This window comes from Eubalaena glacialis, chromosome 3 (assembly GCF_028564815.1).
Source record: "Eubalaena glacialis isolate mEubGla1 chromosome 3, mEubGla1.1.hap2.+ XY, whole genome shotgun sequence".
NCBI classification, from domain to species: Eukaryota; Metazoa; Chordata; class Mammalia; order Artiodactyla; family Balaenidae; genus Eubalaena; species Eubalaena glacialis.
The window spans coordinates 141,718,909-141,829,391 of NC_083718.1; the positions used below are offsets into that span (position 1 = coordinate 141,718,909).

Genomic DNA, 110,483 nt, shown 5'->3' on the forward strand with positions numbered 1-110,483 from the left:
GGGTGGGAAGAAGCATGGAAGTCTTGCCCACTGTCTCACCAGTAGTGCTGTCCTCTTGGCCTTCTACAAGGCAGTAATGGCCACACCAGGGATTTTTGCCCTCCTTGCCAACCACATTCTCCATAATCACTTTTAGTTTGGTAAAGGAAAGTGGCCAGCCCTGTGAGCTAAGAGGAGAGACCAGGAAAAGGCCCAGGTAATGAGGACCACCTGACAAAACAGGATGAGGACGCTCCATCAGAGTTCACGAAAAGGCACCAGGAAGCCCGAGTGGGAAAGGCTCCAAAGGTAGGTAATGTGACTGGCGACTTGACCTCTTTCGGTCAGTGCTCTTTTCTCTGAAGTGGGCTGGAGAGCCTTGTGAGCCACTCATAAGACCAGGAACCCCATTATCAGGAAACCCTGTGAGCTGCTGACAATAATAGGAAACACCCACCACCCCATCTGTCCTCCGCCTCTGCTTCTGAGGGGAACATTGGGTAATTCTTTATTGACTGAGGGTTCACGGGCTCTCCTCCCTGTAACAGCACAGAATATCAGCTGCTCCAGAGATCTGGTGATTACCCTGTGGGAATCCCTCATACTTTTCGCTTTCACCTGGCAGGACGTCCAAAAACTCTTCCTTTTCAGCCAAAAGGTGGAAGGAGACAACCCCTACCTCAGACAGCTGTGCCAGTGCCTGATGGACCAAGTTGTTCAGGAACTAGTATGGCTAAGCTACTGTGACGTGGAGGCAGCCCCTGTACCCTCCTGTGGGGTATCCTGATGAGGAGGGACTAACTGTCTCAAGCATTCGCTGTTACAAATTCAAGGGAGACCCCCAGCTCTACCAGAGTTCTTGCCATTTGATGTCTCCTATGGTGCTGGTTCCAAATTTCTCAAATCAGAAATCAAATCTGTGACATTTGTGTGCCTACAAATTCCTCCAACAGCCCCTTTGGTAGTTGGAAGCAAATCCAAAACAGAACATCTAAGGTATGGGGAAACCAAAGGTCCACCCTACCAAAGGATAGCCTGTTAGGGTGCATCCTACAGAACTGGAAGATTTGGGAGTATCACCCCTGACCCCAGAACATTTAATCTCCTTATATAATACAGTCTGGCCCCAATACCAGCTAGGAGACAGGAATCGTTGGCCTGTCAATGGGTCTGTAAATTACAACACCACTCTACAATTGGACCTGCTCTGCCAGCGACAAAAGGAAAAGGATGAAATTCCCTATGTCCAGTTTTTTATGGTCTTATATCCGAACAAAGGCCTTCACAAGGGATGTGGGCTCTCCTCCATTGAGGTGATACTAGTCCTTCACCCTCCCTCTGAGGACCTTCTTGATCTCCTCCCTAACCCTCTTCCTACTGCTGTCTCCCTACCCCCTTCCTTCATATGTCCCAATATGGGCCAAAGGCCCAAGGGGCCCCCTGCATACCAGCCCCCCTTCCCAGAACCCAGTCCAGCAACTACAGGAAGTGGACCTAATTATTAGCCAGGGTCCAACAACCCTCCAGGAAAAGTACTCCCTTTGAGGCAGGAGGGCTTATCCAGGTATATGTCCCATTTACCACTTCTGATCTGTATAACTGGAAAAGTCATAGTATGAGGCTGAGGGAAGATCCAGAGGGGTTCCTGAATATGATTAGGGGAATCTTTCAGACCTAAGACCCCACCTGGACTGACATCCATAGCCTCATCAATGTATTCCTAATGGCAGAAAAGGCCATGGTCTTTTCAAAAGCATGAGATGAAGCAGACAAAGAACAGAAACAGTGCTGGTCATGCTATTTTCAAACTGAGAAATCAAGTGGTGCCAGATAATGAACCCAACTGGGACCACTGAGACAATGGAGAATGGGGTAGAAGACAGAGGCTGACCCATTATAAAAATATGATCCTAAAGGGAACCCAGACAGCAGGAAAGAAACCTGTCAATTGGAATAAGATAAAGGAAATCAGTCAGGAGCCAATGGAAAACCCTTCAGCATTCCCAGAACACCTCAGGGAATGCCTCTGAATCTATACTACCACTGACCCCGAGTCATTGGAAGGAAATGCAATCCTGAGGTTGTATTTAATTTCCCAAAGTGCCCCCGATATGAGGCATAAACTTCAGGAACTGAAAATAGAACCAGATATCCTTTCCTCTTACCTGGTCATGGTTGCCTACTGAGTAATAACCGAGATATAGAGGAGGAAAAGTCAGAGGATAAAAAGACCTGGAGGCAAGCCCACCTACTGGCTGTCATGCTCCAATGTCAACCAGTTGGCACAGGAATCTGGACTAACTGCCCACAGAGACTCTTGACTCTGTTGAGTGAACTCCCGGCCCCCATGGAGGGATAACAAGCCAAGGAAATTTGAACCCAATCAGTGCACCATATGTAAACAAGAGGGACACTGGAAGAGAGAATGCCCTCACCACCCTGAAGGGGGACGGAAATGGCAGATCCCGGCCACTACCCTTGAAGGCAGATGGTCCAAATAGATGAAAAATAATGGGGCCAGAGGGCTCCAAAGCTGGCACTTCAATTGACCCCTGAAGCGCCCCGGGTGACATTGGACATAGGGGAAAAGCCTGTCAAATTCTTAGTTGATACTGGTGCCACTTACTCGATTCTGAAAGCCAGATCAGACAAACTCAGTCACAAGAGTTGTAAAATTATGGGGGTATCAGGGAAGGTCCAAGAACGGGCATTCATAAAGCCATTAGAATATAAATTGAATGAACACACACTCACCCATTCTTTCCTGTATGTCCCTGAATGCCCTATACTTCTGCAGGAAAAGATATATTAAATAAATTGGGGGCTACTATCCACCTAATGGGAGACAAACCAGAGACTGGCATTCCCTTAGACAGGGGGCACAAGATGATAATGTTAATGGCTGAGGACAAACCTCTCTGAACAGAGCAAGTTGACCTCCCTGGAGTAAATCCCCAGGTCTGGGCCCAGGGATGGGTAGGACAAGCTGTAGGAACCAGTCCCGTGATAGTCTATCTAAAACCCAGACATACATGGCCCAAGAGAAAACAGTACCCTCTCTGTCGGGAGGCCTTCTTGGGCATTGCCCCTGTTATACAGGGCCTTATTAGACCATGCAGATCAGCCTGTAATACCCCCATTCTCTCCATAAAGAAACCCAATGGGGAATACCGGATGGCAGAGGACCTTGGGGCAGTCAGTCAGTGAAGGCACTGAGGATATACATCCAGTAGTCCCTAAATCCCTACACTCTGCTGGCCACACTACCATCCACCAGGACCTGGTATTCTGTATTAGATTTACAAGATGGCTTCTTCTGTATTCCATTAGCCCCAGAGTCTAAATAAATACTTGCTTTTGAGTGGCAGGACCCAAAGACAACAAAAAACAGCAATACTGTTAGAGAATCCTGCCCCAAGGGTTCAAAAACTCCCCCACCATCTTTAGGGAAACTTTAGCTAAAGACCTAAAAGATCTGCATCTGGAGTCAGGAATTCTCCTCCAGTACCCAGACAACATTCTGATCGCCAGCTCTACTAAGGAGGCCTCTGACAAAAATACCGTAACCATTCTGAACCAGTTGATAAATGATATAAGTTATCCAAGAAAAAGTCTCAAATATCACAAACTAGGGTGACTTACCTAGTCTCCGTTCTCACAGAAGGTCAGAGAATCCCACCCCAGGAAAAGAAAGAAGCCATTTGCAGCCTTGCCCCTCCTAAAACTAGAAGACAGCTTAGGGGTTTCCTGGTGATGGCTGGGTTTTGCTGCACCTGGATCCCTAACTCTGATCTAATAGATAGGCCTCTATATGAAAAGTGGAAAGGAAAGGATGATGATCTTTTTGAATGGAATTCAGAATGTGAAGGGACCTTTCAAGAATTTAAAAAGCAATTACTTCGGGCCCCTGTCCTGGTCCTCCCAGATTTAGTTAAACCCTTTGACTTTTACATTCAAGAGAGAAGGGGAATCGCCCTTAGGGTATTAGCTAAAAAATTGGGGCCCCTTACTCAGGTGGTTGCTTATTTCTCTAAATAATTAAATTAACCACTAAAGGATGGCCTCCTTGCCTATGGGTGGTAGCAGCAACAACCTTCCTTTAATTGAAAAGTAACATTTGGCCAGCCAATCACTATATGGACTCCACACCAGGTTCAGGTTTTAGTAAGTTCTAAGAGAACAGAATGGCTAAACCCTCTAAGGTCTATTCAAGTTCAGGCTGTGCTTTTAGACAACCCAGTGGCTACCATAAAATCCTGTCACACACTAAATCTTGCCACCCTGCTACCTACAAAAACGGGGCCCCTGGAGCATGTTTGTATAGAAACCATAGACATAATGTATTCCAGTTGCCCTGACCTAGGAAGTGAGCCTCTGCCAAAGGCAAAAGAGGAATTGTTCACAGAAGGAAGCAGTTTTATGAGAGAGGGAAAGAGCCTGACAGGATGTGCGGTGACTTCCCAGACCTAAGTCATAGAGGCACAAAGCCTACCCCCAGGGATTTCAGCCCAAAAGGAAGAGCTGATTATCCTCAACTGAGCCTTAGAGCTTGAGGCAGGGAAGATCCCAAATGTTTACACAAATTCCCAGTATGCATATGCCATCTTACACATGCACACACACACACACACACGGGGATATTTGGAAGGAAAGAGGTCTGTTTACTGCAGAGAACAAACAGGTGAAACATGGCTTAAGAATACGGAAGCTCTTAGAAGCTGTACAACTTCCAAAAAAGGTGGTAGTGATTCATGGTTGGGGGTCACCAAAAGGGGGATGCAGAGGTAATAAAGGGAAACAAGGTGGATGCAACTGCCTAAAGAGCAGCCCTAGAACCCAATAACTTGGCAACTACCCCTCATACATCAAAGGCCAGATCCATCCAATTATTCCCCAATCTACACTAAGGAAGAATTAGACAAAGCCTGAAAATGAGGCTTCAGTAGAGATCTAGGAGGCCATGGTGGCTAGTTAATGAACATGGACAATACTTCTTTCCCCAAACTGTAGCTTGTCAAGTCGTCAAGGAGGCTCATCAAGGAACTCACTACGGGAGGGAAGCCCTGTATAATTGGTTAGTTGAGGTCATGGTAACCCCTGGTATGAAAAATATAATCATTCAGATAGTTGAGACCTGCCCCATCTGCACAATGAACAACCCCAAAAGCAGACTCCCCAGAGGCCCCTAGATAAGGCCCATTCAGACTAGAAGGACATATCCTGGAGAAGACTGGCAGATTGATTTCAGTGTCATACTGAGAGTACTGGGCAATTTCAGGTTATCTCCTGGTGCTAGTAGACACATTTTCTGAGTGAATAGAAACATTCCCCACTAGAACTGAAATGGCAGCTGAGAGAAGTAATCTTCGGGTTTGGCCTCCCAGGATCCCTACAAAGCGATAATGGTCCAGCATTTGTGTTTCATGTTATGAAGGGGATAACGAGTGCCCTGGGCATAAAATGGACCTTGCACTCAGCCTGGAGACCCCAATCATCAGGGAAAGTAGAGAGATCCAATCAGACTTGAAATGGACCTTAGCCAAGCTATGTCAGGAAACTCAAGAAAATCCGATTGTTTCCATTGCCTTGCTCCCCATGTGGTTAGCCCCAAAGGATAAGTTAAAGTTCAGTACATTTGAACTCAAGTGTGGTAGATCCATTCCCCAAGCCCGAGAGAAAGGATACCTTAACTCTCTGGAAATGGAACAACTCAGTATGCCCTTCAGGTAAGAGAAACCATGAAAGCTCTCACAGAATATGGTAACCAGGTGCTGCCTGCACCCACTTACCCAGCCCTCCACCCCCTCCAACCAGGAGACTGGGTGAACTTAAAACCTGGAAAACCTGCAGCCCGAGGGATCAGGTCACTCCTAAGTGGAACGGGCCCCATTTGGTGGCCCTAACCACCCATCCTGCCCTGAAGTTGCAGGGGATCAATCTGTGGACACATCACACTCAAGTGAAGAGGACCCCAAGCCCCAGCCTCTGGAGAGACAACCTGGGGCAAAGGGCCCCCTTGACTACTCGTGTGAACCTCTCTCTTACCTGCAGTTTATCTTCCAAAAAACAACCAAAAGTGTGACTGGGGCTGTTCAGGCCCTGGCAGTGATCCTCAATATCAGGGCACACTTTTACCTACAGGCAAAAGACCTTCATTTTTTAGGAAAAATTTGACATGTGACCATTATTCTCTTGCTAATATTTGGGCCATGTAAAAACTGTCTGGTGTCCTTTGTCTCCAAAGGGTTAGACAAATGGTGGTCACTCAGGGATACGAAGAGTTAGGGCTATGTCCTGGTGACAATCAAACATAACTAAAGGCAGCTGGGGAGAAGTTCTGCTCCTCTACCTGGGGTTATGATGACACCCAAATCAGCAGGAAGCAGTTGCAAAAGACAGACCCTCGCCCCTCAGTTCCCCTCAAGAATGAGGAGCAGGAGAAACAAGAGAAGAGGGATTTGTCAACAGCAAAGCCCATTAACAATTCCCAGGAAATAAAGATAGAATCTGGGTGATAAAATTAAGTCTGACCTTTTTCTTTTCCTTTGTGTTTGGTCTAGTGTCACTTGCTCATAGAGTGCCACATGCAGAGGCCTTGCTCTGGCACTTCAGACCAGGGTTCCTAGAGCAAGATGGTTGCACCAGACACCTCAATTCAAGATGGCGGTGGCAGACTGTGTGCAGAGATCCTGTGTTAGGCACCGTGATCTGGCACGTGAGCAGGATGGCTCCGTCTACCCCATGAGAGCTCTGCCCCCTCCCCATGGGAGATCCCTATAAAGCAGCCCTGCTCACAGCCTGTCCGGAAGAGTGTGTGCTCTAGAGTGTGAGCTCATACCTCTCCTTCTTTGATCAGAGAACAAAGTTTTCCTTTGCTTCTGAACTGAACTCTTGTTCTATTGGGGTGAGCAACACAGGGCAGAAGGACCCTTGTTGGAGACCAACTAACTCAAAAGGGTTGGTAACATATCTTTTAATTAATTATTAACAGTCAGGGTGCAGCCAGGAGACAGAAACCACATCAGTTACTTGAAAAGAATGAATTCAATATAAAGGATTGTTAACTAGGTATAACATTGTTAACTAGATAACTGAAAGGGTAAATTGAGAACTATAAAGTGTAATGGAGATAGCAACTGCAGAAAGCAGCTATCACCCTAGGTATGAGGGAGTGCAGGGGAAAAAGTCAGAATTATTAAAATTTAGAGGCTCAGTGGAAGGAAGCTGTAAGCTGAAATTCAGACCACTGAGGAGGGAGCACGCCTGGGCTGGTGCTGATGTCTCTGATTGGATGTGATGGAGCTAATTCTGTGTTGAAAAGCTGCAAAATGGCTTCAGCTACTGCTATGGGGAGGCCTTGCTGCTGCCAGGGTAAAGAAGCATGGCTGGGGTGATGGTCATAGCCACCCAACAAACTCCTCTCCATCCTTCAAGACCCAGTTCAGATATCACTTCCCCTTAGAAGCCCTCCTGATCTCTTTCTTCAGATAGGAAACCCACAAGAAGCAGACAGTAAGGAGCAAGTCCTGTCTTCCCTCACCAGCCCTCTCTAGCACCCCTACTGGCAGAACTTAAGTAGAAGTCAGCTGGCCTGGCAAAAACACAATTTGCAGTGACTCACATGACAAAAGTGACAGAGTACAGAAGGGTTTTGGAGCTGAGACACCATGGTGTCATAACTGGTACAGGAGTCTGCCCATCAATGCTGTGATGCAGGAACTGCTATTACTCCCATTATACAGATGAGGAACCGAGGGTCTAGAGAAGTCAAGGACACTTGCCTAATAAGTTGATGTGGCAGTGCCCTGATTTGAAGCCAGGTCCATCTGCTCTAATGGCAATACTATACCAAGTTTCCTTCACATTTTTATGTGAAGAAAATGTCAGAAAATAGAACAGTTTTGAAGTCCCAGTGTTGTTGAGTTGGCAGCTGGGGATGAGGTGGGGTGGGGGATTCAGTCATCACCTATAAGAGCAGGGAAGCAGGTGTGAGGCAGTCCTGACAAATGTCTCCCAAGGAGCTACTTTAATGTCTCACTTTACTGTCCTTAAAGAAAGTTTAGATCTTTATTCTTTGATCAAAACTTAGCCACCCAACAAACTCCTTTCCATCCTTCAAGACCCATCTCAGATGTCACCTCCTCTGAGAAGCCTTCCTGATCTCTACAAAGCCAGCCATGCCCCACAAGGTGCTCCTGTAGGACTTGGTGCAGACACCTAGGTGGAGTTTACATGTCTATATGCCACTAGATTGTGGGTTCCTGAGGGCAGGCCCAGGTCTATATAGGCTCTGCCTGGCTCATGGTGGGCACCCAAAGTCTAGTGATGCTAATAAAGGCTTGTTTCTTCCAGAAGCTTGTTTCTGTGGGAGCACTGGCAACTTCAGGACCATATTTCTGACTCATTTTCTGCCTTTCAGGAGTTCTAGGTCTAGTGGTGAAGACATGTTGAAAAAACACCGAAAAACAAAATCCCCCAGGTTTAACTCTTCACCTCCCACCTTTTCCAACCTATTCCTTCTCACTTCAGTCAGATGCAATTGTAACCTTCTGAAGCCCCTGCTAAAACCTTCCGAAGGCTTCCATTGCTCTTAGGATGAAGACTAACTTCTCAACGTTGCTGCTTAATCCCCTGACCTCTGTCCCGCGCCCCTCAACAGCCTTGCATTTCACCACTCCCCTTCCTCCTCCTTCCCCTCCACCCTCCCAGTTCCTGAACCTCTTCACTTTCCCAAACTCACCAAGCTCTTTGCATGCTGGTCTTTGCAGTGGGGATTCCCCTACCCAGAACCGTCTCCTCTGGCTCCCTTTGCCTGAGTCTCTCTGACTTATCTTTTAGGTCTGGGATGCTGAGTCACTTCCTCCAAGATGTTATTGGCAGGGTAACCTGATGCTCCTGGGGCAAACTGTTCCTGACCACGCCCCTCACCTACCGAATTGCAATGGCCTGCGGCTTGCTCAGGAGGGCCGCTCCCTGCGCGAGGCAGGTGCTCTGTAAAATCAATTTGAATGAATGAATTAAAAACTTAAAAGCAGCAAAAAACTAACAGCAGTCTCTCCAAGCTGTTTTGGAAGTCACAGCTGCCCAAGACATGGTGAAATAACTCTTTCCCGTCCAGGGACCTTGTGAAAAGAGGTGCTCTGGAATGGGGTAGGGGGCTCTGACTGGGAGTCAGAAGATAGGGTTGGAGCCTCGGTGATCTGGACCACAGTTGTCGCTATGTTAGTGTCTTCGTCTGTAGAATAGGTATTGTAGGGGAGGGAAAAGCCTTTTCCTCTTCTCCTAGGTTCTGCAGCTGGGGCCTAGAAACTGAAGAAAGACAGATTAACAAGAAGAAAAAAAAAGCACAGTTTATGAATGAGTGCAGCATGCATACATGTGGGAGAAACGTAGTGATGAGTGCCTCAAAGGGGCTTATATAGCATCTTAATGAAAAACAATAAATTTGTAGAGCAGTGATAAGACAAAGGAAAGACTGGGTAGGAAAATACATGGGAAACTAATAGAAGATAAGGATTATTTTAGTAAAACGTGTTATGGAGAGTCCTCGTGGTGCCACCTCTGAGCTGATAAGAGTATAGAATTGTCTCCCGCAATTAAGAGTCTAAGAGTTGTCCTCCTGGGTCCTCATCTTCCTAGTACAGGAGAAGGAGACACCTCTGCAAATGGAAATTTATGTTCTGCTTTTAGGCAAATAGGGGGTGAGGGTGGAGAGCTTTTTTTGTGTCTACTGTGTCTCAATTGTCTTCAGCTCAAAATAATCCTTCTGCCAAAGTGGCATATTTTGAGGTGGCATATTTTCGATCCCCTACAGTCTAAAAATGCCTGTCCTTCGTGACATACAGGGTTGTGATGTGATGGTACATATGGAAACTGTGCAAACTGTAAAGTACTGTATGGATATCATGCATAACTAGTTCCATGATCATTATCTCCAGGAAACTGTCCAGGCTTCAGGCTTGCCAGCTTTGTTCACTGCCGTCCAAACCCAGACCTTAAGCTTTCCATCTCCTTCTCCCTAAGGGCCAGGCCAGTCTTTTTACAGAGACGACGCATCAAAGGCCCAACGGAGGATTTTTATAGTTCAATGTTGCACAAAATTCCTTCTTGAGAGATAAGGAGTCTAGAGAAAAGGTGGGAAGCTAATCTAAACTTCCTGCTCTCCAGCCCCTCCCCCTACCATGCCTGACTCCTTTAAGATGAAGCCTATAGGCTGCTCCTGACTTTTGTTTATATCATTCATGATCCCCCTGCCCATGGTTTTCCTTTGTGGGAGTTTCCTACTGTTCTCTGTGGAAGCCAGAGAGACACATCTAATAAAAAGGACCCAATGCATCCCCATAACCCCAGGTCCCCAGAGCCATAAATCAAAGGATAGAGCTCTTTGAACATTATCCAGCTGCAGGAATGGGACATTCCAAAGAAGAATTAAGATCACCCTGAAACTGACTCCTTAACAAGGCAAAGACATCATGGAATAAATATTAATGCACCCACTATATGTCAGGTATTTAACATGTTTTGTAACACTCAAACTTTACATCAACTATCCCTATTTTATAGATGAATAAATTGTGCTCAGAAAGCTTTTAGTTAGATGGATGGGTGGATGGATGGACGGATAGATAGACAGATAAATGGTTGGGTGGATGGATGGAGAGGCTTCTTGCCAGAGACAAGAGAAAGTACTTGTATCTCCCCCAAAAGACAGAGCTGCCAAGTCACATTTGGTTTCATATCAAAGCTCATCACAGGAAAAGGCTATGCGTGTCACTAGACCAGTGGAAGACAAGGCCATGTGATGGCAAAGCTGTTCCCTGAACCTAAGAGTATAGGGAGGATCTTTCAATTTTTAGTTGCAGCTTTGGAGTCAGAAGAATCTGAGTCTTGGCTCCACCATTTACTTCCTGTGTGACCACGGACAAGTCACTGAACACCTCTGTGCTCAGTTTCTTCATTTGTAAAATGGAGGACTACCCAGCCTAATAGTGCTGTGAGGTTTAAATTATATTGCTTGAATAGAGATATTTGTTAAATATTTTAAACAAATATTTGTGTTAAATATAAAAGTCAGTTTTCTCCTCTCTGTCATGTAGGCAACGTGAAAACCATTGCAGAGGGGAGCTGAGAATGGTTAGAAACTTCCCTGCGGGGGGAAGACTCCAGATGCAGCTGAGTCACTCCAGAGCAGGCAGAGCTGTATTCCTCTGGGATTGAGAAAAGAATCGTTTCTGTTCAGGTAGCCAAGGAGAAAATGAGTTTCCCCTTGTCATGAGGAAATCGAAGGTGATTCTGACTCTGAGTGACCTCTGAACTATGGCTTCATTTCAGTGGCATCTGAGAAACTCAGGTCCAGGCTTCCCAGGGCTCTGTTCTTTCAACTGAGAGAGGAACAGGTAGAGAGAAGGGGAGGCAGGGACAGAAAGGGCTAAGGGCTGAAGACCTAAAGCAGCCAGGAGGCTCATCTTCTTTTCCTGACTTACCCTAAAGAAGGGTATAGAAGGAAAATATATTCCTTACATTGTGTCAGGATGGGAGTGTGCGTGTGAGTGTGTGATTGTGAGGATGGGTGTGTGGAGAGGGGAGTCTGTGAGGGAAGTGGGTGTGGCTGCGTGTGAGAGGCTGTATGTGTGCTTGTGGGGAGTGTAGAAGGTGGGTGTGGATGTGTGGGAGGCGTGTGGGGAGAAGATTGAGTATAGGGGTGTGCAGATGTGGGTAGGTATATGGGGATGGGGGAGAGCGTGGGGAGGGGAGTGGGCCTGGGTCATCACACTGAGGGGATGAGCCTCAGCAGATGCATAAAATCACACAGGTCTAAGCATTGTTAACAAGGTCTTCTTCCCTGGAAATGTGTAAGTAAGTTTATTTTCCAATCATTCACTCATTTATTTTCCCGTTGTCAACACTGATGTACAGGGAGAAAAAAAAAATATTGAAATCCCTGAGGGACTTACAATCTTGTTGGAGAAGGTAAGACACAGATGAGTTCAGCAACAATAGTGAACCCCATGCCGAGCGCCAGGCACCGTTCTGAGCACTTTGTGTGTACCATCTGGTGGCCTGCTCACAATGACCCTACATGATCTGTCCTATAGTGACTCCCGCCTCACAGAGACTTGTTGTTAACTGGTCCAAGGTCACACAGCTTGTGAGTGGGGCTGGAATTCTCATGCATGCAGTCTGGCTCCTGAAAATGTGCTCTTAAGTGTCACATCAAGTCTATACCATCTGTTCCCAGCTGACCTACAGGGCTAGGCTACGTCCCTTGTAAAGGACTGGCTGCCAGGGAGAAATCACCCCCTGAGAGGCTTGGTGCTCTAGCATGTGTGAATGCTTAACCCGTTGCCCTAGGTCTACTGCTGTCTGGGCCCAATCTCTTGCCCCATTCCTCTCCCTACAGCTCTTACCCTTTTCTACTTCTCACCCCAAGATTAGGCAGAGAGGGGTATAGAGAGGAGACCAGTGTAAATTTAAGGGCCCATCTGCCCTCTGCCCATCAGCTTACCCACCAGATCGGTTATATTTTTCACCCCAGAGTCCTCCGTCCTGCTGATCCTGGGAGGCTGTGCCCATGACAGCCACCTCGATTCTAAGCCACCACCACCATCAGGGTTAGACTCTGGGGTAGGTCTGGCCCAAGTCTACTAGCCTGAGAGACCAGGAATTTCCTGGGGAATAACCCAACCCCAGGGAACCAAATGGAGGCTGATGCAGAGTAAGGCCTGCTGTCTCTCCTCAACTTTGCCCCAGCCTGTCAGCCATGGCCCCTGCCCTCCCCCCATGCCCTTGTGCCTGGGTCCTGGGGAAAGTGGCTGGCGAGGACAAACTGGAAGAGCAGATTCATTCAAGCCCCCCAAAGCCATCGGAGGTCAGAGCATGGTGATGCCCCTTAATAATAGGTGACAAAAACAGGATGAAGAACTCCTCCTGTGGTTGTTCTTTAAATCACCGCAGGGCTTAATGTGCTGAGAGCATCGGCAGAGGCTGGGGGACACAGTGACAGCTGCAAAAACGCCAGTGCCAGAGGTGGCAGGGCCAGCGGTGTGTGTGGCAAGAGGACAGCATGCAGATGTCGTCTGGCGACAGACTGGGCCCATTGCTCACACAGGAGTCACTATCTGGGAGCTCTCAGAGACAGAGACATTTTGGTAGGGGGAGCAGTTTGAAAGGGAACGGGGTCACACACTAGTGAACGTTGGAGTGAGAGTATGCTGACTGTATGTTATCATTTCTGGCAGTTAAAAGCCCTCATTTATAAATGCTCCAAAAGCCTGTGTTCCTGCCTGAGGGCGGGTGGAGGTTTTAACAGTACAGTACAAATGTTGGCCATCATCTCTTCTAAAAGGAACAATTCGTGCTCGCTTCGGCAGCACATATACTAAAACTGGAACGATACAGAGAAGATTAGCATGGCCCTGTGCAAGGATGACACGCAAATTCATGAAGCGTTCCATAATTTTATATATGTATATGTACAGCTGATTCACTTTGTTATACAGCAGAAACTAACACACCATTGTAAAGCAATTATACTCCAATAAAGATGTTAAAATAAAATAAAAAGAACACTTCAACAGAGAGCCCCGGCTGAAAGAGCCGAGGGACATTCCTCAGCCGTGTTTGTCCCACCCCTGGTGTCCAGTACAGCCGGGAGGTCATCTGAGCCAACTCAGGCCAGCCACCGACCTACGACCTATGGTCCAGCCCCAAAAGGGAGCCAGGCCGATCATATTCCCACCACAGGAATCTGAACCAAGAATGCTGAGATGCGCAGGCAGTTAGCAGAGGGGCTGGGGGCCACGGGAATGCATTGGAAGGTCCCACGTGGCAGAGTCGGAGCCGCTGTGGGACGGGGAGAGGCCAGGAGGAGGCAGGCAGAGACCTGGGTAGGAGAAGGTGTGCAGCGAGAAGTGAGGCTCTAGAGAAGACGGCAAGAAAGGCAGCGCCGGAGGTGGACACCACTACCCACAGAACCCCCAGGGCCCCTCAGTCTCAGCTCCAGCCCTGACTCCCTTTCTCCTGAGGGGCTCTCTGTTCCATGGAACCAGGAATCCCGAGTGTCTGATGGCCAGGGTGACCTCCCTGCAGGATGCTGGGGGCGTCTGGGTTGAAGGAGACCTGATGTTCAGTCCACAGTGGCTTTGCAGATTACAGCCAGGATATTGAAGGACGGTGTGAGCAAGGAGCAGAGTGGACGTGATGATCAGCTGCCTCCCGACCACATCTGAGGTGAAGCAAGAGGAAGTTGACTTTGAAAGCCTTCACACAACTACATTGTGCCTCAGGCAGGCAGGGAAAACGGTGGAGTGGTTATTTCCCCGGATCCGGCAGCTAGAGTGCCTCAAATCCCAGCTGCTTTTTCTAACTGTGAGAACCTGGGCGTAAATGTACTCTTCTAAGTCTCAGTTTCCACATCTGTAAAATGGGCATCAAACAGACCCTCCTCCCTCAGGTTGTTGGGGGTCTCACGGGGTTTGCCTGGAAAACAACATACTTGGTCTCTCCTTTAGATGCTATAATTATGTGTGTAAACTCCTCCATGAAGGGCAAGAGGTGGATTAGAGGCTGAGGACTCTTTTTCCCTGTAGAATTTTCTACCTGCAGTGACCAGCGTGGGCTTGTCCAATGACAGGAGCACACCCCTTCTCTTTGTCTCCCCTCAGGGCCTCTGTGGGGAAAGAGGCTTTCAGAGACACTCTGGCCGCAGACAGGCTTTACTTCTCCAGGCTTATTAATAGGAGCGTGTCCATTTCTGTCTTAAAAAAGTTATTTAATATGAGCTTCCAGGTGGGTGGTCAAATTGCCTTTATTGTCTTCCTCTCAGGAGAGTTCAAGAACTCTCACATTTTTCTGTTTTATTTATAGCAGAACAGTCATAACAGGAAGATCCATTGCTATGTGTGACTTCCTGAGTCAGGAATGCCCAGGCTGTCTGAGGGGTCTCATAGTCAGGCACCAGCTCCACCCACCGTCCACCCCCCCTCCCCTTTTACAGTGTCCCTGGCAGACAGTCATCTGCCAGGCATAGGGCCCTCCTGGCTCCAATGAGAGGGGCCTGCCCAAGGGAGGGGCACTGGACTTGGAGGGCAAGAACCTTGGCCTAGAACAAGGCCCCACTGCCTGCATAGCTCAGGCTCTAAATACTAAAGTTCTAAATACTTTAAGAGGGTCTCTGCCTAGAACAAGGGCCTTGTAACAAAAAGTCCCTTCCGCGACCTCAAATTCCACACCCCCCCACACGCACCATTACTTGCCCTCCTTGTATTTCTTACTCACCCCACTCCCAAACCCTATTTAGCCATTACACCCTCAGGAACCCTCCATCCACTATGGACACACGCTCCCTTTATCCCCAGATCCTCGTTAGAAGGCTCTCATCATCTTTTGTTTTAACAGAAGTCTTCACTTTCTATGTAGCCCTTCAGGAGAAAGTTGCTCACCTTCTCAGGCCCATACCCTACACCTCTGAAGTAGAAGTGGTGGCTGGATAGTCCTGGCTTTCCTCTGTCACTTCCACACCATTGCTTGTCCAGACTCATAGCTTTCTTTGAGCCTCATGCCATCCAACATCTCTCCTCCGCAATACTGAAAACTGTCCGATGCTCATTCACTGAATCATTCATGGCCTGGCTCTCAGTATTCCTCTCCTGCTCAAGTCCTGTGTCACCCTAAGAGATTTCAGTGCCCAGGCAGACAACTGACTGGACTGTTACTTCCTTGATCTCTTTAACTCCAAGGGACTTCACCTCTCCTCTGCTTCAGCCACCACTCCCAGACCCCACTCTTGATCTTGTCATGACCCAGGACTGTGTCATCTGGATTCTAGTAACCTCCTTTATGGTTGCATTCTCCCACTCTTTTGGCTATCTCAAGACTTCATACCCATGATACCTGCACTCTGAACTCCAAGAGACCCCAGCTCTTTGTTCCTTCCATTTCCTTCAGTCTATCAGTCCCCCCAGCTGGAAGTCCAGACTTGGTAGGTGATCATGTGAACTGCACTCACATCAGTGCCACCATTTTCCTTGCATGCTATCCTGCTATGCCTTCCTGCCCCAACAAATTCCAGTTATTTTCTTCCAGTCTCCATGGAGACTGTTCAAGTCCAGCTCTTCAACCTGTGCCTGGGACTTCCCCTGCTGATTCCTCTGTTACAACCTCTCCTCTCTGCTTCAACACTCTCACTCCTCTGATATTTTCCTCTTGTCCTATAAATCTGTCCAGTCTATTCCATCTGACAAGAACTCTCCTAAGTCCCTTTCTATCATCCTCCAATTTGAGCTTCCCCCGTGATAATCTATTCATGTGTCCCCTCTTTCTCTTACACATTCCCCAACCCACTGCACTCTGGCTTCTGTCCTAACCGTTCCATGGAAACTGCTTTCCCTAAAGTCATTGTTCTAGGTACTATTACTGTATAATAAAGTACAAATTACCCCAAAATATAGTGGCATAAAACAACCATTTTATTATGCTTGTGCATTCTGAGGATCTGGAAGTCAGATTGGTCACAAAGTATCGCTTGTCTCTGCTCCATGATGGTGACCAGAGACCTATACATGCCTCTCTATGTGGTTTGGCTTCCTCACAGCATGGTGGCCTCAGGGTAGTCTGGCTTCTTACATGGCATACCCTAGTGTTCCAGGAAATGAGGTGGAAGAAGCATCGCTTTTTATGATTCAGAAATTGTGACTTTTATAGCCTCAGAAGTCCCATAGCACCACTCCCACCATGATCACTAATCAAAGTGGTCACAAGCCCTCCCAGAATCAAAGGGAGATAGTATAGACCCCATCTCTCAATGGGACAGAGGCAAGGTCACATTGTAGAAGAACATATGGGATGGGAAATATTGTTACGGTCATCTCTGAATGATACAATCTGCAACAGTCTTCAATGATCTTCCAATGACTGATTCCAAAGGATGTTAATATCTTGATTGCTGCTGTATTTGTTATTGCTGATCATTCCCTGCTTTGTGAAACTGTCTACATCCATCCATCTGGGTTACCACAGCCTTCCTATTCTAGACAGACCTCTGTCTATACCTTCCCCTTCGTGAGAATGTTCCCTAAGGGTCTATTCTCAGCCCACAGCTTATCTCACTCTTTGGCTTCTCTCCCATGGCTTCGGTTACCATCTACATGCCACTAACTCCCAAATCTATCCCACCACTGACCTTGCAAGCATTGGACTATATACCCATCAGCCTGGTTGATGTATTCATAAATACCTCAATTTCGGCGTCTCCGAACTTGAACTCACCATCTTCCACTTTAAACCGTCTCCTCCTCTGGTATTCTTTCTCTCTCTTAGGAATAGCCAGTTGTCCAAACTTTGACTCTTCCTTTTCTCTCACCTTTCACATCTAATTACTTACCAAGTCATGCTCTTTTTGTCTCTTAAATCATTCTACAAATTTTGTTATCATTTTACAGATGAAAAGATTGAGAATCAGAGAGGTTATTATTTCCCAAGGTTAAACAGCTAGCATCTATTTCATCTTTCATGTGTTAATCAAACACTTATTGAGTACAACTAAGTTCTAGGAAGTGGAATAAAAAAAAGTTATGACATGGTCCCTGGTCATTTTCATGGAAGAGATTGGCAAGTAAGCAGTAGATTACTATAATGTGTGATAAATGCTGTGATTCTGGGAAGCATTGGGTACAACAGGGGCAATGAGTCCAACTGGGGGTGGGAGAAGTGAAGGTGGGGGCTGTATTAGTCATCTATTGCTGTGTAACAAGTTACACCAAACTTTAGCTGCTTAAAACAGCAAACATGTATTAGATCAACGTTTCTGTGGGTCAGAAATCTGGGTACAGCTTAGTTGGTACTTCTGGCTCAAGGTCTTACAAGGCTGCAATCAAGGTGTCATCTGGGACTGCAGTCATCTCAATGCTTGACTTGGGGAGGATTCATTCTGAATCAATACCCCACTCACCCGGCTGTTGGCAGGCCTCAGGTCCTCACTGGCTGTTGGCCAAACACATCAGTTTCTTGCTATGTGGGCCTCTCCCTAGGGCTACTCACAACAAGGCACCTGACTTCCTTGAGCAAGCATTCTGAGAGAAAAAGAGTGAGAATAAGGCAAGAGGAGAGGGAGCCCAAGATGGAAGTCATGGTCTTTTTGTAACCTAGTCTTATAAGTGATATCCCATCACTTTTGTCATATTCTATTTCTTAGAAGTGAATCACTGGGTGTAGCCCACACTCAAGGGAAGGGATTGCACAGGGCATGAAGACCAGGAGGAGGGGCTCACTGGGGACCATCTCAGAGACGGTCTATCACAAGGGTCAGGTGATACCCGAACTAGGCTCAGAAGGAGTTAGATAGGTGAAGAGCTATGTAAGACCATTCTAGGCAGAGAATGCTGTATGTGAAATAACCTGGAAGTGAGGGAGAGAGAGCTCCTGGAGTTGGAGGAATTACATGTTCAGGAAGGTTGGAGTGGAGGCTGCCATCCATATGGAGACTGGAATGCAAGCTGATGTTGAGATCTGTTTGATGACCAATTCTGTCATCCAATGGATCACCTGTGCCTCCCAACTTAGTGTCAAATCCTTGCTTAATATGCTATTGTCCACTCTATGATTTAACCAAGTTTTAAATAGTTAATCAACATTGAATATTTCACATACACAACAAAGCTTCATTATATAGAAAGATAAAGAAATTGAACTTGCAATCTCTTTTTTCTTTACAAAACCTCAAAGATGCTCAGAATGATATTCCAGTAGAACACATTTATAAATCATTACAAATATGAAAAGCGTGACTAGTATTTCCAGTTATCAGTGGGTAAAGATGACTTGACACTCTGGAATGTATTTATTTAATTTTTAAATAAAGTTTTACATTGACGTATAGCACACACAGAAAAGCGCACTAAGTACAATTCAATGAATTTTCACAAAGTAAATATCACCCAGATTGAAAAAAAAAACACATATCACCCTCCCCCCCAGATCTCCATTGTGCTACCTCCTAGTCGCTCTCTCCTTTCCAAAGATATCCACTACCCTGATTTCTCTCATCAGAGCAGTTTTTCCTGTGTTTGAACTTTATTAAATGGAATCATATATTCTGTACTCTGTTCTTGGTGCTCATTATTCGTTTTTGTGAAATTCATTCATGTTGTTTAAATGTAGCAGGGATTGGTTCAACCTCACTGCTGTATAGTATTACATTGCAGTGCTAAAACACAGTTTATTTCTCCATTCTGCACTGGATATAAATTTAGACTGTTTCTAGTTTGGGGAAATTAAGAATAGTAGTGTTATAACCATTCATAATTATGCCCCGTGTTGTACATATGTACACATTTTTATTCGGTCTATGCCTAGGAGTGGACTTACTGGGCCATTAGTAGATTCAGACAGTTTTCTAAGGTGGTTTTTACCAACTTACACTCCAGGAGCAATGTTTATGTGTTCCATTTGCTCTATATTCTTGCCAACTCTTTGTATTATTGATATTAACCTTTTTACTATAAGTTATTCTGAAGTGTGTACAGTGAGACCTTATTGAGGCCTAATTTACATTTCTCTAATAACTAGTGATATTGAGCATTTTTTCATATGGTTGACCTTTGAATGTCTTCTATCATGAAGTGTTTGCTTAAACTTTTGCTCATTTCTCTATTGGATTCTTTTCGTATTGCTTTGCAGACATTCTTTATATATTGTACTAATTTCTTTGGAGAGCCATGACAAAGTACCGTCAACTGGGTGGCTTAAACAACAGAAATGTATTGTCTCACAATTCTGGGGGCTAGAAGTCTGAGATCAAGGTGTTGGCAGAGTTGGTTCCTGCTGAGGGCTAGGAAAAAAAGTCTGTTTCACAATTTTCTCCTAGCTTCTGGTGGTTTGCTGGCAATCTTTGTTATTCTTTGGCTTGTAAATCTCTGACTTCATCTTCACATGGTATTCTCCCACTGTACGTGTCTCCATATCCAAATTTCCCCTTTTATAAGGACACCAGTCATACTGGAGCAGGGACTCACCCTACTCCAATATGACTTCATCTTAACTAACTACATCTGCAATGACCCTATTTCCAAATAAAGTCACATTCTAGGGTGCCAGGGGTTAAGACTTCAACATATGAATTTGAGGGAGAGGGACACAGTTCAACTGATAATGTTTTTTGAACATTAGTCTCCTAGTCTGTGGTTTGCTGTCACTCTCTTAGTAGTATTGTGGTAGGTTAAAGGTGACTATAAATTCTTTTTCACTCTCCCATTGAGAATTGGTGTTTATTACTCCCTCCCTCTGAACCTAGGCTTGCCCTGTGACTGCTCAATCAATAAGACATGTTGAAAGCAATGCTGCATCAGTTCTGGTCCTGGCTTTTGAGAGCTTGGGCAGCTTCTATTTCTTCCCTCTTTGGAAGACTTGCTCTTGAAACACCAGTCTGTGAGAAGTCCAAGCCATATGGAGAGGCCGTGTGGAGGTACTCCTAAGTCAACAGCCCTAGCAGAGCTCCCAATCAATAACCACCATTGATTAACCAGTCATGTAAAAGAGCCATCTTGGATGTTCCATCTCAGATGAGCTTTAGATGACTCAACCCCAACCAGCGTCTGCCCAGCTAAGCCAGCCGACCCTCACCTTCATAAGAGGGAATAAAATGATTGCTGTTTGTGTCAAGAAGTTTTTTTTTTTTTGGCTGCACCATGAGGCGTGCGGGATCTTAGTTCCCCCACCAGGGATGGAACCCGTGCCCCCTGCAGTGGAAGCGTGGAGTCCTAACCACTGGACCGCCAGGGAATTCCCATTGTGTCAATAAGTTTTGATGAACAGAAGTTGTTAATTTTAATGTATTTCAAGTTTATCAATACTTTTCTTTAGGTTTAGTGCCTTGTTTAAGACCTATTGGCCTCCTTCTAGGACATGAGTCTTCTCTATGTTATATTCTAGAAGCTTATTGATTATCTTTCACACTTTAATCTACATTATCTAAATGATTTTTGTGTATGGTATAATGTAGTGGGGACATATTCCTTTTGAATTTAATAATAATAGTAACTTTTTTGAATTAAATTAAGAGTGGTATAAAACACCAACATAGTAGTAATTTAACCTCACAAGTAAGCAAGAGAAAACTTGACATCTCCATAATTATTTTACCTATCTGCTAACCTATCACTCCCCAAATAGGTCTGAAGACAATGGAGATTTAGTTACTTATCCATTCATAAAACATTTATTGAGAGATTTACATTTATATGTGCCAGATTCTGAACTAGATGCTGAATATAGGCCTCTCTTCATGTAATTACAATCTTGTGGGAGAATGGGCAATAACACGTAATTTAAATTGTGCTGAGTGTTATGAGAAAAGCAGAGATGCTACTGGAGACCAGGAACTCCTAACTTAGTCCAGGGGGAGGTTGGGGTACATCAGAGAGATTCCTTACAGAAGTGATGCTTGAGACTCATGGGGTGGATACTAATTATCTAGACAAAGAATTGGAGGGATGAAAATTCCAGGCAGAAGAAAACACAGCATGTGTAGAGAACTCCAGGCAGGGAATAACCCAGCATGTTAGAGATACTAAAGGAGTCTCACGTGGCTAGAGAAGTGAGGTTGAGGCGGACACAAAATGAAGCTGGAGAGGTAGGAAGGGGCTAGACTTGTAAGCCTTCTTAAAGGAATCCAGATTTTATCCCAGGAGCAATGGGATGCCTTTCAGAGGGTTTAAGCAGGGGAGTGGCATGATCAGATTTGTGTTTTTTGAAGATCACTAAGGCTGCCTTGTAATACAAGATAGATGTTAGGCTGCAGGCCTGCAAGGTAGATGTTACTCCACAGACCTGCAGACCTTGTAATAGTCCAGCTGCGAGGCCGAAGAAAGAGCCTGGAGACAACGACAGAGACATTAACTATATATTGGATAGGGAATCTTACAAGTCCAAAGCGAAGTCCTGGAGTGACACCTCATCATGTACAGCAGACAGTGGCAGGACCCAGCAGCAGTCTTCTAGAGGGGAGAGGATGGAATCTACCAGTTATAGGGGGTATTGACGTCAGGTTGGCTCATCAATTACCAGGGAAACCAGCAGCTGGGGCGGAAGTCAAGCGCCATAGCCGTTACTGATTAAGCCCTATGATTAAGAGGATTGAATAGTCATGTGAGTATGGTGTAGGTGAAGCAAGGACTGGACAGCAGGGGATGTACAGAGAGCAAGACAACAGCCATCTTGAGGGCCCTGACCATACAGTAGAACATGAGCAGTGTCTGACACAGGCTTCAAAATGCCACGGTGGTCCCAAGGATGGAGAAATCCCATTGTTGGGGCAACAGGAAGGCCTTTATGGAGAAGGTACAGTTGCATGGCAGAATTATTTGGACATGAGAAGACAGAGTGTGCGTGTGTGTGTGTGTGTGTGCACGTGTGTGTTGGGAGGCAGAGGAGAAAGAGTCCAGGTATAGGCAGTGGCCTGCGCTCAGTCATAAGCTAGATAAGTGTGGGACATGTTTGGAGAATGGTTAAGTGTCCAGTCTGGCTGGAGGATAATGGGGGATAAACCTGGAGGGATAGGTAGCGGATATGAAGGGCCCAGAAGGCATACATGGATACCTGTATGTACAGCCATTCCTCATAATGTGTGGATTCTGTATTTGCGAATTCACTTACTTGCTAAAATTTATCTGTAACCCCAAATCAATACTTGCAGCAAGTTTGTAGTCATTTGTGGATATGTGCAAAATTTTAACCAAAATTTTGGGTCGACTGGTGTGCACATTCCCAGCTGAGGTTGCAAGGTGACCCTCTGCTTTCGTATTTCAGCCTCATGCTGTAAACAAGCGTCCTTTTTGTGGTCTATTTGGTGGTACTTTTTTGCATTTTCACACTTTTTGCAGGTGATTTCACTGTTTAAGACAGCCCCAAAGCATACTGCTGAAGTGCTACCAGTGTTCCTAAGCACAAGAAGGCTGTTTTTTGGAGAAAATATGTGTGTTAGATAACCTTTGTTCAGGTGTGAGTTATGGCACGGTTGGCCATTAGTTCAATGTTAATGAATCAATGATACATATTAAAAAAATAATGTGTGTATATATATATATATTTTTTTTCTTTAAACAAAAACATAAAACAAAGCTATGTATTGATCAGTTGATGAAAATGTGCCAAAAGGCTTATAGGAACCTAATCCTGTATTTTCCCTGGGAGCAATGGTTCAATATTAGCAATTTCAGTGTTTGCTGCCACTTTATAAAACTTCCTGGAATAATGAGCATTGACTGTACCTATGCACACATTTGCGCCCTGGGAGCCAGTTATTAAACACTACCAACACACCATTGATTGGTGTGTCCTTTCTTGAAGCAGGATCTGAGTGACCCACCTCCACATTGGCTGTAATTTCTAGGCCCCCAGTTAGAGAAGATTCAGTCTTTGGAGCCACCAAGACCTGTGTTTGAACCCACCTCCCCAATTTACTAGCTGTGTGCCCTCAGGCAAGTGACACTGTGCCTCCCCATCCTTGAAAGGAGAATAAGAGCCATTTCACAGATTTTATTGTCCCAATGAGATCATGTATGTAAGATCCTCAACCCAGTGCCTGGCACATACATGGCAGACGGTGAATACCTGTTAATCCTCCTACACTCTACCCCAAATTCCGAGAAAAGGTGGGGGTAAGGAGGCACTCCATTCTCTGTCTGCTGCTCCGTTCCTTGATTATGCAGCTCCAGGCTCCAGCAGTGTGGTGCAGTCATTCTAAATTGGATTTTCAGACTCACTCTGTCTGAAAGGCCCAGGCTGAGTCTTGCAGTGGAGATGCCCAAACCTGAGATTCTAGAAGACCTGCTGTCTGCAAAGGGTTCTCTCTTCTCAGGACCGCCCAAGGGTCCACTTTCCAGTCTAATTCTTGCTGCTTTCCTGTCATGACAGGAAAAATAGGCAATGCTCTAGCCCGTGTCTCTGAGTCCATGGATTCTGGTTTTGTGAGGGGCAAGGGGGTGGCTGTATTTGCTTAGTTTGTTTTTCATCCTGTTTCTCAATACACTAATCTGGGATTCAGAAGCCCCAGCTGCCCCAATTCAGACCTTGTTTTCTCTGACTCAGCTTTACCCTCAAGACACAGCTTCACCTCTGAGTCATCAGGCTGAGCTTTCGAGGACAGCAGTCTGGCACTCCCACTCCATCCTCCCAGGAAAGGTGCTCTGTCTCCACACCCCAGTGCCAGCCCCATGCCTAACCTGGCTCACAATGCCTAGAAACCAAGAAACAAAATCTTAATGAGATCAGAGGATGCAGAGAGAAAAGGCTTCAGGATCAGGAATCAGAATGCTTAGCTTTCAGTTCCAGCTCTAGCAATTACCTTGTGCAACCTTGAGTTAGTTAGGGAAACCTCCTGAATAGGGGTGTCCTCTTCCATAAAATGGAAATAGTAATCCATGCTGGGTCCATCCTGTAGGGGCAATGGGAGGCCCAAATGAAATAGTGTGAAGTACCCAAAACCCAAGGGCACAAACCCCTGCTCCATGGGCTGGATCTGTTCCATAAACTAATTTCATTTGGCTTGAACAATATTGACCTATATATCAAGTGCTTAGCATTTTAAAAATGAGTTGTCAACAAATTGGGAAACTTCACTTAGAGATCTGGATTTACAGCTTCTCTTGAAAAATGGGTCGATCTGGTCATATTAACTTGTTGCCCTGAATGGTGAAAATTGGTGAGAGCTGGGTGGCAGCAGCCCCTTCACTTGGGCAGGAGCCTGGAGCTGCCCTCAAGTGCACCACAGTCCCCACCGCTCCCTATTATTCCCAATACCAAGGCCAAGACTCTGCGCCATTTATTGTGGCTCTAGGGCCATTGATTTGCTTCTAATGGTGCCCTAGAGGAAGTAAATCATTATAACAACCATGTTTCCAACAAAATGGGAAAAAGAAAGTCTCAGAAGTGTCCCTTGCCCCAAATTATCTCCCCTCTTCACGGTTTCAGTGTCAAAAATGAAACCCCTTTGGTTAGGTTTTACCTGGCACCAATGGACCCTCTGAAAGGTGCGCATAGGGGGTCAGAGCTGGGGTCTGGAGTCCCGCAGGTTCCATACCTTCTACCTCTCCCATGCCTGTTTGTCCCCATCCATAAAATGGGGCGGTACCAGCTCTTTTCTCCTAAGTTTATTGTGCACGGTATGGCACTCAGTGAGCAGGTCATTCAAGGTTAGTGATTGAAATGCAAATATTGTGAACTGATAAAAGGCGTTGTGGGAGATGAAAGTGTGAAGTGAAAGACTTAGTGGGGCTAAAGCAATGGTGGGAAGCAAAAAAGCAAAAGGAAAAGGAAATGACTTAGGAGAGAGAAAAGGTCGGTTACATCCGTCCCTACCCTGCATCCACCTCTGCAATGAAAAAATCCCCGGGGCGATGTACATCTCCTCACTGCACTCGGACTCCGTTACCCAGCCTGGGTTCTAGTCCTGGCTTGGGCAAATCATTACCTTGTGTGATGATGTCTTCCCATCCGTAAAAGGATAGAAATGCCTCAACAGTTAGTTACTGTTGTAGTAAGGATGAACTAAGGTAAATGCATATGAAGGCACTTTGGAAATCTGAAAAGCGCTGTACACAGGTTAGGAGTTTTCTTTTTTCAAAAAGTTTTTCTTCCAAACTCCATCCAAAAGCTTTTTGAGTTTATCAAGTCTAAGACCCTCCCCTCGGTTTCGCAATGCCGCCCCTTCCTACACTCCAAAGCCCGCGCCGCGTCAGGAGTCTTTTTTTCCCCTGGCGAAGGCGGGGACTCGGGTGGTGCTGGCAGCCGGCGACGCCGGGCGCAGCTTCGGCCGCCCGCGCCTGGCCAGTCCCGCAGCGGCCGCGGTGGGTGTGCCCCGCTGGGTGTGCGCCCTGGGCTCAGGCCGAGCCCGCCGGCGAGAGGGCGCCCGAGGCGGTGCGCGCCCCGGACGACGAGGGTGCGCCAGCCTGGTGGAGCGTGCCCGGGACGGCGACGGTGCACCCGGAGGCTGCGTGCGCCCCGAAGTCCGAGGCACAGCCGGCGCTCCCCGCCGGCCTCCCGCGTCTCTCCAAGGTAAGGCGCTCCGCCACCCCGGCCCTGCCCGCACCGGCCCGGCGTGACCCGGGTCTTGGCCCCGGCGCTCGTCCCCGGCGCTCGTCCCCTCTCCTCTGCCTCCGCCACCCGCCTCGCCCCCTCCCCGCGGCGCATCCCCGGCTCCCCTAAAGCAGAGGCTGCGGCAGCCTGGGCCGACTTGGCGCCCCCCGCCCCCCACCGGGGTCCGAGACCGCGCGGGGAGGGGGCTGCCCAAGGGCGGACGCCACTCGCCTTCCGCCCCACCCGCTCCCCGCGCCCTAGTGCCGGGGACGGAGGAGTTTGGGGAGCGGGGAGGCCGCGTTGTCCTTGCGGCTCGGATGGTGCAGCCCCCCCCCAGAGCCTCCGAGCCCGGCGCTGCGGTCCGGGATGCAGCTTGCGGGACTGGGGCACCCTGCCGCCGGCTCCCAGGACTACCAAGGATCGAGCTCTTAGTCTCCCTTCTTCCGCAAAAGCCGACCCCCGATTCCTACTCGGGTACCCCTCGGCCCCTGGCTGAACTTTCCAGCGCTCCTGTTGGACGACGACCTTGGGTGGAGGCAAGGGGGCCTCTAGGGGGGCCGGATGTGCTGGCCGCCGCCCCGCCGAGGGCGCTTTTGCTGAGCATGTACGCCACTCGGTGAGATTCCCTCCCTGTCATCTCTCCCTTAAGGTCAAACTTTTGACCCCAAGTACTTTGTCCCTGCAGAGTGGCCAGTTACTTAGCATGGGATTTGGAAAGTCGAGCCCCATGGCCCCTACACTAGGTCTGTATTTGCATTTGCCCTGAGCATCTGCAGGAACCAGTGGTTTTGGTTCCCAGGCGCCCTAGGGTTCGGGCTTGGCGGGCCGGGAGGAGGTGTTTTCCAGGAGAAGGAGATGGAGGCTCCTCCTTCTTTCTGAGGATGACCCCGTGAAGCCTGGGCAAAGTCCTATTGACCAAGTAGGGTCAGGGGAGGATCAGATGCAGCCAGTAACCCGGTTGAGGCTTGGAGAGAAAGCATCTTGAACACGATTCACTTGCCTGGGTAAACCAAATGTGGGTTCCCTTAGAGCCTTTCAAGAGAGGACACAGGAGAACACAGAGCTCCATTTGGAATAAAGGCAGAGTTCACTCTGATATTGCCTTTTCAAGTCCAATCCTCCTGCCCATGTCCAAACCTCCTCCTCACTGGACCATAATGTGAGTTGAGTTATGGGGAATGTTAAAGGGCAGTGAGAATGGGCAGTGGCTCAGGGTCCACACCAGACTTTCATTCAATCAACAAATAGTTGCTCTGTGCCAGGCACCAGGCAAAAGAGTGGGATACAGATATGAACAAAACTGGCACTGTCTAGACGGCCTCATGGAGCTTGCAGTCTAGTGGCCAAGACTGACTTGAATCAACTCACTCAAATAAATATAGAATTACAAACAGTGCTGAATTGCTTGAAAGGAAAGGATAAGGTGCTATGAGAATCTGTGATACATACAGTAGTCACTTAGTCGGAAGGCTGATAAGAAGTAACTAGTTCAAGAGGGCGGAAAGAGTCTTCTTGGCAGAAGGAACAGCATGTGAGAGGGCCCTGAGGTAAGTAGCAGAGTCCTTTGGAGGGACTGAAAGATTGTTTACCAAGTGATGACCAGGGGCCCAAATGGGCATGTGCCTTACTTCTGCATCCCATCACCTGGGCCAATCAGTACCTTTCTTTCTCATCCATAATCACGGGCAGTTGGAGTCCCCCTGGCTGGGAGAGAAGAAGGAGAGACTAACATGCCGGTGCGGGACTTACCCGCCCCATGCACGCACTTGCTACCAGCACCTTTGCAGACAGCCCATGCCCACTCAGGGCGCCAAGAGGCAGCAGTTCTTTCCTCCAGTTGTTGCCTGTTGCCCACTGTGTTTACGACTGACCAAGGCTTCTGCCAGAAATCAGAAAGATGCATGCTGGGCATGGTGGTTCACCCTAGGCTTTTAAAACTAGAATGAACTCATTGCCTACAATGTAAAATTTTTTAGGGTGGCTTGCATGGCATTTCCTAATTGGGTCCTGCTTGCCTTTCCAGCCTCATTTCTGGCTTCTTCCCCCCGCTGACCCCAGTGAGCATCTCCTATGTTCTACTCACAATTACACTTCAGGCAGTTCCTGGAACACTTGCTGCCTTTGCACATGCTGCCCTTTCTCTAAAATACACTTCCTCCTTGTTTACCCAGTGAATGCGCACTCAGCTTTCAACATCAACATTTAACCTAAGGTTCCCCCACGACCCCGAAGACCTTTCCTGACCAGAGAGTCAAATGCTCCCTCTTCTTTGTTTCCGAAGCTCCCCTGACAGGCTTCTATCACAGCGAGCATAAAATGCACCTGAGCTTCGTAAAGGCAGGACTCTCCTATCATGTACCTAACACAGAGAAGGACATAGAAGGTGCTCAGCAAATGCTTACTAGACTAGAAGACCATCTAGTCTAGTATTTTTTAACTTTTTTATGGGGGGGGGGAGTGTTACGTATATCTTTGAGATTCTGATGAAAATTATGGATACTCTCTTCCAAATGCATATAACCTAAAATATTTTGCATACAATGTCACATGATTCACAGCCCTCCTCTTCCCCCATTGACCCCACTTTCCAGAACTTTGGACTTTAATTTTATAGGAAACAGAGGCCCAGTGAGGTGCAGTAACTGCCCAAGTAACCCCTGCAACACACACACACACCCTCACCCAACCCCAGCTCTGACTCTCAGGCCAGGGTTCCTTCCAGCTCTCTCTGCTTCTCTTAGTCAAACAGCCTCTTTTTGTCCCTGGCACTTTGTGAAGGCTGCTGCTCGTGGCTGGAAGATGGATATCTTGGTTTTGCTTCAGTTCAGTAGCAGCCTAAGGTGTGACAGGGAGACAAATTTTGTTATGGGCAGAGTTGACAATTAGGAAGACAGATGGGCCATCTCCCTGGCCTGTTCACTGCCCCTTGCCTTCAATGTTATTACATCTGTTTTAGCTGGAGGAGGGTCACGTGTGCTTCACAGTTGTCTTCTGGGCCCTGGATTGAGCCATGTGGGCTAGGTTTGGAAACGCTCTGGATGGGACCCTTGAGATCAGGGGCCTAGCTCTCGGTCTTGTCAAAGTCTTCCTCCCTGTAGAGCAGGCTATGGGAAGGCATGGAGAGAATGGGGTTCTCGCTCGCCGCTCCTGGAGCCCTTGCGTGCCTGCCTCCTGCTTTCTGCAACGAGACCCCTGCTTCAGGCAGCTGGGCCCACACAGTGCCCAGCTTATCTGCAGATCAGGATCTTCAATGATACAGTACTTCACTCATTCATCAAAACTGCATCGTGTCTCTTCTTTGTGCCAGGCACTGTGCTGATTCCAGTTTATAAGGAAGGGTCGTAGAGTGTGAGCCAGTGATAGACGGTTCTGCTCTGTGGAGGGTGGGGAAAGAGGTAACCTTTACTTCTAATTCACCCCATTCCTCGGATGGTGTGCTAGGGAGGACAGTTAGGGCAGCTAAGAATGTGCTCAGTTTTAAAAGTCTGATCTCACGCAAGTTATGTCATCTTTGCGGGGGACTAAATTTTCTTAACTGTAAAATGGGTTTGATAACCATCTTTTCTTGCTTATCTCTGGGCAGCTGTGCGGATACAGTTATCACATTTCACATGGCGGATCCGTTCACTTCAGTATGTGAAGCAGGAGCAGTACAGTATAATAATAGGGTCCGTGTGTGGCAAACCCTGGCACATTTCATGCGTGCAGTAATCCTAGAAATAGGTACAATCATAATCTCAGATGTATAGATGACAAAAATGAGGCTCAGAGAGGTTAAGTGATTTGCCTGGGGATATGGAACTAATAAATGATAAAACTGGGATTAACAGAGCTCTCTGTCTCTGGGGGTCAGACAGCTGGCCACTTGGTGCTATTCTGTAGTAGACTATGTGGGAAGAGGCCCGGGCTTGGAAGCCAGGGCATCACGGGATTGGAGCCTAGATCTACTGCTAACTAGCTGTGTGATTTACAGCTGGACCGCTAACCTCTCTGTGCTTCAGAATGCTAATCTTCCAGACCCAGAGTTTAGACTAAGAGGCTTCTAATAGACCTTTCTGTGAAGTTTCCAGTCTACATGGATAATATTTCAAAGTAGGATTAAAGGAAAGAAGAGGGGCCCTCCCAATAAAAATAGGCCTGTCGCAGTTTCCCTGATAAAATAAATGCTGCCCTAAGATTTCAAGTAGATGGTTAATGTGATCTGCAGGCAGTTATAGATTGGTGGTATCTGAAGAAGCTGGCTGAAGGTTCCTTCTCCAAGGGAAAGAAGTCTGTTTTCAAAAGGAACGCTTCAATGTCTTGTCAGGGCTCTGGGGCCTGGGCCTTGCCCCTCACTTAACTTTCTGGGGACACAGGCATTGTGGAAGAAGACACAAATCCTGATTCCCTCCCCCCTTCCGATTTTTTCTCCAAAGTAAATAAAACTTATTGGCTGGAGATGTTTGTTGCTCTGACGTCAAGGGACAACGGGGAGAGAAATATGACATTGGGAAGAATTTGCTCCATGAATTTGCTCCAGCCTTCGATGCTGGTTCTCCTCCGCAGCCTGGTTTCTGCCCAGAAGCCAGAGATGCCGACTCTCAGTGAAATCAATTTTGATTTTCATAGCAGGGCACCAGACATCAGGGCTGAGTGTTTCCAAGTGCTGTGTTCATCGGCTGGTCCTTACCACCCCACTCCCATCCGCCTTGAAAAATGTAGCCATCCTACAGCTGGGGAAAGGTTTAAAAGACAAGGAACGTCAAGTTGGGAGGCGGCTGAGTAGAGCCTAGTGTGATCATGGTCTACACTTCTTAGGTGCGATACCAAGTGCGTAGCAGATCGTTTTCATGTACCATTTGTATGATTTTTAAATAAATAAATAATAAAGGCCATCACCCCTCTCTTCCTCAAAAATGCATTACTAGCCCTGTGGGCCGGAGCAAGTGATTCACGTTGACTGAAGAACTTCAGCTTCCTCACCTGTACATGCTGTTGGTGATACTGACTCCGGGTTCTTCTGATGCAGAAAACAGGGACTCCCTTAAGCTGGTTCTAATGAAGAGAGTGAGGAGCTATAAAATGCAGTATTGATATCTAAGCAGAGGCCTGGAAGGACGCCAGGCATCCTTGAGGTGGCAGGGAGAGGGTTCTGAGTTTGAGGCTATTCCACTGGTGCAAGTGGTCACTGGTCTTCACTTTGAGTACCATTGGCTCAACTCAGCACCTGTGCCCGCCCCCCCCCCCCCGCCCTCCCCTTCCCCGCCACCTCACTGTACTATCACACTCTCCTTTGTCTCTGAGTTCAAGTTCCAGAGAGGATCCTATTGTCTGAGCTTGGTTCTCTAGAAGCCGAGGTTTTCTCTCCAGGCCAGTCTCTGGTCAGCTTTGGCCAATCAGATAGGAGGGGAGGCCAGAGGAGGGTCATATGTGCAGAACTTGACCTTCTTAGGCAGAAAGGGCTGAGGGTGGAGATTCCTTGAGAAAGAGATGAAAGTGAGCTGGAACTCAGGAATATGCTCAGTACAGATGCTTACTGAGTTATGAAGGATCTAACAGAGATTCTTAACTTGGGGGTTAACAGCCCCAGGGGGCCCATAGGTAGAATTCAGAGGATTCTGTGAACTTGGGTGGGGAAAACAATAACATCTTTATTTAGCATTTTCTTCGATTATGAATGTAGGCAACAAACCACAGTGTATTTGCAGTATCTGTGACATTGTCACCAGTAGAAATCACAAATATTTTCATATCAAATTTCAGTTGCTGCATATATCTGGAACATGATTTATGCCCATCACAGCTTTGAAATTACAGCAGTTATTATACCTGCTGCTAGAGCTTAATATTTAATGCATTAATAAGGAGCATATACTACTATATTACACACTCATTTAAAAAAAATTAATAATTATATTTCAATGTAATTGGTTTTCTTTGTAGTCAAGCTATGTATTTTATTTTATATATCTTAAAACGTTCTGAGAAAGGGTCCATAGGCTTAATCAGTCTGCTAAAGAGGTCCATGGCACAAAAAAGGTTAAGACCCCCCCCCAGAAAGTCAGTGAGCTTTAGTTCCCAATTTCCCACCGTCCCTTGCCCTAATCTTTCATATACCCATCAATCTCTGTCCAATTAGTGCTAGACATTCTTGAGCAGTAGTAAATTTCATTTAATAGTTTGGCAAATTTGCAAAAGCACATAATTTGTAGTTTGGGTAGAAGGTTTTAATATATATCGAGAAGTAAATTTACAAATTGCAGGCACACATGGGCAACTGATTCCGTAACTCCTATCAGCCTGCAAACCCATCAGCTTCTGCGTTGATTGCCAATCCCATGCAAACCAGTCCATTGAAACAGCCACAGAATGGGCAGTTATGTTCTTGAGAGGTTAAGGGGTTTGTGTAGATTACGTGATGAATCACTTGATCAAATGCAAGCTAGAATCCTAGGAGGGAAGAGAACCACTGGGAAAAAATAGCTTTGAAGTGGGTTCTGAAATGGCGAGAATGCAAAGGAGGCTGAATGGAGGAGGGAGGGAGTCAGTGAGGATGTGGGGGAACTGGCCAGATGTTGATTTTGAGGAGGATGCCTGGAGAGACGAGAGCCCCCCAGAGTAACATTAGAATAATGGTTGGTTTTTTGCTATCTTTTATTGAATTCTTACCAAGTGCCAGACACTCTGCCAAGCCCTTTAAATATAGCAGTGATATAATCTTTACCGAGTACCCAATAAGGGATAATTGCTATCATTCCCATTGTATTGGTGAGTAAAGTGAGACTCCAAGAGGTTAAATACTTGTTCTAGGTCACAGAGGTATTAAGTGGTGCAGCCAGGGGCTCAGCCCAGATCTGCCTGATCCTAGAACCCTGTGCTCTTAAAAACCACGATAGGCAACCGCAGGAGAGTCTGTCTAGAAAAACTGTGGCTGCCAATTTGTTTTGGTAAGAAAGTACTTACTATCCATTCTTGTCTTCCCCATCCTTCTCTCCAGGCTTTTGCCCTCTCCACCCTGAATCCACTCACAGGCACACATGCTACAGGAGTGAGGACAGGATAAAAATTAAGAGCGAAAGCTGTGGGGTCAGGCAGGATGGGGTCCTAACTCTGGCTCTGTCACCTGGCTCTGACCATGCCCAGCCTCATTACCTCCAGAGGTAATGACGCGCCCTTCCTAAATTTGCATGTCCTCTCTCTAGTGCTTTGTTTTGGATAAGTGCCTCCACTCTCTGCTTACAGGGAGTCATCGTCCCCATCTTCTTCACACACGGGCTGCTCTAGGAGGGCTTCCCTGAACCCTCTGCAAACCTGGCCCGTGGGCAGCAGGCATCACTCCTCTTAGTGGAGGATTCATGAGCGTTACTTGGGAGGCTGTCCCCTCTTGGGTATAAGCTCCCATCCTCATCCCCGTGCTTGGTGCAGCATCTGGCGTGGAGTGCTTTTCAGTAGAGCCTTGATAAAAGCCAATGAACAGTGTCTTTTCAGGACCCCATTGCCCATCCTTGGCACCCATTCTGGGTCCCATCACCTAGAGTTTGTCTCTAGGAAACCTCACTGGTTACCTAGACACCGGCGCCTACTCCAGTCTCACAGATGAGTATACTGAGGACAGGTGGCAGGTCCTGGTGGCCTGGGAGTACGTAACTGAGCTGGAATGGGAACCCAGGCCTCCTGCACCAGCACACTGCCTGGTCCTGACACTAATGCTGGAAGTGCCTCTTCCACACTGGTAAGCAGGCTGATATTTTTGCATGAGGGGACGTACGTGGAGCACCTGGAATCACGTGCTTCTGCAGTTGCTCACTTGCTCCACTCTTGTGCCTGCCTCGGGGCTGGCCTTCTGACCCAATCTTCTCTCTCATTCTAACCCCATGCCCTGGGCTTTGCCGGCTGCTGAATGGAGCCCTGTGTTAGCCGGGCCCGTGGGTGGCCACCTTCGGGTGATGCCCGGTGGTGCCAGAAGGCTCTTGCCCTAAGAACTCTGCCCACAGGCAGAGCCGAGGCCTGAAATTCCTGGCATTAGAGTCATTTCATTCCTTTGGATTACTTTGTCTTCTCCAGAGAGCTATTGTTAAAATGCAAATATGTTACCCCACAGGGTAACATGTTACCCCAGTACTGTGGCCCCTTGGAAGAGAAGAATGTCTGGGCTTTGGTTAAGTCATACCACCTCCCTGCCCCTCAGTTTCTTATCTGTAAAATGGAGATAATAAGAGAGTGCATTATGGGGTTACCCCGAGGATGAAATGAGATAGTGCACATGAAGCGCTGGACACATAATAAATAGTCAATAAAATTAGCTTTTTTTTTTTTTCTTTTTCTTTTTAAAGCTGTAGGATTATTTGGTCAGTTCTCTAGCTGAAGTTCTGGGTCTTATTAGTTTGTTTTTCTAAGTATTTTGTTTTAATGTAGTCTCCTTTTGTTTTAGGATTTTTTTTTTCCTTTCTAATTATAAGATGGTTTTGACCTTCATTTTCTTACTTTTAAAATAGGGTAAAAGATCCTACCTTATTGGTTTATTGAGAATTTACTGAGCCTAAAGTGCTGACCGTGGATGCCGGGCCTGCCCAAGGCTCTCACAGAGAGCCTGCTATTCTCAGTTAACCTGGAGGTGGGGATCGAAAGCCCTTGGGGAGTTGGGGGGAGGTTCTGGGTGGGTCCCAGGGAGGAGATGGGGGATGAGGAGGGAGGAGAAAGGGGAAATGAGGGGAACCCTGCTTCCTCTGCCCCAGCTGCTTGGATGTAGAGTCTGGGTGGGAGGGGACCTGGGAATCCTGCCCCAGCCCTGGGAGACATTGGACCCTGTGACCTTTCCCCAGATCGTTTGCCTTCTAGGTGAGTTCTCTGAGGTTCTGAATTCCCTGTAGGAATGGTATCCTTGGCCTCCCTCCCTAGCTTGACTTTGGTCGAGTAGTGGTGAGGAGACCAGAGTTTTCCTTACCCCTCTGATCTCATAGTGGGTGTCACTGGGTGTTGTAAACTGCTCCTTTGAGAGTGGAGTAGGGCTTCTGAGACCATCAACCCAGGCTAGATTCTCTGCAGTGTCTCCTGAGAGCAGGATGATTCTCTTCGGCTTGCACCAGGGAGAGAGTCCAGGAGCAGAAGCTGCTTGGCCCAGCCTCCTGGCCTGTGAATGAGGAGGGGTGAATGGGTGGGGGGCACAGGAGTTTTCCAGCAACCCCCAGAGCAGGGCGCCTTACTTCCAGCGTTCTTGGAAAAAAAGACACTCCCCTCTCCCTTGTCCGCCACGGGCAATGAGAATTGTCAGCCCTTCTCTGAGCGCTGGCCTTCTCCAGTATGCTTTCCTGGCAGCCTCTGGGGAAGACTCAGCCCCACCATCATCCATCATAACTGAAGTTATCCTTCCAAAGCAGAGCCTGACTGATGCAGAAAATCACATTCCCTAGAGCTGGAGGCCAGGAACAAAGAGTGGAGGTGAATGCTGGTTCCTGGCACCCCGAAGCCAAGCAGCAACCTGCCACCTGCCTGCCCCACTCTGGGTGTGGGGAAGAAGGGGGTGCAATGGGAGCCTTCCCACTCATCTGCTTTGGGGCAGAGCACAAAAGGGCCAGCGTCAATTTCACCCCAGAAGTGGGGCTCGGAGCCATGCAGTTCATGATACCTCACGTTCGTTGATTGCCTGTAGGCTGTTACTATCCTTTTTTCTCTCTTTTCCTCTTTCCTCCTTCCCTGCATCATTCCTTCCCTCCCTTCCTTCCTGCCATCCAGTAAATACTGACTGATCACTTGCTCTGGGCCAGGTACCAGGCTAGATAAGGAGCTTCCAGTTCAACAGAGACAAGAATCAGATAGCTAATGACAGGATAGTTTGATGAGTGCGCTGACAGATGTTCTTACAGGGTGCTGTGGGAACACAGAATTGGGGGTGGGGGATCCATCCTGATTGGTGTGTGGAGAAGGGGAAGAAGCTGGTAGGTAAAGCATCTTGAGGGTTGAGTAGGAGTTACCAGATGGAGAAGGAAGGAGTAGGATCCTGGGTAGCGGAAGCAGAAGGAAGTCCAGAAGATGCACAGCTAGAGGATGTACAGAAAGCTCAAGATGATCACTTATTCACTGAGTTTTGGTTATCTCTCCTGTAAAGTGAGAATAGGACCAAAGTCATAGCTGTCACACACACACACAAAATCCTTCCTTTTTTGCAATTTATTTTATTTTTTACCGGAAAGATTTAACCATGTGGAAATAATGGCAATGAGAGGCAGAACGTGCAAAGCGCTGGAGTCAACGGAAATACGATGGCGGGTTATAGCTTTTTGAAGGATGGGCAATACTAATTGAGATTGAGGATTAGGAAGAGTTGGCACAATTTAAGAAGATCCTGGAAGGGTGGGAAAGACTCTGGTAGAGAAGACAGAAAAGGGCATCTTAAGGGGCTGGTACAGTGAGCAAAGGCAAAGCGAGGTGGGGTTGCATTGGTCAGGGCCAGAGGAGTTGGGGGTGAGGCTGGAAAGGTGGGCTGAGACCACTTCGATGCCTAACTGGTGGGCACACGGGCAACATTTGGTGTGCATGTGGGTTTATTGGACCTGCGCAGTGTTAAAAAAAAAAAAAGAATTAAGTCGACATTAAAAGATCAGATTTTACATAAATCCACATTCCTGGCTTCTTTTGAAAAAAATCAGGTCTGCCAACACTAGCCTTGAATTAATCCCCACATGGCAACACCTGGCTGGAAGGTGAGTGGTGGACATTCAGGATGTCACTGTAGCCCACAGTCACAGGTTGCATCTCCCACTGGCGAATTAGCTTGACTTCTCCACTGTTCAAATCACTCTCGAGTTAATACAGTATGTTCAGAAAACTCCTAATAAAATGCTAATACATTACAAGGAAGCAGAAAGAAAATTCTAAGCCATTAACATTGTAGTTCCTTTATTAGATTAGGGGATGAATTTTACTACTCCTTGGGTAAATTTTAACTGGGGAGTAGCAGTTAGGGGGAGAAAATGGGATGCTTGATGCATGATGGTTTGAGATGGAAACTCTAAGGAGTGAAGGGTGGGAGTGGACACCTGGAAAGATGAAGATGGTGGGGCCCTGTGGTGAGTCATTGTGCCCACTCCTCTCAGCCGTGGCGTCTGCCGTCTGCTGGGGAAGGACACCAAAACACCTGTCCTTTTTATTTATTTTATAAATAAAAATATTTATTGCATTGTAAGACATTTGCTACCTATTTTACTGAATTTTAAGCTTAAAAAATTGGACTCTTGAAGGACAAGGTGAGATTTGTGTGTTTTTTTTAATTGATAAGGAAAATAATGGTAAGGAGAAAAGTTCTTCTATTTTTTGAATAATTTTTGGAGTGTGTGTGTATGTGTGAGTGGCTGGTCTTTATAGTTTGAAAGGCTCAATAAACCCGACTGGGAAATTTTAAATTAATTAATTATTTAAAATATTATACCAGTTAGTAGCAAACATTCAGAATAATATAAGAATGTATGAAGGAGTAAACTCCACAAACTGTCAGGAATTGGTGGTTAGGGCATATGGGAGAGTTTGGAGTGTATTGTTCTAGACTTGGCACTATACCTAAATGAGATATAGCTATATCCTTGCATAGACCTAGGTATATGCTCACATATATATCTGGGTAGAAATTTTTTAATAAAAATGAGGTTTTGCACACTGTTCTGCTATGTTTTTCTCCTAATCCTCTATCTTGAACATATTACAGGTCATTACATCACCGCCAGGCCTATGTAAGGAGAGTACAATGAAAAAGACTGCTGGATAGAAAGGGCTAGTTTTGAGCCCTCCCTGTGCTCTTCCTAGCCTCAAGTACTCTCCTCTATAAAATGGGGATCATAATTTCTTCCTTCAAAGGTTAGAATTAGGGTTAAATAGAATGCAAATGTACTCAGCACAGCTTATTGGATATTGGGTGATCAGAGCCCATTATACCATCGAGAAAATGTCTTTCACTCCTTGGATTCCTCATTCTCCACCCTTCACCCCATTGGGAGAGGAGTGGTGGGGCGTTGGTGGGTGAGGGTGAATCTGGGGCAAATTACAGCTTTTCTCAATGGAGTTTAAAACCCTCTTTTCAGCGCTGAGTAACATTAAAATCTCGAGCAGTTCATTAACAGATGCATTCGGTTTTGTTTAGGACATTTTCTCCGGACCCACGTTTATTTATTCAGCTGCAGGAAAATTCCTGAAGTCAGGTATGTGAGCAGGAAGGTATGTCTGATAGGAAGGCTGTGACCTGTGCCTGCCCTTTGTAGGGGCGCCCTCTTGCCAGTGGGGAAAGTCTGCCCCTCTTAGTACAAGGGGGGGATTCATACCTCGTCTTCGCAAATGGCATCCCCTCCTGCTATGGACTTTCCCTTTTCCACTTCTCTCCTTCCCCTTCTGGTGCTAGAGTACACGTTAAAGTACACGTCTTTAACAAAGACCTCTTACTCTGATATCTCATTGAACCCTCCAACAAGTCAATAGATTTAGGTCCGTATAATATGACAGATGAAGCAGCTGAGGCCCCGAGGAGCTGTGATAGGAGTCAAACTCACACAGCAAAACTTGGACAGATCTCGATTTCTTGGCTCGCAAGCCATGCTAGTCATGCTGTATCATGTTGCCTCCTTTTCTCATTGTTGGCAGGAAGCTCCTGATAGGGAGGGCTACAGGAGGGGCCCTCGTTCTGGCCAGTGGGGAAGACTTTTTGGAATGCGTGCGGTTGTAGGGCTTAGGGTGCGGGGAGAGACTGGTGAGGGCAGACGAAGGGGATGGGTTTGGAGGTCACCCCAAGGTCAGTGGAGGGGGCAGCCGGGAGCTGGGGAGGTTGAGAATGGCCTGGTGCAGAGCCTGGACACCAAAAGGGAAGGTGGCCTTTGTGGTCACTGGCAGGTTTGTGGGCTCTTCCAACATTTGGTCTCATTTTGAATGTTCGGCCCTTGTTTTGCCTCAGTTAGTAGCATACTGTAAAATCCTCTTCCATACCCCACAGAGGAACCCTTTCCTAATTCAGGTCACATCTCCCTGGCCCTCTATTTCCACATCCAACAAATCAAAACTTATCAGTTCTGTTTCCCATTCTCTCAGAGAATAGCTGAGAGAGCTATTCAGATAACCTTATTTGCTTTAATGAGCATGCTGGCAGGATACATTTATCTAGCCCATGTTTAGTATCACAGTAGCCTTACAGGCCAGCTCTTCTCAATAGAAACATAACGCGAGTCACATTTAAAGTGTTCTAGCAGCACATTAAATAAAATAAAAAGGAAACGGGTGACATTAATAATATATTTTTATTTAACCCAATATATCCAAAATATCATTATTTTAACATGTAATCAATACCAAAAAAATTAATGAGATTTTTTTTTTCACACACACACACTGTATTTTATTTTTACAAGAGATAAATAGACTGACACCAAGCATTGTACATGGATGACCACAACAAAAGCAACAATGATTGCAATTACCAAACATGAAACACACTCATACTATGTCATAATATTAATGAGATATTTTTACATTTGTTTTCTCATCCTAAGTCTTCGAAATCCATTGCACATTTTACACTCACAGCACATTGTAATTCAGACTAGCCACATTCCAAGTGCTCAGTAGCCACATGTGTTGAATAGTTTGTGGCGATGGTTTTGGCCAGTGTAGTTATGAGGCTTCATTCACTGTTAAACCGAGAAGGCTTATTTGGGGATGGGTAACGGTGCTTCTGGGCCCGTTTATGATCAGGGTGTCTTTGGGTGGGACGGCGCATCAGCAGACCTCAGTTACAGCACATCGTGGCTGCTTGCCCTGTCCTCACCTTTGCGCTTGTTGTCGTGGGCGACATGATGCTGAAAATATTCCCCTCACCCACTGTGCCACCACCCGCACTATTTGTGTCCTCCCTTGCCCTCTCCCGTCTTCCCTCTTAGCACCTTTGACTTCTGTAAACCCCAATCCTAGATTTAACTTTACTGTGCCCTTTCTCTGATCCTGCCTTGGGACTGCTGGATTCATTTTAAATCCATGCCCTTTGACCTCAGCTGCTACTTGTCACCCTCACGTTTGTCTCAGTTGTCTCTCATCCCCCTCGCTGACTGTTGCAAACCTCACCTGCTCCCTTGAGCTCTCAAATCCACCCACACGTCCTCATTCTCAGCACGGGGGCAGTTCCTCCCTTACTGAGAAGGTGGAGGTCATGTGGCTTGAATGCTCTCATCGCCACCTCGCCGTTTCTCTTCATCTGTGCTCTCCTCTCTCTGGCCAGAGCCTTAAAAACCTTCCCTTCCCACCTCCAGAAACACTCTACTTCAAACTGGCCATGAAGCTCTGGCTTCAAATCCTTCAAATCTCAGGTCTACCTACTGCTAGCCTGGGTAAGTTGTTTAACTGCTCTGTGCCTGGTTTCTTCACTGCAAAATATGACTAATATGACTCATAAAATCGCCTAGTGCCTGTGGTGGTGGCGAAGGTGAAATTCAGTTTTGTGACCTGTTTTAACACAGAGCCTGGAGTAGATGTTGCTGCTTATGTTCCCTTCTCTTTCTGGCGTCTCAGCCCATTCCTCTCCCCTGGCTTCTCCCCTCGGCCTGCAAACACTCTCCCTGTCCTCGTAGTTCACCTCATCCCTCCCTTGAGCGGCTGCCCATCTCTCTCCTGAATTCCACTGGAGTATCGAAGAGTAGCCCCACCTGTTGCCTCTGCCCTCTTGTCAACCCCAGGCATCTTCCCCCTGCTCTACTGACACTGTGCCCACTGGTTTTCTCCACTCACCCTTCTTTGGATTTCTGGGCTGTGAGCCACACTGGTTCTTCTTCCCCACCCCCTGCTCCCCACTGTGACTTTCCCCACACTCCTCTAATGCTCGCTCCAGCCCCCCACTGCCCCCCTCACCTGTGCAGCCATCACACTGATATGGATGACTCTAGAATCTACACTCTCATCTTCAGGCTTCTCCTCTGCCCCAGGCCCACCTTTTCTACTGTCTGCTGGGCCACCCTCACAGGATAAACCCCTCTCTGTGGGTGAACCCCTAGGCAGGCACACTCGTGCCCGAGGAGACAACAGTCCAGTCTCCTACTCCCAAATCTCTTCTCCCTCCTGACCTCCCTAACTCGGCTGTGGTTCCCATCTCTCTCTAGATACCCAGGTCTGAAACCCTGCAGTTTTTGACACTTCCTTCGCCTCCCAAATCCAGTGCCTGAACTAAAGTACAGTTAAGTCCCCTACATACGAACCTTCAAGTTGTGAACTTTCAAAGGTGCAAACATGCCCCTGGATGCCAGCTGTTGTACTGTACTACTGTACTTTTCAAGGTACTGTACTGTAAAATTAAAAGTGTTTTCTTTATTTTTTGTTTGTTTGTTTTTTATGTATTAATTGTGTGAAAAGTATTATAAACCTATTACAGTACAGTACTATACAGCCAATTGTGTTAGTTGGGTACTAGGCTAACTTTGTTGGACTTAACGAACAAATTGGACTTCCGAACGTGCTCTTGGAATGGAACTCGTTCGTACGTAGGGGACTTACTATAGGTGTTTAGTAACCAAAGGTTATAATCAATGAATCCCATTGGTTGCCAAGTCCTGCCCTTTTCTTACTTTCTCTCTAGTTCATCACTTTTCAATTCCCACTATTGGCCCTATGGTAAGCATTTGCTATACTTCATCCCAATTCATCTGTTCAACCCTGTAAGGAAGAAGTTGTGTTTTTTTCTGTTTTATGTACGTGGACACTGGGGCTGGCAGAGTTTAGGGAATTTGCTAAACATATGCTAGTAAGCGGCAGAGCTGGGATTCGGACTCAAGCCTGCCTTTCTCCAAAGCCCACCCTCCTATTATGTTCTCTTGCCTCTAGCAGTTCCTGTACCAGGCTATGCTCTTTTCAGAATTGAATACGTATTGTGTATGTACATGAACACATCCTTCTGTGCCTGTATTGTTTGCGTGTTGGTGTTCTATTCACCCTGCTGTTACCCAGGCTCATCGCTGGTTTATTTCAGAATCTGTGCCTTGACCCTCAGTGTTAGCACTTGAAAGCCTTCACTGAGCCCAGGTCCCCACCATGAAATGCCAGAGCCTAGAAGTAGGAATGTGAACACATCTTCTAACAGGACATATGTTTCCCTTTCTCGGGTCTCAGGCTCCCCATCTGTAAAATGAGAGAGTTGCACAAGTTAATTGCAAGAGCCTGTCCTGCTCTTATGCTCCATGAATCTGTTTCATGGTTCTGCTTACCTGAGGCCTACTGTATGCTCAGCACATGATAGATGCTGTGGGCAATGCAGAGAGAGCACAAGAGCCATTGCCCCAGCTGTCAAGGAGCTGACAAAATTATTCCGGAAAACAAGCCAACATTCAGGAAACTGCCAGCAGTGTAAGACATTATGTAATTATGCCTGCAATCTCAGATTATATACATTTGTGATGGTTCAATAAAGGAGAAGAAAAACTGCTGTTCTTTTAAAAGAAAAAAAAATACATAAAAGGAGCCGTTAGTGAAAAGCATTGTCTGGCCAGACTTCTCGTCAGATTTGCTACTCTCTCTTCCCTCTCAAAATCAGTCCATAAATATTTACTGTCTACTAATGGGCCAGGCCCTAGGGACACACACACTCCCTCATTGCAGCCAGAGCTGTATCCAAAACCCAACCCTCGTCTGGTTCCTCTCCTGCTGAAGAACCTTTGTGGGTTTCCTACTCTCTATAGAATAAAACGAGCTCACTTCCAGCTCCTGCCTTCTCCCTCCTGGGCCCCCCACCCTGCATGCTAGGCCTGGTGCACTGGTCGTTCCTCAAGCCCACTGTACCTGTTTTCATCTCTTGGCTAGAGGGCTGCTTTACCCAGCCTGCCTAGTGAACTTCTCTTCATTCTTCAAAGCCCAACTCAGATACCACACTGTGATGCTTTCATGGTCTTCTGTCATGCCTTTGCCCACCCCTATAACACCATGTGTCCTTGTTTAGGTCTCCACCTCCTGTTTTGAACCATGAGTTCCTTAAAGGGTCTTTATCCCCTGTCTTCATCATCCACGAATCCACAGAACCTAGCCCTGGGCCTGAACAATAGTTTCTGATGAATGGCTGATTGAATACCATCCATAGAGGCTGATCTTTGAACAGGAAGCTCCCTTGCTTTCTCTCAAGCTGCTGGGCTGTTTAACTCCATGCCTCATGGCCTGCGAAGGAGACGGGATGGTTGAGAAAGCATCACTGTTTCCTCTTTCCACACAGTAGTGGGGACACACCGCCACAAGAGCCTCACTGTAGCCCTGGAGGGGGACTTTCAAAAGCAGCGGCCGCTGACACCATACCTAGCAGAGGGCTGCGGTGAAGGAGGCCTTTGTGTTGGGCTTGGCAGGCAGGGGGCTCTGTGCTCCAGAGCACAAGTGTGTAAGTATGTCGGGCAGGCTCCGGGCTGCACACACCCGCCGAGGGCCTGGGCCCCTAACGGCTCCTGCCCTGGGAAGAAAAGGAGGCACTGTGTGCGCTGGCTGTGCTCCAAGGGAAATATTCCTGTTGTTCTTCTGTTTTGAACTGCTCCCTTTTTAAAGGGGAAAAGTCCAGAAGTGCAAATTTCTCTCCCACTCCAACACATCCTGTCCACCAATTCCAAATCAGTTGCTGCCTTCAAAATATTAATCAATCTGCGAATCCATCAATTCATTCGTGTGACTGCTATGTCTTCAAGGAGCACTGCTAGGGGTCAGCACTGTACTGGGCACGAGGGAGACAGCCCTTGTCCCTTTGAGGCTCAGTTCGGGATTGCCCAGTGTCCAAATCCTTGTGGAGCCTGGCCCTGCTCCTTCTCTGGGGCCCGATGTCCCTCTGCAGCTCAGGAGTCTGCCTTGAGGCCTCCGTCTGCCCCTGCCTGTCCTCCACCTCCACGAACTGGCCCTGCATTGTACCACCTCCCAGAGGCACGTGTTATCAGGCCACCACCCTACCCCCACCCAGGCCTTGCAGGCAGGTGTGGTCAGAACCATGGCCCAGTCTGGGTGGTTAGAAACTTAAGCAGGAAGACCTGATTCAACCCTAGCTCTGCCTTTCACTATCTTTGTGACTTGCACCAAGTTACTCAAGCTCTCTGGGCTTCGGCTTCCTAATCTGCAAACCAGAACAAACGATACCTGGCCTCACACACAGAGCCATTGGGAGGAGGAAATGGTACTGTACTGCCTGGCACTAGGCCTGTCCTGCCACACGGCAGCTCCCAATTAATAATAACCAAACAATGAACAACTATTGAGCGCTTACTAGTCTCATCCTTCCCTCAGAAACAACAGCAGCCACGGCTTCTGTTTGAGTGTTTTCTACATGCCAAGTTTTGTGTTAAGTCCAGGCATAGCGCCATCAGAAGAGCCTCTAAAGTGCTTGGTTCTTTCTTATACCCTCTCATAGCTGGGGAAACTGGCTCCGAGGTAGAGTGACATGGCCAAGGTCACACAGCTTGCAAGCACCGGAGCGAGGAATTGTGCCTAGGTCTGTTGGACCCCTTCCCATCCCTTCCCAACCAGACAGATGCCCATCACAGGCCTGGCTTCTTGGTGCTGGGGCCTGAAGCATCAGCATCTCCTGATAGCTTGTTGGAAATGCAGATTCTCAGGCCCCGCCCCACCCCCCCCACTGAATCAGCATCTGCATTTTATCAAGATCTTTGGGCGCTGTGTGTGCATAATACAATTTGAGAAGCACTGAACTGAGTTTCTAAAGTGTTTTTTAAAGTAAGTTAGAAAAAGACTTCTCAAACTATAGAGTGCATAAAAATCACCGGGAGAGCTCGTTAAAACACTGATTCCTGCCCCGGAGATTCTGATTTTTGTATCCATTGCTCCTTCCATTCTTATCTATTGCCTTCACTTCGTGGGTTCCTCGGTGTAGGTGTAGTGGATGTGAGTAGGATCCAGGCAAACTTCTGGCTCAAGTCTTGGCACAAGGCTGCTCGTGGTTTATGTATGCAGAGCCATTAAGGGAAATCTGGGCTGGACTTGGGGCCTGCACTGAGTCACTGGCAGCAGCATCCCTCTGCTTTGGGGGAAACTGCCCCACTGACAGGGAGGTACATCTCTCTCCTGAGTTACGCGAGGAAGGAGCCATGGATCCCTGCAGCAGCCACACCACCCTCCCTGCCCCTTGGAACAACAAAGAAAGGAAATTAACTTGTAACCTAAAAGCCTGAGAAATACATCTTTCTAATGGAAAATTTGACAGAGCGATAGATCTGCAAAGAGCATTTTCTCTAAAATTGACATCTGTGTGACTTGACTGCTGCTATCTGGTTAAATAGCAATTAAACAGCTCAAGCCGCCTTGGAACTTTCAAAGATTATTTGAAAAGTAATTGTGTTGTATTGATTAAATAATTTTGAGTTAATCAGAAAGCCACTGCATTTCTTAGTCTATTCCTTTGCAAATAAATTTATCGTATTTATAGTCCTATTGCATGCCTCCCAAATGTTGTTTATATGTTGATAATCATCTGATATTTAATGAGCATGGCTGGTGATGGAATTTAACAGTACATTAGTTCCTTTGCTAAATCCTATCTGGTTCCTTCTCTTTCTGTTCTGACTCCACTGGCAACTTACTTCATAGACAGGTGCAGAACTAGAACCTGAGAGACAGAGAACACCGTAGTTAAGAGGTTGGTCTCTGGAGTGAGACATACCTCAATTTGAATTCCAATCCTGCAACTGACTAGCCTGTGCCCTGAGCCTATCATCTGTGAAGAGGGTATAATAGTACCTACCCAATATGATCATTGTGAAATTAAACATTACCATTGTACAATATTGGAGAGTGTCTGGCTAACAATGATATCATTATTATAACAATATGAGTAGTCACTGTTATGATGATGCCGCCTCAGTTTTCTAATCTGTAAAATGGGTGGGATGGGGAATAAAAACATAAACACATGAGTATTCAAAACTTCTTTGCCCGTAGAGCCTTCGAGTAATTCCCTTCTAGGAAAATTTCTGGCATAGCTTGCTTGGCTGTTACTCCTCCACTATTATGCCGACTGGGGTCATCCAGTGATGAGAAAGCTCTGGACAAATGGAGCCAATATTGGGATTGTGACGAGGATAGAGAGAGATGGCAGAGGATGGGTGCGTAGATGCCAGAGGTGAGGGAGTGAAGATCGAGGCGGAAGGGATTGCATAAGGGATGTTGGGGATCAGAGCACGCTGCTTCTGGAGCAGTTACTTTGCTGGAAATAGATACTGAGAATAGCAGAGATAGGAAAGGAAAAATTTAAGAGTTTTGCTTTGTGCTAAGAATGCACTTCCCCTTTTGTGTTTTCTCTAGAGACTGCAGTGAAGCTTTGGATTGCCTCCAATTCATTTTTTTCTACTTAAATGCTGTTTCTTTGAACACAACCCTGAGCTGTGGCCGGGCCATAAGGTGGCCATCTTTACCTCATTTACAGGGGAATCGTGATAAGACCATCCCAGGGCTGCGTGAGGATGGGTAAAGGACTCAGTACAGAATACGTGCTTAATTGCCATTGGCAACTATTTCCATTGCTGTGCATCATACTTTGTCTGTTGCCAGAAGCTGCAAGCAAAGGTCACCAATAGGAGTATGAGCAGTTCTCTGGCTCTCTTTACCAACATCAGGCCATTATCCCACATTTAAACTAGGGACACCAGCCACATTGTTTTCAAAGAAGCCATCAGTTTGGTGCCCTCCGATGCCTACTGCAGACCAGGGCCATCAGCATGAAATTTATAAAGGAAAGCAGGAGTCTAGAAAGCAGAATCTGACCTTGGCCCTGCTGTATGGTTTGGGCAACTCATTGAGCTGCAGTTTCCCCATTAGTAAGTGACGATAAGGTCCAAAGTCCTGTGTTATGTTTCTCTGCTCCCAACTGTAGATAATCAGCAGGACTGATTGAACATTCGCCACCTGCAAGGCCATGGGCTGGTGCCCTAAAGGATACCCAAAAGCATGAAAGAGGGGCCTCAACTTGAAAAAAAAAAAAGCCCTACAATCTGGCTGGAAGAAAAGATGTGAGCAGGGAAAAGAATCTGAAAAAGAATACACACACACACACACACACACACACACCCCTGAATCACTTTGCTGTACACCTGAAACTAACACAACATTGTTAATCAACTATACTTAAATAAAAAAATAAAATAAAATATAAAAAAAGAAAGAAAAGATGTGAGCATCTTTATTTTTTTTATTGGAGTTACCTAATGAAAGTCTGCCTGTCCTCTGCTACCAATTCGCAACCACTATGGGGTGATACAAACATGGGATGTCAATTTTGGAAACACCTTTTCTTAATGACTTTACTCACATTAAAACAAAACGAAACAAAACAAAACCCAAACCAGAATAGTGTATGACCTTCCTTTGTATTGCCATGTGGTACACTGACAACGAACCCTATCTCTAAGGAAAGTTGAGATTGATAGACGTTTCTAGAGACCTCCTTCTCTCACTGCCTCTCTCTGGTTCATCTCTAAAGATGCCCAACCTTCCCTCAGTCGCATGCTGCTGAGGCTGAGTGCTCACCATGCTTGTCTGACCCACATCACATATGCCCGCTCCTCTCTGGACTGTGCTTGCTAGAGGGCCAGGCGGGGCCTTGTGCAATAATAAGAAAAAGCTTTCCAACTTGCCTGAAAAATCTGGAAACATCACTGGCTTCACCCAGGTGTCTGGAGATGACTTATCAGGTTCGGTTTGGTTTAACTGAATTCCCTGCGCCAAGAAAAATCTTCCTCCCAACCCAGAAGGCAGATGCCACAGCCCACGCAAGCCGTAAAGTGTCTGCACCTGCAGCCATGTTCCGAAGCCAGCCTGATGCCTGTGAAGGCTTCCGCTGGACTCTCACCAGGACCATGATGCTGGGACCGGGGGCTGCCCAAAGAGGGTGGGTGCAGGGGTGCCCCACTGCAGAGGGTGTGTGTGTGCTTACCCTTAAGATGCTTTCACTGAACTGACCCAGGAGGGAGGAGGGGAGGCTGAATTCCTTGGTTTACTCCAAGTTGTGGTTCCCAAGCTCTTTGGACTGTGGCCCAGTTCAACCAAGCAAAAGACCTTGTGGCCCACCGAGCCCACTGATTCCCACTTTCCAGTGAGAAAGAATTTGGTAATAACAAAGGATAAAGGGGAAGAGAAAAATAATCGAAATGGTCATGCAGCAAATCCTCAGGACACAACAATCAACAGAAACTCCAAAGAGTAATTCTCCAAGTAATGTAAATTAATGGAATAGAGCAATTAAAAACCAAGCCAACGCTGATGCTGCATCGTAGCAGTCAAGGGTCACAGTTGCAAACAATAGAACCCATTCTAGCAAGCTTCCCTAAAAGAGGAATTTATTAGAGGATGTCAGGTCACTCCACCACCCTCCTCAGAATCACTTGCCTGCAGCCGTTCCTTTTCCAGGGCACTTTCTTCCAACCTGAGGTCTGGCCTGGGTGCCTCTGCCTGCTGAGTGCAGGTCCCACGACTGGGTCCTAGCTGTAAAGGAGTCTGGCACTGTAAATTCTGTTTTCAACCTTGAGGAGGTGGAACTCCTAAGGAAGGAAATAACCCAGACATAGGAAGGGTGTTCACATGGTGCTGGGTAGCCCAAAATAGCATGACAAATGTCTCTTGCAGTAATAACAAAACACCCTTCCTGAGAATTGCGGGAATTCCAGCTCTTCACCTGCATGCATACACCCTAGTTCTTCAGTGTTGTTTACCAGTGGATGGAGGCCACACATTTTTATAGAACAGAGAGTTAATATTCTCAGTAAACTCTAATAAACTAATTTTTGTTTATGAATGCCAAGGTTTATTAACTCTCAACAACTCATTATGTTCCTAATTCCTTATAAAAATGAAATCCCATGTATGAAGTTTCCTTTGAGGGTGATGAAAATGTTCTAAAATCTGATTGTGGACTTTTCAATAACTGGTTCTGGGAATAGTCACATGCAAAAGAATGAATCTGGCCTTTATCTTAAACCAAATGACCTCAAAATGGTTCAAAGTCCTAAACTTAAAAGCTAAAACTGTAAAGCTCTTAGAAGAAAACATTGAAGAAAATTTTTATGACATTGAATTTGGCAACAATTTCATGGATATGATACCAAAGCGCACAGGCAACAACAACAAAAATAGATAATTGGACTTCACCAAATAACCTTTGTGCATCAAAGGACACTATCAAGAAAGCAAAAAGACATACTACAGAATGGGAGAAAATATTTGCAAATCACATATCTAATAATGGGTTAATATCCACAATATATAAAGAACTCTGACAACTCAACAACAACAAAAACAAACAATCCAATTAAAAAATGGACAAAGAACCGATTTGCAAGGCAGAAATGGAGACACAGATGTTGAGAACAAATGTGTAGACACCAAGGGGGGAAAGCGTGGGGGGGGGGTGGTGGTGGTGGTGGTGGGATGGATTGGGAGATTGGGATTGACATATATACACTAATATGTATAAAATAGATAACTAATAAGAACCTGCTGTATAAAAAAAAATGTGACGGTGATTTTAGGGAAATTATTTTGTCTCCATTTTCTCATGTATGAAATTAAAACTAGGATCATTTAGATGATCTCGTTAGATGGATGATGTTTACAGACAAATATCTGATACTTTTGCATCCTAATAAATAAGAACCAAACAAAAATTTTTAAAAAATGGACAAAGAACTTAGACATTTCTCCAAAGAAGATATACAAATGGTCAATAAGCACATGAAAAGATGCTCAATAATCATTAGTCATTAGGGAAATACAAAACAAAACCACAATGAGTTAATGCTACACACCTACTATACTTACTAGGATGTCTATATTGATTTTTTTTTAATGAGAAAAAAACAAATGGTGAAGCTATGGAGAAACTGGGATCTTCCTGTATTGCTGGTGGGAATGTAGAATGGTGCGGCTGTTTTGGAAATAGTTTGGCAGTTCCTCAGAAAGTTAAACATAGGGGAGTTCCCTGGTGGTGCAGTGGTTAAGAATCTGCCTGCCAATGCAGGGGACATGGGTTAGAGCCCTGGTCTGGGAAGATCCCGCATGCCGCAGAGCAACTAAGCCTGTGCGCCACAACTACTGAGCCCGCATGCCACAACTACTGAAGCCCATGTGCCTAGAGCCCATGCTCCACAATGAGAGAAGCCACTGCAATGAGAAGCTCACGCACCGCAACGAAGAGTAGCTCCCGCTCGCCACAACTAGAGAAAGCCCACGCGTAGCAACGAAGACCCAACGCAGCCAAATAAATAAATAAACAAATAAATAAATTTATATATTAAAAAAAGATGAACATAAAATTACCATATAACCCAGCAATTTCACTCCTGGGTATATATCCAAAATAAATGAAAGCAGGAACTCAAACAGATACTTGTACAGCAATGTTCACAGCAGCATTATTCTCAATAGCCAAAAGATGGAAGCAACCCAAGTGTCAATTGACAGATGAATGAATAAACCAGATGTGATAATTACATATGATGGAATATCACTCAACCGTAAAAAGAAATGAAAATTTTGATGTATGCTACAACTTGGATGGACCTTGAAAACATGCTAAGTGATACAAGCCAGACATAGGAGGACAAATATTGCATAATCCCACTTATAGAAGGTACTTAGAATAGGTAAGTTTATAGAGACAGAAAGTAGAACAGATGTTACCAGGGCTGGGAGCAAAGGGGAATGGGGAGCTATTGTTTTATAGGTTACAGAGTTATGTTGGAGATGATGAAAACGTTTGGGGTATAGATGGTAGCGATGGTTACACAGCATTGTGAATACCACTGAATTCTACACTTACCAATGGTTAAAATGGTAAATTTTATGTTATGTACATTTTATCACAATTAAAAAAATTAGGTTGTGGCAATGTTTGCACAACTCTGAGTATATTACAGCTATTGAATTGTACAATTTGTATGGGTAAATTGTATGGTATGTAGATTATACCTAAATAAGGCTGTTAAAAAAATCCTTTCCAGCTCTGGCAGTCTCTATGATCTATCTATTAATCCGTTTATTTATTCATTAATTCAACACATTTTTGTTGCATTTCTACCATGCCAACAGTTAGGAATAGGGTGATAAATAAAATAAATGCAATCCCTAGCCTTTTCTTGCTTAAAAAACTGTGGGTTTTAAGAAGTAATCATAGCTAACATTTACTGAGTGTTCATTACATACTGAGCATTGGCATAAGCACTTAATGTACCTCATCTCATGCGGTTCTCACAACCGTGTCCTGAGCTGGGCTCTTCTTGGAAATTTGCTCAAGGTCACACAGCCAGGATTTGAACCTAGTCTATCTTACCTTGAAATCTTTGCTCTTAATCATTCATCGTTATATGTGGTAGCTGGGTTCCAGCACCTGGAATTGGGGTATTCCCTGGAGACCTGCCCAGAGACCTGTCTGTCAGGCTGGCTGATCGAGTAGCATTGCAGGGAGAGTTAAACTTGAGATGAAATGACCTCTAGGAGGGATTGGGTTTAGAAAATAAGGCCTAAGTCCATGGAATCTTGCACAGCCATTTATAGTAATCATTATAAAACAGGTATATTTTCTAAATGTTATGTGATTAGAATTTTAAATACAAAATTGAATTCATAATTGAATTTATATCATTATGTTACTAGCTAATATATTTATTATTTATTGAACACAGACTGTATACCAGCCTCAGTTCTAAGTTGTTGACATGTATTGTCATCTTATTTAATTCTCCTGACAGATCCATGATGTGTAAGGTGTATTACTATTCCTATTTTACCAGTGAGGCAGCTAAGGCACAGAGAGGTTAAATAATTTGTCCAAGGTTACACAGTCACTAGCAGAGCTGGGATTCTAGCCCTGGCTTCTCGACTTGGAGTCCAGACTCTTAGCCACTCTAGAACTTGCTCTTCAATTATGTTAAGATATGCAAAATAGATGGACATGACTCTGCTGCAACTTTCTGGGGAGGGTGTGTCCCCTTATCACATTCTTATCAACACTGAGGACCTTTCTTTAAAAAAATCTGTTTTTTCTAACTTGTAAGAGAGTCTGTGTCATACCACAGTTAAGAGCAGCACGTTACCTGGATCCCAGTCTTGGCGCTGATGGTCTCAGTAACTGGGCAACTGATCTGCGCCTCAGCTTTGTCCTCAGGTAATGGACATAACAATACTACCTTATAGGGTCATTGTGGGAATTAAATTGGCCGGTTTTGGAATGGACCTATACTGCCTGGTGCAGTGTAGGGTAAATAAATAGTATGGCATTTTGATGTTTTCTAGCATCTTTTTTATTATCAATTCATGCAGTTAAACACTTTTTTTAAAAAATTAATTAATTAATTTATTTATTTTTGGCTGTGTTGGGTCTTCGTTTCTGTGCGAGGGCTTTCTCCAGCTGTGGCGAGCGGGGGCCACTCCTCATCGCGGTGCGCGGGCCTCTCACTGTCGCGGCCTCTCCCGTTGCGGGGCACAGGCTCCAGACGTGCAGGTTCAGTGGTTGTGGCTCACGGGCTTAGTTGTTCCGTGGCATGTGGGATCTTCCCAGACCAGGGCTCGAACCCGTGTCCCCTGCATTGGCAGGCAGATTCTTAACCACTGCGCCACCAGGGAAGCCCTAAACATTTTTTTTTAATATTAACCATTGGTATTTCTTCTTTCCTGAATTGCCTGCTTGTGCCCCTTCATCATTTGTCTGTTGGCATCTTTATCTAACAGAGTGTTTGAGTCAAAGACTAAGAGCATTCTGGAAGGGTCTAAGTGAAGGGAGGGATGAGGAGTAGAGGTCTTTTCCCCCGTGGGCCTGACGCCTTTCTTTTTCTCTAAGGAGCATTTTTCACTGGTTACTGCAGGCTCCTCTCTCCCTGCAATTGGCCCTGTTTCGTCCCTGAGAAATTTTCATCTGCCTTAAAGGGTCAGTCATTTGAATAGCTCATTCCCACTGGTCCCCTACACCCACAGATCTCCCGTGTGTGATTTCTTTCTCTGTCCAGTGAAGTTGCGTTTGGTCAGAATGGCTGTAACCAGTCTGCTCTGAGAGGCTGTTTCAGCAGCACGTGTACCTAAGCAGCGCATTGCTCCCGGGCCCGGCGTGATAGCTGACCTCCCTGAGCAAAGTGCAAAAGCCTAAGGGACCGCTTAGGTAAAGGGCACATTCTTCAGATAGTTCCACCTCTTCTCCCTCTTGCCTGGCGCCATCTTGCCTGACTTAGGTGGTCCACCTTTTTCCCATCATGGGGCAGAAGGGACCTGGGCCATAAAAGTTGGAGGTTTCTAAATTGCAAAAGGAGTCAAACCTCCCCTCGGCTAAATGATTCCTGCCAGAAAAGTTCTGGTGGATAAGTGTGTTTGGTCCAGGAGAATTTTCTGGGTATATAGGTGGTAACATGAAATTGGCTACTAATATTAAGACATATGCATGAGTGAGTTGTAGGGGTAGAGACATGCCAGTATCCCAGCATGGCAAGGGCCAGAGGCTATGGAGGGGATCCCCCCCCCAAAGAAGCTCAGACTCCCCTAGAGAAAGTTGTTGGTGTTTCTCATGGACACCTTCCCTAAATGTGAGGTCACCTTCTGCCTGGACAGCACCAGCATTGAAGCTTACGTCCTGGAGTTTGTGTGTCTCCTGCATTTACCTGCATGCCCAGTTCAGGCTGCGTGGTTTAGAGGAAAGGGTATTAGACTGGGAGACAGAACATCTGGGTTTGAGTTGAGCCTTTGCCTTTTCTTAGCTTTATACCCTTGGGAACCAACTTTGTTTTTTCATCCGGAAGATGGTGAGTAACATTCCCGGCTCTGCTCACCTCCCTGCTTGACCATGGAGTTAATGGAGAGTACTGGGTAAGTGCGAAGCCAGAAAAGACAGAAGAATCTCTCCTCCTATTAGAGACATAGGCAGTCAGCACCGTGCCTGAACCTGCATCTCACGTGGAGCTCAGAGAACTGAAAGTGCTACCCATCTTCAGAAAGAGAGCTGAAGAAGGAGGGTTAGAGGTGTGTGTGTGTGTGTGTGCGTGTGTTTGTGGATCTTCTGTCCTGGCATCTGAGCCAAGCTGATCTATGGCACTGCTAGGGGCTAGGATTTCCTTCCCTCATTCTGCTTGCTGTCTTTTTCAATCTGATGAGAGGCCTGGCACCTGTTGGAAAGGAGAGGTGCTTTCTTGGTACCTAAGGGAGTATCTGGAGAGGTCACTTGTGTTTAGAGTCGTCGGTATCGTGGATAAGTTCAGTTTCACAAACTTGATGGAACATCTAGCCTGTGGTCCTGGTCAGGGAGACAGACACAGAGGCAGCAGTTAGAATTTAGGTGACACCTGTAGCAGTTGAGGGCCGACAGGAGCAGTGTAAGTAGGAAGGCTGGCCACTGCACTTGGAGGAGATGCTGAGCGGAGCTTGGGGGACAGGCGGGAGCTGGCCAGTGTTCCTGGAAGAATGTTGGGTGTTTCAAGAAAGGCTCAGCTCTGCAAGGAAGCCTCTCACCATTTTGTCTTGGATAAGGAAGAATTTATCCTGGGAGAGGAAATGAGAAGGCTTACCTCTATCATATAGATAAACCAGAGAGGAAGAGTGGGTCACGGGACCTGGTCATGGGACCTAGTGAAATGGAGAGCTCTTTTTCACTCAGCTTCCTGGTGAAATGTCTTATGCTTCTAGCTGTTCTCTAGCCAATTCAGAGGGGATGGTCGATGATCATTTAAAATCTAACAGAAAGACAGTTTGCGCCTCAGTATATTTTTAAATGTAACCTCAGAGTTCAAGGTACATTTCTGATTTTTTAAAAACATTCTGATGGTTTGGTCTGTGTACTAGTGAAATACTTTTAGCAGTTGAGAAAAGGGAATGTTGGTGTTCCATAGTCTCGTCCATCACATCATCCCATGCCTTTCGGTAAATTTGTTAACCTCCGTCTTGAGCAAGATGCTCCAGAGTCTTCCAAGGAAAATAAGAAATTTGATCCAGTGTAGTGGGAAGAACACAGAATTCTACACCCCCAGAATCTTCATTTTAATCCAGATTCACTCCTGGGTGAGCCAAGGGAATTCGCTGAGTCTGTCTCATTTTCTTCACCTGTACAATGGGGATGCTCAGCCCTACCTGTCTGCCTTAAGCTGGTGTGAGGCCCTGGATGTGAAGTGCTTTCCAAGTGTTCTGGGCTGGATGCAGGCAGCACTTCAGGGTGACACTCAGCTCTGGCATCAGTTTCAGCGTGGGTTAGACAGGAATCTGCCCTCGCCTCTGAGAGCACATCTCGACAGGCAGTGTCTGTAAAGGTCAGAGCTGCTTCGACATGTCTTGCTGATGGGGCTTCATTTCCGAGGACAGCCTCGTTTGGCTAGAGCCACAGAAGGTCAAGGGGATAAGGTCCTCTAATCCTTTTGCTGAGCCTGCATACAGGAGCCCAGATGCTGTCCTGGCCCCGTTTGGATTGCACCCACCCCCCTGTATCTCCTTCAGGTCTAGTAGTGGTGCTGGATTTGCAGAGCCTGGAGCCTCTGTGCCTGCACCTCACACCTGCCTCTGTTCCAAAGAGCTGCAGCTGCAGTGGGCTGGCTGAGACTCTTCACGGCGCCTGCCTGGGATACTCTGGGACCTTCCTCCTCCACAGCTGCCTTCTCCCCGGCTCCTGCACCCGCCCTTCGGAAGTCACTGGTCCGCTCTGCCGTTAGAAGCCCTGCCTGGAGCTGGATCCTTACAGCAGGTACTTCCTTGCTTTTCTCTTTCTGCCAGAATTGGGTGCGTTTTGGTGCTGGGGCATCAGATTCACATAGCGGCAGGAAGCAGGAGCTGCCAGTCTGGCCCCGGGAACTCACTGGTCATTGTTTCTTCTAGCTCTGCCCCGACAGACTTCCAGTCACTGATTGATCAGGGCAGTGAGCATTCTGGGGATCGCTCACAGAAGCTTTGCTTGGCCGTGGGACCCAGGAGGCAGCCGGGGGAGGAAGTTTCTAAGGCAGAGCCTGGAAGAAAGAGATGCACCACTGGAGGGTTTCAGCTCCTTAGGACGCTGAGTTCTCTTTAGGAGCAAATTTATTAATGAGCCACTCAGCTGCAGGAAAGGAGGAGGAAAAGCATAATTAATTATAACCCTCCCCCACCCCAGATAAGTGCCTAGCTTTGGGGGAGTGTGCAGAGGAAGGGGTGCACCGTTACAGCATCTTTAGATGTGTCCCTCTGAACTGGGAGCAGCTCTGGGAACTAACTTTCCGATTGAATGATTTGAGCTTTCTTCCTCTTTCTGCAAGATCCATTATTAGCTTACTGAGCACTGAATTCCATCCTGACCCCAGTCCCCTCTTCCCGTGAGCGAAAAGGAAGTCAGTATTTGCTTTTCCAGCAAGGTCACGGATCACCTGACCCAATCTTTAACAGCTGGGGAGCCAGTGCTGCTGTGCTGAACTCACGAGCGATCGGCTCAGGTCCAGCAGCAGAACCCCGCTTTCCGGGAGGAGGTGAGTCCTCCAGCTCCAGGCTGTGGCAGGAGGAGGATGCCAAGGGAAGGTAATGTGGTCCCAGCTTTCCTCCCAACGGTTTTCTCTTCTTCATGAAGCTCCAGATTCAGCTGCTGCAGTGCAGGCAAAAATGACAGACACTTGCAGAAGGATGTGGGAACGGAGTTAATGAGATTGTGTTAATGTGTCATTTATTGAGCATGAGTTATCTCTTTGTTTCCTGGGTTGGTAGGAAGTGAGCTGGCTGGAGAACTCGGCTGATGGAATCCTTTTCGGGAGTGCATCTCACTTCCCCAGTGCCTGGACTTCAGCCCTCTTAATGTTAAGCAGCGCTGTCAGATGCCTCCTGCTGTTTAGCACAGGGGACGTTCCCACTTGGAGGCATGGGGCCCTGGAGTGGGGAAACGGGAAGCTCTCATCATCTGGGGAGATCAGTATGAGGGATAAGTAATTTTTTTCCTCTCTTTCAGAAAGAGCGTTTTGTCTTTGCAAGAGGTCTTGCAGGGATTGACAGATTGCTGTTTGGTGTGCTACCTTGCTAAATATTTGACTTTGTAAGGTTGAATTCTCCAAGAATTCTCATGGCAATAAGGCTGTGCTTTGAGCCAAGCTTTCTTTTTAAGGAAATCCAAGGTGCTATTTATTTTGGCATGCAGCCTGTTCTGGGATGAAATATGGCATTTTTATTATTGCAGAATAAAGAGAGGTTTGAAGAGAACAAACGTACAGAACTAGGTTTCAGTTTCAGGGCTAAGTAGAGGAAGGTTTCTTTGTATTTGGATTTGAGGTTAAAAGTGAGATTGAAAATGGCATCATAAAAAGAATAACTGGGGAGAGGGAGAGGGTGTGGGTATATATTGCCAGAGTTGGTCTGGCCCAGGGAAATCCACGCTCCTGGGCATGGACCCTGCTGGAACTGTTTCTAACGTGGCCTGGTAGTTACATATGGGCTAACACTGCTGTCTTCCAGCAACTGCCTCTTTGGTGGATTTTGTGCTGGCAGCCTCAGTCCTCACCTCTTCACTGCCCATTGGCTTTGAGAAGCAGTGGGAGTGATGGAGTCGCACAAACTGTCCTGCCCCTAATTAACTGGGTAACTTTAGATTGGCCACATAGCCTCTTTGTGTCTTTGTTCCTCATTTGGAACTTGAAGATGATCTGCCACATGTTAGGATATAGCTGGGCAGTGGGTGAGGGTGACATGTGGCCACAGAAATGAGTCCTGTAGGAGTTCTGACCTTCACAAGCTTAATAGGGGAGAAGAACTAGAGAAAGATCCAGCTATGTATACTCAAAACATCTAGAATATGATGAGCTCACGAGAGAGGTTGGGACCTAATTGGGCATTCTTGATCCTGGGATAGGCTATAAACAAATGAAAAGTTACATAACACCACCAGGTATTACAATTCTGAACACTGGGGATACAGCTTAACAGAACGAGTAATAAATTGCTTCTAAGTCAAAATTTTAAATGCTCCAGGAGGTTGCAAAATTCCATTTTAAAGGGAAATTGTGTCCAACAAAGCTATTTTTCATATTCTGTTGTATTGCAAACAAAGTAGCATGTGTCGATGTAGCATTTAGTCTTTGATTCCACTCCCCTAACCACATCAAACATCCACCCACTCGAAGAAAACCCCCTTAGCTGAATTCCGAGATGTCCGCGCGAAGGACCACGGGCCAAGGTGGAGAAGGCTGGGGTGGGTGGAGCTGGAAGTGGCATAACGTGGGCATGATAGTCCCCCCTTTCCTGCAGAGCCCTTTACCGTGAAAGCTTGCTCGGCCCTCTTCAGAGAGTTGGGGTATCAACTGATTAATTTCTGTAGCCTTGGAAAGATTCATTTTAGAAAACTTCAAGTCTAAGAGAATGATTAGAGGTCTCTATAGAGTTCTTTTTAATGAACTTTGACCCCAAGTGTGCTGCGGAATTATTTGAAGCTCTGTGATCTGAAATATGAAGGGCTGAACTGCAACTCTAACCAAGGGCAGTGGGTGTGATTGAACTCCCCGAGGTGATGGTGCGCTCGTGCAGCCAGAGGTCCATCTGCACCCAGGTGGCCGCCTCCTGCTTAGGAGGAGCTTTGCTGCTTGGTGTCCAGCCTCGGAGAAGCAGATCGCACTTCAGTCAGGAGGACTTACAAAAGGAGTGTTGGAGGACTTACAAAAGGAGCAGTTCTCCTTCTGCACATCCAGAAGATGCATCACATATACTGGGGGGAAAAGCAGAGAAGCATCGGAGTTAGAAACGTTTCCCCTCACAAAGAGAGCTGGGGATCAGTCACAGCATCGGCCTGGTTTACAGGGGTGGAAAAACGTTTACAAATCACTTCTGTTCCCAGCACAGGCTTTGAGTCAACGAGACTTGAGAGCAAATCCTGCTCTAATACTTGCTCGTTATATGATTTGGGGCAGGCCTTCAAACTCTCTCAGCCTCAGTCTCCCTACCTGGAAAATGGGGACAATAATAATCCTCTTGGGGTTATGGTGAGGCTTGCGTGTGGTAATTCGAGTGTGTCAAGTGCTCCGAGCTCTGCCTGTTTTTCAGTAATGTTTTGAGGTGGGAGGAGGAAGGGAGCAGGAGGAGAGGAGAGGCCGTGATGATGGAGGGGCCATGTGTAGGGTTGGCATCCTCACCCTTTTCTTCCCCAGTTTTCACCTTGAAGCTGCCGGGCCTCTCCTGCCTGCCAGCATCTGGGAGGCCCCACCCCCGGCTGCAGACTGCAGACCTGGGGCACTGAGATCGGCAGCAGTGTCCTCTGCCCAGGAACCTTCTCTTTCTTTTCTTTTTGTTCCAATTGAGTTATAATTGACATGTAACATTGTATTAGTTTCAGGTGTCCAACGTAATGATTTGATATTTGTATATGTTGTGAAATGACCGCCACAATAAGTTTAGTTAACATCCACTATGTCACATAATTACAGTTTTTTTTCCTTGCGACAAGAACTTTTAAGATCTACTCTCTTAACAACTTTCAAAGATATAATACAGTATTGTTAACTATAGTCACCATGCTGTACCTTACATCCCCAGGACCTTTTATCTTAAAACTGGCAGTTTGTACCTTTTGATGCCCTTCACCCATTTTGCCCAGCCGTCACCCCCCAACCCCTGCCTCTGACAGCCACTAATCTGTTCTCTATATCTATGAGTTCTCTTTTGTTTAATAAAGATTTCACATACAGTGTTTGTCTTTGACTTATTTCACTTAGCATAATGCCCTTAGGGTCCGTGTGTGTTATCGCAAATGGCAAGATTTCCTTCTTTTTTATGACTGAGTAATATTCCATTATGTATATATACTATGCACCACATCTTCTTTATCTGTTCATCCGTCGATGGACACTTAGGTTGTTTCAGAACCTCCTCTTTCTAACAAGGGCGACCCTCCCTCAGCCCTGATTAGAAGCTTCCATGCCTCTCCACTGTCGGCCTCCTTAGTGGCCGCTTTTAGCCTCCAGGACCATCCACATTCATCCTCCTTCTCCCTAACTTCTTCTCCGCTCCAGTTCCAAATTCAAGTCCTTGTTGCCACAAAGGTGAGTGAGGTATTTAGCGTCTGTGATCTTTCTGCAAGGAGTGTCTCTGCCTATAGAAACCCTGCCTGCCCTTCCAGGCTCTGCCACTCCTGCATAGGCAAAGGCCGCTGCATGGAACTTGGTTATGGGGGAACCAAGACAGGAGCAGGGTGCTAGCTTCGGAGGCAGTAGCAGCACTCACAGAAAGAGGGTACGCCAAACTTTCTGTCGGGCAGACTTCAGACTTCCTCTTACTTGGCAGGCCTGATATTTCCCAGGCCTCTTCCCCAGTTTGCTTGTTTGCTCCCCATTTTCCATCCCAGGTTGCTGGGGGCCACCCCTTGTCCTTCTCTCACTCCCTCGTCCTCCCAACCTTTCCCTCATCCCTGGTACGCTTCTCTGATCTGGAGTTCGTGGTCGAGCACATTGGAATTCCTAAAACAACTCCGCTTCCACTGCTGAGGTGTCACAGATAATTTATGATTCTGATGTGTGTGGAGTTAAATCATAAAAACCAATTTCCTGGGTGATTTACTGTACTGGGGGCAGGATCCAGGTTGTTTACCATTTGAAGAAATAGTCCTGGAAAAGGATTGAAACTTTGGGGAGAATTTATGATCAAACCTCAAGGTAGCCTAATTCAGAATCAGGAGGGTACTCTGCTTGCATAGTTACTGATGTCTTCTGGCTACCAGGCTTGAACTCCTCCTTGTTCTGCCCCTGGTTAGAAATCACCCCAAACTATTAGCTCCTAGTCAGTCCTTCCAATTAGCTCATCTTTTTCTTGAATCTGATTGGGATGTCACAGATCCCTTATAGGTACTCTGGTTCCAGCTTTTCCAAAAAAAATGGATTATAATTCTTTTACCATGACAGGAAGTGAGTAGATTTCAGCTCTTGATATTTTGGAAAGAGCACCATGCTGCTTTTTGGAGCCCTGGGTCCAGTTCCTTCACGAATGTGCTGAGAGGCCTTGCACAGAACAATTAACTTCTAAGCCTTAGTTTTCTCATCTGTCAAGTTGGACCAGAGTCTTCCTTTGGTGTCAACCACTGCTAACATTCCATGAAGACACACCCAAGATTATACTCTAGGAGTGTGTATAGGCTTTTAATTTCCCTCCTTGGAGAGCTATGAGCACATGGGCATCCTGGGAGAAAGGCAAGGAGGGGTGTTACTTTTTTTTTTTTTTCTTGGTGCTATGTTCCCTCCATACTTATTCTAATGGTAATGAGACTCTCCACTTTTCCATCCTCTTTCTTTCAGAACTCTCCAACAAATTTTACAGGCTTATCGGAAGAAGAGTGCCCAAGAGACTGGCGGTCAGCATTCTCTAAGATGGAGAAGACAGACGGTAGGCAGGCTCCCTCGTATTCCCTGGTCTACAGTGAGCACTTGGGTTGGAAAGCGATTATTACCATAAATCCTGGAAATAGCTCAGGGGAGGCCTACGGGAGACCGTCCCCAAAATAGGCGGTGCTGGGAAACCTAAACTGTGTATTTCAGACATGAACAAGAGAAGGTAGTAGGGAATGAAAATGAAGGCTTATGTTTATATTGGAGTTGTGTAATTTTTGTAGTGTTTCTCATCCCTTCCAAGCACCAAGAAGGGAGCAGTGTGATCTCACTCATTAACCTCATTTTAGAGATGAGGAACTTGAGGTCTAAAAAAGAGGCACAATTTGGTAAAAGAGCCTACATTCATACCTGTGTGATTTTCCAAGGCATTTCACTTCTTTGAGCTTCACTTCCCTCCTATATCAGTTAGCTTTGCTGTGTAACAAACCGCTCAAAAATGTATTGACTTAAAGATATTTATTATTTCTTAAAAGATTCTGTGGGTTGGCTAAGCCATTATTCTGGGCTGGGCCAGCTTGACTCATCTCTGCTGGACTTGTTCACATGTCTGTGGTCTTCTGGGTGACTTGTCCTGATGGTTTAGAATGGCTACACTCATGTGAGTGGTCTGGTGGTTGACTCCATGTCACCTAGGGCATTGGTGATGATTTGGCCATGCGTCTTTTGTTGCCCAGCAGGCTAGTTAGGGTTTGTTCACATGATGACAGAAGGGTTCCAAGCACAGCAAGAACAGACAAACTCCAATGTGCAAGCAACTTTCAAATCTCTGCATATGTCACATTTGCTGTTGACCAAGTCACAAGGCCAAGCCTAGGGTCAGTGTGGGAGGGAAGTACACAAGGGTGGGTTATAATTGTGGCTATTTTTGCAAACAGTCTGCCACACCTCGTCTATAAGCAGGTATTAATACCTACTTCGCAGGGTTGGTAAAGGATTAAATGAGATAATGCATGTAAGGTTGTTGAGTAATAACTATCTAGCCCAACGAATGTCTCGATGAATGTTCCCCTTTCCCTCCCCAGGAAACTTGCCAAACATCATAGACTAGACCCCGATCCCCTGACTTCTAATGAAATGCTTTTTCCAGATCACCAAATGTCAGGAAACAGGAGAGCCTATATGGCCCTTCACTGGTACAGGACTCAAGGACTGGACAGCAGCTCCAGCCCTGCCTCATCCTTCTTTCCAAATGCAGTTACCGTATACTTCAAAAGTCTGCCTCTCTCCCCAGAGAGCTGCCTTTTCAGCGCATCCCTGAAAGTGGTCCCACAGAACACCAGCTAATTCCCTTAATGCCCCGGGGGCCTGTCATTCCTGCTTGCCTCATTTGTCCCCGCTCAGCATCCTTGGCACGGCTGCTTTCCACGTGATCACCCACAACTAGCTAAGAAAGGCACCCCTCCTTTCAAGCATACACATCTCACAAAATAAAGGCAGAGGAGGGAAAAGACAGCTTCCGCTGTCTTGGCCTTTTGAAGAGATTCATTTAATTCACCTTCTTTCTGGTTGTATTTTTGGCCACTTTCTCTCTAGTTTCTGTTTTTCCCATTTCCTTCAGAAACTGAGTATAGGCTTTTGGACTTTTTTTCTCATTTTAAATGCCTCTGATGGGTTCCCTTACCTGGCCCCCGCTTCACTGTTTCCCTCAGGGTAATGACTGTGGCCCCTTCCTCCTTCCCTTGTCTCCTTCTTATCCCTTTTCTCATGCCTACCTGTAGGTCTTAGGCTCATGACTGTGTTTGCAGGTCCTTTCCAAGGGTCTAGTGATCTGGGGTGCTTTCAGACGGAGACTCTGTAGGGAATTCTAGGTAGCTCTGAGCCTCATATATCCTACTTTTTTCTTCTCCCCTGACTCGTTTTTCCCAGTTTCTCCAGAATTATTTTCTTGGACTCTCACTCCTTCTTGATGCTCTAGGCCTAACACAGAGTTAAATATTCAAGAAAGAACACATTCTCAGTGAATCTCCCCCTGCCCCATTCAGAACCAGCCCATCCTCATCTTTTGGCCCCTTTGTTGAGTACCTATGCCATGTTCTCTACTGCATCGGTGCTAATAATCACATCTCTGTGAGTTAGGTATTCTTATCACCACGTTACAAATGCAGAGACTGAGGCATAGGGAATTTAAATAATTTGCCCAGAATCACAGAGGTAGGAGGTAACAGAGGCAGGATTCAACTCCAGCCAGTTATGTGTTGGTTTGTCAGATCTGAAGTTCATTTTAAGCAGAGACAGTCCTCCTAATTAATTCTCACCCTGGCCCAATGCCTGGAATTCTGAGCTCCTGCATACCTATCACCAGGTAGAATTAAAAGGAGCAGAACTTAATGTGAGCATAGATCTCCCAGCATATCAGATCAAGCTCCCTCATTCAAGGTCCAGCATTCCTCTTGCACTGGGAGAAAGAGAAGGAATGCAGAACGGTGGGTGGCAGGCACAGCAGCACAATGTGTGTGTGTGTGTGTGTGAGAGAGAGAGAGAGAGAGAGAGAGAGAGAGGAGAGAGACCCCATAGTGTAGCTTAGGAAAGCACCTATTAAACCCGTCATCCTGGATAACTGCTCAGTCTCACAGACTTCTTTGATTCACCTCAGTCTCCCTTGTGGAATATTTTCCCTTGGAACCTGCTGTTCCTCATTTGATGCTATTATTGTATTTGTGCTCTGGACCTGCTCTCAGAGGCTGATGGGCAAATCAGTTCATTTCTACCGAATTGAAGCAGTAAGCAGATAAATAATGCAGTCTCTCCTTTGGAGTGTTCTTTGCCTTCTGGGTCATAAATCTCCTCCCTATTTAACTTTAGACAAATGCCTCCTCTCTGATTTGGCTTGTTCCTATAATCCAGGAGGCTGCTGAACTGGCCAGTAGGCCTAAGAGTATAGCCAAGTGCAGCTGGGAAACTAACAGAGAACAATTGTTGTCATTGAGACTACCAGTGTGCCTCTTTGGGAGAAAGCAGGTTTGTAAAAAACTCATGTGGGTGAATGGGAACTTATTGGACTTTTTTGGGTGCTGGAGGAGTGTTTACTCCTTATCTGCCTGGAGTCCAGGTATCTGCACAGAAGCTCTGGAACCCAACTTGGACCAACCCTGTGGATCAGCACCAGTGCCTTGCTGTGTTCCCTGCTGAGGCTGTGACTCACTCACCCACAGGCCCTGCAACTTTACTTAGCACTGAGGCTGGTAGGGTCGATTGTGTCAGTGTTCAAGGGTTCAGCCTTTATGTGTCTACTTGGCTTCTTTAGTTCTTTGGAGATAACTGTACTTCCCTAAGCACAGTTCTTGTGCCCCAAGCATGTAGCACTGGCCAGAAGGATACATCAGACAGGCAAGTGGGAAGAGCTCAGCCCAAATATGTCATCACTCTTAGGGAAAAAGCAGCCCTATATGTGCCCCAGGTAATGCCATCACTTGCACCTCTTCTTGAACCTGCCCCTTCCTTCCATTCCCTTAGCTTCTTTCACCTTGACCATGTCAGCAATCTCCCAACTGGTCTTCAGGCCTCTGGTTTGTTCTTCTTCTAATCCTCTGCAAGAGTGCTCACTGTGAAATCACATTTGACCAAGTCACTCCCTTGTGTAAAACCCTTTGATGACTCCCACTGCCTAGAGAGTAAAGTCAAAGCTTGTTGGCATGCATACAAGTGGCTCTCTGATCTGGCTCTTGCTGACCTTTCCAATTTTGTCTTTTTCTACTCCTCACCCTTCTCTTCCACACTTTAAGTTCCAACCATATCAACTGTGTTTATAGAACCCTGGATTACTATGGATTTTCACACCTTAATGCATTTGCCCATTCTCTGACATATATCTGATCTGTCCTGGCTATCTATTGCTGCATAATAAACCACCCCAGAACTTAGTGGCTTAAAACAATCATGCATTATTAACACAAGTTCAGCTGAGTGGTTCTCATTTGGAGTCCCTCCTGTCATTGAAATCAGATGATGGCTGAGGCTGGAGTCATCTGAAGTTCTTTTACTTATGCCTGGCACCTGGGCTAGGATGTCTGGAACAGCTCAGGCTGGCAAGGCATCTCTCACCATCTCTTCACATGACCTCTCTCTGGAGCTACTTGGGCTTCCTCACAGTATGGCAGTCTCGGGGAAGTTGGACTCCTTACATGGCATCTGGCTTCCCCCTGAGTGTGCATTCTAAGAGACCCAGGTGGAACTTAGAGGCTTCTTATGACCTAGTCTTGGCATTCTCTCAGTGTCATTTCTGCCATTTTCTTTTGGTCAAAGCAGTCACAGACCAGCTGAGATTCAAAAGCATAGAGAAATGGACCCCACCTCTCAATATAAGATTCCCTTGCCTGTCTAGAGAAGGTAGGAATTGATAATGGCCCTCTTGGAGATAAACAGCTACAATGTCTTTCACCCCCTTGTGTTCTCCTGGCAAACTGCTATTTATTCATTTAACACCCAGTTATATGTCACTCTTACGAAGTCATCCCTCTCCAACCAAGGCAGAATAAGCCTCTAAGTCCAAGAAAGTTTTTCTGGAGAAACTAGGAAAGTAAGTCAAGAAGGAACACTGGTCCTTGAGCATGTATCTGTTACCATCCTTGTCACACTGCATCGTACTTGTTGGTGTTTCTCCTACTTGACCATACTTTTTTTTTGAGGGCAGAGCTATACCTGATTCATATCTGTGTCCTTAAGATCTATCTTAGCAACCAACAGAGGTGCTCAATAAATAGTGGTTGAGGTAAGTGAATTCAATTACTGCTATTTTGTCATTTTGCCCCCAGGGCCTATTACTCTTGGAGTCAAGCAATCAGTCAGACACAAAGAATTTGAAGATCCCCTCCTATGTACCTAGCAAGTCAGCTTCCATTAGGGGGCTTCAGTTCTCTGTAATTTGGACTTCCACAAAGATAATAACTACAATATTGAGTGTGTATTGAATGTTCATCATGTGCTAGGCATTGTTCTAAGCACTTCATATGTATTAATCAGTCCTCACAATCTCATCTTACCTGTTATTATTGCTATCTTATGGATGATGAGACACAGGGAGGCTAAGTAATTTCCCCAAGGTCACAGAGCTGAAATATAGACCGGGCTCCAGGGTCCGTATTCTTGGCCTCTGCGCTCTCCACTAATGTCCTCTCCTGAACTCAGCATTTTCAGAGCATGTTCAGCAGAATGTCACAGAGATAATAAAGGGTGTCGCATTAGGAACATCAAAACAACAAAGATTATTTAACCTGAGGAAGACGCTAATTGGAGACAAATCCCTATGGATTCAAATAATCAAAGGACTGACTTGTTCTCAGCATCCTCTGCTGGAGTCAAGATCAGTGGTGCCTTGGTGTGATGGAGAACTTTCTCATCGTGATATTCTCTTGATACTTTGGGCTGCTCTGAAAAATCATGAGTCCCACACCTCTTGGAGGATGCTTGCCAATGTCCCTTTTGACATTGATTGTCCCATTTTCCTCCACCACCTTTTTTTCCAGTTTGTGAAAAAGGTGGTATTTCCTTACCTGGCATGAGTTTTTGAAAGTGAAACTTGTTTGTTAAGCACTACGCAGTTTTCCAGTGGAAAAGAGCATAGGCTGTGCATGATTATGGGTGCCCGTTCTGAGCTTCATGTACCTAGAGGCTCAGCCATCAGAGGAAGCTTAAATAATGCAGGAGGCACGGCTTCTTGATATCTCTGGCTTTAGCAAGATTTACTAGGACCTATTTGAATTATGCAAGGTCCTTTTTTAATATTGAGACAATCGTGTATCTCATCCTTTGAAAACGTCCATATTCATAATTACCAATTAGTACCCTGATTTGGCAAATTCCTGGCCACAGTGGTAACTGAAATGCCATACTGCAAATTGGAAACTATTCCCTCTACCTATTTCCTTGGAGACATTGGCTAAGTCCACATTGATTTAATAACAGGATTTCTCAGCCCAGCCAAAAGACGGTGAGCATCTCAGCATAATTCAGAGGCTGGAACATTTAGGAGAACGCTTATGGGAGAGATATTAGGTCTCACCGCCTGTCTTTCTCATTAACGCTGCGCTTCTTTTTCACATGTCTTATGTCTCCCAGCCAAAGACCAGTCCTCTCAGGGGGATGAAGAGAAAGACCCTCCAAAGAGCCACCCCTACTCCGTGGAGACCCCATATGGCTTCCATTTAGACCTGGACTTCCTCAAGTATGTGGATGACATCGAGAAGGGAAACACCATCAAAAGGATTCCTATCCACAGAAGGGCCAAGCAGGCCAAGTTTAGCACTTTGCCCCGAAACTTCAGCCTTCCCGACAGCGGGGCTCGCCCCCATGCTGCTCTTTCCCACCCGAATTGGCCCCCAGTGGTGCCAAGTAAGGTGTCGCTCGGGACAGAGGCGCGAGCGCAGCCACTGCCGCTCGGTGATCCCCCCCAAGCCGCCGGCGGGAGCGAGGCGAGCTACCACCGGAAGGCCCTACTGACGGAGACCGCCAGACAGCTGGAGGCTGCTGGTCCCAGGGAGGCTGAGGTCGCCTCCTGGAGTGGACGGCCCCAGCTTTTGAGAGCATCCAGCATGCCAGCCACGCTGCTACAAAACAGGGCCTCAGAGGACCCGAGCCTAAACTCAGGGCCCCCTACCCCGCCCGCCCTCCCGCCACTTCAGGGCGAAGGCGGTGTCTGCGATGGCGCCTTTGGTCCTGCGGAAGGATTTGCAGGTTTTTCCAACTCCACCCAGCGAACAGCAGCCCAACCAGAAGTCAGAGAGTCTGGAGACCTGGTGCCAGGAATACCGGAGCTGATCCGGAAGGGGCCTGAGCCTCCAGAGGGTGAAGAAGCAGCTCCAAATCACCTCCCTTTCTCAAGTCCTCCTTTCTCATCCCTTGTAGTTCTAGAGGATGCAGAAGACCAACAGGAAAGCAGACAAGCCGAGGTGGCGGTCACGACCCCCGGCTCCCCAACACCAAGCCCCCCACCTCTGCCATCACCCATCCCTGGGAGTGAGCTCCCCCTAGAAGAAATCGAGCTCAACATCAGCGAGATCCCACCGCCGCCACCTGTAGAAGTAGACGTGAGAAGCATTGGCATCCGGGTCACGGAGGAAAGCCTGGGCCTTACCTCCGTGGATCCCGGCAGCATCTCCAGCCTGAAGCAGCAGCTCTCGGGCCTTGAGGGCGAGTTGTCTGGAAGAACTGAGGAAGTAGCCCAAGTCAGAGCTGCCCTCCAGCGGCAGGAGGAGGAAATCAAGGCTAGGGGGCAGAGGATTCGAGAGCTAGAGTGCACTGTAGCTCAACTGACCGAAAAGCTTAGCCACGAGAACACCAAAGATGCTCAGGGCCAGACTGACGCCATGGTCAACACTGACCCTCTGTACGGACTCTTGACCACGGAGTCGTGTGACAAGAGCACTGGGGTCAACCTTATGGGCAGCACAATATCTGAAAGCTGGGGGGCCTGGGGGAAGGGGAATGGCGTCCTGTGGAGGCAGGAAAGTCACAAATGGGGGGATCGGAGCCCAGCAGAATTTGTGTCACCATCCCAGCTGCCACTGCCACAGGGATCCAAGATGGTCCTCACCCCCTCTTTACATAGCTGCCTCTCCACTGAGCTCAGGATCGAAGAAGGACGCTCTGAGCAGGAGGGAGGCCATCAGGTGGGAGCCGAGGGTCCAGTCAGGGGAGCAAGAGGCTCTCCAAGGAGCAGTGAGAGAAAGGCTCCCCCAGCAGGGAGGAAGGAGGCCGGTTCAGAGCTCCCGGGGAAGGAGCGCCCAAGAAGGCCATCGAGCTCGCCCACCGCCGATGCCACTATTGGGCAGTACGTTAAGAAGATCCAGGAGCTCCTGCAGGAGCAATGGAGCTGCCTGGAGCATGGGTACCCGGAGCTGGCCCGTGCCATCAAGCAGCCCGCCTCCAAGCTCAGCAGCATCCAGAGCCAGCTACAGAGCTCCCTCAACCTGCTGCTGTCCGCCTACTCGGCCCACGCTCCACCCCAGAAGGAGCCCCCGGGCCCCTCTTCCTCCCCGCCGACGGGTAAATACTGGTGCCTGAGACGGGGGACCATTGCTCCTTGACGAGTCAAAGGGGAAAAGGGTTTTAATTGCATGCATATGTTTTTTTTTAAAAGGTTTAAGCACATCCAGGAACCCAGTGGAATAAAAACTGATCTCTGTGACAGTGGAGGCTTGGAACCTCTGCTCTTGTCCTTGCTCTAACGTTGGGACTGACTGCAGGGCCACCACATACAGCCGTTCACGTAGCACAGGGCACAAAGATGCCAGAGGGTAAATGGGAGCTGAAACCCAGCCCACACTTGCCAAGCCTGCAGCACTGTGTCTGCCCAGAGAGGTGCCTCTTTCTCATTTGCATTGTGCGAAGGCAATGTCTAGGGTGAAGAAAGGCCCTGGCTGTGAGTGCTTTAAACCTCTGCCTTCCTTAATTGTTTCTTGGCCTCTTGCATTCCTGTGGTCCTGCCCAGTTCTTGCACATTAGAGGTTTTTTGTAGCCTTGTTTTTGGAGGATCATTATATTGAGAGCTGAAATATTTTACTGAATTATTTTCTCTCTCTCTCTCTCTCTCTCTCTGTGTGTCTGTGTGAGAGAGAGAGAGAAACTGAGCGATACTCACATGTGGAAGTCGACCCTTTGGCTGAGCGGCTCTTCCTCCTATAACAGATCACACACTCTGGAGTTAAGTGGAACCATATTTTGCTTTGCTCAACGGGCAGCAGCGTGTGAGTCTGCTTCCTGCCGCAGATCACAAATTGGCTGTTTTCTCATTATTTCGGTGCTAGTGCTAGTGTTACTGATTGTGAACTGCCTCCTGTAACTTTGAGCCCAGCAAAAGAAGACTCGTGCTCTTGCTCATGTGTTTTCTGTGCCTACCCCACATCACAAGTGTCATCTGGCTTGTGAGTCAGGAAGGACCGCTGGGGTGCCCTCGAGCAGAAGTGGGTGCTGGACCAGGGGTCAGGAGGCCTAAGTTCTACTCCTGCTCTGCCATTCACTGAGCAAATCTGAGCCTCAGATTTCCCCAGACTAAGATAGGGACAACAGTGGCATTCACACCACATGGTTCAAGAATGCTCCAATAACTCTACTCTGTAATCCACACGTAGAGGGTTTGTGAACCGGAACAATTTGGCTGGCATTGACCAGAAGGCTGGGGCACCTCAAAGACCCTCAGTATATTTGATTGAAATTATCTAGTTCCCTTTCTGCCTCTTCAAACACCTTCAGCCTGTGTGCCCTCAAAGCAAGAGTCCCAGTTCCCCTGCATTCTGGGGCGTCCCCAAGATCATGCTAACCTGTGATGTTGTGTCTGCCTAGAGATCTCCCCGTCGACCAGCCTTAAATCCATAATGAAAAAGAAAGACTATGGCTTCCGTGCAGGAGGTAATGGGACCAAAAAGAACCTTCAGTTTGTTGGGGTTAACGGTGGGTAAGCATCGCTCGTGAAGCCCAGACTGCCCTCCACACTACCTCTCCTGCTGTTGTCCTGAGCACTCTCTTTTCCTAGGGGAAGCATCTGGCTTTCATTCTTCTTCAAGGGAATTAATCTCAACGGCCCTTTAAAACTCCCTCTCGGGTTTGCATGTGTTTGGCTTCTTGCCAGCTGTGGTAGTCTGTTGGATTCTGTGCTTTTAATATGTCTTGGCTTTGGTGTTCCCTGGGGCCAGGATTCTGGTGCCTTCTGCTAGTTTGGGGACACATGAGCCCTTTAAGGAAGACGTTTAATCTGAACCGTAACACTGAACCTAGGACAAATTCTTAATTTGTAGAATTTCAAATTTCATCCTTTTAATTTTTTCCTTCCTTTAACTAACTTACGGCAAACCAGACCAACGTTTTTTAGGATGAAGAAAAATGATCAATGTCTATTGACTCAGAACATGAACCAGACCTTATATAGTGTAGAGAGTAAATCACTGGATTTAGAATATTTTCTAAATCAGTCATTCAACAAACATTTATTAAGTACTGATGATGTGTTTGGTGGTAGGGATAAAAAGGTCAAATAAATCATTGTCCCTGCCTTTAACTCACAGTTTGGACATAGGCAGAGATAAGACAGAAGTAAAGGGAGAATGCTGACAGGCTGAGATGAACTCTAGTAGAGGAAGAAGTGGAGGATGGTGGGAAAACCCAAAGCAGGGGCACCAGGCCCAGCCAGGGGTGGGCCCAGGAGGCTGCCCGGAACAGGTCGGAACCCCTGCTAATTTGGGTGAAACCAGAAGGAAGACACCCAATTCAGACAAGGGTGACGTCACTACTGTGGCAGGTTCTGTGAGCGTTGCTGTTCTCACTCCTGCTGACGCCAGACACTGGCCAGAGGAGAAACCATTTTTTTCTGAGCTTTCCCCAGTCTGTGTACAGAAAGCAGAATCAGACTAACCTCAAAGTCTAAAGCAGGTCCTCTCTCTCCCCTGCTTAAATACTTGCAAAAGTGCCAGCTTTGTGGTTTTCTTTTTTTTAAATATTTATTTATTTATTTATTGGCTGCATCGGGTCTTAGTTGTGGCACGGGCTGTTCCTTGCGGTGTGCAGACTCCAGAGCGCCTGGGCTGTGTAGTTGCAGCACACGGGCTCAGTTGCCCCGTGGCACGTGGATTCTTAGTTCCCCAATGAGGGATCGAAGTGGCGTCCCCTGGATTGCAAGATGGATTCTTAACCACTGGACCACCAGGGAAGTCCCCAAAAGTGCCAGCTTTGTACCAAAACCTGGAGGTCCATCTCGTGACTACAGCCTGCCTCATCCCCTATCACTGGCTCCAGGCTTTCTTCCCTTAAACATGCTCAGTCAGGCTGATCTTGGGGCCTTTGCATTGGCTGTTTCCTCCACTTAAAGTTCTCTCCCAGATATCCCTCAGTATCTGTCAGTCCGGTGCAGTGGTTCTCAACCTTGACTGCACCTTGGAAACCCTGGGGGAGCCTTAAAAATACTGATGCCTGGCTCCCCCTCCTGGAAGACTCTGGTTTAATTAGTCTCGGGTGCAGTACAGGTATTGGGAACTTTAAACACCTTCAGGTGATTCTAACATGCAGCCAACGTTAAAAACTTCTGCTCTAATTAAAGGAGCCCCTCCTCCCATCACGCTATCCCATGGCCCGTTATTAGTTTACTCATTGCTCTTATCATTATCTGAATATATTGTTTACGTGTTTATTTTCTGCCTTTCCCTACTTAGAGTTTAAGCTCAGTTAGGATAGGGACTTTGGTTATAACATTTAGAACAGTGCCTGGCACATAGTAGGTATTCAATAAATGTCTGTTGAATGAATGAATGAACTTCCAAGTGGAGCTTTTATGAAGCAATTCTAAGAGAAGAACTGTTTGGTAAACTTAATATGTCCCGTTTTCTTAATCACAAAAGCAAAATGTTGTTCCAAGCATGGTAGAGGAAGAAATATCTGGGGTTTGAACAAGACAGAATGTGAGCATACCAGGGAGCAGTCTGGGTTTGCAAATCCAGTGAGCACATGGGCTTTACATAGGGACCACCATTCAGATGAAGGGCATGAGGGGGTTCAGGAGAAGCTGTGGCCACTGGTCTCCCCTGGTCTCTGTGGCAGTGCCAGTAGGCCAAGAACCCGAAATCTTCATCTTAACTGGAGCATCCTCCATCGGAGGTCTCCTGTTGACCATCAGCAGAGGGATCAATACATCTTCCAGAACTTTCCTCTCTGGTCTCTGGTCTGCCACCTCAATAGAGTTGCATATAACTGAACATAAGGATCATTGCTGGGGAGGGAAGGCCAGTCAAGTGGCCCACGCCCTCACTTTTGCTGTTTTAAGCCGTGGTTGAAACAGCAACTGAGAAAGGCAGGTGCTAGGCTCAAGTATCCCAACCGTTCACGTGTCCCATGGAACCCTGCCAGGAGTGAACACAGATGGTTCCTCCCTTGTCAGCTGTAAGCTGGGATAGAACGGGGCGGCCAAAGGGAGGCTTCACAGTCACCCAGAGATGTGAAGATTTGTTAGGCAATTCAGAGAACTCAGGGTGGGGGATGTTTGCCTAGATCTGGGTCCCTCTCAGGACAGGACGTTAGGGTTCCAGAATCAAATGCTTTCATGAGAGCCTTGGATACCTGGATCATCTGAATGCATCGACCAATTAGGCTATGGGCTGTTTGTGTGTTTGTTGCAAAGAGCTTAGTTAATTACCCTTTTCCCCAAATGGCTTCCAGCGTTAAAGGAACAGAGCTCTTAGAAGCATGTTCCTCTGACAGTAGGTTTCCTGGGAGTCCCCTTGCCCAGCACTGCAAGTGTAGAGAATGGAGGACGAGGTTAGCAAGCACGGAAGTGTTATTTAAAGCCCACCGAGTTCTCATTAGTGTTGACACGAGCATCGGGCAGGAAACACGGAACGAGTGACCTTGTCTCCTTTCCCAGCTATGAGACCACCTCGAGTGAGGAGACCAGCAGTGAGGACACCTCCCCAGAAGACTTGTCTGACAGCGAGGCCGAGAAGAAATGTGATGACCCAGAACATAGGCGGGGCAAGGATGCCCACCTCAGCTACAAGGCGGGGCAGGGCATTCCCGAGGGCACCCGTGACACAGACCAGGAAAGCGGGCCTGGGGAAGAGCTTCCCCATCCCAAGGCTGAGAGGTGAGTCAGATGGGGACAGATGGGGCACTTGATCCTCTGAGAAAGAGTAAGGGCATTTATTCACCCTTTCATCTGGTCGTTTGTTAATTCATTTATCCATCCATTCACCAATATTTATTGAGTTTCCAATCTATGCCAGGTACTGTGCATTGGTTAAACTAAACAGATCTAACTTCTGCCTTCATGGGATATACTGTCATAGACAGAGCTCTGCATATGAAGCTAACATGGCCTTAGCACTGAAAATGTGAAGGACTCTACAGGTATTCTCTTGATGTAATCCTTCTAACAATCTGTAAGGTAGAAATTATTATAAGCCCCACTTTACAGATGTGGAAACAGAGGCTTCGAGAAGTTAGTGACACAGCTAGCAGAGATGGTGTTTCAACGCCTGTCTTTTGTGATTCTCCCACATGTTTTTCTGCCTCTCCCTTTGGCCATACTGACATAACCCTGTTTTTGAAAGTGATGAGAGGTCACATGGCATGATGAAGAAAGTACTGACTTTGGGGTTGGACACACTTGGATTCAAATCCTACGTCTGCCACGGTGTTATTTAGCTGCGGTCGCCTCAGTTTCCTCATCTGTAAAATGCAGATAGTAGCAACCTGATAGATTTGATCTGAGGACTGGATGAGAAAAAGTATGTAAAAAAGTATGCAAAATGCCTCCTGCAGTGCCTGCCACATAGTAGGCTCTTGATAAATGGGAGAAATGAGAATAATAAGTACCATTCATTATCGTTACCATCATCCCCAGCCTGGTTGCTGAAGGAGTGATGAGCAGTGAATGGCAGCTGATTGTCCAGCAGTGCCGCAGGCTGCTCCAAAATAGCAGCGCTGTAAGGACGCAATGAGAGTGGAGCTTCTCGGTGACCAATGCCATTGACTCCCAACCTAGGCCTCTCAGTGCTGAGTCTGCCCTTATACTAGCACAGGAGGAGTGAGTATCATTGAGAGTGCCCCAGTTTAATTGATTTTCATTTTATTGACTCAATTAGCACTTACTGTATCCTTCATGGAAGAATAACCAGAAGAAATTTGCTGCTGTGCATTGAGTCCTTTGGATTTGTCAAGTCACTCAGGCAGAAAATGTTGGCTCCAAAGTCAGAAAGATAACTCTCCCTTTCCCAGCGTGTCAGGAATGGCATTTGGGCCCGTGGCCCCCAAAATGCTTTGGTGGTCTGCTCCTGCCCCCTGAAAACAGCAGGATCCAAAGGGCAATGCGCTTAACTCACTCTTCAGAAGAGTTCAGAAGCCAAGCCTCCTTGTCAGGAGGCTGTATTCACCCAGTATTTCTGAGGAATGCCCCTGACCCTGGGAAGTTGCCCAGTTTGGGTGTTTGAGTTGCTGAGAGGTAAAAGATGAGAGTGAAAGTCAGGGTAGGGGACTTTTTTTTTTATCAACATGGAGACTGATATATATATATATATATATATATATATATATATATATATATATATATATATATATACACACACACACACACACATGCATACATGTATATTTTTTTTCTTTAGATATAAACCCTCAGAAGAATTCCTTAATGCATGCCGGGCATTGAGCCAACATCTGCCAGAAACTGGGACGACCACTGACCAGCTCTTGGTACTCTGATTTTTCATCATCATGTAAAGACTTCTATACTGTTTAAGTTTCACCTGGGTGACTTGGGTCCCGTGCCTGAGGCAGCAGTGTGGGTGTGCACAGGTCCCTTCTGCTGGCTGTTCTCTCATTTGCCCAAACTCTGCTGCCCAAGGTGATGGATTGTGCTGAGAAAGCGGAACCCATGCACGTGCACAGGAACCAGGCCTGCGGCTCAGAGGCATTTATCAAGTGTAATTAGGCGTCCCAACCTGAATGTGTCATAGAACTTTTGTGGCTTAGGCTCAAAATTGCCTCGCAGTTTGAGAGAACTGTGAGTAGAGTGGAAAAGAGCGGGTGGAATGGGAACCGTGGTTCTATTCCCAGGACCGCTAGATAGCGGTGAGATATTGGGTGAGTCAGTTCAACGCTCAGGGCCATGATTTCCTCATTAATAAAAGGAAGGTGGTGGACCGTATGTCTCCACTACCCTCAAGCCCTGGCTTTTCATTCTGTAGTCTTTACTGTTTTTCTTGAAGTGCACCTATGGGTCAAGAGACCAAAAGCAAGAAAATACATCTGTTTGCTCCTTAATACCATCATGGCCCATGGAGATTTAAACATGTAACAATTAGTTTCTGCTTGAATCAAGAGGTACTGGCACAGACACATTTTCCCAAGTCGTGAGAGCAACTGATAAGACCCAACGTGTAACAGCTTGTAAGCATTTTAAAGCCCATTTTGTTCTCCTTTGCGGAAGAGCCTTAAGAGTAAAAACGATTGATTAGCCCATTTTCATGAGTATTTTATCTTCGCTGATTTGGCAAATAACTTGTTCCCAGATTGTTAAAGAACCAATATGTGAGGTGGATGTTGATTAAAACTCCTGCTACTTATTCTTAAATGAATTACAGAGCTAAGTTATTGCTTAGATCTTCATTTAAAATCTACCACTATGATGTTCCTTAATATTAGGATCTTTCTCCAGATTCTCCTGAAGATTCCATGGGTAAAGGAGATATTCTGATATATAAGAAGTGTTTCAGCCACAAAAGGTTCCACTGTTTCTGCCTAGAAAATCGATCAGAGGACATACAAACCTGACATCACACCCACTTTAGGATCAAAGCACAGGACACCCCCTCTCCACCTTAGAGACAAAGCAGGTTGTGCAAGGACCTCACTCTGTAGAGCATGGGAGGTTAGGGACCCAGCCCTTTTTTCACCCCTATTTTATAGACAAGACAGGAAAGATTCAAAAAGGTTATGGGACTTCCAAGGTCGCACAGCTGAACCAGGACTTATGCCCGGCCCCTAGGGTGTAGTGACTCCTAATTCAGCGCCCTTTCCAGAATGAATATGAAATCATCTCTAATAGTCACAGCCTCATTGTTTCTCCTCCCCTTTAGAAAAATAATCTAGTCATGTTCCATTTTAAACACTTAGGTCATGTCACATGCAGAGTTGGTGTCATTTGCATTCATGGTTATAAAGGAGCTGAATACTGCAGATAATGCGGTCCTGCCATGGGTTGTTAAACCATTTTCTCTGAAGGTCCTAGCAAAACTTAAAAGCCAAAAATAATTCGAGCACATCTGTTTGGGTTTTACTTCAAGCATAAATTGGGCATGTTGTTTGTCTTAGCTTTCAGTGTGCATTTTTCCCATTAGTAAAATGTTGTGACTTTCCAGCTATGCCTGTTAAAAACATGCACATGCCCTGGTGGAGTCTGGCTAGGGTTACATAGGCTGGTGTAGACGCATGAAAGAGGGGGTCATGGTTATCCTGTGCATATGGGGGATGTGATCGAAACGTACAGTAGACTCAAACTGTCCCCGAGTAATGTGCTGTGTCACTGCCTATTGTGTTGCTCTCCCAATCCTCCTGTCTACCTCATATGGGGGACCGATCCCACGGGTTCAAAGTGTGCTGCTGCATGGGGACCCCACTAGCTCTGAGCCCTCTAGGAGTAAATCACATGGAGGTTTGGAGGGAGCTGAAGGGATAGAAGTGGAAGCATCCTAAGCTGACCTTTCCTAGTGGAAATTAACACCCCAGCTGGAGCATCCGGGTAGGTAACCTCCTGGAACTGGAATCTGTTGATCTTTCAGAAGCAGAGCTTAAATACCATCAGTCAAGAGTGGTTCCGGGTCTCCAGCCGGAAGTCATCCAGCCCTGCTGTGGTGGCCACCTACCTCTGCGGGGTCCAGCCTCACTCCCCACACTTGCTAAAGCTGCTTGTCAACCTGGCTGATGGCAATGGCAACACAGCTCTTCACTACAGCGTATCCCACTCCAGCTTCTCCATCGTGAGGCTGCTGCTGGAAACAGGTCAGAAATGGCTGCATCTCTGCAGCCTGGGTCCCTCTGTGACGGGCAGTTCTTGTTCCCAGTTCTTTCCAGCGAGGAGATTCTTCACTGTTCTGAGTTCCTCCTGTGTTCTAGGAGCTGGGCTATACCATTTTTTCCTTTATTATGTCATTTATTCTTCACAACACTCTTGTGATGTAGGTATTATTGTTCTCATGTTACAGTTGAGGAAACTGAGGCTGAGAGAGTTATAAAACTTGCTCAGATCACAATGCTGGTAAGTGGTAGAGTCACACTTCGTATTCAGTTTGTCCAGCTCCAGAGCTATACCACACTGCCTCTAGGAAAGGTCACATTTTCCATCTTCATAAGTACTTTGTAACAAAAGTCATGGCTCCATTTGATCAGTTTGACTCAATTTGATTCATTCACCGTTCATCAGATATTTGTGAACTGTGTACGAGGTCCATACTGACTACCACCAGAGATGCAAAGGTGAGCTAGGTGTGAGCCCTCTTCTTCCCAGGAGCTTACAGCCTAACAGTCAGGATGGAGCAGGATGATGGCTCACCAGAGAGAGGTGCAGAATGTGGTTTCAGGGCTCCAAAGAAGTGAGATAATACCCTGTTTAGAGAGCAGGAAATGTGCACTGCAGCGGGTAGGTTCTGGCAGACAGAGAAAAGTCCCAAGCCATTGGAGAAGAAAATGTCAGGAAGAAAGAAGATTGTCCGCTGGGTCAAATACTGTACTGTAGTGTCCCTGAAGGATGATGCCTGGGGTTGGTTGGCAGCTTTGGGAAGGGGTTGGTTGGCAGATTTGGGAAGGGGTCACTGGTGACTTTGGAAACAGTTGTTTCAGGGGCCTGTTGGGAGGAAACCAGATTGCAGAAGTGAAAGGAGTGACGTTCATGGGCTAGGGAAGGCAGTGATGTAGCACAATAGCTGGAGGAAGCAGGAGAGGATGGGGAGAGTTATTTTTTAGTGAATGGGGATGGAGGAGACCTGAATACGTTTGTTGGCTGAGAAGAAGAATCCGAGAGAGAGAGAGACACAGAGAGAGAAAGGGGCAGACAGAGAGAGACAAAGAAAGAGAGAGAGAGAGATTAAAGATACAAAGGAGAGAAGATGCTTGATGGGGCAAGGTTTTCAAGGAGCTGGAAAAACCTGGAATCCACAGCAGAGGCAGACGAGGTCAGCATAGGCAAGCTGCTGGGATATTTATTCCTCTGAGATGGAAGCAAAAGGAAGGGAGGGTGGGTGAAGGTCCAGAGGGATTTGAGGAGGAGAGAAGGGAAGTGAGCATTAGGTTCTTAATTGTTGGAAGTCTGGAGGAAGGGAAGACTCTTCCCTCTGGTGGAGAATCATTGCAAATGGCCTTGATCGTCTTAGGAGCTGGAAAGGGTGGTTAACAGTCAAACAAAGAACTCTACGTCTGCTGAGACGACACCACAGGGCTTGTAGTGGAGTTTCTGCAGAGCGAGTGACAACATCAAGCAGCCTAGGAGTGACTGTGTGGACAGGCGGGGGATGGGACCGACTGAAGGTGTGTGGGTCCCAGTCGAATGTCATCTGTGAGCTTAGGAAGGCTGTATGAGGGATGTCTAGGAGGGTACCTACAAGAGGTATAAAACCACAAATGATCTACACGGATTAGGCCCTCTGCTAAGCACCTGGCACCTGAGATGTCATTTAATCGTCATAACGATCCTGTTATTAGGACGATTATTCCTGTTTTATAGGTGATGAAAGTGACACTCCAAAAAGTCAACATACTTGCTCTAGATCATGCAATGACTAAGTGTGTTGCTGGGATTTGAAGTCGATACCGTGGCAACCAGGAATTAGAGCACATGCTAGAACTGTACACCCTTACTTAGGAAGCTGGAGGGGGAGTTTAAACAGGCATCAGGAAGTCTGAATTATGGATCCAACAGCTCCCCCCCAACTTGTATCTTGTCCTCTGCCCCCCGCTTAAATCCCTCCCACGGCTTCCCCTTGCTCTTGGCCTTCAGGAATCCCAGATGGCCTGGTCCTGCCTGCCTTTGCTCTCTCTGCCACCACCATGCACCCTCCTTCCCTCCACTCCAGCCACGTGTGGGCCTCAAACTCACCACGCTCATTCCCTCCTTAGGACTTTTGCATTTTCTTTCCATCTGGACCCTTTTCCCTGAAACTATTCTCATGACTGGCTTCTTCTCATCATTCAAGTCACAGCTCAAATGTCACCGCAGAAGGCTTCTTGGTGATACATCTAAAGTGGCTGCCCCATCTCTCTCTAGCAGTACACCCAGTTTCTTTCTTCAAGTGATCTTTGCTTGTCACTTCTATCTGAGTCTAACAGAACTCAGTTAACCTGAGGGAGGCTCTTGTCTGTCTCCTTCCATTCAGTATCCCCAGCACCTAGACCAGTTCCTGGCTCATGGTGGGTGTCGAGTGAAAATATTTGTTAGATGAACGAGTGGACGGATGATTCCTGGGAGCTAGGTTAAATTCCAGTAAACTTTCATTCTCCAAAAGTCCATTAAGCAGCCTTGAGGCTCTTTACCTGCATGGAAAGGTGATGTACATAATGACAGCCTAAAGTTCTTTCTGCATCATCAGAGGAAGACGAAGTTACAATTCTAACATTCTTCAGGGATTCATGGATACCCTAAAAATGGTAGCTTAGTTGAGAAAGGCACATAATTAAAGGAGCATGCCTCTGGGTTGCATTTACTGTATTCAGTGTTAGGGCCTTTCATTATAGAACGTGAATAACACCACCACCTACTGTTTATTGAGTGCCTTCCCCAACCCAGACACAGTGCAATACTACCATATGCAGTCCTTGCGGGGATTGTGAAGCAGATATTTAATGCATTTTCCAAGTGAGACAACTGAGACTCAGAGAGGTCAAGTTATGTGGTCAAGGTCACAGAGCCAGTAGGTAGCTAAGCCAGAATTCTAACCATGATCTGTCACCCTCCCAACCTGGGCTTTTTTCTACTACCCGAAGCTAGGTTCCAGGGACACTGTGAGACCTTAGGCACACCTATTATGTGCACAAAAACTCTAAAGATCCATAATGTAGCACCTTCATCTCTAAGTAGCTCACAGGCTTGCAGCCTGTTAGAAGTCCTCTGGTTGGGCCAGGCCAGGCTGGAGAACAGACAACCTTTGATTTGGTTGTTATAAATTTCTGCTGATGTTGTCCAAGATCCAGTCAATACTCATCAACCCTAAAGTGGTTTGGAAGCTTTTCCCTTTAACATGCTGAAATAGCACAACAGCCGCAAGCATAAAGAATGAAGGGGGCTGGGAAGACGGTCTGAAAGTGCCATTCCTTTCCCTCACTGTAGTAGGGGTGTTGAGGAGGACAGATGTGTCCCACTCCAAACTGGGCTCCCTTCCCAGCCATTTGTGAAGCATCTGGAAAGCACATCACAAACTGTAAAGGGCTGCACAGAAGTGACTCATCATTATTGAGAATAGAGCCATGGGTGCACCTCCACCCCTTTAGTCCGTTGTGATCCGTCCTCTATTTCGCCAGGACGCCTCTGCAGAAGAGGAAGCTGGCCGAGTTGGAGGATGTTCAGTCGAGAGCCTTCTCCTCGCCTCCGGGGAGGTTGGTTTGCTCCCTGGAGCTGCTCAGAAACATCTGCTGTGAAAGCCAGGGGTCCTCAGCCCCTTTTCAGAGCCCCTGGGTAGGAGTTAGTTCTCACTCTACTGAGTTATAGGTCACGTTTCTGAAGAGAGTATAGAGAATCGTAACCTGAGGCTCATTTACGCATCTTAAAAGCAAACATAAAATAGTCACGGGGTAAAAATTTTAAAGTCATTAACGTGGCAACGCAGATATTCCCGTCTTTATCAGAACAGAGTTGTGAGGCGATGCATGGAGTTATTATTCAGCTTTCATAGCCCAGCTTGTCATGACAGTGGCCAGAGAGGCTTCAGGGAGGAAATTGCTGATACATGAGCCCAACTGTATCCATTGGCATCCTGGTCCACTATGACACATTTCTGAAAAATTGTTTGGGGTGGAGTGGAGGGAATGTCAAACAAATATTGTTTTTTTTTTCCCTTGCACAGAACTTATAAGTAACCCTGACATTTTGTCGTAAACCAGATTTGTTACAATGAATCTCTAAGTCTTCAAGAGCAAGTAGCAAGGATGTAAAGACAAGAATACCATTCTGGACAATAATAGTAATAACAGCTAACACTTATTGAGTGTTTATTATGTGCTAGGCGCTGTTCTAAGTGCTTTTAATACATTAACTCATTAGCTTTCACAGTAACCTTATAGGTCCTGTTATTATCCCCATTTTACAGAAGAAATGCTAAGAAAATCTCAGACTTGCCTTACTGAGATAGTTTTATTATTGTCCCAAAGAGACACGTAGATTTTTTGCATGACCAACAGTACAGGGAAGATTTGGTTTTCCACACTGTACCGCCCTTATGAAGTGGGAGCCTTCAGACAACAGATAACAGGCTGAAGATCTCCTACGTCTCCTTCGGTGGGAATGGATATGAATGCATATCCCCAGGGTTACAAAGCAGAAATTTCTTTTGAGTTCTCATTTAATACTTCATCTTAAAAATATGCCAGTTTTTCATTCCATTGTGAAATGTATATTCTTAATTGCTTTCATATAAAAATTTGTGGAGTGTTTTATTTTCCGCTCTGCTTTTCAAATGAAAATGGTTATTCCCGGAAGATTTCCCATGTTTACCCTGGGGTGTTTTTCATGTCCCCTGGTCCATTGCACAAGATATCACTAGACTTTGGAAAAGACCTACAACCATAGCCAGCTGCTTAAGAGTTACACATAGACATAGAACCAGACCTGAAATACACACCTGTGGGTGACGTGAGGCCATGTGAGTGATGGGCTCTAGTGCCGGATAGACCTGAGTCCTGGTCTCACTTCTCCTTCACTTGGGCAGTTGATATAGCTTCACTGACTTTCAGGGTCCTCATCTGTAAAATAGGAATAATGTTTGTCCTCCACTTTAGGAAATAAAGTCAAGGTCATTGGCCCCCTTGGCCACCTCTGACTCTCCTGTGGACCTTTCTTGCTGGGTATCCTCAGAAAACTTGTAAAGAAAAGTGGCCACTCTTAAAAGCTGCTAAAAATGTAGAACATAGATTCCACCACTGGGAAAGGATTGCTCTTTTCTGTGGCCCTTTAACCAGCAAGCAGCATCCTGTTGAACAGGCTAAAGCCTGGCTTCCAGCCTCTCGGGAGCTGTTCCAGCTTCGGTGTTTCTCTTGCAGGCGTCTGCAACGTGGACCATCAGAACAAAGCTGGCTACACCGCCGTGATGATCACTCCCCTGGCTTCTGCAGAGACCGATGAAGACATGGCTGTGGTCTGGAAGCTCTTACGAGAAGGAAATGTGAACATCCAAGCTGCTCAGGTAGGAGGTGTGAACATGATCTCCTCTTTAATGAACACGGGCACCTCCCAGTTTTATCCTGCCACTGGGGTGAGAAACTCCATGCAGATCCATGTGGTTTTTAACCTGAGAAGTCTGGGCCCTCCAAATGGCATCTGTCCAAAGACTGGACATTCAGTTTCCTCAGAGCCTCCTGAGACCCAGACAGGCTGGGACAGAGGTCATGAGCTTGTAATCTATGTCCCCGTCTGAAACTGGGCAAATTCCATCTGGGTCTGACTCCTCAAACCGAATGCTCCCACAGTTAGCACCTTGAGAAGGTGTTCGCTAGTTGTGTAGAAAGCCCCTGCAGGAGATCCACCTCGATCATAAATTACAAAGCAGTTCAGAGGGTTGGGATGTCTCCGTTCAGCTTCTGGGCCCTTCTACTAGAGAACACAGAGTAGGGGTGTGGCTCTTAGCCAGTAGACAAAGCTCCATATGGAACAGTGGGTATTCCTCGAAAGGCCACTTATCCATCTTTGACCAAGAGAAGAACAAGTAGAGTGCATTCCACTCTCCACTTCGCCCTAGAGTGATCATCAGTGTAGCCTAACTCTCAAGAACTGTAAAGGGTCTGAGATTTTACTCTACCTTAAAGCTAACAAGTGTCATGGATGCTGGCAGATGACCCAGGACTCTTGTGCAAGAGACAAAGGACAGTGTGTTACTCACAGCAGTAACAGTAGTCAGAGCATTGGTATTTATACCAGTTCCCCAAGTCCCAGTTCCCACTTCCCACAGGGCGGTGCGAGGAGGGCCAGATCCCTGCACACAGAGTGGATTGTGTTACTGGGGAGGAACCCTGAGCTTAGGGAACCTGAATCTTTCATACTGGATAGTAAGCGCGTCTGCCCTCTGTTCTGGAGGGGACACTGTCTCTAAGTTCCAACGCTGTTCATTGTACATTCATCCTTAAAAAGGTAGTCTAGAACAAAAGGTCAGATATTGCCTGACTCACGAAATATGCAGAAAGCCAAGAGACCCATAGAAAATTGTCTCCCAACAACCTATTTAAATCTGCTCACCACCCCGGCCCCAAAGTGATTGCAGACAGTAGCCTAACCTGATGGCAAAGTCTCTTTGCACACGTCACATACTAGCAATTCTATTGGTGGCAAGAAACAGACATTTGTAGCTTACTCTATAGTTTTCAAAGTATCTTCACCCACCTACTCTGTAGGACTCAGTAAAGCTGTTTTCATTTTAAATAATATGTTTTCCATAAACATATCAAATCTTTTTTTTCTAAATTGGTCCTCTTGAAGGGGGAATGCTCACTAATGATCAAAATCAGTGCCCTTCTTATAGAGGAGAAACCAATGCTCTAGGAGAGTAAGGGACCCATCCCAGGTCACCAAGAGAGGGATGGGAATTCATAGTGCAGCTGCACCCTTCAGCACCCTCTGGGGGCTTTACGTATGAGGGGAGCTGCAGGTACCAGGTTAAATAGGAGTGAGCTGGGAGGCCAGGAGTCTCCTGGGCTAAACTACTTATTTCTCTCTGTATCTCCAGGGTCAGCGCTGCACCGGGCCATAGCAGTGCTCTGTAAATGGTTGTTGAATTAAATTGTATGGAACCAGACCAGGAGGGAGGGGGCCCCAAGTCAGGCAGGGGGCAGACAGGAAGACATCTGCATATGTCATCTGGTTTTAATACCACTCGAAGCGAGGGGTCTGGAGGGAAACCTACGGTCTGGTTAGTACAGTAAACAAGCATTACCTCAGGGCTGAGCATAAGCAAACCAAAGAGCAAACAAGCTTCTCTGGAAAGATCTGTCTGGGTTCCAGAGAAACGGGGAACCAGGACACCTAACGATACATTCGCACGTCCCAGGCGATGGTCAGACATCATCTCTAACGCTCATAAATCCAATAATAGCTAAGTGTACACAGCATCTGTGCCGCGCTCAGGCCTCACACCAGCCCCAGAAGGCAGGTAATATCATTAAGCATTCCTGCTTTACCAGATCAGGAAGAGTCACCAAGAGGTTAACTTGTCCAGATTCACATAAGTACAGAATGCGGCAAAGCCAGGATTCTTCTGATTGCAACCCCCTTTCTTTTCTCTAAGCCCCAGCCTTGCAGGCAGGGAAGCATAATCCATCAATGACTGCAGATTGGAGCTTTAATCAGTGAACACATCAGCCAACATATTTTACGTGTAAGACACTGTGGTCAGAGCCACAGGGGATCTGAGAGGAAAGAAACCAGTCCTTACCTATTCTCACATCCTTACAAAGCCCGACAGTCAGAGAGACACGCCTGACCTGCCTGGAACCCAGGAGAGAAAGAACCACGAGGGCAAAGTATATAATCAAGTCGTATAAGAGGACTATGTATATACAGGAAAATTCAGGAAAAATGATGATCAATTTGTAATCAGAAAAGTTACTGCCACACATTTTTATATTTATGCCCTTTATCTCATTTGATTTTCACAAAAGCCCTGTGAGGTATAGAGGATGGATCATAATTATTTTAATTTTTAAGAAAGAAAGACCAAGGTTCAGGGACACGAAGTGATGTGGCCAGGGTCACGCACTAGGAAACAGCAGAACCAGAGCTTGGTCTTACTTTCTGACTCTAATCCATTGCCATGTACATTGATGATTACAGGGATGTGAAAGATTGTTGTCAATGGCTATGGATTAGAAATGACCACAGGACCATGTAAACAGAGAGCTTCTTGAGAAAAGAGGGTTCTGGGTATCATTCAACTGAAAATACCAGAGGTGTTCAGAGCAGCCCAAGACTTCCTGTAGGAAGTTAGGCTGGGGCAGGGAGTCAGAAACCATGGTCCTGAAGTATTCAACCCTTCGTTTATTCCATCATTCAGCACTTATCAGCATGTACTTGGTGCTAGGCACTGGAGAGACAGAGATGAAAAAGACTTAGTTCCTGCCATCAAAGATGTCACAGTCTATGAGAAAGAGAGAGCTTGACAGGTTGAAACGTCAAGTGGTAAATGCCGTGTTATGAACCCTGTGCCTGGGGTGTTAGTAGAGGGCTTTAGAGAGGATGCAGCATTTGACTAGCGTCTTGGAAGAGGAGTAGAAGTTTACCAGGCCAAGGAGGATGTGTCCCTTACCACAGAGATTCAGGTCAACTGTCATTTTCCAGAGAAGTCTCTCCTGATTACACCCAGGCTGCGGAGGGGGTCCTTCCCATCAGCCCCAGCCTCACCACACCCCTGCTATCTGTGTGCAGGGAGGCCAGACTGCGCTGATGCTGGGAGTCAGCCACGACAGGGAGGACATGGTCCAAGCGCTACTGAGCTGCCAGGCAGATGTCAACCTGCAGGACCATGATGGATCGTCAGCCCTCATGCTGGCCTGTCGCCATGGCAACGTTGACATGGTCCGGCTGCTCCTGGCACACCCGGCCTGTGACAGCAGCCTGACTGACAAGGTGAGACTTATAGGCGATTAACAAGTGGATGTTTCACTTCCCTTCCTGAAAAGTACCTTGCCAGCCAGCAAAATTCAAGGAACCATATGGCAGTAGGAACAGAATTGACCTCATAAGGCTGTTGTTGGATTTAGATGAGATGACCCATGTAAATGCTGCGAGACTTGGAGCTGAGAAACCCCAAACCCTAGCCTTTCACACCATTCTGAGGGATTGTGCTCAGGCCTGGTCTTGGCCCTGAACCACATCTGGTCATGGCAACAACAGCACGTGGGCTTTTGAGGCAGCAGCTTGAGTAGGGAAGCTATGCTGTCCATGGGGCTCCCGAAGGCTGGATGAAGGAACCAAGTACAAATTGTGTCCACTCTTGGACAGTGACCTACCTTACAGAGTGGACCATTTCATCAAGCCACCCTGCTTGAAGTTGCATTGCCAGATGCATGCTTCTTGTAAGGTGATGGCGTTGATGGCGATGATGGTGATGATGGTGGTGGTCGTGGTGGTGACAGTGATGGGATAACAATAGTAATAAAAGCTAACCTGTATCATGTGCTGGCTTGGTGCCAGGTACTGTACCAAGCAGTTACCACGGACTCTCTAGTTTAAATCCCACAACAATCCTATTAGGTTGACTCTGTTGATGCCACCCATTTGCTCCTGGGGGAACCGAGGCCCTGCGTGGTTAAGTAACATACCCAAGATCACACAGCTAGTGGAACCAGCTCCATCAAAGTCCTAAGAGCACTCACAGGAACTAACTCTTTCCATGCATTACCTCACGAATCCTCTCAGTAATCCAGTGAGGTAGATACTGCCATCCCCATTTTGTATTGATAAGGAAGCAGAGGCCTAGAGCGTTTATATAGCTGTCATAAGGTCACAAGCTGCTGATTCTTGAAGCAAGAATTCGAGCCCAGGTCTGACTTAATGCTGACACTATAATTTCACACTTTAAACAGACTTCTCTGTACTTTCTTAACATCCACACTTCAAAAGGAACAAAGGCCTGAGGGGGGAAAGAGAGCCCCCTCCCCGCCCAGGGACAGCCCCTCTTACCAGGCCACATCTGAAAATGCCCTGCCACTGTTCCATCACTGATTCAAGCTGCTGGGTCCCTTGCACCACACCCAGGCAGCAGGCACCCAGGCCCAGTATCTTCAGGTCCCACGAACTCCAGCTCTGCCCAAAGCCATTTCTGTGATCATTAGAGAGCACAGACCCTCTTGAAATGCCTGTGGGAACAGTGGTGGGCTCTGGAAATAAGAGCCTCCTTTTCCAAATGTGATACAGTCAGATAAAGGCTCTATGTTAATGAGCTCCCTGCAGGGTCACCCTGGGGCAGAAGGAGGTGGCCCCTTAATCTGGAACAGGCCCAGGGCCCTCTTAGGAGTGACCAGTGCAGTTGGCCAGGGGAGACCTGAGAGGGCAGGCCTGTGGGACGGGGGGCAGGAGCTTTGGAAGTCCCTGGTTAGCGGGGGTCATCAGGCAGTGAGACTGAGAGAGTCTCCTGCCACAGATTAGAGAGCTCAGTAGCTGCTTTCAGTAGGTGGAGGTAAGGCTCTGTTGAACTTCGGACAAATCGAGTGATTGTTAGAAGCATGGACTTTAGAATTAAACACTCATGAGTTTGAAACAGGGCTCCGTGACTGTGTGCCTTTGGGCAGGTCACTTAACCACTCTGAGCCTCTGCATGCTCGTCTGTAAATGAGGATAGTAATAGACCAGACCTAAATACGGTAACGTTTGTAAAGCCCCTGTTTGACATCTAGGAGATACTCAGTTGATGGCAACTGTTATTGTTGGGAATAGGTGAACCATGATAGCAAATACGAAGCAGCCACCGCACGAATGAGTAGGGACCTGGGCATTTGCAGGCAGTGTCTGGAGGGAGTAGGGAGGATGAAGGTCTGGAGGTAGAGGAGCCATTCAGAGGAGGCTGGAGCCCAAAGGGAGAAGTACTCCCATTTGGGAGTGATTTTGCCCTCTAGGGGAGATTCAGCAGTGTCTGGAGACATTTTTATCTGTCATAATTATGTGCGGGGGGCAGTCCTGGCATCTAGTGGGTAGAGGCCGGGGAAGCTGCTAAACATCCTACAAAGTACAGGAACAGTGAAGAATTACAGATTATCTGGCCCAACATGGCAGTAGTGCCTCAGCTGAGAAACCCTGGGGTAGGTGAGTGCTGAAATCCAGGTGGGATGAAATGCCGTCCCAGTCAAGTGCTGGATCAGGAAGAGCCAGACCAGGGTTGAGGACAGCAGGTTGCACTTCGGGGCAGCCTGAGAAGAAAGAACTAGGCAGCTAAAGCGGAGATGGCAGCGGAAGCCTGTCTTAGGGGAAGGTGGAGAGGGTTAGGGGATGCCCAGTGAGCACAGGGGTGCCCAAGCGATACAGGTGGCAGGCCCACAGAAGTTTCTAGACCCTGCTCACTGCCCAATCACCCGCTGCCTGCTGGGGACAGCGTTGACTCAGGAGTCACACCCAAATTTCCCAAAGGTGACTTGGGTGAAAAGTTTCAGTGGGAGATGGGGACCGCTGACTGGGTCTTGGCAAGCACCAAGCCCTGTGCCTCCAGCTTTGCATTGAAGGGTGGAGTCCAGCCCGTATCATGATCACCATCTCGTTTCAACGTTCACTTTCCTATGGAGACTTAGGTGCTCCCTTGGAAAACCGCAAGAGAAATCATGTCCTGAAATTGGTTTCTCTCATCCTACCAACATGTAAAGGTTACTATAAATGCAGAACCCCCAGAACAGCCAGCAAGGCACCTTCCCCACGTTTAGAAGGTAATTCGGGAAATCGGTCACCCAGCCTATTGGGACCCCCAGAGTGACGAGGACGAGGAGGTGGTGGTGAGACCTGATCCCTGGCCCCCAAGTCTTACCCTTTGAAGGACTTGTTTGGGCAGTGACTCCAAAGCATGCATCAAAGTGAAAGCTTCTTGAAAGCATAGACTATGCCTTGCTCACCTTTGCCTGATATGTAGTGGCTTCTTGGTGAGTTTTTGTCACATTGAGAGATAACCCCCTACCACACACACACACACACACACACACACACACACACACAAGGTGTGCTGGCTGCCTGACCCCTTCGGGCTCTCTGGGCCTGCAGTGCTGCCGAGCAGGAAGTTGCCGTGCTTGGCTTCCACCAGCGCTGCGTGCCGTGGGCTTGTTCCCAGGGCTCGGGCAGAGGCATCTCAGGGACACACCCTCCCTAGGTGGTCTCTCTGGCCACACTTTCTGAAATGAATGGGGCCCCCGCTTTCCACGTCTGTAGTTGAAGAGCCCACAGATGCAGGCTGTCATCTCCAGGTGGGCCCTGTTCAAAGGTGCACGTGTCCCCTGGGACTGGTCCTGTGGCTCTTTCCCATAATAACGTTAATCACACTGTCTCCTTGTTTACGTGGAGCGTCAGGGTTGACAAAGTGCAGCAGGGGACAGGCCTAAATAAACCCAGGCCCCTCCGATGGGGCTTTCACAAGAATCTGCTGTGGAAAAGCTTTGCTTTCTTCTAGACTTGGCCAATCTAAGAACATACTCATTAGGATTTAGGTGGCTCAGGTTCTTCATCAACTTGAAATGAATACTCTGTTATCCTCCAGCATTCCCTCTTTCAACAGTGCTTACTGAGGGCTGACCAGACCGCAGGCACGGGGCCAGGGGCTGGGCCAGCAGAGCAGGCCAGATCCAGTGTCTGACCTTGTGGAGACTGAGATTTATCAAATAACCCCACAAATACCAACTTACAAAGACGGGTAAAAAGGGGGGTACAAGGAATCACGAGGCCTTTTCAGGGAAAGAACTTCATCTGTTTTGTGAAGCCTGTCTGCTGAAATGCCACTTCCTTCCTCTCCCCACCCCCTGCCCTCCCCCCATATCCACAGGGTGGTCATCCTGTCCCTTGAGCTCACTCTGTTCCTTTGCTGGCTTGTTTGGCCTTTGGCCATGCATTATAGTTATTTACGTGTGTGTGGAGCCCCGATGGCAGCTGGACTCCATCCTGGAGCACAGAGAAGAGACTGAAGGGTTTTTAGCTGAGCGTGAACACTTCCCACCTGCTTCTTTGGAGTTTCCACATTTTAGAAAGTAATTTCCCCCATCTGCAGTAGAGTAGAGAACACTCTAGTGGGGTCTTGGGTGGCCCCAATGTGTCAAACCCATTCATATTTATACAGCAAAATGTAAAAGTATTGATACTTAAATGGACTAAGTAAGGACCAGAGATAACCTCAGGTTTTGCCTCAAAATGAGTTGTCGAAAAAGTGGTTTTCAGAGCTGTTTAGATTTCAGAATTCTGGGTTCGGGATTGAGCCCTCGGAGCTCAGTGTCCACTGCATCATGGCGGCCCTTCCCCTCATCTCTGGGTAGAGAATGGTTGGTGATGCCTGCTGAGAGCCGCTCTGCTTGCAGCTTCTTTAGACAGCAGAATGGGCAGCTTCTTGCTCAGCAGCCATGGTGAGAAAAGCAGCATGGTATCACGCATCAGGAAGTAAAAATGAGTGTGTCCTTCTGGGCTGCAAGCCCACTTCAAAGAGTTGGTCCTTAGGAAATAGTTAGGAATGGGAGGATGCTTTCTGCACTAAGTTTATGGTGGTGAAGACTTGGAAACAACCTAAATCTCCAATAAAAGGAAAATAGTTCAGTAAATAATGGAATATTATACAGCCAGTAAGAAAAGCCTATATGTCCTGATGACTATGTAAGAGCAGGGAAAGTCTTACAGCATATCATGGTGAGTTAAAAATAAAAGTACATTCAGAATTGATATACATTATCATTCCTCTATTTAAAAACCAACAACACATTTGCACAGGAGAAAAGACTGGAGGGAAACTTACCGAAATCCTAACTCTCATTTAGGTCTGTGTAATGGAATAATGGAAGAGTTGTTTTCATTCCTCTGTTTTCCAATTTTTTAAAAAAAGTATTAAAAACCAAACAACACTTCATTATTTTCATTGGCACAGATTTCCCAGGAGTGAATGATGTTTCCGTGGAAGGGGGCCCATTTCTCTGATCCTCATGCCATTCGAGTTTCCTCCTCTCCTCTGTGAATGCTTGGAATAGACTTCTATGTCCCATGCGTACCCCTTGCTCCCAACTCACCCTTCCTTTCTGCGGTGGGAGGCAAATGGGATAAAAATTTGTTTTTCCTTTTCTTTCTCCCCTGTAGGCTGGCCGAACAGCTTTGTCCATCGTTCTGAAATCGCCCGCCCATGCGGAAATTGCAGGGCTGCTACGGGCCCACGCGAAGCAGGGCAGGTCCCTGGGGCCGTAGGGGCTGCGGAAGAGCTGGCAGCAGGGAACAGAAGGGGCCTTCTCTGGACTCCTCCCTCGCCCTTGGAGAGGGCACGGGTCATAGCCAGGGGGCCGCCCCGCAAGAGAAGAAACTATGTCAAATATGCACATACATTCCTCTTGTATAATTCTGCTCATTAGGATGCTTTGTAGTTTTTGCCTTAGGCCAAGCCCCAAAACTGCGGGCTGCAGAGGGGTGCAAGGTACAGAGTGCATTGGCCTTGGCTAAAAAATCCCGACTATCTTCAGCCTCGAGTTCCTCGTGACTCTACCCTTTGTAGCACCGTGCAGAGAGCAGGCAGGCAGGAGCACAGTAGCAAAGCAATACTTTTCACATGGAATTTTAAAGTGCGCCATCTTTCTGTTTTTTAATCAATTATATATGAAGATACCCCATTGAATATGCATGTCTAGAGAGGAGGGGGTGGGGAAGGGGTGGGATTTAAGCAGCTTCCCTGGCAGTCATTCTCTGGAGGACCCTAGGAGAATCACCACGCAGGCAGGTGAAACTGAACAAACCCCTCTGGGGCCTTTGTTTAGTTGGCGTTGACAGAGAAATCTGAAACTCAGACGAGGTAGGAAGAAGCACATTGGCATCAATGCCAGATATACAGTCTTGACCATTTCTGAGTCACCAAGTGGCTCTACTTTGCTCTAGGAAATTGGAATTAAGCAGGAAGTTATCCAATCCAGTGAAGCACACCACATATATCTAGGCAGCGTCCAGTTACGTCAGCTCTTCTGAATCTGTGAAAGAAACAAATGAATCAAAGTGAGCATACTTCTTGGGATGGGTTATTATCATCCAGAAGCCACCACTTTTCCTTTGCAGCAGTACCCATGGACTCACGGTAATCCTGGCTCCTTTCCCCTCCACCCTTACGAGCAGACTATGAGCCCTCATGTGGCTCTGAGGTTTCTGAGGCTCCTAGCTCTGCAGAACTTGTCAGCCTGCAGCAGGAATGTGGAAGCTGGGCTGGGCAGCGCCCGCTCTGCACTGACATATCTGTCTACTGGAAAGTTAGTTCTTAAACTTCCACAATCCCAGGGGCCCACATGTGCATGGCTTTATCTATGAATTTGTTCTTTCTTAAAAATCTCTTATGCAAAAAAATCCCTCTTGTATAAAAAGGAAAGACATCAAAGCTGGGTGAGCCTCACACTGGTAACTCAAAAGTTTGAGTTCTCATTTGACTCAGATATCAATTTGCTTGGTGCCCCTTGGGTGAGTCATGGAACCTCTCTGGACCCCAATTTCACCATCTCTAAAAATGGAAATCATCATACAACCTTCGTCCTGGGGGTGCTGGGGAAGGAACAGCTGATGGAAGTTTTGGAATCCAATTTGTAATCCATAAACACTGTCTGCTGAAATGGCACAGCAAACTTCAGTACAGCTTTGTGATTCATGAGAAAGGCTCTAAGTCCCAGAGCGGGACATTGATGTGTGACGGTGTTGCTCAGAGAGAATGGAGCAAATAATGATCTAAAATGCTTTCAATGGGTTTATTTTGACCTCAAAGCACATTTTAAGAGCAGAACCCCACATTAATAAATGTTCTAGTCCAGTGCTTCTCAAACTTTGATGTGCATACAAATCACCTGGAGAGCTTGTTAGAACGCAGTCAGTCTGCGAGGACAGGGAGCTGGAGAGTCTACATTTCTAACCAGTTCCCAGGGGACGCTGACGCTGCAGGGCCACACCACACGTGCAGGAGCAAGACTCTGGCCTATCCTGACCATTTATATATTAAAATGCTGCCTCTCGATATTCTGTCTCAAAGTTTCTTTGCATTTCTCTGCTCTCAGCTCTTGGGAATTTGCAATTATTGCAAATTATTTTCTATTGTGGTTCTGCAGAGAGCATTAAGGGGGTCCGTGTCCTGTGTTGCCAATTTAGGGTCTATCTCTGCATCTCATGTTAGGGTGGCAAATTTTATTTGGTCATATTTTTAAAAATTACGTCATTCGAGTCCAGCTATTAAAAACTGCTTATTGACCAGAGAAGGCAAACTGCTTTTCCTAGAGTTTGAAGCCATTGAGTCATTATCAGAAAGACTTCTCCACCCTTTCTGAGATTTTAAATAAGTTTCTTTTCATGTTGAGTTTGGAACGTGAATACATGATCTCATCACTTAACCGTTCCAGTCCATTGGAATGTCTGAGCCCAGAGCATGGTGAGATGAACAAGCACAGCCTGCCTCCCTGTCATTGTCACTGCTCTAGAATTCATTCCACAAATATCTGCTGAAACCGGCCCGGTGCCTGACACTGTTCCCAGCACTGGCTTTTGGAAAGCAGCTGTGGTCCCCTCTAGAAAACCAGTGTCTAAGGTTACCATGATCCCAATCCCAGGCTTTCCAGGACTTTAAGCCAAGGTTCCACTGATTAATACATTTATCAAGTGTCTGACAGCACAGCCTCCAAGCAACATGAGTCAGGTTCACTGGAGACAGGAATTAAGCTCAGGCCTGGGGAGAGACCCACAGATATTTTAGCTTCCCTCACTGCCTGCAAGGGAGCTTATAATCTGCTTTGGAAGACAGGACACATGTGCTAATAGTAAAGAATAAAACCAGACAACATAGTTTATTCCACAAGTATTTCTGGAGTACCCACTGTGTGCAGGTGCTGGGCTTGAATTAGAAACATCACAGTGACACAGTTCAGACGGCCACTTCATCTACTTGGGGAAACAGAATGGTGAGAAGGAAGCCTAGAACACTACAGGGGTACCAATAAAGGGCACTAGAGCGGGTCTTAGGAAGTCAAGGGAGGCTTCTAGAGAAAGAGGAGTCTAATTGAAAATGTAAAGATTAGTGGATGTTAGCCAGAAAAGGAAGAGTACTGAGAGGTGAGGAGAGGACAGAGTGTGTCAGGCAGAGAGACCAGTGTTGCCAAGGCTGAAAGATTTGAGAGCCGGCATTTGGGGACCTTCATTCAGTTTGATAGAACTGCCATGTAGGGTTTGAGAGGGACGCTGAGATCAAAGGGTGGATTTGGAAGAGATGAGACTGAATATACCTGAGGACCAGATCAAAAAGGGCCTGAAATCTGTGATAAGTCTTTGTTCTAAAGGCAATGAAAGTCTACTGATTTATGATTGAGAAATTCATTCACCTAACCTTCATTTAACACAGATTTGTCAGGGACTTACTCCCTTCCAAGTCCTGTGTTTGAGGCTGGGGACATGCTGGTAGTCAAGTTAGGCACAGAACACACAGTTTAGCAGAGAAGAAAGACAAACAAGTCCTCTTGGCCCAGAATGATGCACATTGCAACTGGGAAAGTACAAGGTGTGATGGGGACACATAGGTGGGACCCTCAGCCTAGTCAGAAGGTAGGGAGGGAGTCGAGGAAGGCTTCCTGAGGAATGTTTAAGCTATCTGAGGATGACTAGGCATTAGCCAGGCAAAGAGGAGCTGAGGAAGCATGCATAAAGCCTCAAGACAAGGGAGAACACTGACTTGGGGCATTAGAAGAACTCCAGTCTTCCTGGAGTAGAAAAAAGGAAGGATGGCAAGATGAGACCAGAGAGAAAGCCACTGTAACAAGACTTGAAGGAAATAGGAACATAGTAAGCAATGCTCAGATTTACATTTCAGAAAGAACACTAGAGTTTTTGGGGGCATGAGTGACATTTATTCAACAAACATCTGCGGACTATCTATTCTGGGTCCTAGGCTCCAGAGTTCATGGTTTGGTAGAGGAGACAGACGTAGGCTGACGGCAGCTATGCGATAGGATGAATAATGGAAGTCTGAGTCATGCTGCAGAGACTGACTCGGCCAGAGGGAGTCAGGGAAGCCTCCAGAGGAGGTGGCTTTTGAGCTAAGCCAGCGGGATGCATAGGAGTTTTCCCAGGCATTCTAGATAGAACAGCAGGTGTAAAGATGTGGAGTGTGAAAGAGCACGGCCTGCTCTTTCAGAGTCATTTCACGATGACTTCGGTTTAGGATGCACAGGGGAATGACTGGAGAGGATATTTGAGAAGAAGGTCGGTAGACACATCTCACTTGTTGACATGTATGTTGACATTAGGGATTTGAATTTGAGGGGGAATCACAGAGTCCTTGGAGAATCTGAAGCTCTCTTTGGAAAAATGCACATATGTGCCAAATATGCATGTAATCTCAGGGATTCAGAAATCTGCAGTTAAAATCTCACTGCTCTGGGCATTGGGGAGCTACTGAAGAATTTCTAAACCATGGAGCCATATGATCAGATTTGCACTTTAAAATGATCACAGGGGGAGAGTGGAAAGAGACTAGAGGCGAACAGACTTGCTAAAAGTTCTCATAAGACAGGAGGTATAAAGCTGTAAGGGCCATTCGTCCTGGTGTCAGTAGGGATAAAGAATAGGGCCCTATGGGAAAGGCATCAGGAGTGGGCATGGGCCAGGATGTGATGACAAACTGGATGGTGGAGAAGGGTCTAAAATGAGTGACAGGAAAATGGTGGTGTCACTGTCCCTAATATCTGTTCTTCCCATCATCCTTAGTAATAGAATCCCCAACTTTTAGCTGGACACATCACCACCCATAATAGAAACTCCATCTCCCAGCCTCCCTTACAGCTTGATGTGGTCACGTAACTAAGTTCTGGCTAATGAGATGTGAGTGAAGTGATGTGTGCAAACTCTGGTTCCTGCATTTAAAGCGAAGGGAAATGCATTTCTCCCTTCCCACTGGCTGGAATGTGGTAGCGATAAATCTTGATCCATGAAGATGAGGCCAGCTCTCTAGGGATCATAGAATAACAAGTCAGAAAGAGCTTAGGCCCCCAGCACTGTAAAGCCATCAAATCTGCCCGTGGTTGTTTATTCCCCATTTGATATGTGAGCAAGAAATAATTCTTTAGCTTGTTTACACCACCGCACATTTGGGATCTCTGTTGCAGGAGGAGCTGGACAAATGCACTCAGCATCCCATGACAGTCTCAAGGGTTGAAAGCTGAGGTTATATGGGCTGGGAGAAAATATTTGCAAATGATGTGACCCTCAAGGGCTTATTTTCCAAAATATACAAATAGCTCATACAACTCAATAACAAAAACCAAAAAACCCAATTGAAAAATGGGCAGAAGACCTAAATAGATTTTTCTCCAAAGAAGACATACAGATGGCCAATACGGACATGTTAAGATGTTCATCATTGCTAATTATTAGAGAAATGCAAATCAAAACTACAATGAGGTACCACCTCACACTGGTCAGAATGGCCATCATTAAAAAGTCTACAAATAACAAATGCTGGAGAGGGTGTGGAGAAAAGGGAACCCTCCTACACTGTGGGTGGGAATATAAATTGGTGCAGCCACTGTGGAGAACAGTATGGAGGTTCCTCAAAAAACTAAAAATAGAGTTGCCATATGATCCAGCAATCCCAATCCTGGGCATATATCCAGACAAAACTATAATTCAAAAAGATGCATGCACCCCTATGTTCATAGCAGCATTATTTACAATAGCCAAGACATGGAAACAATCTAAATGTACATTGACAGGTGAATGGATAAAGAAGATGTGGTATATATGTATATGTGTGTATATATATATAGATATATATATACACACACACAATGGAATACTACTCAGGCATAGAAAAGAGTGAAATAATGCCATATGCAGCAACATGGATGGACCTAGAGTTTATCATACTAAGCAAAGTAAGTCAGAAAGAGAAAGAAAAATACCATATGATATCACTTATATATGGAATCTAAAATATGACACAAATGAAACTATCTAAGAAACAGAAACAGACCCACACACATAGAGAACAGATTTGTGGTTGCCAAGGGAGAGGGGGTGGGGGAGGGAAGGATTGAGAGTTTTGGATTATCAGGTGCAAACTATTACATATAGGATGCATAAACAACAAGATCCTACTGTATAGCCCAAGGAACTACCTTCAATATCTTGTGATAAACCATAATGGGAAAGAATATGAAAAAGAATACATATATGTATAACTGAATCATTTTGCTGTACAGCAGAAATTAACACAACATTGTAAATCAACTATACTTCAATAAAATTAAAAAGTACAAATAAATAAAGCTGAGGTTAGTGGATTTCAGGGGGAAAAGCTCAGGAAGGCCTTTAGAAGGAGCATCCTCTCAATGGCTAAGTATAATGGATATGTCCTCAAGATACAGGCCCTTATTCCATGCCCACAGTGAAAACACCCCACCCACAGTCTTGCAGGTGAGGCCTTGTATCACTATAGCAGATTCCTAAACACAGGCTCTGGGCCACAGGGCAGCCAGTCCTTAAGCAAGACAGTGCCTGTGAACTGGCCTGGTATGGAAATATGGGCAAGACCACTGACTTATCTGAGAAATCTGAATGAAGAAACATGTAGAGTTTTATCTACTAGTAGAAGGCCATGTTAGGGAGTGAGAAGAGAGAGAAGCTATGAAGTGGAGTGAGGTATGAGGACAGGTAGAATTTGCATGCACAGAGGTCAAGCCAGGCAACAAGTATGAGCAACAGGGAGCTACGAGTAGAGAAAAGTTGGAGAGCAAAGTCTATCAAGTAGACACCTATGGATTGTCTGCCAGGTTCTCCTGTCCTAGGAACCTCCCCTTCCCAGCCCCATCCAGCATCCACATGACTGCAGCAGGAGCAGCCACGTTCCTACATGAAATCTTGGCCCCTGGCCACTGAAGGATGGACAGTGGAACTGACTGGGCCAATCAGACCTTCTCCAAGGGATTTTGGAGCTGGGATTTAGGAGAGAGATTCAGTCTCCTTCTGGGTGTCTGGGTTATAACATGTTGATCTCAGAAGCTGCTGGTGGCCAGGGTCAGCCTTGTGCACTGAGGAGCAAAAGTGACTCTTCAGCCAGAAAGACTGAAACAGACTTCCTGGCTTCACCAGAGCAACACTTGTTCCTTCCTAAGACCCCAGTAGATAACTACCCTACTTGCTTTCTTTCGCAGTCTCCCCTCGGGGCTGTGTAGCATGGTGGGAAGCGAGCAAGACCATGGTGTCTGGAATTGGCTGTCTCTGGTGCTGAAGCCCAGCTAGACCACTTGGCCACTCAGGCGCCTGATCTGTGAACTGGGGGATAATAGTACCCCCTCTGTTCTCGTAAGAGGTTAATTAGATTAGGCATCCTTTTAACGCTTGGCACCAGTGACAGAACTCAATATACAGAAGAGTACTTCCCCTTTCCGCTGGCCATTTGATCTTTTCCTCTAGACCTGGCCGCATAAAAATAGAAGCTTGCCTTCACTGAGTACTTAGAAATACCCAGGCATCAGTCTTAAGGGTGTTGTATGAAATCATTTACTCTCACAATAATGCTTTGAGGTTGGCATTAATATTATCCTTGCTGAATATATGAAGAAACTGAAGCACAGAGAGGTTAAGTAACTCATCCAAGGCCACACAGCTACTAAATGGCAGATCTGGGATTTCAAGCAGTAGATTTGGCTCTGTGACTCCACTCCACCACCTGCCGTATATCTGGAGCTCTCCTTGCTCCCTTGCCAGTGACCCAGGCTGGGGACGAGTGCCCAGTAGCAGGGGTAAACACTGCTGAGGGAACAGAGCTGCTTCAGGGATCCAGCATTCAGTCAGTGGCTAACCTGCAGGTCCTGCTGGGTGGCCCCAAGACAGAGGAGACAAACAGGCAGAGCGTTTGGGACTGGAACAGCTGAGGGGTCAGGACCCCCAGGCACTCAGCATTCCTGGGGAAGAAAGCAGCCTTCTGTGCAGGGTACAGATAGTCTGAACCCACACTGCCTCAATTGCTCCCTCAGTAGGGAACTCCCTATGATTCCAAATCAGTTCCTTCACCCCCTGTCCCATCCCAGAGAGAGATGGTCCTGGAACAGAGGAGCCCAGCCGGTGATGGAGGGGGTCCCACCTGCCTTCCTCTCCGCCTCAACTCCACATCCAGACTCAGTGAAGTCCTCAGTGAAGCAAACAGAACCACCCAACTGTTGAGTAGGGAGAGGGGAAATATTCTTCAATCCTCATTTGCCTTAAAAGTGAGGAAATTTCCACTCTTCTCCCCAGAAGGGAAAGCTATGAGAAGAAACTAGATACCCTCCTCCACTGTCATTGCAGTCAGATCCGGAGCAGGATGGGAGCAAGCCCAGGCCCTGTCTGTGCTCTGCCTGCCCACAGAGAGGATGCACGCAGGTCTGCTTTCCACCCCCCTGCTGGCTCAGCAGGACTGATGTGGCCATTCCTCATTAGAGGACTAAGATTCTGATCACCAATTCCAGTGTGTGGGGTTTTCCCCTCATCCAAGCCATTCTTGCATACCAGCTGGGCGTCCTACCTTTCAACTTAATTCTGACATTATGTACCTGGAAACAGCATCAGATTCCACAAGTTAAGGGCTCAGTCCCACAAGAGTGCCCTGCACTTCAGTTGCCAATCACAAGCCCAAGTTGGCACCTGTGCTTTTGATGGACAGGCTATAGATTAGAGTTTCCCATGACCTCCTCCTTGGGTTCGATTAATTTGCTAGAGCAGCTCACAGAACTCAGAGAAACACTTACTTACTAGATCACGGGTTTATCATAAAAGGATATAACTCAGGAACAGCTAGATGGAAGAGACTTGTAGGGTAAGGTGTGGGAAAAGGGCGCAGAGCTTCCTCATCCTCTCAGAGCATGCAACTCTCTGCATTTCCACGTGTTCACAAACAGGAAAGCTCTCTGAACCCTGGTCCTTGGGTTTTTATGGAGGCTTCACTACACAGCCATGACTCATTAAATCATTGGCCACTGGTGATTGATCTCAATCTCCAGCCCCTGTCGCCTCCTCGGAGGTCAGAGGAGTGAGACTGAAAGTTCCAACCCTTTAACCCCATGGTTGGTTCTTCTGGCAATCAGTCCCCAACCTTAGGTGCTGTCCAAGGTCAGTCATCAACATAACAAAAGACACCTTTATGGCTCTCATCGCTTAGGAGATTCCAAGGGTTTTAGGAGCTCTGTGCCAGAAACAGGACAAAATTCAAATAGATATTTCTTATTATTGATCACAATATCACAGGGACACTGCAGGGGGCACTGCGGCTCTGCCTGTGACCAGAGTGAACCTGTGATTCTGGGCTCAGGTGTGAGATACTCGCTGTGTACACTTAAGCCATGTCCTTCTTTCCAGCTGTGATCAGTAATAAAGTTGACATCTCTGGTGTCTCATCTCGCAGTGGCTTCTCAGCTTTGGAAATGAGAAAAGTAACGATATTTATTGTCCCTGAACTCCTCCCCCAAGTCCCCCACACTCCCTGGTCAGCACATTGATCTTGTGGATGAGGCCCAGCCTGGTCTTATTGGTGAAGTGGGGTGGAAAAGAGGGGTTGGGGGCTACAGGCAGATGAAGGAATCTTGCCTGAAGGGGGTACTGCCAGACCCAAAGGATGTCTGAGCCTGCAGTGATACTAGTCGCTTCTGTTGAACAACTCCAGGGGGCACCATTTCACTGTATTCTAGTGAACATCACCTTCTGCTGTTGTGTTTCAGGAGCTACCATTCACAGATGGCACAATGGTGCCCCCGATAGGGCTGGAACAGGGTGCCCTGGGTCAGGGTGAGGTAGGACAGGGCCTCACTGGGGGGGAATTTGGGGCATCGAGGTCTCACGGTTCAGAGGTCTGGTCAGGCATGCAGGTGGACGGACATGCAAGTAAATAAGACCATACCAAGGGGCAAGGTGTGCACACCAGTAGCCCATCCAGGAATCAAGAGGAGGTGGTCAGTGGTCCAAGGAGAGGCCCAGACAGGGAGCAAGGAGGGCAACAATTCAGGATGGCACTATTAGAAAGCCACCCGAGTGCCACCCCCAATCGACACGATCTAGGCTTAAAAGCACTCACAGCCCAGCAGGGAGCAGACATGGGACACGAGGGATCAGCTCAGCCAGGGCCTCTCTGCCATCTCCTGGTGGCCCCAGGCACTTCTTGGCCTGTGGCAGCATAACTGCAATCTCTGCCTCCGCTTTCGTGTGGCCCTCTTCTCCCTCTGTGTGTCTTCACATCATCTTCCTTCTGTGCATGTCTATCTCTGCGTCCAGATATCTTCTTTTAGGACTTCCCTGGTGGCACAGTGGTTAAGAATCTGCCTGCCAATGCAGGGGACACGGGTTCAAGCCCTGGTCTGGGAACATCCCACATGCCACAGAGCTACTAAGTCCGTGCACCACAACTACTGAGCCTGTGCTTTAGAGCCCATGAGCCACAACTACTGAGCCCGTGTGCCACAACTACTGAAGCTCACGTGCCTAGAGCCTGTGCTATGGAACAAGAGAAGCCACCGCAATGAGAAGCCCACGCACAGCAACGAAGAGTAGCCCCCGCTCCCCACAACTAGGGAAAGTCCAGACCAGCAACAAAGACCCAATGCAGCCAAAAATAAACAAATAAATAAATTTATAAACAAAACAAAACACAACAAATTTCTTCTTTTACAAGGATGCCAGTCATATTGGATTAGGGGCCCCCCCTAAGGACCTTATTTTAACTGGATTACCTCTGTAAAGACTATTTCCAAATAAGGTCACATTCTGAAGTACTAGGGGTTAGGACTTCAATATATCTTTACTTGGGGAAAGGGGGACACGATTCAACACATATCACGTGCTTTTGTTCCTCTCTTCTTAAGATGCTCTTCCCTCTAGCTCTCACCCTTCCTCACAGCTAATGCCTAGCTTTTCTTAAAGTTGCACCTCAGTGTAACCTTCTCTGGGAAGCCTTCTGTGACCTCTGCCCCCAGCACCACTACAGATACCCACGCAGCTGGAGGGATGATGTGCAGCCCTCATACGCTCCACGTCAGTGCCACTCAAATTGTGGCTAGAACTTTACAGTAGTTTGACATTTTGCAATCAGTGGGCTTCTATTGTGTTTAATTTCATTTTCCAACTTATTCATTTTTATGGATGTTGTGGGTTGAATGGTGGTCCACAAAAAGATGTCCTTGTCCTATTCCCTGGAAACCTATGAATGTGACCTTATTTGGAAAAAGAGTCTTTGCAGATGTAATTAAATTAGGATGGCACGATGAGACCATCCTGGATTATCCAGGTGAACCCTAAATCCAGTGTGGAGAGTCCTTAAAAGAGTCACACAGAGACGGAGGCAGAGATTAAAGTGATGCAACCACAAGCCAAGGAGCACCTGAAGCCACAAGAAGCTGGAAGGAGCAAGAACTATCCTCCCCTAAAGCCCCCAAAGGAGTATATCCCTGCCAACATCTTGGTTTCAGACTTCTGGTCTCCAGAACTGCAAGAGAATACATTTCTGTTGATTTAAGCCACTCGATTTGGGCTAATTTGTTGTAGCAGCCAAAGAACATGAATGCAATGGCATTTTACAAAAGCGTTGATCCACAGCAGATTTGGGAGGAAAAATCGCTTCTTAACCACATATTGTTTAAGAAGCACTATTCTGCATAATATCATTGCACATAATACAATGTACTTTATCTGTTTAAATGTCTCTCTCCCCACTAAGCTGTAGACTGAAGGCAGACAGGGTGATTCCATATTTCTTCAGCTTTTAATTCTCATCGCCTAGCTTCTGAACTTACAAACAGTAGACAATAATACATTGAATTTACATGTAGGCCCAAGGCAGATCACCTAGGGCCATGTGTGTTCAACATAAGACTAGGGCCTTTGTCCTACTGGACCAGAGTCCCTCTAACCCATAACCTCTTTCTCTGAAGTCCAAATGGGTTCCAGAACTCAGGGAAGGCTGAGATGACAGATGAGATTGTCGTTGAATGCTGCCTTCCCCCCAAATAGCACCAGAACAACCTGTTGTTAAGACAAGATTGTGTTCATTTTTCTCTCAGTAAGACGGAGTCTTAGTAGGGTCTTGGAGAGGGGAAGGCAAAGTTGGGAGATCTACAAGGTTTTGGAGTCTGGTTTCAGAAGCTCTTTCAATGAGGGGCTTGATTAGGATTGGGTAAGGATCATGAATTACGAGTTTGAGATTGATGGCCACAGCAAAGGAAGCAGCAAGGGTTCAAAGAATCTTGGGGAGTAAATTGTCAGTTGATGTTTTCTGTTGAAGAGTTAAACAATTGAATGATCATTTCAACAGTTTTTTGGAAACTTCCAGGAATAAACAATAGTTACTTCAACTTTCATCCTCTGGGCAAGAGTTTCCTGAAATAGTCAACTTATGTTGAAGCAGAGAGTGGAATAGGAAAGTCAGGTCAATATAAACAGTTGCTGTGTGGGTGTAGATGGTTTCAGTTCTCTTGAGTCAGGTGGCCCAACTGAGGGAGGAGAGCTCAGGGGATGCTCAGACCTGGTGGGCACAGACACCTATCAATTGCTTATCAGGATGCTAAAAAATAATTTTGCAACGAGAAACTCCCATCCCTCATAACCACATAACACAATAATGTCATTTGAATGCACGCTCACTGTTCTCTTGGCATTGACTTTTCGTCATTGACCCCAGGGGAAGCCCTTTGGTCTTTCTCCTCCACCTTCCCTCTCCTTCTGGCCCTGGCATAGCATTGACTCAATCATGGGGCTAGACTAGGTGCCGAAAATCTGGTTAGGCTCCCCTTTTCTCCCAGAGCCCACCATGGCCAGTGTGAGCACTTGCTGGTAGGCCAGTCACATATGACTGCATGGGTGACCTTTTCCACACCCCTCTGGAAGCAGGAGACCTGCCCAGCGGCTTCCAAAGTGATTATCCTGTTGCAGACACCAGGCAAAACGAGCAGGCCTAGTGGGAGGGAATGCTGATGCATGTCGGAAAGGTCAAGCAATGCTGGCGAGCACACAGTCTCCGGTTGGGAAAGACAGGCACGGCTGGCCCCAGACAAGAAGACCTGATCTAATTTCTAAGCAGGAAGAACATAGCTCCCTGTAACGGAACACCAGGCCTGATTTGCCTAGAAATGTATTGGGAGTGGGAGGTGAGGGATGATAACTAACATTTATTGAGGGCCTGCAAGGCATTCTTTACACATCATTTCATGGGAAAGCTCAGCATATCCTCAATCTTAGTAAATTGAATAATATTTTCAGTACTCTAAGAGAGACCTCTCTTTAAAAGAAATTTGTAGCAAATCTTCTCTAAAATGAAGGCTACATCCCCTGCTTTTGTTTTTCCTCTGGTTGACTTCTCTTTGACAAAAACTGTTATGTGATAAAAGGCAACAGTTAGTATTTTCCGCTGAATACATGCTACCCAGATAGATAAGGTTACATTTGACCTCCCGGTCCCAACAACAGAAACCACAATTGTCTAATATTTTGTTGTTAATTGTGAATAACATGAAAAGATCTGAAGGGTGAAGAGCCCATTCTCTCCAGAACCTATGTCCCATCAGCGCTTCCATTCTAGTCTGTAACACTCACTAGTTTAGTGTTAGCAATGAGGGCGCCCTCTAGATCGAGGAGTCTTCACCGAGGTTCTCCCCTCCTCCACCTGCTGGCAGCTTCGCCCTCGCTATTCCCTGTAGCTCAGCGTGGCTCTGCCCCTTGGCTTCTATGTCTGCTCTCCCTGGTTCTCCTCTCCAGATACCCATGCCGGGCTCCTCTCTTTAAATCCCTTTATATAAAGATTCATCCGTGACTCTTCCTCTCTTCCCCCCTCTCCCTTAGAACACTCAGAATTTCTATGATAACTTTCATGCCAACCACTTCCATCCTGCATGTCTGCCCTGACCCCCTCGAGCTTCATTCATCCCGCCTGACTTGAGTTCAGATCGTGCAGGTGTCTGGTGTCCTGCCCTGTTCACTGTGTCTGACACCCTGGTCCTGGCATCTGCCAGAACCCCTTCTGAGCTCATGGCATTCTACCCTAAAAGAGCCCATCAAGGGCTCCCCAGAGCCTATAGAAGTTCTCTAAACTTTAGCCTTGGATTCAAGATCCAGTGTTGTCTGCCTTCCAAACGTCTACCACCACCCTATTTGTCATACCCTCCAGCTAGAAAATACGCCTATTCTTTCCCTACATCTGAGAACTTCTTACAATTTTTCCTCAGCTATTACAATCTTTTCATGCCCAATTACTGCATATTCAGATCTCACCTAGGGTTCTTATCCAATCCTTTGGGTTTAAGGTTCCAAAATATCTTGGAAAGTACATATACCCCAAAAGGCCATCTCTAGTGGGTGTAATATCCTGGAAGGTCGATAGATGGCGCATGTCAGCTACCTCAGAGGAAAATCCAGGTACATTAACCGCCATTACAGAAAAAATACCTGAGGAGTCACCTCAATATCTCAAGAAGTTAGAAAAACAGTAAAATAAACCCAAAGAAAGTAGAATAAGGAAGCAATAAAGTTAACATCAGAAAATAATGATTAAGAAAACAAAGAAACGGATTTGTAAGTCTAAAAGCTGGATTACTGAACAATATGGGTGTCAGTAGCTAGCTTTAAAGAAGAAACGGAAGGAGGGGAAAGCACAAAAACACAAAATTAGGATAAAGGGAAACTTGCCCTATATACAGAGGAAATATAGATAGGTTTGAGACTATTTTATACTATTATAATTAATATATTTGAAAACCCAAATAAAATTGATGCTCTTTTATAAAAATATATATTACCAAAATCAGATTGGAAAGAGATGGAAAACGTAAAGAAGTTAATAACATGGAAGACATTAAGAAAATTCTTCTCAAAAACTCTAGTCCCAGGGCTTCCCTGGTGGCACAGTGGTTGAGAATCTGCCTGCCAGTTCAGGGGACACGGGTTCAAGCCCTGGTCTGGGAAGATCCCACATGCCGCGGAGCAACTAGGCCCGTGAGCCACAACTACTGAGCCTGCGCGTCTGGAGCCTGTGCTCCGCAACAAGAGAGGCCGCGACAGTGAGAGGCCTGCGCACCGTGATGAAGAGTGGCCCCCGCTTGCCACAACTAGAGAAAGCCCTCGCACAGAAACGAAGACCCAACACAGCCAAAAATAAATAAATAAATAAGTTTTTTTTAAAAACCTCTAGTCTCAGATCCTTTCACATGTGAACCTTTCATATATTGAGCAAACAGATATTTCTGTTGCTGTTTAAACTATTCAAGAGCAGAGACATATAGGAAGCAATCTTAATTCATTTTTTAAAAGTGACAAACCATTAATCTAGTAGCCTAATAAAGACAAAGCTAGAAACTAATTTTACTTGTGATTAGAAATTAAAACTTTTTTAAAAAAGGGTTAAAAAAATATATCTCCACATATAAATTATATGTATCAAATCAAACCTGAAATACATTAAAAGAATAACACACGAAGACCAAGTGAGGTTCATTTCAGGAATCAAGAAATTAAGGATGGTTCCATATTAGGAAATTTAATATTATAAATTAATTTTAAATAAGTAAAAAGAGCAAAACCATTATGAATGAACCTTTACGAATATTGAAAATGCATTTAGTAAAATTCTTACACCTATTTCTTATAAACCTCTTAATAAAATGAAAATGTGGAAGTATTTCCTTATCTTAAGGAAAACATTTCTCAAAAGCAAAGCCAGGATGTGTTTAATGCTAAAACACTAGAAGTATTTCTAATAAAGTCAGACACAAGAGGGGACCTGATAGTACCACCATTATTGGATATTATTCTAGAAGTTCCTGCTAATGCAACTGGACTGAATTAAAATGCAATTGCAAAGGACTGAATTAAAGTATGTAATTAATAGAAAGGAGGTTGCAAAACTGTCATTATTTACAGATCATTAGACCGTACATCTAAAAAAAAAAAAAAAAGCAAACCCCAGAAACAGCTTAAATCTGCTACAAAAATAAAAGAGGTGAGTAAAGAGATTATTTACAAAATTAAAATTAAAAAGCAATATTTTACTAAAAATAACTTCTATTAAAATTTCAGGTCAAGATGGTAGATTGGACACATTCTAAAACACTCCCTTCCTTGCCTAAAACATAGAAATGCTGTACAAAATATTATTTAAAATATTTGAATATTAAAATAGTTTAAGAATACATGTCTCAAAGGCAAGAAAAGGGGATTTCCTAGGTGTCGGATATATAGAGCAGTAGCTGAGGGTGTATAGCCCTCAAAAGGACCAGAGACAGAGGCTGTAGGAGCTGGGGTTAAAATGCCCACAGGCCTGGCATTTAATAAGGACGTGGAGTTGGAGCCAGGACCAAGCTGCCCATCCACAAACGGGAATCTAAATGTCCTTCCACTCACCCAAGTTCTCAGCAAGAAGGTAGAGTTAGCCCTAGCAGACTGGAATCATGAAATTGGAATACTGGGTCTGCACCACATACATGTGGGACTTGCATTCTCAAAGTAGCAAAATCCAAGCCAATCCACTAACATAAAAAATTATCTAGAGTCAGGGGACGCAGAATAGGACCCAAGCAGAGACAACCAAATGGAGTTGCCCAAATGGAGACCCCCACAAGCCAAGTCACATGAGTAGAAATCTCTTGGGCAAGAATTATACATGTGAGGAAGCCCAATGCCATTTAAGTACAATCTACACACTCCTGAAGAAGTAAAGCTACTAGAACAATCTAAAAGAGAAATTAAAATACACCTGAGATGTGTGAATAAAGAAAGAATAGCACCGTTAAGCATAAATAGGAGGTAACGCTCTACCACCATGACTCAAGCCAGTAAGGCTTCCAGCCTTAGTCACTTGCTCTGCCAGAATCTGTTCTCTCCGACAATCTCCTAGATGAGATCCCCGTGGACCCACCTCCATGGCCCCAACTCCCCCTGCCCATTTGATGCGATTTCCCCTTTGGGATACTTGGATGTCAAGGTGCCATCATCCACTCCAACAGCATTTCCTAAATATGAATTTCTAATAGAAGGGGTTGTGGAGGGACCTCAATCCATTTCTACCTAGAAGACTGTTGTTTTCTTAGGCCATGCTGGCCCCTCCATCCAGAGCTCAGCAGATGAAGGGAGAGCTGGAAGGGGTAGCGGCCCTAATGGAAGCACAGAAAAAGTTCTATTACACCCTTCCCTCAAGGCTGCCCAGCTCCTTTTCCATGGTGACTGGCTTCCAGATTTGTCTGTTGTTTTAAAATTCCAACTCAACTGCCATCTTTTACATTTTGTTTATAAATCCAAACATAATTCAGTATGCAGAATAATTTGCATATATGAGCTTATTTAATTTGGGTACACCTTTCTGCATACCAGGAACTGGGAAGACAAACATTTTAATTTTCTAGAAAAATATACAATAGTAAACCTAGTGCCTAAAACCTAAGAATCTGCCTTACAAAATCAAGAAGAGTGGCGTGGTATTATCCACTGCCTTGGGGGAGCCACAGTTCTGCTCCCAGCATTGGCACAAGGATCCAGCTATACAAGCTGGGCTCAGACCCATTGTGCCCAAGCACTTTCTGATCCCTGGGAACCCATGGCCAGGCAAAGCCTGCCTCACTCTAATTTTATTGAATTGGGGCCTTTCTGCTGGAAAATTGTCTCATTGCTTTTATTCAAGCCCAAGATGTCCAGCACCCCCCGATTTCACGTGTGTGCTGCTGGGTCAGCTTGACCTTTCCAGCATTCATTAGCGTTCACCCCAGCCAGGCCTGCTGGTTTCCCTGACAAGCAGCAGGTTTGGAAAAGGTTACCAGTGTCCTCGCCTACAACTGCCTCATCAGGCACACAAAGAGTACACAGATTCTGCTGTGACACTTTACTTTGAGCTAATTTGATTTTAGTTTCTTGCTCTGGCTCCGTGAGATGGAATTAAGCCTAAGCCGTCAGGTGGGGAGAGGGGCAAAGACACAGAAGCTGTGAGGGGACTACACAGTCTCACGGGTCAGGGACAAAGTCATTGCTCAAGAAAACTGAGCACTCCCTGGGACCTCCCAGGTGGTCCAGGGGTTAAGACTCTGTATTCCAGTGCAAGAGGCATGGGTTCTATCCCTGGTCAGGGAGCTAAAATCCCACATGCCTCACAGCCCCAAAAACATAAAACAGAAGCAATATTGTAACAAATTCAAAAAAAAACTTTAAAAATGGTCCACATCAAAAAAAAAATTTTTTTTTAATTGAGCACTCCCTAAAACACCTCAGAATTTTGATTTTTTTTTTTTTTCTTATGGAAATTGGAGAAATCAGATTGGGAGTGTGGGTGAGAGTATGGACTTTCCATTTTCAGAATCTACATTTTTAAGTGCTTCTCTAGGAAATTGATAGCTTGTCACTACCAAACCGCACTTGGCTGGCAGGCTTTTGGTTGGGCCAACTGACTCTCACCTGCCATCTCAGCAACTTGCCAGGTTGGGGCCAATCCTGACCTCAGGCAGCATTAAGAAGCTCCAGCCAAGTACCCTGCTGTCTAAAAGGGACCGTCAATCTTTCACGGCTTGCCAACGTGGCCCTTCCATTACTGATGCCAGGGAAGGGGGAAATTTCCCCTTCCACTCTTCTTGGGTTGTTATAGCTGGGCGATTAATAAAATTGACACAAGACAGATTCACAGGAGAAAAAGAAACAAATTTTAATTCACGTACATGGATGTCCCACAGAAAAGGGACCAAAGAACTGGCCGAAGCAGGCAGCTTTCAGACTTTTTAGACAAAGAAACAATAAATTTGTGAGGAATTGACAGGACAAAGAAACAGGCTTTGGGTGCT

At 46.5% G+C, this 110,483-nt stretch overlaps 1 protein-coding gene and 1 non-coding gene across 4 annotated transcripts; both read left to right on the top strand.

Annotated features, from left to right (window-relative positions):
• The first annotated feature begins 13,333 nt into the window (after positions 1-13,333).
• Positions 13,334-13,439, top strand: LOC133089203 (U6 spliceosomal RNA). The gene has a single exon (XR_009700589.1). It is a non-coding gene; the product is annotated as a U6 spliceosomal RNA (small nuclear RNA).
• Positions 13,440-25,795: 12,356 nt separating this feature from the next.
• On the top strand, positions 25,796-93,691 carry KANK4 (KN motif and ankyrin repeat domains 4). Of its 3 annotated transcripts, XM_061184122.1 has the most exons (11): positions 25,796-26,025; positions 55,536-55,705; positions 61,245-61,332; positions 67,392-69,317; positions 70,614-70,725; positions 73,678-73,896; positions 75,416-75,503; positions 77,591-77,810; positions 83,052-83,194; positions 86,422-86,622; positions 91,798-93,691. In XM_061184122.1, exons 3-11 carry the CDS (start codon positions 61,317-61,319, stop codon positions 91,900-91,902), a joined length of 3,030 nt encoding a protein of 1,009 aa, XP_061040105.1. In that variant the 5' UTR covers positions 25,796-26,025; positions 55,536-55,705; positions 61,245-61,316; the 3' UTR covers positions 91,903-93,691. The 3 variants fall into 3 exon arrangements, with proteins under 3 accessions (XP_061040105.1, XP_061040106.1, XP_061040107.1); XM_061184123.1 differs by lacking the exon at positions 55,536-55,705; XM_061184124.1 differs by lacking the exons at positions 25,796-26,025; positions 55,536-55,705 and adding an exon at positions 56,457-56,505.
• Positions 93,692-110,483: the final 16,792 nt, after the last annotated feature.

What these genes read in the sequence shown, in the direction of transcription:
- KANK4 (XM_061184122.1), top strand. An exon ending in CCCCATCCCAAGGCTGAGAG is followed by an intron (nt 73,897 to 75,415) that starts GTGAGTCAGATG and finishes TTTTTTCTTTAG; the next exon opens with ATATAAACCCTCAGAAGAAT. An exon ending in CGACCACTGACCAGCTCTTG is followed by an intron (nt 75,504 to 77,590) that starts GTACTCTGATTT and finishes TTGATCTTTCAG; the next exon opens with AAGCAGAGCTTAAATACCAT.